The 119,700-nt window shown below is 47.8% G+C and overlaps 1 protein-coding gene and 1 long non-coding RNA gene across 7 annotated transcripts; both read left to right on the forward strand.

The window, feature by feature from the left end:
• Positions 1-1,034: 1,034 nt before the first annotated feature.
• RCAN1 (regulator of calcineurin 1) lies at positions 1,035-101,456 on the forward strand. 6 transcript variants are annotated; one of them, XM_042998708.1, is made up of 5 exons: positions 1,035-1,275; positions 1,702-1,848; positions 92,922-93,095; positions 96,729-96,888; positions 99,722-101,456. In XM_042998708.1, exons 1-5 carry the CDS (start codon positions 1,267-1,269, stop codon positions 99,892-99,894), a joined length of 663 nt encoding a protein of 220 aa, XP_042854642.1. In that variant the 5' UTR covers positions 1,035-1,266; the 3' UTR covers positions 99,895-101,456. The 6 variants fall into 6 exon arrangements, with proteins under 6 accessions (XP_042854642.1, XP_042854644.1, XP_042854640.1 ...); XM_042998710.1 differs by having other exon boundaries at positions 1,039-1,313; XM_042998709.1 differs by lacking the exons at positions 1,035-1,275; positions 1,702-1,848 and adding exons at positions 88,123-88,580; positions 89,493-89,701.
• Positions 101,457-109,645: 8,189 nt separating this feature from the next.
• LOC122230518 lies at positions 109,646-112,875 on the forward strand. Its single transcript, XR_006207507.1, has 3 exons — positions 109,646-110,232; positions 111,151-111,335; positions 112,106-112,875. It is a non-coding gene; the product is annotated as an uncharacterized LOC122230518 (long non-coding RNA).
• Positions 112,876-119,700: the final 6,825 nt, after the last annotated feature.

The raw sequence follows: 119,700 nt of genomic DNA on the forward strand, positions 1-119,700 counted from the left end.
TATTTTTATTATTTTTTTTAAATTTTTTTTCAACGTTTTTTATTTATTTTTGGGACAGAGAGAGACAGAGCATGAACGGGGGAGGGGCAGAGAGAGAGGGAGACACAGAATCCGAAACAGGCTCCAGGCTCTGAGCTGTCAGCACAGAGCCCGACGCGGGGCTCGAACTCACAGACCGCGAGATCGTGACCTGGCTGAAGTCGGACGCTTAACCGACTGCGCCACCCAGGCGCCCAAGGGGCTATTTTTAATAATGATGCTACGAACCTTTGGATGTTGGTTTTGTGTGGACATGTTTTCATTTCTGTGGGGTTTATACCTAGGAAAGGAATTGCGGAGTCCTGCAGTAACTGTGTTGAACTTTCTGAGGAACTTGCAAGCCGTCTTTCCAAAGTGGCTGCACCATTTTACATTCCCACCAGCAGTATAGGATGGTTCCTAGATTTCTCGAATCCCGTATCACATTGTATTTTATGAATTATCTCTGCATGCGGATTACTTACCCCACTTGGATTTAAGCTCCTCCTGACCACAAAACGTCCGTAAGATTGTCACAATGGCCACCCGGTCTAATTTCACACCTTCCAAAGAACTCTACACTTGAACAGAGTTACCAAGTATTGGGCCCTTACTGGATTCTTACCATACATGACTTCATTTTACAGATGAGGAAACTAAAATTCAGGTTACTCGTCCAAGCAATTAACAGCAAAGCTGATACTCAGACCCAAGTTTTGACTGTACCACGTGGTCTTTCACGGTGAAAAAAAATCTACCTATTTTGCAGTGGGAAAAAGAGAGTCTTAGTTGAGAATTCGTGCTTTCCCTCTATAAACTCCCCAAAGGTAGGGCGCAATGTTTTGCTTCTTTCATTATCTCCTCTTGTGCGTAGCACAAAGGGGTAACTCAAAAATTTACTTCTGATTACATAAACTTTGAACAATGATATTATGACGAATAAGCTGAAACATAACAGTAAGGTATTGTCGTCATGGTCTAGTTCAATCCTTACTGCGACTATATGTGATAATATACGGTAAGCATCTAACCACTTGCCAATGCCCTCGGAGCCACAGCCACAACTGAATCTCGCTTAAATCCCCCAAAGTTGGCCTTTGTGCCTCAAAGCGTCACCGCCTGGGAACCAGAGAAGCGCTGCCTCTCCAGCTACCATCCCGGCGCCCAAGACGCAGCCTTGCGCCTTTTAGCTGACACCAGCCGGCGGCAAAGCGGCACTGGTTGAAGAGGCCCGTGCCCCTAACCAGCATGGCCACCGTAAGGCTTCGGGGTGAGGGCGGCCGAATGAGGATCACGTGAGGAGAATCCCGTTTCTTTATTGGCTTTCTCTCCTGGGAGGGCGGGATACAATCACCCAGCGGGGGGCCGGTCTTAAAGGGCCCCGCGGCTGTGTCCTTCCCGAGCTCCGCCCCCGGGGCTGGGCGGGGCCGGCGCGCGGAGGCCGCGTCCGGGGGAGCCGTGGTGACCGCCGCCGGCTGAGACGAGAGCCCGAGGGGGTTAACCGCCGGGTCGGCGCGCGGGAGAGCGCGAGGGGCGCGCGCACGAGCCCGGCTCAGCCGACGGGAGCGCGCGGGCTCGGGCGCGGGGATGGAGGACGCCGTGGCCGGGCCCCGGCTCCGGGCGGCGGCCGAGGCGGCCGAGGCGCGAGCGCAGCCGGGGGTGACGCTGCGGCCCTTCGCGCAGTTCTCGGGGGCGGCCGAGGCCGACGAGGGCGGCGGCGACTGGAGCTTCATCGACTGCGAGATGGAAGAGGTGGACCTGCAGGACCTGCCCAGCGCCACCATCGCCTGCCACCTGGACCCGCGCGTGTTCGTGGACGGCCTGTGCCGGGTGAGGGCCGGGCCGGGCGGGCCGTCGGGTGGAGGGCGGACACTTGTTGCCCGGAGGAGGCGGCGCGGGTCGCGGCGCCCAGGTCCCGGCCGGCCCGGGGCAGCCTCTCCAGCCCGGGCCACCGGCGGGGCCGGGAGGCGACCCTCGGGGACGTGGCGATGCCCCCGGCCGCCCTGCCGCGGTCCACTCACGGCCCGGTGGGGCGGGGGCGCGCTCCCGGAGGGTCCCGGGTCCCTGAGCACCTGCCGGGCCGCGCGCGCAACCCGCAGGGGGGCTTTCAGCGCCTCGCCTTTGACGGTGGCCGGTCACCACCTCGCAGACAAGCTCCTGCCCCGGGTGTCCACTCGGGTGGGGAGAGTAGGGGTTGGGGGGAGTGAAGTAAGAGACAATCTCGGGATGAATTAGCACCCGGCGTGTCCGGGAGCTCGCAGGGCCACCCCTGGGGCATGTAAGGTAGCTCGGGCGGCACTTACTCCTTTGGGGAAGGGGCTCCCCTCATTCACCAGGAGGAGGAAACAGGCGTGGAGCGGCGACGTGACTCACTGTTCATAAATAGGACAGCGTCTCTGCATTCTCAATCTGCACTCTTGGAAGAAAAACCAATGTTTGGGTGAGGATCTGTGGTTGCTCATTATCCTGTGGCTGGCTAGTTTCGGTCGAATGGTGTTGAGGGGAAGGGACCCATTCTCTAGGCCTTTAGAACAGTCGGGAATCTTGCTCTCTGAAGGGGTGACTTGCCACCATTGGGACACGCTATACATGGGGAGTTGATTTTTTTTTTTAATCCACCCAGTTTAGAAATTTAGGAGGGTGAGGGGGCAGGTATGAGTAATCAATGGTGGTGGCAGGGAGGAGGAATCTATTTCCAATCTACAATTAGTGTGCAGAATAGGATTTGGACAACGCAGGCGTTGCAGAATAAAGCCTGTCTCTAAGAGATATGTCTCAGGAGGAGAGCAGCCGTCAAAAAAAGCGATGCTTTCCATGCTTGGCTCTGGGTCTGCGTATACGGGTCTGCGTATACTGTCTATGAACTTGTAGTAGGAGGCTGTTGCCAAGAGGTACGCCACTGTGGAGCCGAGAATGGTGTGCTGGAGTCCCATTGATTTGTAATTTATGTGCCCATCCACTTTCAGAAAGGATTCACAAGGGCCGTGTGCTTAGGCAACTTCCTGTGCATGCTTTCTAAAGCAACAGTTGTCGTAAGTGCGGGGTCCCGCTCGTCTTACTCTCAAACCTTGTCTCTTCCCGAGGCCAAGGTCTAACTAGCATTTCAGGTCTCTTTCCCCGGGGGTCCGAGGCTGTCCTTCTGATGGAGCCAGCTCAGGTCATGTGAGACTGCGTTTATTTGCTTGGGTGTCTAGCAATTCGTAGTTTTCCAGTTTTCCCAGTTAAGTATGGGGGACATTCCTGAGATCGCTTTGTATGAAATTTGGTCCGCTTTGCCAGCTATTCGTTTATAACAAATGTTGGCAACTCTGCTTGGGCCAGGCGCTATTCTGGGCTCTGAGGGCACAGCAGTGAATGGAACAGCAAGTCTGCCTTTCGGGGCTGACCTTTTTGTGGGCGGCAACAGACAGTGAACAAATATTGAGTCTGTCACGAGGCGACAGTGCTATAGGAAAAAGTAGGAAGGAGGAGATAGGGGAGGAAGGAGTGGAGGTCTGGGAGGGGAGGGAGATTGATGTTTTAGTAATGATGATCGGGGAAGGGCTTACTAAGGAGGGGATATTTTGAACAGGCAGTGGGCTACCGTTCATTCCTTCATTTATTCTTTTGCGGTTCATCGAGTGCTTACTACGTTCCAGGCACTGTTTTGGGCCCAGTGAGTAGAGGGGCGAACACAGTGAGCTTCCTGCTGATGTTCTAGTGGTTGAAGGGGGGGGGGGGGTTAGGTAACAGAGGAATATAAGGGAACAAGGTCATTTCAGATAGTATGAAGTGCAATGGAGAAAGTAACATAGGATTGTAGGCTAGAGAGCCACCCAGGGGAGGATGGGGGCTGAGTCAGAATCAGTCCTCACGGGAGCACTGTGGTGGTTGAAGGGGTTTTAGTAAAGAACTGATTAATCGCAGCAGGACTAAGAGAGTCCCCTGGGGGGGGGGTGGTATCGAGGGGAGGAAGTGGCATTGCTAGAGCCTGGGGAGAGCAGCGGCCCGGCAGGAGAGGCAGATGTGAAGGGATGGGATTGAGATGCTGTGGCAGGGACTGGCAGGGAGGAAGTACCCCCCGCTTGCCCTGGCTTTCTGATCTCCTTGGCTGAAGCCAGCTGGCAGCCAGGAGGCAGGGGGGCCCCGAACAATACAGTCCCATAGGTGGGCTCAGCCTTCCAGAGCCCGGAGAAGGGGAGAGAGGGCAGAGAAGGGCCCTGGGGACGGTGCAGGCAAAGAGGACGTGCAGAGAGGAGTCAGCATGGGGCCACTTTAGATGGAGTGGCCCTGGAAGGTGTCTCTGCACAGCTCGGACTGGGCTGGCAGGAGGAAGCTCCCGGTACAGATCTCGCGTGGCTGGCCTCCAGGCAGAGGGAACAGCCAGTACAGAAGTTCCGAGGCAGTGGTGAGCTGAGTGAATTCAGAAGGCGCAAAGGGGCCCTCGTGGCCGAGTGGGAGATGGTAGGGGGAGACTGAGGTTCGACACAGCGGGGGGAATGGTTCCAAGAGGGGCCTTGGTGGCCATGGGAGGGATTCAGATGTTATTCTAACAGCCAAGCCGAGTGGAGAAGGTCTCTTGGACAAGGAGAGTGGGGGGGTCAAGAGAGGAAGCAAGGAGACCCCCTAGGCGGCTCTTGCCTTTCCTTGTCCCAGGGAGCTTTGGAAGTGTTTGGACTCTGATGGGGTGTTGGAGATGGACCAAAGGACAGAGACTCTATTTGAGTCTGTCAGAATGGGGGTGGGGGAGCTTTATGAGCTTTGGTTGTGCATCCATAGGGTCCTGTAAGATGTCAAACAATTGGCAAAGACGCAAAATTCACTGGGCTAGTCAGAGGCTCGGAGGGCAAGTAGTTCTGGCAACCGAGGCGGTGAGAGCAGAAATCCCCGTGTGGCCTTTGGTGAGCCTTCCAGTAAAAAGAGATTTCTCCTTTAGCTAAAACCATCCCTCTAGGTGGGAAGGTGTGGCTTCTGACAGCCTTATTAGTTTAAAGGCTTTTCTCTCTCCCAACCGGGCCAGATCACCCAAAGGTGGTGTAATGAATATGTCCTTCTCCATCAGGTCAGTGTGGTCTGACCCCTAGTGGGCATGCCGCTAACTGCATTGCTGACAGAAGTCGCAGGGCCAGCAGGGGGTAGGGTGTCTGGTGGTCCCTCTCATTCAACAGCCTCTTAGAAGGCCACCTGGATGAGTGATGGTGGCTTAGCTTGTTAGGGGACACTAGAACAAAATGCCACAGACTGAGTGGCTTATAAGTAACAGACATGGGGGCCTGGGTGCCTCAGTCAGTTAAGCATCCGACTTCAGCTCAGGTCACGATCTCGCAGTTCAGGAGTTCGAGCCCCGCGTCGGCCTCTGTGCTGACAACTCAGCCTGGAGCCTCTTCAGATTCTGTGTCTCCTTCTTTCTCTGCCGCTCCCCCGTTCGCAGCCTGTCTCTCTCTCTCTCTCTCTCTCTCTCTCAAAAATAAAATAAACATAAAAAATTAAAAAATTAAATAAAATAAATAAACAACAGACATTTATTCCTCACCATTCCAGAGGCCAGCACGGGTGACAGCCCTCTTCTGGAATGCAGACTTCTCGCTGTGTCCTGAAGCCATGGCAGGGATGGGGAGCTGGGGCAGGGGGCTCTTTCATAAGGGCACTGGTCCCAGCCAGAGGGCTCCATCCTTGACCTAAATACCCCCCTAAAGTCCTCATCTGCTAATACCATCACCTTCAGGGGTTAAGATGTCGGCATGCAAAACTGGGGGGACCACAAACACCCAGACCATGGCAGATGGTGGGAAGGAAAAGGGCTGTGCCGGACTGTTCACCCAGGCTCGTATTATTCTCTTAGTCCCGAAAGAAAGAAATCGACCTGAGGCACCAATTCATTTGGGAATGTATATCAGAGGTCATTTTCTAGCCCTGACAGTTAGGTCTGATAGGTGGAATTTGTTTCTATTAGCTGGGTCATCATCGATGCTGTAAATAATTTATAATGAACATGTTCATTAAATGCTTATCTAACACCTAACTGAAGCTGCATGGTCATTAATTTCAAGTAATATTACTAGAGATTTGCACCATTACAAATGAATGAAGACTTTTATGAAAATAAAATTAGTTCCTGTTGTACAAATATTAATGTAGCATATCCCATTACCGTCCTCTTTCTGCAAGACTGTTTTTGCTTTACTGAGAAAGCAAAGCAGCACTTTGAAGCAGTAATTAGAGGTGCTTTGGCTTGTCGGCAGTGGTCCACTGGTTCCCTAGAATAAAAGCTAACTAGAAACTTAGAGGAGTTCTCAAAAAATGCTCTGTGAGTTTCCCAGCAGCAAATATAGTTCCATACGGTAATAGAAACGAATACCGCTTTATCTGTTGTCTGCAAGATGAATGCATATTTGATTCTTTTTAATGTTTATTGATTTTTGAGGGGGGGGAGGGGCCGAGGAGGGGGTGTGGGGAAACAGAGGATCCAAAGCGGGCTCTGTGCTGACAGCAGCATACAGCCCGAAGCGAGGCTTGTACTCGTGAATCAGGAGATCCTGACCTGAGCCAAAGTCGGATGCCCGACCACCTGAGCCACCCAGGCACCCCTGTGTATTAGGTTGCTAGCGCTTTGCCCAAAGGCTAAGTCAGAACATACTGATCATCAAAAAAATTACTCTTCTCTAGTGAATAAACTCACCTTCCTTAAAACAGATGCCCACTTAAGATCTGTGATACAGACATGACTTTCTTTTAATAACAGGAAATATTCCGAGAGCCCTAAAAGGAGTTTGAGTGGTGGCTTTGATTTCTCTCTATCAGAGACGACTGATCGCACCTTAGCTACATACACGAGAGTCCCTGGGGAGCTCTAAAATCGTCCAGACCCGGGCCGCCCTGACCAGCTGCAGTCTCAGGGACTGGGAACCGCCTGGAAAGAATTGCCCAGGGAAGCTCCCCCAGGTGATTCTAATGGGGAGTCCAGGTTGGGGACCGTTGTCCTACCTGGAAGGGGTTTTGCCTGACCGGAGGCGTTGTTGGGCCATGAAAAGATCCTTGAGTAATTGGCCGCTGGGTTCCATTTTGAGCCAGATCCGTGCCTCGATTGCCTCATGTCTAAACTAGAAGTCAGGCTCGTGGTCTGACGCCTCCCTTCTCTGAGTGGTGTCTGACCTCGTAGCTGGAAAGCAGGGTGATTGGCTGTCTGCCCTAGAGCCCTAGCCTTTGGGAGGTGACACGCGGGATCGGGGTGTGTGCTTTAACCTGGGGTTGCCTCCCTTCGCCTCCGTGCGCCTCCCTTTCCGCGGCTGCTCAGTCTCCAGATGTCACATGCTGGACTTGTCTTCCCAGAACCGATTTTTGTAGACAGGATACCATTCAATAGGAATTGGATGATGGAGATGGTTTTAGTGTCCGTGTCCGGGGTAGCACGGCTGATGCTACTTGGGGGCTGACTTCTGCTCCCAAGACTGTGGGCCCTTGGCCGTGTTTCTGCCTCTTCTGTTACAAGTCAGTCTGTGGCAGCGTGTCGTGAGATGCGACATTCCAGCTGGACAGCGGCAGTCGGCTTCCTCTGCAGTGTCAAATCCAGGCATTCTCAGGCCATTTTTAGCCTCACTCGAGTGTCAGAGGCATGTGGTTTCTCAAACTTGAACCCTGTGTAAACCGGCCCCGACACCCACCCCCAAAGAGTAGAGTGACGGTAAACCAATATGGTATGGTTTAATTTCTTTGGAAATGTTCAGCATGTTCTATGTTAAAAACAAAAAACAAAAAAAGCCCACAAAAACCCCAACCGTGTGTTTCATCCGTGCAAAGTTTATTTTAGAATTTATTCGCTATATCCCTAATTTTAGAATTTCTGACTCTTACATGAATCAAATGATTTTTTATATCCGTGAGGTTCCTTGGGCCCCTCCCCGTCACCCGTCGTGGGAGCAAGCGTGTGGGTCGCTTTCAGCTCTGTCCCCTACCACTGGGCACTCAGCAGCGGTAGCATCCGCTGTCACTGCCCTGCAGCTGGGACTTTCTGGGCCCCAAGACAGTCCCCAAAGGGAACAAAACACAAACCGGCCTCGTGAGAGGACAGAGTGGCTAAAGCACAAGCTGCTGGCGTCTGATTCCTGTGTCCATATTTCAGGTTGTGTTCGTCGCCTCTTGACTTTTGAAAAAGGTCCTCAGACAGTCCAGCCCACGCTTGTCATCCCCGCCGCCTGAGGGGACCCGTTTGCCGGGCTGCGTGACTGCATCACTCCTGGGGGGCAGCAGCCAGCTGTGCACACACAGCAGCGTCACACATCAGTGTGTGCATTGAGGGTGGCAGCGGAGATAGGCCCCCGCGGCCCACATTTTCGGTGCCGATCGTCAGGACCCCTTTCAAGGGCTGGGGGGGCGAGTGCCAGTCATTTGAAATACAATTCGGCTGTGACAGCAAACTTTTTTCTTTTTTCTTTTCTTTTCTTTTTTTTTTTTAATGTTTATTTTTTTTGAGAGAGAGCGTGAGCGGGGGAGGGGCAGAGAGAGAGGGAGACGCAGAATCCGAAGCAGGCTCCAGGCTCTGAGCCGTCAGCACAGAGCCCGACGCGGGGCTCGAACTCACGAACCGCGAGATCATGACCTGAGCTGAAGTCGGACGCTCAACCGACTGAGCCACCCAGGCGCCCCTACTTATGTTTTTTTAATGTCAAAAGATTTGATGGGGTTTAATATGCTCCCCTCCCCACTGAAGTGTGCGCGAGAAGAGACAGTGCCGCCCGCTAGCAGAGGGCACGGGTCTGAAGCAAACCTTCACCACGCGGGTCCACAGTGGGAGTCTGAGGATGCTGTTTCTCCCACCGTGCCTTAGTTTCCCCACCTGTAAAGTGGGGGTGGTGACAGTACGTGTTACGATGTACATAAAATGCTTATCACTGACTAGGACGGAGTAAACATAACCACCTGCGTTGGTGTATCAGTTATCTACAGCTGTGCGACAAACCGACTCAAAACATGGTCGTTTCTTTAGAGAGAGTTGGGGAGGGGCAGAGAGAGGGAGAGAGAGAGAATCCCAAGCAGGCTCCTCGGTGTCAGCACCGAGCCCGACGTGAGGCTCGAACCCACGAACCGTGACCTTGACCTGAGCCGAAAGCAAGAGTCCGACGCTTCACCCACCGAGCCGCCCAGGCGCCCCAACATAGCGCTTGAAAACAATACATTTCATTATCCCACGGTTTCTGAGGGTCAGGATTCCAGGGACGGCTTTGCTTGGCGCCTCTCCCTCCAGGTCGGCCTCCTCCGAAGGCCACGCAGAAGGAGTGTCTGCTTCCAGCCTCCCTCACGTGGTTGGCCGCAGGATTGCCTTTCTGGGGGGCTCCTGGGCTGAGGGCCTCACCTCCTTGGTGGCTGTTGGCCAGAGGCCTCCCCGGTCTCCTTGCCACGTGGGCGTCTCCACAGGGCACCTCCCGGCCTGGCAGCTGGCTTCCCTCGAGCGAGCGAGGAAGGGCACGTGACAGGCGGGGGATCCGCAGTCCTAACCTCAGAGCGGAAGGAACCCCGCCACTTTTGCTCTGCTCTGTGGGTGAGAAGTGAGGCCGTGCCAGGGGCAGGGGGCGCCCACCAGGGCGGGACTCCCGGGAGGTGGAGGTCCCTGGGCCATCTCAGGCTGCCTGCCACGGGAGCTCATCTGTTAGGACACTGTTTTCTTTGTAAACTCTTCTGACTTCTTGGAGCAGCTAACCCTCAAGTGCTTATGAAGGTTTTTTCTAATCTGTTTTTTTTTTTTTTTTTTAAGCTTCAACCCTATAAAAGTCCTTTTCTCACAGTTTTAGGTGGCACCACTGAACATAAAATACCCCATTGATAGGATTATAGCTCGCTTATTAGGTTTCTACAGTATCAAAAGCTGTTAGCCACTCCGTTTCTGAAAGGAGAGCTCGGGAAACTGGACCCATTGACGTTGGGAAGGGTCAGGACAGTATTTTTCCTTTCGGTGCTAATTTCAGCAGGTGTGGGGTGAAACTCCTGTGTTAGTCCTAATCAACGCCATAGGAACAAGTATTTGAGGCTGGCCTGAATTCAGATTTAAAAAATGAAAGTGTCGGTTAGTTCAGATAGCCGAGTTTGGATTTGTTTTCACTCAACGTAACAGTAGCGTGTTTTCCTTCCCCCCTTTATATTTTTTTGTTAAACTTCCTGCTTTATTTTATTTATTTACTAAGTTTATTTCTGAGAGAGAGAGAGGGAGGGAGAGAGAGAGAGAGAGAGAGAGAGAGAGAGAGAGGGAGAGTGTGTGTGTGTGTGTGTGTGTGTGTGTGTGTGTGTGTGAGCTGGGGAGGGGCAGGGGGAGAGAGAGAATCCCATCCCATGCAGGCTCCACGTGGTCAGTGCAGAACCCAACACAGGGCTCAAACTCACGAACTATAAGATCGTGACCTGAGCCGAAATCACACGCAAGGGGCAGGGGGCTTAACTGATCAGGAGTCAGATGCTTAACTGACTGAGCCACCCAGGCACCTCCCTGCTTTATTTTAAAGATGATAAATTAGTTCCCATCCATTACGGTGAAGTTTTTTATGTGTAATATATTTCCTTTCATCTTCTTACAAGAACTCTGCATAATAAGTACAATAACATCCCCATTGCACAGATGTGGAGACTGAGGCCAGCAGAGGCCAAGTAGCCTGTCCTAGGTCGCATAGCCAGGAAGTGCTGGTCCTCTGATTCAAGCCTCGTTTTGGCAACCTCCAGAGCTTGGGCCCTCGTCATCTTACAGAGTACAGCTCTGCACATGAATTTTTCATGTCTTTCACATCTTATTGAAACCCCAGGGCTGCTCGGTGAAGAAAGTATTTTTATCCACAGGAAACGGAGGTTCAGATGAGTTACAGCTCTGTTACTCCTTCAGCCATTTATTTATACTTAACGGTGTATCTGAGTGCTCTTGGTATATCAGTGACAGCCATAGTGATGTTCTTGTGTTCAAGCAGAAGGCAGGGCCTGGGCGCTGGAGCCAGAAAGACCTGGATTTGAACCTTGGCTCCATCACTTCATTCATTCATTCATTCATTCATTCGTTCGTCTGTTCGTTCATTCATTCGTTCATCCATTCATTCAACAAACGTTTACTGGATGCCTATTCTGAGCACTGTGCTGGTTTCAGAACCAGTCCTGGGACCCCAGGTGAGTCTCCCACCCGCCCCAAGGCCCCGCCTCCTTGGTTGCAGAATGAAGACAGTCATCCCCACCCCACGGTCATGGTGACATCAGCATGAGGGGGCGCAGCCCTAGACAGCCTTTGGTGAGTGACAGACACCAACCATCCCCACCTTCGTGGGACTCACAGGTTAGCAGCAAAGACGCAGAATTAACTTTTGATTCCTGTGTGTTATGGTCAGTTGGTCAACGTAACCAAAGCACTTAGTAGATCCATAAAAAACCACATGTCGTTGGGCAAGTTATTTAACCAAACCTCAGTCGCTTCCTCTATAAAGTGAGCAGGTTGAATTGGATAATGTCTGTGAGGCCATTTCTGGTTCTCGAAACGATATGGGTGGCTTTACACTCTTACATCAGTGGCACATGGTTAGAACAGGGCCCATTTGCCCTTTGCTCCCCAGCACGCCCACATGTTAAAATCAGACTTTTCCAAGCAGGAAGTTGCTCAAGAAGGGAATTTCTCTAGTGTGAATGTAGTTTTCCATCCGGCTCTCCCACCTGTAGGGGAGGCAGAACCTGACCTCTACTCATCCTGGGTTTTCGGCTGCGGCTCTTTAACAAAAAGACAGATTAATAAGAGAAAAAACAGACCGTTATTACTGGGTGCCGTGCATGTCACAAGGGAAAAGCCTCAGCGGAATGGAACTCGGCTTATCAATCCTCTTGAACAAAGAACGACATACTTGCAGAGGAACGACAGGGCGGAGAAAAGCCATTTCAGGCTTCCAAGGGCAGCCGACTGTGGAAAGGTAAAGATGTGGGAGGAGTAAGGCTCCTCTGGTGTCTTCTCTGGGCTGATAAAGAGTCTGGAGTTGTCTCCAGTAAAAGGAGACTTTACATGCTGCCTTTAGGCAGAAAAAGAGGGAAGAGATAGAACTTTATTGCCTTCAGCTCAAAATAACTTTCATGTCAAAGAGGGATACTTGGGGGGTGACATATTCTGCTTCCTTCACACCCATACTCGAGTCCTACACTGGTCAGTGAGAGGCCTGTCTGTGGGTTTGTAACTGCAGAGGACGTGAATTTCAGTCACTTAGAAATTTACATGGGGCTGATGTGAAAGAAACCTGTGTCAGAGGGCGTTTAACTGACCGCTGCATTGATTCTGTCCATTCAGCATTGGAGGGTCTGCCAAAGAGAGCCTCACAGGGCCGGACCACTTATGTGAAATGTTTGTTCTTACAGTCTCTTGCTTACTTGGGACTTTTCCAAATCTCCTGATGGCTATTACTTATTGACAGGTGACAATATGTCCCATTTGCACGTCTGATTTATGCCTGTCGTCCCGGGAAAGTTATCAGTCGTACCCCTTTGGCTCTTAAGTTTGGATGATAAAGTACAATTAATGATAGCACCCTGTTTATGAAGCACCATTTGTTCCAAATATTTTATGCACATCATTTATTTTTTTTAAGTTTATTTGTTTATTTTGAGAGAGAGATAGGGAGAGAGAGAGGATCCCAAGAAGGCTCCACACTATCAGTGCAGAGCCCGACGCGGCGCTCGAGCTCACAAACCGTGAGATCATGTCCTGAGCCCAAGTGAGGCGCTTAACCGACTGAGCCCCCCCGGGGTACCCAGCACATCATTTAATCCTTCTTACAACCTTCTAAGAAAAATACTATCTTTGCCTCTTTTGTAGAAGAAGGCTTCTTCCCCCTTTGCAAAACTACTCAGCACATAGATTCCCGCTGCAACTGGGCCTCTGACCGTGGGCACTCTCGCAGAACCAGGGCAGGAAGGGCCCCTCAGCCTACACCCTGCTTTTCTCTCAGGAGGAATCAAGGCTCAGAGAGGGGATGATGTCTCCTCAGGGGTGCTCCCGGGACATTGGCTGGAACTAGAACAGGTATCCTGGCCCCTACCTGCTGCCTTTTGTACTACTGCCCGTGTAATTCCCCGGAAGTAACGTCCTCCCCTCTCCCACCCCCGCTCCACCCAAAGAACCCAGAGCACATGAATAATGAGGACAGCTAGAGACAAGTCAGCCAGGACAGGCAAAACTGTCCCAGTGCCACTGTTAGGGGGCTGCCACAGAGCAGGGTATCCGGGGCCCCTCCTGGCCCGAGAGGCAGAGAGCTTCGCCCCTGAGCCAGTCCCATGCTGTTCAAAACACCGGCACTGGCCACCAGGGGGAAGTAACTTCGCGTATGTTCTGCGATGGAGCCTGTCTGTTGACTTAGACTTTAATTCAGGCATCAGGACAGAAAGTGCATTTTCAGCAGGAAGAAGTCACGCCTGTACCGCAAAAGAAGCTATTTAAAGATTAGTTTGTAGTTGAAACTTTCACGCGGAGGGACCGCCTTCCCTGCCCACAGAAGACCAAGGGAGCGAGAGCCACCTCCCGAGTGGCCCCTTCCCTGCCGCCGGGCCATGCCGGGCCTTCGGTGGGAACAGGAAGCACAGGGGCATGTGGTCCTCCTACTCCAGCCATGCCTGGTTCGAGTTTGGCACTTCCTCTGCCTCAGGCTCGGGTTTGAGGTTTGTCGGGACTATGACTCCAATTATCAGCGGAGGGGCACCTAGGTGGCTCAGTCGGTTAAGTGTCGGACTCTTGGTCTCAGCTCAGTTCATGATCTCACGGTTTGTGGGATCGAGCCCTGCATCGGGCTCTGTGCTGACAGTGTGGAGCCTGCTTGGGATTCTCTCTCTCCCTCACTCTCTCTACCCCTCCTGCACTCTCTGTCTCTCTCAAAATAAATAAATAAATAAACTTAAAAAAATAAAAAAATAATAGTTAAAACAATCATCAACAAAGGGGCACCCGGGTGGCTCAGTCGGTTGAGCATCTGACTCTTGATTTCAGCTCAGGTCATGATCTCAGGGTTTGTGGGATCGAGGCCCGCATCAGGCTCCTTGCTGACAGTGTAGAGCCTGCTTGGGATTCTCTCTCTCCCTCTCTCTCTCTGGACCTCCCCCACATGCACGTTCTTGCACACGTGCTCTCTCTCTCTGTCTCAAAATAAACATTCAAGTTATCAGCATAAAGAAATACAAAGGGAACTCATTCAGATGAATCAGACACCATTTCAGAGATAATGGGAATTTTCTGAGCTGGCTTCCGATTTTAGGTTACCACATAGACTACTTATAAAAGTAAAGCTTGTGCTGGCAGATCGGTCTCCAGACCTGTGCAGCAGGAAGTGTTCTCTCACATGGGAGCCCCTGTCCTGGGGTGAACGTAGCCTTCAAACTCAGCCCCCTGTTGATCCCGACACAGGATTTCCAGACTGTTTTTATTTTTAAAATCAATCCTGGAGTGGTGTATTTCTTTGAAATGGTCAATACATTTGTAGGGGACTAACACTTTGACCCTGATTTGCTCTGTTTTGTCAAATATTTATTCTTGACACGTACTGGGAAATAACTGCTCATCAGCAGAATACTTTGTAGCCTCCCCGTTTGGAGCATTTCAGTTGTGTAGAGCAAGTTGGGGAAAATGACCTGGTCCTCCACGTGGTGAGCCCGCCTGAGACGGTGGCGTGAGTGAGGTGGGGTGGGAGGTAGAGACATTGTATGGGGGGGGATGACTCCCCGCACTTGCTGGGGTGGGGGGGCCGTCGTGCAGAAGACAGAACGGGGCGGTACATGCCTCAGTAGCGGCTTGGTCACCTCGAGGGCTGTGGCCGAGATTCCAAGCCTCATCTTCAGTCTGTAAAAGGAGGGCGAGGGGGTGCGTTCACCTTTCCTGGATGCGGTGAGGTGTTAAATACAGCACAGCAGTGTCTGTACTAGTATCTGAAGGCACGAGATACTCCGAAAGTATTTGTTTTGTCTTTATCAACGACCCCACTTTAACGGCCATGATTATATTACTGGATGATGATTCGTGTTGGGTTGCCATTTAATTTGTTTGTTAACTCATTCCCTTTTCATTTATTTCCTTCTCCTCCTTCGTTTTTTCTACTAGATAGCACAGGGGCCACACTGGCAGGATCACCTGGTGGCAGGTTCCTTTGCTGCTTGGTATTAATCTTAACTCTTATGGCTCCGCTGAAAGTGGAAAGGTCCAGGCGTGTGTGCCTGGAAGATCCTTAAGTGCCATTTGTTACGGGCACACGCCTACCTTGCTTTAGAGTCCTGAATGCTTAAAGGTGTTATGATGTTGGGAATAGGAGGATGGGTCCCAAAGCCAAGTCAGCCTGAGTTCAAATCCCAGCTCTGCCAGCAACTGGCTGTGTGACCTTGGGCGAGTGACTTTTTTGTGCTTTGGTGTCTTTAAGTAGGCCTCACTCCCAGCCCAGAGCCCGGTGCGGGCCTTGAACTCATGACCCTGAGATCAAGACCTGAGCTGAGATCAAGAGTTGAACGCTTAACCAACTGAGCCACCCAGGCATCCCTGGTCTCTTTGTTTTTAAAGTACCTACCTCCCGGGGTTGTGAATATAGGGAATAAGGGCAGGCCACCCCAAAATGTGCCACTTTGGCATACTGACTCTTTTTTAAAAAGGTTACTTAAGAGACGGCCCATGCAAGAAGACACTCAGACTGCCCTCTGCCCCTGATATAATCCTCCCACGCAGAAGGTACCCTCCCTGTACTAGGAGGTAAAGAGAAGAGACATCCTTACCATCAGAGAGAAATTCGGGGCTGAGAAAGCTGTACAAATAACCCTGTTACTTTTTACTAACTTATGACCCTAGTCCAAATTCTGATTAGAATTCCTTACTAATTAGAGGCGACTGGGTGGCTCAGTCGGTTGAGCATCCGACTTCGGCTCAGGTCGTGATCTCATGGGTTTGTGGGTTCGAGCCCCGAGTTGGGCTCTGGGCTGATAGCTCAGGGCCTGGACCCTGCTTCCGATTCTGTCTCCCTCTCTCTCTGCCCCTCCCCTGCTCGCACTCTCTCCCTTTCTCTCTCAAAAATAAAAAAAAAAAAAGAATTCCTTACTAATTGAAGCTCCCAAAAGTTAAGTTTTTCTTTGTCCTGTCAATTCCTGACAGATGTATTGTTTCTTTGTCTAAAAAGTATGAAAACCGTATGCCTTGGTCATTTCTCTGGGTCTCAATTTCACTATTGGGTCTCCATGCACACATAATAAAACTTCTCCTGTTAATCTGTCTCAGGTCAAAGTAATTTTTGGTCCAGCTGGAAGACTTTAAAGGGTAGAGGAAGAATTCTTCCTTCCCTAAATAAGGATAAATATAAATTGTTAACCTTAAAAATAAAACTCCATATTATATGTCAAGCGTACTTCAATTAAAAAAAAATAAACAGTGGTGTCCAGGTAACTAAAAATAATAAAATTAAAAATAAAATAATGTAAATAAAATAAATTAAGTAAAGCTGTTAGTTATTTTACCAACAAAAATGCGTTAATTCCGGAATAACAGAATTGCAATTCCAGAGAAGCAAACTAAGGCTAAACCACAGACAAGCCTGGAGAACAAAGGAGAAGAATGTTCTTACATCAAGAAAGGGGAGGTTGGGAGGGCTGTGTAAACAAAAAAGCCATTGGCCTAAACAGGGAATTCAAGTATTGTGGCTTCTCATTGGCTGAGCTGTTGCTGGGGCAGGAGAAACCCTTTCTTCATCCTATTGGCTGTGATCAAGTAGTATCCTGGTGCAAGGTTCCTCCCTCCCTCCGTTTGATCGGAGGTAAGGTGTTAGCACTCCCCCTTCTGGCCTCCCATTTTGGCCAGGTTTCCCTTGATTAATTTTCACAAAATAAAGAGCTAAGAATAACACCAGGCTCAAAGTAAGTGTTTAGTACATGCTAGCAATTTTATTAAAACTAGTCTTAAAATCTAAATACTGCGGTGTCTGAGTCGCTCACTGCTATTTATCCTGTGCCTAGGACAGTGCCTGCCACACAGTAGGCACTTAATAAATATTAAGTACGGCGGTAGAAGTAAAACACTAACATAAAAATCAAAGTATTGCTCTTTTAAGTCCATTAAATACTAAGCCTTATTTTCCCAGGAGGTTCCCGCACATGGGAGCATGTGTATGAGATTAACTGGCTGAGGTGCTGCTCAACATTAGGAACACTGTAGCAGGATGTGTCACACCAGGAGGCTAGCATGGCCTGTCATCACTTGTAAAAGCTTAGATCAAGTATGCTTTACCGTGGAATGAACTCTGCTACAAAGTTGAAAACAACTTAAGAAACAAAACGCGGTGGGGCGCCTGGGTGGCTCAGTCGATGAAGCCTCTGACTCTTGATCTCGGCTCACGTCATGATCTCACGATTTGTGGGATCGAGCCCCATGTGCGGCTCTGCGCTGACAATGTGGAGCCTGCTTGGGATTCTCACTCTCCCTCTCTCTCTCCCTCTCCCCTTCTCTCTCTCTTGAAATAAATAAATAAACAACGGCAACAAAAAAACCCCGAAACACTGTAAAAACAAATCTCAAGACAATGGATGTAAAAATCCATGAGCCCTAAAGCATAAAATCATTAATGCTGATGATGAGAAATCCTAGGGGTGTCTGGGGAGTTCAGTCAGTTAAGTGTCTGACTTCGGCCCAGGTCATGATCTCGTGGTTTGTGGGTTCGAGCCCCGCGTCGGGCTCTGTGCTGACAGCTCAGAGCCTGGAGCCGGCTTGGGATTCTGTGTCTCCCTCTCTCTCTGCCCCTCCCCTGCTCAGTCTCTGTGTCTCTCTGCTCTTAAAACTAAATAAACGTTAAAAAAAAAAAATCCTAGACTTCCCAGCACAATTTTTATTCTTATTTTTATTATTTAAAAAAAATTATTTTTAGACATTTATTAATAAATGTTCGAATTCAGAGTGACAGATTCCAAAGCAGGCTCCAGGCTCTGAGCTGTCAGTACAGAGCCCAACAAGGAGCTCGAACTCACGAACCGTTGAGATCGTGACTAAGCCGAAGTCGGATGCTTAACCGACTAAGCCACCCAGACGCCCCTTTCCGGCACAATTTTTTAAAAAAATTCTGTAATTGAAAAGTAAATACCATGTTTGCTTGGGAGTCTTTCACTCTCTCTTGCCCTCCCTCTCTTCTTTCCTTATATCCTTTCGTTTTCTCTCCCTCTTTTCTCTTTCACTGTTCTTAGAATGCCTTTTAGGAGACACATCTTTTCAGAAATTCACTGTCATCTGCTAAATCTCCACTTACTGCACCAGCCAGACTCTAGCACCCTTGATAGAAGGTGGCTGGTCATTCTCTGCCAAATCTTGTCCCTAAGAGGGCAAAATCAACTTGTGATCTTATCTCTGAATGCTGCCCTGGTTTCCATTACTTCGTGCCAGGAAAGATGACCTTCCTTAATGAGATGCATGCTGTCTGCTTAGTACTCAGCGGCCTGCTGTGCTTTTAATTAAATGAACCAATCTTTAAAAGCTTTATGGTTAGCCCCACAGCAGCCTGTCACCCCGCAGTCTGTCCCCGGTTACAGTAATTCCAGATGATTACATCATAGGGTGGCACCAGTGGGGACTGAAGGTTGGACTTTAGCACTGTACGATCTGGGCTCATACTTCTTAGAGCCAGTTCTCTGTGCTTTGGGTCCGGGATAACTCACCCCTTAACCTTCTTGCCAGAGAGCACTGCCATTCTAAGCTGGCTTTAGCAAAGAGTTTACGCACCATTGCGTTAGGTCCACAGCGTGCTGGTGTAACAGTATCTAATGGCATTAGGGAGGACTTTCTGAAGAGCACAACTCATAACACATTTCTGAGTACCAACCATGGGTTTTTTCATTCGTCTAGATTGCTATTTGATCTGAAGAATAATTCATTATAGAAGTAATACTTGGCCATAAAAATAAATGAAAGCACTTACTAAAAATTCCCCATCCTCTTCTCGCAACCTGTTTCTTAAAGATAGCCTCTGTTAAGTTTTATGTATACTGTTTCATGCATGTTCTATGCATGCATCAATGTGTATGTGGTGTAGATAAAGAGATAAATGCACTTAGATATATACCACGTATATATATTCATGCAATGTCATACTATACGCTCTTTTCCTACTTGCCTTTTTAAAATACTGTGGCTATCTTTCCAATAGACTGCATTTCTTTTGATGGCTACCTGGCATTTCAATATAAGAATATAACATTAAAAAAAAAAAAAGAATATAACATTTAACCACAATTCCTACTGATAGACATTTACGTTGTTTGTGGGTCTTTCCCCCTATATAAACATTCTTGCAAGCAGCTCCTTATACATATATCTTTGTTTACTTGTGCAAATGTGTATGTTACACTTCTAGAAGTGGAATTTCTGAGTCAGAGGGTTTAGTGATTTTGCATCTCAATAGATGCTGCCAGCTCGCTCTCCAAAATGTTTACACTCCTGTATATTAACCCCTACACTGCATCAAACTTCCTCTTTCCCCCATGCTTGCCAACAAAAGGGATTCTAAAGCATTTTAGATCACTGCCAAGATCGTCGTTCAGAGGTGAAAAATAGTATCTCTTTGTTTGAACCGGTTTTTCCTAAAGTAGGAACAGGGTTGATCATCTTTTATGCTTCTCGAACTCTTGTTGGGTTGTTGTTGTTGTTCCTGTGAGTTGATTGTTTATATCTTTTTGCTACTTTTCTGGTAAGTTTGTGGACTTAAGAATGTGTAAGAATTTCCTGCACATTAAAGAAATTGGTATTTTTATCACGTATATTGCAGACATTGCCCCCAGTTTGCCATTTGAATGTATGTGGTTTTTATCCCACAGAAATGTTTACTCTTTTTATTTGTAGTTCAGATGTGGAACTTTTTTTTGCCTTCCAGTCTTCCGGGTTTGTCTCATACCTACAAAGTCCTTTCCTGGGCTTTGTATATATTTGTATATATTTTTTGTGTATATATATATATATATATATATTCTGATGTTTGCCATTAATTCATTGGGTATTTTGGTATAAGGAGTAAGGCAGATTTCTGGTTTTCTTTTTGCATGTTACCTGTGCATTCCAAATCCCACAGATTTGAAATGCACGTCGGTATTAATCAGGGTGTTAATCTTTTTTCCCATTTCTGAACCTATTTCATGCTAGTTTAGTGGCTGTGGCCTAACATGTTAGCCTTCTTTAACAATTAATGGGTCTAATTCTCCCCCATTCTTCTCTCTCAGCCTTTCATTTTCCAGCCAGTTTCATTTCTTACTGTTTTTTTTTTTTTCTTAATTTTTATTTTTGAGAGAGTGTGTGTGTGCAAGCAGGGGAGAGGGGAGAGAGACTCTCGAGGGGGCTCCATGCTCAGCGTGGAACCTGACGTGGGGCTCGATCCCACGACCCTGGGATCGTGACCTGAGCCGAAATCAAGAGTCCAGTGCTCAAGGGGCGCCTGGGTGGCTCAGTCTGTTAAACGTCCGACTCCGGCTCAGGTCATGATCTCACGGTTTGTGAATTCAAGTCCCACGTCGGGCTCTGTGCTGACAGCCCAGTGCTGACTGCCTCGGATTCTGGGTCTCCCTCTCTCTGCCCCTCCCCTACTCATGCTCTGTCTCTCTCTCTTTCTCTCTCAAAAATAAATAACCATTAAAAAGAATAAGAGTCCGATGCTCAGTTGACTGAGCCACCCAGACTCCTCAAACTCAGCATTTTTTATAAAACAATGGACTCTTATTATTTTATTTTGGTTTGGTTTTTAAATGTTTATTATTTTTGAGAGAGAGAGAGAGAGAACTCGCGCACACAAGTGGGTGAGAGGCGGCGGGGGTGGGGGGGGGTTGGCACAGAGGATCCCAAGCAGGCCCTGTGCTGACAGCAGAGAGCCCAGTGGGGGGCTCAAAGTCAGGAATGGCGAGATCGTGACCTGAGCCAAAGTCGGACACTTAACTGACTGAGCCACCCAGGCGCCCCTCAGCACCTTTTAAATGACAGTATCTCACTTGATTTACGTAGCTCCGTCAAAACTAGCCATTTTGCTCAACCAGCTGAGCCACCCAGGTGCCCCTCATTTGCTTATTCTTCGTAAACTTCAGAATCATTCATTCTGTCACGTTCAAACTCTCCTCCACCCCCTACAGAGAATGGAATAAGAAGTGCAACAAGCAAACCTGTTAGGATTTGGAGTGAGATTGCTTTGGGCTTATAGTTATTTAAGTGAATATTCGCATCCGGAATGTTCCGTTTCTATAATGTTCTACCTATTTGGGCCACCTTTTTGCCACCAATAGAGATTTGACATTTTCTTCATGTAGATCCTGTCTGTTGTTTGTAGTTTGTATTCATGTTTCAGATTGTTGGGTGTAAATATTTTTTATGCAAACGTAGGAAATGTATTAAAATGCGAGCTCTCTTTTACTATTATACTGACTTCTACTGTCATATAAAGAAAAGTGTTGTTTCTATGGATTAGCTTTGTAACTAACCACCACACTGAGCCTCTTACTGTTTCTAACAGGGGTTCAGTTGATTCTTTTGTATTTTCCAGCTGTAAAGTCATACCCTCTGAAACTAGTGATAATTTGACACGTGCTTTACAAAACTTGTGGCTTAATTTCTTAGCCACGTGGCACTTTAACAATGATTATAGTGGTGTCAGATGGCATCTTTATCTTGTACCGAACTTTTAAGGGGAGTGTGCTCGTATCTTACCATTGACCATAACCTTGGGATGGCGGTATGGTAGTTTAACTCACCTGCAAGTAACTTTGATGAATATGGTCCTTTCCTGGTCTAAACCTGCTTGTGCACAACAAACACATCCAGCTCTCTTCTTGCTGTTTTTTTTTTGTTTGTTTGTTTCAATGTTTATTTTTTCGTTTTTGAGAGAGAGAGAGAGAGAGCAGAGGAGAGGCAGAGAGAGAGAATCCCAAGCAGGCTCTGCACTGTTGGCCCAGAGCCCAACGCGGGGCTTGCACCCACAAACCATGAGATCATAACCTGAGCCGAAATCAAGAGTTGGATGCTTAAGTGACTGAGCCATCCAGGTGCCCCAAGTTCTCTTGTTGCTTTTAAGTAGACTTGATCCTCCTTTAAAGAAGTGACTGGAAGGATGTTCTATGAACCATATGTCTCTGCCCAGTCTCGACACTGCCCAACCCACCAACTCTGTGTTGATGGAAAGGTTCTTTATCTGTGCTGCCCAGGGCAAGAGCCACTGAGCCACTGAGCCTAAGAAACGTGGTGGATACGATTGAGGAGCTGAATTTTTTATTTTATTTCACTTAGATTACTTTAAATTGTCACATGCTATTGAGTGCTCAAAATGTGGCTGGTGCTGCTGAGAAACGGAATTTCTTATTTTCTGTGTAAGTAACTTTAACTGAAATAGCCACACACGGCTTGTGGCCACAGAACCGGGCAGCACGATTCCGCCTTCGTATCGTGAGAGGATAGGACGCGAGCTCTGGAAACCACCTGCTGGCCCCTCGGTGCGCTCAGAGAGGTTGAGATTGCAAGCAGTCTCGCGCGCAAGTTCATGGCTGATGGCAAAGAGACGCCCAGGCAGGCGCCTCGTTCTCGTCTCAAGCTTTTCCCGCTAGGCCTGACCCCCACCTTCCTCCTCACTTCCTGTTTCCCTTCTTGAAGTGACAACCACGTCGTGGGGTGTGCAGACCAACAAGCGGTCGGTGAACGTGCCAGACCCCGCTGACTTCTTCACCGGGTGGGTTGACCCTGAGGCTTGCGCGGTTCGTGAGTTTCAGCTGACTTTCCCTGCTCTGCTCTGCACGGTTCCCTTGGGGTTCGGGTGGTGCGGTGCTGGAGCCCATCCAAGAGCCCATCCGGGCCCTGCGCCTGGCCTCTCGGCAGGTGGGGTTGAAGGCAGCCCTTGGCACTGTGTTCTAGCATCCTCAGGAGATGCTTGTAACTGTGCCCTCTGGGTCCACATGTATTTTCTAGTCTTCTTCCTTCAAGACTGTGAACATGCGCACTTCCAGCAACACAGCAGCGTGTGGCTCCTACCCCTGTGACTGATCCAAACCGGAAAAGCAATTCGCGTCTGCTGAGTTGGGGTGTGGGGGAGAGAATAAAGAAAGGAGAGCCTTTAGGAAGGCCTTGGGGGGGGGGGGGGGGCGGGGCGCCCGGATGGCTCAGTCGGTTAAGCCTCTGACTTCAGCTCAGGTCACTATCTCGCGGTCTCGCGGTCGGTGAGTTCGAGCCCCGCGTGGGGCTCTGGGCTCAGAGCCTGGAGCCTGTTTCGGATTCTGTGTCTCCCTCTCTCTCTGCTCCTCCCCCGTTCATGCTCTGTCTCTCTCTCTCTGTCTCAAAAATAAATAAACGTTAAAAAAAACAAACAAACAAACAAAAACATTAAAAAAAAAAAAAAAAGGAAGACCCTCAGGCCAGGGCTCCAGCCCAGGGTGGGTCTCCCGGTGACAGAGAAACCATAGTGGTGCTCAGAAGTCACTTGGAATTTTCCTACTTGAGCCGACCCTCCGCCTCTCCCCGTGGAGATTTCCTAGGCAGTCACTTTGGGCCACAGCTGGCATTCTCCTGGACTTTCCCTTCCTGCCGGCCACTCATTGACATGCAGGAGTGACCTTACCCCATGAGGGACTCCTCACTCTTTCTGGCCGAGAGGAAGACCCGGCGCTCACACCCGGAGGTCGTTGGTGGGAGCTTAGTGGTGACGGTGCCGAGTGCTTGTCCTGCCACTCACTCGTCGTGTGACTCTGGGCAGCTTGCTCACCCTCTCTGTGCTCACCTTCTCTGTGCCTCGGCTCACTGGCCTGGAAGATGGTAATGGCCACCTCGTGGGTAGGGCCGCCGTGAACATTCCACGAGTCCGTAGCTGGAAGGTGCTCAGAGGGCCCGGCTCCCCAGTATGCCCTCCACAAATGTTAGCCCTCCACACAGGGGACACTCTCCCTGCCCCCAGGGCAGGTGACCTCTAGGCTCCGTCCGCCTCTGCCCCTCGGTGAGAGCCCTCCGTGCAGGCGTATTGAGAGCACTGCCTGGGTACGTGCGGATGGCTGCACCAGTGGCCCCCAGGGAGTCCCCTTTCCTGGCCGGGTCACATGCATGTCTCGGCGGGGCAGAGGGACAGCTGCTTTCTGACAGCAGGGTCCCAGGGCCCTGGGGGCGGCTTGTCCAGCACCAGCGACCCCACTGGAGCTGTCAGGACGCCGGCTCACGGGCCCGTCCGGGCGGCGCGTTGGTCTGGGGAGTGATGCTGTCCCAGGGGCCGGTGAAGGAGTTTGCATGTCTGAACCTGTTTGCCAGCTGGGAAGTCAGCTGCCAGCTAGGAAGAGGACCCGCCTCCCGGGAGCAAGCAAAGCCCGGGGGTTCTGTTTCTCCCGGTTTCCACAGTGGCTGAGATAGCAGGGCCTACCTGCAGAGCCTGGCCTTCGGACCGGACCGTTCCCAGACGCTGGAACTTGTGGCGAATAGACGGCTTGTGTTCACTCCGGGCCGAGTCAGTAATTTGCGAAAAGGTCAAACTCGGCTTGAGCAGAACACAAAATCACTAGGATTCTAGTCTTCTGCCCCAGGTGCTCTTTTTTTTTTTTTTTTTTTTTTTTTCCCCATGGTCAGGCAAGACCTTGAAAGGTCTTGGTGTACTTCCTTAGAGCTTAAAAACTAAGTCATTGTCCTCCGGCTTTGGTGACTCTCTTTTCCTGTCCCCGCCCCCAGCACATCCAGAGAAGGGCTGTGGTGACTTTTCCCCAGCCACCCGCTCAGCACCTACTGTGTGCCAGACCACACAGCAGCTGGCTCCTCTGTGTGTTGTGGCCAAGTAAATGCTTCTAGAGCCTTTGTTCTGTGCCAGGCACTGTTGAACGTGCTTCGAAATATGGACACATCCTGACACAAACACACAGAAAAGCTGCTCTCGTCTCCATTTTATGGATGGACTAACCGAGGCCCCCAGAGGTGAAGTTGCCGGCTCCGTGTTGCACAGCTAAGTTGGGGGCGGGGCAGGATTTGAGCCCAGGCTGTTCTATCCCAGAGCCCAGAGTCCTTGACCACTGCCCCCTGCTGCCTCTTCATTCTGGTCCCCCGTTTAGTTTGATTCCAGCATCCCTGTGAGGTACACACTGTCGTTACGTGTGGCCTGGAAAGTTCCTGTGAAGGCCGGTAGCCGGCCTGGGATTCAGAAGCGATGCCCGTGGGCCCAGATCCGAACACTGCTGCTCCCCGGGCACCCGGCTGCCCAACCATCATTGCCATCCAAGTCCCTGGACTTTGTCTCAGCCCCTGCCCTCACGTTACACCCATCAGGTCGAATGCACCTGACAGACTCTCAGGGGCTCAAGGCTCCCCTTAAAGGGCACCTCTCTGCTCATCTTCATGAAACAGTCTCTTCTTTTCCAGCTGCGTCTCTGACTGCAAAATCGTTCTGTCTCCCCACGTGCTTCTTTACTGGTTCTGTTTCCTCTGGACAGTTTGTATCCTTTGCCTGATTCAGTGATCGGACTGTTGAGTTTAGGTAGATCTAGTTTCCGACTCAAGGGTCAGGGTCCTCCAGTCTCATCACTCGATACGTAACATTTCAGTACCTTTTCCGTTTTGCCACGATTCTGAAAATAATCACTTGCCTGTCGTGCTAAATAAGAGCCTAAGAATGCAGATGTCACCCATCGCCCAGCCCTCCAGCCTCAGAACAAAAAATAAGTGTCAGCTAGCAGTTTTTTCCTACACGGGCGACAGAATTATAAGCATGCCTGGGGCCGTGGTTGCCCAGAGCATGAGCCCCTTCTGTAGTCTGTACACCTGCTGCTTGAGGGCAGGACTCTCCCTGGTGGTCACCCTGTACCCCGACCTGAGACCTGGTGTGCGGGAGCACTCCATCAGTATCCAGGGAATGACAGCAGGCAGCTCACACATATTTGGTGGGAAGGGGGACCCAGGAAGCCAGGAACTAGCTAGCCCAGAACTTTCACAAAGAGAACGCCCACAACAATTTTCTTCTGTCTTCTAGACGTTTTACTAAACCTACCTGCTGTTCCGGAAGCTGTGCGTGTCCTTTCTCTGTGCTTGGCTCAGCAGCCAGGGGGCTCCTCACCCCGACCCTGTGGCCCATTGGGACTCCATGCTTCCATCTCTTGGGGGCTCGATGTCTTCACCTATGAAGCTGGCACGGCTGTTTCTATTCGGGCTGCCTCGAGCCCCTTCCCTCGCCTAGGAGAGAGGCCGAGCAGGCTCATCATCCAGGAGCACTTCCCATGCTTAGTATGTGCAAAACAGAGCGGACACGCTCGCTCGGTTAGGATCCCTTTGACACAGCTCTAAGGGAAGCTCGTGATTCGGGGTGACAACTCACCCGAGTCATAAACCAAATCTTATTCCTAACCGTTTAATTTATTTTATAATCTGTGACGACGCACTTAGAGGATCGGCCGAGGGAGGGTGAGCTGGCATATGGTAAAATTACGCTGTGCCTTGTCTGGCAGTCGGTCGTAGGCGCTCTGCAGGCTCGTGGCCGGGGGGCCGAGAGCTAATTAGTATCAGGTCGAAACACGTGGCATTGCCAGTGTCTGAGCATTTTTCACCCAAAGACGTTGGCGCTTCACTATTCTGCCGCTGTCCACGACCAGGCTGGCATTGGAGACCATCTCCGTAACTGAGCAAGACTGAAAGCATCATACGAAGTCCTACCGTGTGCAGACTGGGTCAAGTCCTGGTGTAATCTACCTAGAGGGAAGGTCGATCTCATTTTAGAACGAAGGCCACCGAGGTTTATTTGTGATTCTGCTCAGTGTTGGTGCAGAGCCCACGGGCACGGGTCTTCTGTGTATTGAAGCCCTCGTGACTGCTCAAGGCCCAGCGCCCATCCTCCGGGTCTTTGTGTCCCCACACACTTAAGAGAAACAGCGTTACAGTCCATTCCCATGTCCTCCTGGAGCTCCAGTTAAGTCCAGCCGTTGAGGCTTTCCTGTTATTGGAGATTGGCATCTCTGTATTAATCACTAGAGCACGTAGAAGTTACATAGGAAAATCTGGTCGGGGACAGATGGCCCCAGCCAAGAAATGTGTGGTTGTTTTTTTGTTTGTTTTTTTTTTTTCCCACGGAATCAGAAAACACAAGGAACAGATGATTGGTTTCTGTTTGCTTTTCAAGGCTTCATAAATCAACGTGGGCCCTTGATAAATGGTTCTATTCTTAACAGACTTTGAGGCCTCGGTGTAGAACAATGACAGGCACCTGGATGGCCCCAGAAAGGTGGCTTGGGTGGAAAAGGAGGTCAGGGGTTTATGTGGGTGTGTGAGGGAACAGACTGCCCCTAGTGCTGGGAAGGCGGGACATCCCCCCTCTGCTTGAACGTAATCACCTCCTGGCGGCATTTGATTCCGAAAAACAGCAGCCTAAATGCTGATCCTTGGGCTTAATCACATCTTTTCTTAGCCAATCAGAGGAGAGTTTTAACAGGGTTTGGCCATGGGTTCAGGCACTACCATCCTGAAATAATGAAGCAGGGCTGACTGCTAGAGGGGGTCCTGACACCCAGGAGCACTTGCGAGGCTAGGAGCCCCCCCACCCCCAACCCTGTAAGCAGAACATCCCTCCAGAATGCAAGTTCAGACGTGTGGGTGAATTGGGGCAGTTTCTCAGGTTTTCTGGTTCCCCATCATTTTTCTCTCATCTCCGTAAACCCAAACAGAGGAAGACTCTGTAAAGACAGGGGGGTCTGGGGGGCACCTGGGTGGCTCAGTCAGTCGAGCATCTGACCAGCTCAGGTCATGATCTCGTGGTTTGTGAGTTCAAGCCTCACATCGGGCTCTGACAGCTTAGAGCCTGGAGCTGCTTCAGATTTTGTGTCTCCCTCTCTCTCTGCCCTTCCCCCGCTCACGCTCTCTGTCTCTCTCTCTCTCAAAAATAAACATTAAAAACTTTTTTCTTAAATAAAAATTTTTAAAAAGACGGTGGGGTCTGACAGGGTGTAAAGGGGGCGGGAGCACTTCTGCATTACCTGTGATGACACCTCACAGCTGGAATCCAGATCCTTCTCTAGTTCGGTACGTGACCACGTTTATTGTAAGGGGGGGGGCGGTATTGGGGGCATGGGTAGAATTCCATGATGGCTTATTCTTTTTTTTTTAAGTTTGTTTGTTTCTGTATGTATGTATGTATGTATGTATGTATGTACGTATTTTGAGAGAGAGAGAGAGAAAGAATTCCAAGCAGACTGTGCTATCAGCTCAGAGCTGATCTCACCAACCATGAGATTATGACCTTAGCCGAAATCAGGAGTCGTGGGCTCAACCAACCGAGCCAGTCGGGCGCCCCCATGATGGCCCGTTCTGCCCACACGTGTAAACTAATGGCCATTCTGGTATCAGCCTGACGGTCATAGGATCCCGCTTGTGGGAACCTTGAATCCTTTAAATAGATCAGTTAATCAAACTGGAATTCAGTGGTAGCTTGAAAGACTTAAGCGCCGTTTAGTCTTGAACTAGCTGTGTTTGAAGCTCACCTTTCATTTCTGTCCCTTTTACGTACGCCGTCCAAGGGCCCCTGGACTTCGGGGTGTCCCTGCGGTAGCTGGCCAGCCCCTGTGCCCGCGTCCCCCCGCACGTGTTCAGTGAACACCTTGTGCTCCGAGGTCCCGCCCCAGGCCTCTCTGCTTGCTCTTCCCTCCTCCTGGAACAGTTGGTGCCCAGAAGGCCATCGCTGGCTTCCTCACCTCCTTTGGGTCCTGGCTCAGATGTCACCTTCCCAGGGAGACGGTCCCTGGCCATCTTATTTCAGGTGTACCCCCTCCCCTGCACTCTCAGTCCCACGTGCTACTCTGTTGTCCTCCAGGCCGCTTCTCCCCCATGTGACACACCATGTGTTTTATTTATTATTTATTGTCCAACTCTGCTTTCCAGACTGTGAACCGCATGCGGGGGGCGGGGGGGGGGGGGGGGGGGGCGGGGGGGGCGGTATTTGTGTTCACTGTCGTGTATCTCCAGTTCCAGAGCTCTCCCTGGCACACAGGATGTGCCCAAACCAATATTTATCAAATGAAGGGATGAATCCTTCCTGACAAAGATTTATACTGGCGTCGGCTGGGTAGCATTCTGGAAGTGAGGACTGGACCCGAGTTCCCACTTGAGTCCACGCCCTTATGTGGGTCCTGGCGGGTTTCTTCTCTGAACACTGTGCAGGCATCACCTGTACACAGATTATAAAGGTACAGCTTGATGGGTTTTTACTAAAGAAAGAATCTTCATCATTGCCCCTCAGGTCAAGACAGAGAATATTATTGTGCCCAGAATTTTCTAGGCCATCCAGATCCAGTCATCCTGATGCTTTGATTGGCTAGATACACTTTATCTTACAATAGGGGCATAGTTTGACTTATCCTTGAGGCTCCTGGCTTCTCAAGTAGAGGAAGCAAGCATGTCTTCTCATCTTTTTGTAAATTTCCTTCTGTGGCCTTGCACACAGGGACTGTCACGCTTGTGATGGATCAGCCCTTAGTCCTGGCTCTGCCTTAGGAGGGGATATGGGCTGAAATACAGGGTCCTGGAAAGGTGGAGCCCTGTAGGCTACCAGGTGCTGGCCATGGCTGGGATGGAGGGGCTTTGTCAATGTGGGGAGATGTTTCAGGATAACGTTGAAGAGATCCAATTTAGAAAGGGGATTCAGAACATTTTTTCTGAGGTTTCTAGTTCTTATTCCCTTCCAGATCAGAATTCTGAACTTAATACTCTGAGAGGTGTGCTCATTAGACATTCCTTTATTCATTCACTTGCTTATCCAACAAATATTTATTGAACGCTCCTGGCAATGTCCGTAGACCCAGGAGAAAACATAGCAATGTCTTTGCCCTCTTGGAATGTGCATTTTTCATGGGAGAAACAGGTTTGTTTGTTTGTTTTTTTTAAGTTTATTGGTGATAGATTGGGATTACTGCCATGAATAAACCAAATGAGGGCCTGATAAGCAATAATGGGAGGCACCTAGTGGGTCCCCCTGAAGATCTTTTTGAGGAGATGACATTTAAACTGCGGTCTCAGGGCTGCAAAGAGCCAGTTAAAGTCCAGGAAGAGGTGGGGGCCTGCTCACAGGCCTCTGGCAGAAAGAGTGTTCACACAGGAAACCAGTGTGAGCAGAAAATAGGGAGGAAAGGAGAAATGGGTAAGTATTGAAAAGTGTTTGCTAGACTTCTATATTAGTTGGGGTTCTGCACAGAACTAAGTGAGAGAGAGAGACATATACAGAGAGATAGAGATACATAGAGATACAAAACTAATCCCCTTTCCTATATATTATATAATATATATTAAGTATGAACATATAACTATATAATGTATATTAATAATATACATATATAGACTATCTTAGATTAGTTTTGTTTGTTTTTAACTTAAATGGAAGCATGTTTTTAATTATTTGTATCTCGGTTTTTTTGTTCAGCATTCTGTTGCATGTGGTATTAGAGTGCTCCAGAGAGACAGAACCAATAGGATGTGTATATTTATATAGAGAGATTTACATTAAGGAATTGGCTCACATGATTGTGGAGGCTGGCAAGCCCAAAATCTGCAGGGTTGGCCAGCAGGCTGCAGACCCAAAGGTGAGGTGATGTTGCAATTCGAGTCCAAAGAAAGTCTGGCTGGAGACTAGAGAGAGACCCGGTGTTGCTGTTCAAGTCTGAAAGCCTTCTGTTGCAGAACTTATTCTTGCTTGGAGGAGGTCAGTCTTTTTTTTGTACTCAGGCCTTCAACTAATTGGATGAGGCCCGCCACATTAGGGAGAGCAATCTGCTTACTCAAAGTTCACCAATTTAAATATTCATCTCTTCCAAAAACACACTTGCAGAAGCATTCAGAATAATGTTTGACCACATATATGGACACCATGACCCAGCCAGTTGACACATAAAATTAACCATCACACCTGTAGTAATAGTTCGTTTTCATTGTTGTTTCTATCTATGAATATATCACAATTTATTTATTTATTATTCTGTTATTGATGCCATTTGGATGTTTTCCAGTTGGGGTATCATAATAATCCCTCTATAACATTCTCCTACATGTCTTTTGACATACATACCTTCATATTTCCTTGATTGTGGTACAGTGTTCCTTTTTTACAAGTCCAGCTTTGCTTTATTACTCTTTTGTTTTGGAATTTTATGTCTAGGTTCCTGAAAGACATGGGTCAGTAATTTTTTTCTTATGATATCCTTGTCAGGTTTTAGGATCAAAGTTATGCTAAAATCATAAAACAGGTGAGAAGAGTTCCCCTTTTTGTGTCTATTGAAGATTTTATGTAAAATTGATGTTATTTCTTACTTAAATGGTTAGAAGACTTCATGGATCTTCTGCGAGGGCCTGGAGTCTTATTCTGAGAAGGTTTTAAAATTAAAGAGTCAGCTTCTTTAACAGAGATAAAACTAATTGATTTTCTCTTGTCTGTTTTGTTAAGTTGCAGTTTTCTTGGAATTTGTCCATTTTATTTGAAATCTCAAATATATTTTCATAAAAATTGTATTGCATTTTAATAGGCTTTTAAGTATCTGTAGGACCTATAGTGATGTCTCCTGATTTCAACTCTGACAATGACAACTTGTGCTTCATGTGTCCTGTCAAAGGTTTATTGAATTTATTAATTTTTCAATGAGCCAACCCTTGACTGTTCATTTTTTTTCTATTGTATATTAATTTTCTATTTCAATTTTTTTTCACTCTTCCCCTCTCCCTTCTTTTCTTTGGGTTATATTTGTGTTCTGTTTTCTTGCTTTTTGAGATTAATAAGTAAATCATTGATTTTTAGTCTTTCTTCTTTTTCAATATAAGGCTGTAAGTTTCCCTCTACAATGTTAGTTCTGTTGCATCTTCCAAGTTTTGGTATGTCATATCTTTTACCTTTCACTTGAAGATATATTATGATGTCCATTGTAGTTTCTTCTTTGACCCATGGATTCTTTATAAGTGCATTGCTTCATTTACAAATATTTGGGAGTATTCTACTTATCTTTTGTGTCATTGATTCCCAGCATAATTCTATGTGATCAGAGAACACTCTGTCTCAGTCCCTTGACATTTTTTCAGATTTGCTTCATAGCTCCACTAAGGGCCAGTTTCATGTACGCTTGAAAAGCATGTGTATTTTTTTTTTTTTTAATGATTTTGTTTTTAAGTAACCTCTACACCCAGTCTGGGGCTGGAACTCACAACCCCAAGATCAAGAGTCACGTGCTCTTCTGACTGAGCCAGCCAGGCACCCTGAAAAGAATGTGTATTTTGTAGCTTGTTGGATGCACTGAACAACAACTTATAGTCAGTTGGGTTAAATTTGTCATTTGTGTTGTTCATATCATCTGTTGCCTTACTGAGTTTGTATTCATGATGCCAAGAGAAGTGTGTTAAAATTGAAACACAGTTAAAATAAAACTGTGGTTGGGATGTTTTTCTCCTTTCTCTCCACTTTTACATGTTCACTCTTTCCTTCCCACACCCCCCTCCCCCCGTATATATAACAATAAAATAACCTTAAAAAATGACGCAAAAGAAGACATCATTTTTAAAATTATTTTGTTTCATTATTTCATTCCCTCCCCTACTTTGTCCATTATGCATTCCTTTACTATTCTTTTAGTGTTCTCATAGTGGTTGTTGTAGAGATTACAACATGCATCCTTGACTTATTAAGGTCTGATATGAATTAGAGAGTAGAAATACTATCTTAGCATGTGCTGCTTCTGTAGCTAATGTATTATTCTGGAAAAACATGTAAATTTGCTTTTTGTGTATGTGTGTCAGTAAGGTTCTTAAAAGACCTCTTGCAACTGTTAATGTTTTAATAATCACCAGAATGAATTAAGAGTAAAGTTGAAATCTTATATAATCTTTAGAAATCATTCAACTCTTTTGAAATTCTGCTATTAATTTTTCTAGAAAAAGATAAAATTCATCTTAAACAAGAATGATTTATAAATTATTTTTATAATAATCCAAGTACACAGTTGAGGTAAAATCTTGGAGCATTGCCCTTTCAGCATACAGAATTAGTATCTGTTAAATATGTATCAAAGCATGACCCTCTGATAACATATAATTCTCGTTTTAGTTCCTAATGCCACACATTTACATGCAGCAGTGGGGACTCGTGGTCAGTGTGCATTTGATTTTGTCCTTTGGATTCATGATGCTCTCATGAATCCTCTGGTGAAAAGTCAGACATGGAAAACATACAGGTTTATTTTCAACAAGACCCTGGCACCAGGCAAGCAGGTACATGCTTCTGCAGAGTTTGAAGAAGCCTAGCCTATGAACTCCTTCTAATTTATAAGCACCTGACCCAAAGTTAAAAGCAACTTATGATCTTTTCATAAAGAGGACTGATGTCCTCTGCATCCTTTGTAATTTTCCCCCGACCTGTTCCTAATTATACCATCTCACCTGGCAATTTGATGCAAACCTCAGTAGGTGTTAATATCAACAAGATTATATTTCATAGGGGAATGTAATTTTCCACTGCCGTCAGCAATGGAAGACGAGTAGGCTGGTAAAAGAAACCCTTTTGCAAGAAGGTTGTATTTGAGGAGTCATTCACAAGAACAAACTATAATTACGAAGCTTTATTTTTACAAAGGAAAAATTTTTTTAACCTTGGTGATGTCTGTTTTCTTAGATTTGGTGGCAGCATTTGGAAAGAGATACTTTGGTGTTGGAAGTCTTGTTTTCCATTATTATTTTGCTTTGAAGCTGTTTGGTGAATTCACTCTGAGACATTTTGGTTATTTCTAGCTAACTGAATTTCTGATTTCCCTTCAGATTCTTTTTTTTTTTTTTTTTTTTTTTTTTTTTTGAGAGAGAGAGAGGGCACAAGTGAGCGAGGGGCAGAGGGAGAGAATCACAGGAGGGGCAGAGAGAGAGAGAGAGAGAGGGAGAGAGAGGGAGAGAGAAGCGGGGCTCACCTGAAGCAGGGCTCAAGCTCACCTGACGTGGGGCTTGAAATCACGAACCCTGAGATCATGACCTGAGCTGAAGTCAGATGCTTAATGACTGAGCACCCCAAGTGCCCTCCCTTTGGATTCTTAATACCTTCTGAAGGCTAGGGAGGGATATTAACAGAGATTACTTGAAATAAGGTGTGAGATTTTTCTGCCTCTAGAATACGGGCAAAAGGTAAAGTCAACAAATTGTCACATGATGTCAGCCAGCAGGCTGGGGCACTCCAGATGGCTCTAGCAAGCTGCCTTTGGCCAGCCCTGTCCTCAGGTGGGTGGTTGGGTGGGCAAGAGCGGGGAAGGAGGAGGCATGCTCTTCAGCAGAAGGTTCAAAGAAAAGTCATCCTAAGGTATTTGGGAGTAAACTGGTAACTCCTCGTTAGACTTCATAATCCGTATGAACTTTGTTTGTGTGTGTGTAGTTTGTTTTCTTAATAGTCAGCCTTCAGGTCTCTGTTACCTGGTCTGGTCATGGGATCTCTGTAAATCAGGGTTATGTTTATCGACCTGTTGAGATGCAAAGCAAAACAGAGGCTCTTTGTGTTAGTTTACGAGAGCTGCCGTATCAAAGTGCCACAGACTGGGTGTCTTTAACAACAAAATACGTTTATTTTCCAGCAGTTTTGGAGGTTGAAGTCTAAGGTCAAGATGGTGGCAGGTTTGGTTTCTCCTGAGTTCTTTCTTTCTCACTGGCTTGCGGATGGCCACCTTCTTGTGTGTCCGGGTGTAGTCTTTCCCCTGTATGCATATGTCTGATGTCCCTTTATGAATCCTAATCTTTTTTTTATTTTTCTTAACGTTTATTTTTTGAGAAAGAGAGAGACAAAGCACGAGCGGGGGAGGGGCAGAGAGCGAGAAGGAGACACAGAACCCGAAGCAGGTTCCAGGATCTGAACTGTCAGTACAGAGCCCAACGCGGGGCTCGAACTCGTGAACCGTGAGATCATGACCTGAGCTGAAGTCAGACACTCAACCTACTGAGCCACCCAGGCGCCACCCCCCACTTTTTTTTCTAAGTAGGCTTCACACCCAGTGTGGAGCCCATTGCGGGGCTTGAACACAAGACACTGAAGTCAAGACCTGAGCAGAGATCAAGAGTCGGACCCTTGGGGCGCCTGGGTGGCTCGGTCCGTTAAGCGTCCGACTTCTGCTCAGGTCATGATCTCACGGTCCGTGGGTTCGAGCCCCGCGTCGGGCTCTGTGCTGACAGCTCAGAGCCTGGAGCCTGTTTCAGATTCTGTGTCTCCCTCTCTCTGTGACCCTCCCCCGTTCATGCTCTGTCTCTCTCTGTCTCAAAAATAAATAAACGTTAAAAAAAAAAATTAAAAAAAAAAAAAAAAGAGTCGGACCCTTAACCAACGGAGCCACCAAGGCGTCCCCATTTTTTTTTAAAGAAGCTCTCTGCCCAACATGGGGCCTGAACTTATGACCTCACATCAAAAGTCACATGCTCTACAAATTGAGCCAGCCATGCACCCTTTCTAATCTCTTCATAAGAGGACACCAGTCAGACTGGATTAGGACTCACTCTAAGAGCCTCATTTTAACTTAATTACCTTTTAAAGGCCCTCTCTCCAAATAGAGTCACATTCTGAGGTCCTGAGGGTTAGAACCTCAACATGTGAATTTAGGGAGGCAGGTGCAATTTAACCTATAACACTACTAGAGTAATCTATTGGTTATCAGGGGCTAGGGGGTGTGGGCAAAATGGGGACATGTTGGTCAAGGGTACGTTTTTGGTCATAAGAGGAATAAGGTCTAGGGATCTAATATACAGCATGGTGACTCTAGTTAATAACACTGTATTATATACTTGAAATTTGCTAAGAGAGTAGATCTTAAGTGTTCTCACCACACACACACACAAAAGGGGGTAAGTAATGTTTTTTGTTTTTTTCAGAGAGAGAGAGAGAAAGCCAGAAGGGGAGGGGGCAGAGGGAGAAAGAGAGAATCCCAAGCCGGCTCCACACTCAGCACAGACTCCCATGCAGGGCTCTATCCCAGGGTCCTGGGAACTGACCTGAGTGGAAATCAAGAGTCCCTTGACCAACTGAACCACTCAAGCGCCCCAGAGGTTAACCACTGTTATGTAAATAAGCTTGATTGTAGGACTCCTTTGACAAGATAGATAGATAGATAGATAGATAGATAGATAGATAGATAGATTTATTCATCTTAAATATATAAGATTTTTATTAATCAGTATGGTTTTATCAGTCAACCAATAAACCCCGGGGGGGGGGGGTGGAGACTATCTGTAGGAATTTCTTAGCACTATTGTTCTAGAACAAGTATCAGGCTGTTCTCTGAAACTAGTGACCCTGGACCCAATTCCAACGTGTCTGGGTGGGGAAGAATTTCCCCACCACACCAGTTCTCAGACACCAGCTGGGTGTCCGACGATCCGACTCCATTCCGACACCATCTACTTGGAGGTGGCGTCGGATCTCCCAGGTTCAGGGCTCAGCCCTACCAGACTGCCCCCCAGCCCCACACCCGTACACTTCAGGTGCCAGCCCCAAGTCCAGGCTGCCACCTGTGTTCCCGACCACCCAGCTATAAATCGGAGGCTCCCACGGCCCTCGCCTTGGGTCTGATTCATTCACTAGAGCGGCTCACAGAACTCAGAGGAGCATTTGACGTACTAGACTACTGGTGTATTATTAGAGGCTCCAAGTCAGGAGCGGCCAGACGGAAGGGAGGCACAGGACAAGGTGTGGGGAAAGGGCACGGAGCTTCCGTATCTCTGGGCACGCCCTTTTGTTAATCTCTATGTGTCCCCCGACCCAGAAGCTATCTGAACACGGTCCTTTTGGGTTCTTACGGAGGCTTCATTACAGGAGCATGATGGATGAAATCCTTGGCCTCCAGACCCCCTGCCCTCCCTAGGTCAAGGGGTGGGACTGAAACTTCCAGCCCTCCAATCACCCAGTGGGTTCACCCAGCAACTTCAACCAGTCCCGCCGCCTCCCCCCCCCCCCATTCTGAGAAGTGGTCTAAAACTCGCCTCATTGACATAACAAAGACACCTTTCTGCCCTCCAACGCTTAGCAAATTGCAAGGGTTTTAGGAGTTCCCTGACCGACACGGACACTGAGATGAAGACGAAATATCTATTTCTTATAAATCACAGTCTCACAGACATTCTTTAAAATGGCACCAAACCCCATCTGGTAGCCACATCCAGCCCAGGTGCTAGAGTAAATGCCTCATCTGGCTTGGAAGAGAGCAGCCCTGTTGGCCTTTTGATAACAAAATCAGAGCCCCCAGGTCACTCCCTGATTCTGTGACCTAAATAGGAAGGCACCTGCTTTGCAAGAATGTGGCAGGTCCCCTGGGAGGCGCCCTTGCTGGGTGCACTCTCGGTGGGCACCAGGCCACTTGCCCATCTTCCCGACTTTTTATTTTTAGATTTTTTTTTTTCCCATGAATACTCCACCGCTGAAACTGTCACGCTGGGTATCCTGATTGTGTCTCATACTTTTTAGGGCTGCAAACAATGGAGGCTTTTCATTCTTAGTGATTTCTTTGTCCTTAGTAATGGCACTGACGTCTGGGGATGACTGCTTGTTTTTCTTTGGGCTTCTTCATCTCCAAGGTCAGACTTTAGTACATGGAGAGCCAAGAGTGGGAACTTCCCCTTCCTCTTCCTCCTCTTCTCCCGTTTGAGGAAACTTTTCAAATAAGAGGAAAGAGAGGGTGTGAGTAATACTTTCTCAGATTCGAAAGATCATTAAGGGGCACTATCAACTCATTTTTTGACTCTCGGAGATGTTCATTTTCGTTCTGTTTGTTTGTTTGTTTTAAGTTTGTTCGTTTGTGGGGCGCCTGGGTGGCTCAGTCGGTTCAGCATCCAACTTCGGCTCGGGTCATGATCTCACGGTTCCGTGAGTTCGAGCCCTGCATCAGGCTCTGCGCTGGCAGCGTGGAGTCTGCTTGGGATTATTTCTCTTACTTTCTCTCTGCCCCTTCCCGGCATTCTGTCTCTCTCTTTCTCTCTCCTTCCCTCCCTCCCTCCCTCCCTCCCTTCCTCCCTCTCTCTCTCTCTCTCTCTCAAAAATAAATAAATAAACTTAAAAAACATTTTTTTTTAATTTATTTATGTCTACACCCAACATGGGGCTCAAACTCACAACCCTGAGATCAAGAGCTGCATGTTCTTCCAGCTGAGCCAGTCAGGCACCCCTGTTCTGTTCAGTTTTTTCAATTTTTTTTTTAAGTTTATTTATTTATTTTGAGAGAGAGACAGAGAGAGACAGGCAATAAGGGGCAGAGAGAGAGAGAGAGAGAGAGAGAGAGAGAGAATCCCAAGCAGGCTCCCACTGTCAGCACAGAGCCTGACGCGGTGCTGGAACCCACAGACCTCAAGATCATGACCTGAGCGAAACCAAGAGTGGGACGCTTAACCGACTGGGCAACTCGGGCACCCTTGTTCTGTTTTTTAACAAGAGTCTCCCTCTAGCCTTCCTTCCTGTGCCCGGTCCTGGAGCTTCCTGAGCAGGGCAGTCAAGATCCTAGAAACAGCATCTTCATTTGGCTGTTGGGACGTTGGAACTGGTATCTTTGAACTGTGAGGTAGTCTTTGAAAACAAAATCACAAGGAAGGCCGTTGGCTATTTAAACTCTCCAGCTTGAAGTGATTTCCAATATTGATCTTTCCCACAGAGCCTAAGACTCCCCTGAGGCCCCTGGGCCCATCCCTAGAAGGGTCTAGAACTCCGACTCACTGCTCAGTGTTTTTGGTTTTCAGGATTTTTCTAGTGCTTGTCAAAAGACATTTTTGAAGTCTTTTGGCCTAAAAGTCTCCTTCCTCGCCCTCCTCCTCGCCGGTCTTGTTTACAAACATCCCCTGGGGTGACTTTCTATGCTTTTTCTTGACTTGCAACCAGCCAGCTTTTATACATATGTCATCAATGGACAGGAGCCGAGGAAGGAGGAAGCCTCCAAGGTCTCGGGGGTCTCAGACTCACAGCGTCTGGGCTTTGGATCCCTGCTCTGTGCAACCTCGGGCAAGTTGGTTAACCTCTCTGGGGTTGGATTCCCTCATCCATAAAGTGGGGTGAATACTGCATGCCTCTTCGGACCCCAGGGTCAGAGGTGAGGGGCCGAAGAAAAGCATCCAGAGCCCCCAGGGCAACCTCCACACCCATGTCCCCGCCCCACGCTGGTTCCCGGGAGTCTGTCCAGTGTCCCGCGCCTGTTTTTGCAAGCGCTGCCTTTCGGCTGCGTCGGGTTACAGCATACAATCCCTGCAGCCCAGAGGACGTGACTGGATAATAGCCTGTCAAGTGAGCCACGGTGATAGTTGAACATGAGCCCCGATCTGATTATTCTTCAGTCATTCAACCCCCGGCAAGAACGGATTCATACTTTCCACTGCTGCCTGCGCCAGCCGGTTTCCATATCAGCCGGAGTCTCAGGAAGATGGAGGGACACACTGTCATTCTTTCCATTCGTGCTGACCCCACTCGCTATCAGGCCTGAGCGCCAGCACGTTCAGCTCAAGGAAGCTGCAAGTGCCGACCGGGCTGCGCAGACCGGCTTCCGTTTCCAGCACGCTTGAGGGGAGATAAGGCGGCTCTTCGTGTTCTAAAGCCGGACTCACCTTACCTGCAAAAGCAAGATGAACGGGGCCTCCTCCCCTCTCCTTGGGAACCTGTGGCCAAGTTCGCTTTTTATTTTGAGCCATTGAAGTGAGGGCAGTGTGGACACTTTGGGTCTGAAAGGAATGCGATGTGACCTTCTCCTCTCTGTTCCCTGACGCCTGCTGTCACTTGAAAAGAGTCAGACTGGTAGCAAATCCCATATGAATTCTTCCACGGGGGGGAAAGATCGGTGGTGGTCATTTCTGTTTGATAGAGCGGACAGGCAATTCCAAAGAAAAAAAAAAACCAACCAAACCAAACAAAAATTCTTCAGCTCACGGTCATTACTGAAAACGAGCGGCCCCGATGGTGTCGGAGCTTGCGGCCCTGAACCTGGCCAACCCCCCACCGCCCTCCCCTGAGCCCAGGGACGTAGCTGACACTCTGTTTCCGTTTTAGAGAATTCATTCCGGGGAACTGAGAGATGGGTCTATTTTAGGACCCTTGACTAATTCATTTTATTCTGTTTTCTGTAAAGCAAAGAGTGTTATCCATCAGCAAGCGTAAGTAACGTCTGAGGAATGCAGCTACACTGTGTTAGGTTTGGGGTCATGATTATTGAATGGGTCCTGAGCTCATGAGAAATTCAGAGGCCCCCATCCTTGCTCCAGGCCCGGGGCCAGTGATCTGGACTTGGCCTTCAGCACTGCAAGTTGAATCACCTTCCCAAGCAATCCCTAAACAGCCGGCCTAAACATCTCTCAGGGACCCACCTTCCAGAATCGCTAAATACAGATCCTTTTTCATTTCCTGGGTTTTTTGTTTTTTTTCTTTTTTTGTCTGCTTGGTTTTGTTGTTCCTCACGCGAGGCGCCTAAGTACTGGGTGACCTTGCCCCAGGGGTCACAGGGACTCACAAGTGTTGAGTTGGGACTGGTAACCCAGCCCTGCTCTTCCCAGGCCAGGAGAGGCTGGTGGCCAAGACGCTGTGTGCACAGCCACACAGACCACCTGGAACATTCTGTAGTGTGACCGATGCCCCTGCAGTGTCGCTCCGGCCAAGATGGACCTCCCAGAGGACCCACTAAGTTCCAGAGATTCTTCTCTAACCCTTAGGAAAGGTTACTTGTAGGGAAGACTGTCTACAAAGTCTCCTCTCCCTCTCTGGGCGGACCCATCGCCCCAGGGCCCAGAGAGGGGCTGCCAGGACGGGAGCAGATGTCACGGTTGGCCCCAGAATAGAGCTGGTCTGTCCAATCCACCTGCTGCCCCGTGACGGCAAGCTGCATGGGAATCGAGCCTTAGACAACCAGTTCAGTTGTCTGTGACAAAGCATTTCCACTGTCAATGGCTTCAGCCAAATGGCCCATTTATAAAAATGATTGACCAGTAGGCTTTGGATGCACACTGGTTATCTTCTTACTTTCTCGGCTCAGTGGAGAGATGATAAGAATATGTAGTGTGGTTGGGGCTCAGTCGGTTGAGCGTCCGACTTCGGCTCAGGTCATGATCTCACGGCCCGTGGGTTCGAGCCCCGCGTCGGGCTCTGTGCTGACCCAGCTCAGAGCCTGGAGCCTGCTTCGGATTCTGTGTCTCCCTCTCTCTCTGCCCCTCCCCCGCTCATGCTGGGTCTCTATCAAAAAATGAATAAACGTTTAAAAAAAAAGAAGAATAGGTAGTGTGGCCTGTCGCAGATTTCTAGGGGGTCTGGCTGATTGCTACTCACAGCAGGAGACCTCCTGATCTTTGATAAAATACATTTCTAAATTTCCTCCTGCAAGGTAATTCGGATGTCTTTCCTCCACACCACCCCTTCCTGGAGTTTTTCAGTGCAATATTCTTTCCAGATTGGGCCCATCATTGGTATGCATTTAACATGGAGTCCAGCATGATGTCCTCATTCGCTTACCCAAATGATATATTCTGGGGGTAAAAATCCGGAGGTAAGTAGAGAAATACAAGGGTCAAGGACAATACAAAGATCTTACGTTTTCCACATCTTGCCCTTTCCCATTTTTGAATTATCACATGTCGGCTGGTGGGGCCCTGGACTCCGACCTTAGCTGGCTCGGCCTCTTCCTCCTCTTCAGCCCCTGTCAGTAGTCTACAGACTGACATCCAGACCTCTCTACGGACTCCCGACACGTCCCAGCGGGACTTCCGTTCGGACGCTCACAAACCTCGCAAGCTGTGTGTGTCCAAACCTGGGCCGCCGGCTCTGCTCCTAAACTTGTCCACCTCTCCTTTGTTTTCTCCCAACCACTGAGCTGTTCGGGTCAGAAACAAGGGAGAGCGTTGTTGATACCTTCTCTCTCACCATCACTGATTCAGCCAAAAGTTCTGTAGACTTCACATCTAACCATGCGTCCCTCCCGTTTCTACTTCCCTGTCCTCACTAGAACTGCCTCAGTTCGGTCTCTGAGACCGTCCCTTGCCTAGGTGACTGCAACAGCCTCATACCTGACTTTGCCGTCCGCTCCCGTGACCCCCGATCTACCTCTAGCCTGCTCCCTGAGAGATCTTTCTGAAGATCTGTTTAAGCATCTCACTGTCCTCCTATGAAGAACTCGTTCACACTTTTCCACAGTCTAGAAGTTGAAGTTCAAGATCCTTACTTGGCAAACAGGCCTTTTGTTTGGCTCCTGCTTACGTCTCTGTTCCTCCCCTGCCTTTCCCTAGCATGGCTCGTTTAATGCAGGGGTGTGGACCCAGTGGGGTCCCCAGGATGCAGGCAGCTGTATGATGAAGCTGGTGGTGGGTCTGCCTGGGATGCCTCTCCCTGCTTCTGCATCCAGTTGGCCCCCTTCGGTCCTTCTGGTAGCCTCTTAAGATTGTTTTTTTTCTTTAAAGAGACTTCATGTTTTAGAGGGGCACCTGGGTGGCTCAGTCGGTTCAGTGTTCGACTCCTGATTTCAGCGCGGGGGTCATGATCTCGTGGATTGTGAGATCGAGGTCTGCGTCGGGCTCTGTGGTGAGTGTGGAGCCTGCTTGGGAGTCTCTCTCTGCACCCACCTGCTCGTACACATGCTCACTCTCTTTCTCAAAGTAAACTTTGAAATAAAATAAAATAGGGGCACCCAGGTGGCTCAGTCGGTTAAGCGTCCGACTCTTGGTTTCGGCTCAGGTCACGGTATCGCGGTTTCGTGAGTTCCAGCCCTGCGTAGGGTTCTGTGCTGGCAGCGCAGAGCCTGCTTGGGATTCTCTCTCTCTCCCTCTCTCTCTGCCCCTCCCCCACTCGTGCTGTCTCTCTAAGAAATAAACTTTAAAAAATAATAATAAAAATCAAGAGACTTCATGTTTTAGACTAGTTTTATGTTCACAGCAAAATTGTACGGACGGTGCAGATTTTCCATATGGCCCTGCTCCACTCCCCCCTCCCGCCCCCGCCATGCACAACCTCCCCATTATCCACAACCTCCGCATTATCCACAGCCTGCACCAGAGGGTGCCTTTGCTACGGTTGATGGCCCTGCACGGACACATCATCATCACCCAGAGTCCACAGTTTACGGTAGGGCTCCCTCTTGGTGTCGTGTTGTACGTTCTGGGGGTCTGGACAAATGTACGGCGAAATGCATCCGCCGTTACAGCGTCACACAGAGTATTTCCGCTGCCCTCCAAATCCTCTTTGTGCGGCCTGTTGATTGTAAGACAGAGAGGCGGACTCTTCCCAGCTAACCTCTGATCTTCTCCAGTGAAAAGCCTGTCTTGGTACTGCCCTGCTCGTTCCTAACACACGTTCTCTGCTCGCCTTGTGATATATTGTTAGTAAGTGTTTGATGAATGAACGCATGAACGCATGCATGCATGAGTTGGCCATACGCTTAAAAGCCAAGTCATGACTGAGCCCAAGGGGATAGCATAAGTCGCTGGGTGTCTTTGCGTCTTCTCCCACCCATGCCTTTGTATTATAATATTCATTCGACTGCAATAGATTCCCTGCCAAGCAAGCCATTAGACCCCCTGGAAATCTGCCCAGTTTATACTTTAAAACATTGTTGTGTGTTCACCCAAATGTGCTGACTTCTCTGGTGCCAGTGGCTCACTCTCAACCTACTACAATTTCTCTCTTCTGAAGACTCTAGTCCCTGGCTGGTTTGGGTTTTATTTGTAGTAAAATTCAGCATCCTTCCTTAAAAAGAAAGGCCGAGTGGAGAGGGACAGGAGGCATTCGTAGGTGGCTTTATTTTTTTATTTTTATTTTTTAACGTTTTATTTTTGAGACAGAGAGAGACAGAGCATGAACGGGGGAGGGGCAGAGAGAGAGGGAGACACAGAATCTGAAGCAGGCTCCAGGCTCTGAGCCATCAGCCCAGAGCCCGACGCGGGTCTTGAACCCACGGACCGCGAGATCATGACCTGAGCTGAAGTCGGACGCTTAACCGACTGAACCACCCAGGCGCCCCGGTAGGTGGCTTTATTAAAGGAACAGGAGGACCCCGCCACGCTTGGAACTCCTCAGAGGCGCCCCCCGCCCCGGTTCGCTAGGGTCCGAGTTGGATGGTGTCCCGGAGGCTCTCTTCTCCTTGTCACAGGCCCCCCTGGAAGCCGTCCAGAGCCCGGTTTTCGCAGAGGCCTCGGATCTCCTTGCGGGAAGGAACGGGTCGGGGAGAGGGCACGACCCCCCGGGGGCGCGAGTGGGGCAGGCGTGATCCTGGAGGGCTCCCCGACTCCGTTACTGCACTGATCTGGCGAAGCATGAAACCCCCGCGCCCGTGTTGGGAAACGGAAGGAAGAACTAGGAGGCCAGTTCTGAAATCAGCGAATTGTGTCACCGGGCAGCGGCCTGGGACCGTCTCGGGTCAGCTCCGTTGTTGAGCTCCTGGACCCCAGGCCACATCTCCCTCAAGCTCTCCCTCCTGCTGACCTCCCCCCTCCTCCAGCCCCCACATCTGGGCTGCGGCATCTGGGAGGCTTCACCGGACCCTGGCCCGCTCGCGCGCCCAGAGCGACCGAGAGCTGACCGTCCCGGACCGTGTGACGAAAGGAACCCGAGCTCTGGCCACGCAGGCCTGGGTCGGACCACCTCGCTTTGTTCTGAGTTCGTTTCCTGGTCAGGGAACCGACACCCACCTCGAAGGGCTGTCCGGAGGAGGAAACGAAAACGAGGTGTTTGAGGCCCGCCCGGCGAGCTGCCTCCTCGTCCACCCTCCCGTGTCTCGGTTGGGGGATTTTTTTGCGCGGGTCCTTCCAATTGGCAGAATCCTGCTGAGGAAGGCCTCGTCGCTGCCCTTCCCGTGTGAAATGCCTTTTATTTTCACTTATTTTTTTTTAATGTGTATTTATTTATTTTGAGAGAGAGCCACGCACACGTGGGGGAGGCGCCGAGAGAGAGAACCAGAAGCCCCAGCCGGCTCCGCGATTTCGGCCCAGAGCCCGACGTGGGGCTCGATCTCAAGAACTGGGAGGTCATGACCCGAGCCGCAATCAAGAGGCGGATGCTTAACCGACTGAGCCACCCAGGCGCCCCGCTCTGCCTTTTAGAAAACACTTTTTTACTTCACACTTTGTGCTTTGTCACCCTCCAGGCAGAGATTTCTCAGGCTCTGTCTGGACGTCCTTAAAATGGGCTCCCCTCAGGAGCAAGATCACCTCCGCCATGACGTCGGGCGTCTACAAGAAGCTGCGTGATCAGGAGAGGGAGAGAGAGGGGTTAGGAAGAGGAGGAGGGAAGAAGGAAATGCTGTCGTTAGCAAGTTGAGTGTGGTAGTTCCCGGCGGGGCAGGGACGAGGTGGAGAGCTGGTGTTTTCCTGAGGAGTACGGCGCCCCTGCTGAGGGTGGGCCATGGTTGTGGGGGAGGGGCCAGGTAGCTGCTGCAGGGAGAGGCGCCTCCTGACCACCTCTCTGCAAAGCCCCAGGACCAGTTTGGGTAAAAAGTGACGCATGATGTTGCTTAAAAAACTCACCTGATGGAAGGGGACTAGTTTTAGGAGAGGCCCTCAAATTTTACAGCTGACAGCGTCCACTTCCCTTTCCCTCTCAACTCTTCGCGATTTCCTCCCATCTGTCCAGTTCCACCTTCTAGGGCCCCTGCTTTTATATTCAGGTGACTAATGTTTACATTCTGTGCCTGTGACCGTTGTCCATGTTTTGTTCATAAGTTGATTCTAAAACCGGAACGTCAGTAAGCAGGGTTTATGCTATTATAACTCTGAAAATGTTCTTCAGCACTGGGCCAACCAGTTGGTTCGGATTCATTTCCTTCTAAGTAAGTCCAACTTCATGACTCAGGAGGCACTGGAAGAGAAAGTATCTAACATCAGAGGCAAATGGATTCTCCTTTTGTAACACTCAAAAATCTGCCGGTTTAAAATCCTGTGATTTTTGGACCTGACTTACTTGGGTAGTATTTTTATTTTTCTTAATTTCTGTGTGTGTGTGTGTGTGTGTGTGTGTGTGTGAGAGAGAGAGAGAGACAGAGACAGAGAGACAGAGAGACAGAGAGAGAGAGAGAGAGGCTTTATCATAGTCTGAAGTCTTTGTGTCTTCTCAATTATGGGAAACTTTCTGTTATTCACATTTTTGCATTCTGGCCTGGCTCTTCTCAAGATCTGAGGCTTTCCTGCCACCTGGGCACTTTTCTTCACTCCTCCCTGAGCGTTCCCGAGATCCCCTGTCTTTGTCTTCTGTGGTTCATGCCTTCATCTGGCTGGACTACATTCATCTTAACTCTCCTCAACACCCAAGAGAGAATGAAAAGTAAATGATGTGACTTCTTGAAATATCTCAAAAAAAATAGGCACCTTCCCACTTGATTGCTAGTTTTTCTCTGCATGTAGAATTGTCTAGTGAATACTGTTCTCTCCCAGAACTTTTCGGGAAGCTCGTTGTCCTCTAGGGACAAGTTTGGCTGATGTAAAGGCTGAGGTCAGTCTGACTCACACACCTTTGTAGGGAACTTATTTGTTTTTCTCTTAAAGCATTTTTCTTCATCATTTCTGTTCTGAAATGCTTTGCAGATAGGTTTACATGTGAATCTTTATTCATGGTGGTCTTCATTTGCCAATTTATTTCCATCTCAACAATCATTTCCTTTAGGCCCGAGGAATGTTTGGTTTTTTTTTTTTTTAAGCATTCTTAATCTCTTCCCCTTCATTTATTTCTCCTCTTTCTGGAACCCTGGCAATTGCATGTCAGGCCTCCTAAATTGGTACCCTCTCTTATATTTTCTATATGTGTTTTTGTGACACAGATAATTTTGACAGTGTTCTACCAACTAGAGAGGCAATGTATATTGTTAACAGCAATAATGAAAATTACCAGGAGAAGTTATTATGGGATACAGTAAGGCCTTACAGGAGGCAGGAGCGATGGTCCTTATTGGCAAGATAGAGAAGGAGCCAAGAATGAGTGAAAATACAGAAAAATGATGTCGTACAAAGGGAGAAGTTAATTCAAGTTTCTCGGCTTTGATAGTCTTAAAAAGTGGATGTTCAGGTCATTCACGGGGGCTAAAGTCTCAGGGGTAGAAAAAGGTACGGAAACACCTGCTGAGGCAACAGTGGTGAATGGAAGTTTGCCCCGGAAGCCTTGAAGATGCACCTGAAGTTGTATAGGATGTCTTTGTAGTGGGATTGGTTGGCCTGGCTTTATGTCCAATAATCAGAACCTGTGAGCAGGAGTGAGTTGGAAATTGAGCAAGGCCAGCATGTGACCGGACATTGATGAGGGAACTCAACCAAGGCAAAATACTGTCATCAGCGATGTGAATACGAGAGATTAGCTACCTAATCTTGACTTTATCCAAGTCCGTGATTCAGTGTTCTCTCTGTGTCCTTCCCTGCTCCCTCAGTCACCATCACGATGCCAACCTTTGTCCCGGAAGCAAAAAGGAGGCAAAAAGGAAGAAGTTGGAAGCTTTTGGTCCCCCAAATTCGAGGCAGTCTGCTAAAATCTTTCCATATACCTCAAGTCTGTTTTCAGACATCATCCTTGGATCAGCATCGTAAATCCAAAGTAATTTCATCTTGTACCATAAATTCTAGGTGACGTTGGCTTGGATCTAGGAACAGAGACCAGATAAGTCAAATTCACTCACTTTCATTGACTTCAGAATTGTTGAAGCTGGAAGAAACCTTAGAGATCCAGCCAAGCGGTTTTGAAATGGTCTCATTTTGGGGTTTTGTTGTTGTTTTTAATGAAATCAAGATTCGTCTTTCAAACGAACTCTCTCACTGAACCCAACACGTAAGCAGAGCAGAGAGGAGTTGCCCCGTTGTGCAGTAGCGGTCTGCCTTGGAACCCCCCACGGAGTTCCCCCCATCACATCCACAGACTCCTAGTAGTTCCCCATAATTTATTTAAAAAAATTTTTTTTAACATTTATTTATTATTGAGAGACAGAGAGAGAGCATGAGCAGGGGAGAGGCAGAGAGAGAGAGAGGGAGACACAGAATCTGAAGCAGGTTCCAGGCTCCGAGCTGTCAGCACAGAGCCCGACGCGGGGCTCGAACTCACAAACCGCGAGATCATGACCTGAGCCGAAGTCAGAAGCTCAACCGACTGAGCCACCCAGGCGCCCCAAGTTCCCCTTATTTTATAATCGAGGACGCGGAATCCAGACGAGGGCAGGTGGGGTCAGAACTGCACTTCCTGCTTTCTCTTCTCTGTGTTCTCCTGCCAGCGAGAGACAGCAAACCCCGGACAGAAAAGAGCTGTGGATGAATCCAGATTTTGCCATTCTAGCTCCTCACGGGAATGAAAGGAGCTGTCTCGGGAGAGTTTTAATCCAAGGCTTTTTTTTTTTTTTTTTTTTTTTTGCCTTAGGCTCTTACCAAATCCCCCAGCATCTCATAAGGGACTTAACTGCTTGTGTTCTAGTCCCAGAGACACATGCGAGCCCTTCAGACAGTGCAGGTGAATTCTGCAAGTTTCCCAGCCTACATCCTGGGAACCACTGGGCACTGTTTCCCTAGCTTTATAAACCGGCTCTTCTGGCACTGGGATGACCATTCTCTGCCCTTTCTTGGTCACCTATTATGTTACTGATAATTAAATTAGGTCTTTGATTGGCAAGCAAGTAAAATCAGTTTGTTGTAATTTACCAAATTAGTCTTAGTGACTAATTGTGAAGTCATTTACATTTTTTATCTGTATTAGCTGTATTGTTTTAATTTTAAATGAATTGATTGACATTATTAGGGAGATTTAGTTTCATTAATTGAAAGTACATTCACGTTTTGACACAATACCTCTTTTTGAGAGGTAAACGTAAGTTTAAGTTCTATGGAATACACTTAATCAGGGTTTTTTTGTTTTTTCTTTAATTTTGTTTAACGCTTTATTTTTTAAGAGACAGAGAGGGACAGAGTGTGAGCTGGGGAGGGGCAGAGAGAGAGGGAGACACAGAATCTGAAGCAGGCTCCAGGCTCTGAGCTGTCAGCACAGAGCCCGTCACGGGGCTTGAACCCACGGACCATGAAATCATGACCTGAGCCAAAGTCGGACGCTTAACCAACTGAGCCACCCAGGTGCCCCAATAATTCAACCATTTTATACATTTCCCAAAGAGGAGAAATTTAAAAGGATAAGACACATGAACACCTACACACAGTTGCTGGCACACAGGACATGCTTAAATTGTTCATTGCTTTCCTTTCCCTCCCCTCTCCTCCCCCTCCCTTCCCTTTTATCCAATCATCCCCACCCCTCACACGCCCCATCCTCACTGTGAGTTCGAACCCCACATCGGGCTCTGTGCTAACATCTCAGAGCCTGCTTCAGATCCTCTGTCCTGCTGTCTCTCTGCCCCTCCCCTGCTGGTTCTCTCTCTCTCTCTCTCTCTCTCCCTCTCTCTCTCTCTCTTTTACACACACACACACACACACACACAATAAATAAACTTTTTTAAAAAATGGCCTCTAATCTAAGATAGGCTAACTTGTAAAGAATCACACAGACTAAAGGCAGCATCCGTTAGTTAGTGTTCGGATTAAATTATTTTAAATTCCTGGAAGGAAACGGACTCTTATATGAGGATCAGTCTTTCAGGATTTATGGTGATTCCTACACAGCAGTTTCTCCAACTTCAAAACTAAGTTTTATTCCAAAGATTCTCCCTGTGAGCCTACCACTTAGTCCTCGAAAGGCACTTGGCCACCTGCCCCGTGAAAAGGCAGGTCCAAATGCGTCCCGTTCAGCTGGTTCTGCCCCACTTGTCCCTGAGCACAGAAGCTTAGAGCAACAAAGCTCCCTTCCACTGACAGCCCCTCACCCTTAACATACGATCCACTTGGGATTCCCGCGTTGGTGTCAGGAGACCCTTCTGAGGAGCCCGTCTACTGGAAATGTCCGGGGACTAAGGTGGCCCCAACGCACTTCTGCTCCCTGGCACCCTGCCATCTCTCGCCAGCAGACACACTTTTTAGACTCAATTACGGCCTCGTTGTCATTGCAAACTTGGAACACTGAATTCTCACAGTTAACCGAAAGGTTAAAACACATTCGAGGTCAAGCTCTTAACAGCCAGTCTAATTCAATTAGCGAGGTCTGTTGATGGCTTTGGTGGGGGAGGAAGAGCTGCATCCAATAAAGAGTGTCTTCGGTTTGCCCTTTCTGCTGCCTAAAGCGAGTGCAGAAAAAAAGGCTGCGGACTTCCAGATGGAATTCTGACTTGAAGGGGCCCGGGAAGCATTGGCCAAAGCACGAGTAGCCAGCTGGAGTGCTGAAGCCAGAAGTCAGCTTTCAGCGTGCGTGTTGAACTTCCTCTTGATGGGACTGTGGTGGGCTTTCAAAGCCGGAGCCCAGGTCTTGAGTGGAAGGCTCACGTCCCCCTGGAAGCTGCGTTAAGTGCAGTGCCACACGGGTCCGCCAACACCTCCCCTGCTCTCAGAGCTTAGTCCTCCTATGCAGTCATCCATCGGGTGGAATTTGGTCCTGACTGTGAGAACCGACCAAATGCATGAGACACAGGACAACAATATCTCTTTCACTCTGATTATCTGCTGTCCACGTAGCAGACAGAACTCGGGAATAGAAATGGAAAAAGAGAAGCACATGATTCCTCCCCGCGTTTCCTCTTAGGTTACTATTTCATTACAGCAGCGGCAGCAAGTAGGAAATTCTAATGAAGCCCAGACTTGCTAGAGACTTCTTCAGTTGGTTGTAGGTTAAACCTTACAAAGATTTTCCCAAGCATTTTTCCTGCCAGTAACTAGGCTGAAGTTTTAATTTTTTTTTAAGTTAATTTATTCGAGAGAGAGAGAGAGAGAGAGAGAGCAGGAGGGGCAGAGAGCGGGAGAGAGAGAGAATCCCAACCAGACTCCACGCTGTCATTGTAGAGCCCCATGCTGGGACTCTGGGCTTGATCTCAGGAATGGCGAGGTCATGACCTGAGTGGAAACCAAGAGTCAGACGCTGAACTGACTGAGCCACCCAGGTGCCCTTGAAGTTTTGTTTCAAAGTTGATTTGAGGTTATTCTGAGTACCTGGGTTACCTTTTTGTAACAGAGTGATGCCTCTTAGAGCTTGTATTCCCAATCTTTTAAGTATTCCAAGTTTCTTTTTAGTGGAAACGATCTCTGCCTCTCTTGCTCGAAAGCATGTGGGTTGCGCCCACACGGAGCCTCAAATGCAGAGACACTCGGAACCGTCATGGCGTTTGGGGGCTTGGGGGTGGGTGGAAGTCAAAGCAACACCGTGCGTCAGATTTTTAGTTTAAAGCCGTCCGGTCAAACAACTCTGAAGTGAGGGCGCTAACCACGATCCTGGCCCCCCCTCCAGGTGAGGGTGTGAGCCAAACAGGGCCTGTGTGTCTTGGGAGTGTGCCGTGCTCCCTCCGACCGGGGGGAGCAAGTGATTGGTTTGCCACCTACGTTTCGCACCTACCTACCGGCGTGCGCTTATGTGCGTGGGCGCCCTGGCTGTGCGCGTGCGCAGAAGTCGGCCTGTGCGTGTGCGCACGCTGAGAAGGGAGAAAGAAAAAGGGGCGGGGAAGAAAAAGCAAGGACAGTTTAGTTGTGCCTCGGAGAAGCTGGAGGACAGAGGAGCCATGTTTTGGGGGTTTGGGGCGGGGAACGTGGCGGCGTGTGGCTTGTAGTCAGCCTCCCACGGTGGACCCCGGCAGTGGGCTTCCCCGGTGGAACCCTCCCCTGGCCACGTCCCCAGTTCCCAAAGGGACACACCATCGAGGCCCTACACCTCTCCATTTCCGCCGCACTGTGGATACCCAGGACCCCGCACCTCCCTCGCTAGATGACCCAGATCCACTGCCAAGGTCTCTGTGGGTCTCCTACCCAGGTCCGAGCTCTAGGACCTCTGGTAAAAACACCAACCCATTCATGACGGCCCCACCACGGTCCTCTAGGTACCTGCCAAAGGCCCCTCGCCCAGATACTGTCACATTGACATTAGCGCTTCAACAGATGGCAGAAGGGGGCACGTTCAATACACTGCAGTAACCTGTTTTGTTTTTTTTTTTCAAGTTAGGAAGACAGAACATATTTTATTTGAAACTTTTGACTGATGAAGGCTTTTAACCGTTTAGGTGCCTGGTATGCGGGCCTCCGCTTGTTCAAGAAAGGCAGCTCGCCCTCAACCCAAGTGCTGTGATATGGAGCAGGTGTGGGGTTCTCCGTGCAGGATTGGGAGACCCGGGTTGGGAAGAGGCTTTCCGGGTCCCGAAGCCACGTGTGCGGGCCTGCCTTGCCAGGCCCGTGCCCGTCCATGTTCACGGTCGCCGGGCCTCTGCTGGGGCAAGGGCAGCTTCCTGTGTTCGCCGGCAGCCCGCTGCATCCTTACATGGCTCTGAGATACTTCCCTCTTCTCTTCGGCCCAAGGCATCCCCGTTTCCACCGTGGCACTGTCTAGTATGATCCAGAAAGGCGGCAGTTCAGGCAGGGAGTCGAAGGTGTTCCCGAGAGAGGGTAGCAGCCAGCCTTGGGTGCAAGAGATGGGGTGCAGGTCCCTGAGACGATACGCAGGAAATGGCCTTAAACAGTGATGTGCCATTGAAACGTGAGGGGGTAGCCCTCGCTCTGTGTCCCTGGCCGAGTGCTGGGAACACAAGTGTCCGCCCCGGAAATGGAGAAGCACCCGGGTTTGGGGGGCCGGGGATGGGCTGGGAGGCGGGGCTGGCGGGTGGCTCTGGGCGACCCGCTCCGCCGCCGGGATGGCGGGCCGCGCTTCCCAAACTGCCTGTGACTTTGACCAGATTTGTTGCAGTTTTCAACCCCTTGCCAACTAAAGGCAACATGATAAAAATACATTGCTAGAAGAATGGCGTGGAACAGAAAGACCTACAATACACAAGCCTCAACGTCTTATTCTCAGATGCAACAGACATACAATTTTTCTGATAAATGGCTTTTAAAAGTTTCTAAACGCCTTCCCTTGGTTCTCTTCTGACCTCATTGCAGACCGGCCCCCGGTCACAGACACACTTGGGCAGCCTTATGCTGAATGACAAGTAGAGGTCAAAAGCCGGGATTTAAAATACGTAGATTTATGATTATGAGGTTTTCATTAAATTTTCAGGAAAAAAAATCAATGCACATCATATTCAATTTGCTTTATTTTTAATCTGCTTTCAAATCTTTTCTGGTTAGCAAGCACACATTTTACGGCGTTATAGCCCTCAACTGTGTTTATATTCTGCTTTTACTCACTGGCCCTTTTCTCACATGTACACCCCCAGAACCCCTTCCTGGGTCTGAGCCTTCTCACCGGCCACCCAGTCACCTGGTGGCTGTCCCAGCTTGCGCACTGTTCTCCCCTCTCCCCTCTGTTCCCCGTTCAAGCTCTCTGAGGTGCCTGAGTATCTGCTCGAGTCACAAATTGGTCTCCTTCCTTCGCCTCTGGCCCCCTCTTGCCTCTCTGGCTTCATTTCTTATTTATTTCCTCCGCTGTGACCGCTCCCACCCCATGTGCTTCAGCTGCTGAGCCCTATGCAGTTCTGGAAGGTTCCTGCCTTTCCATGCCTCCCTGCCTGGGGCTCCCCGTAAACCAGCCTCTTCGCTGGCCCTCGGCAAACGGTAGCTGTTTGCTCTTATGGAGAACTCTGCATTTTGTTGCATTTCCCCCCAGATATTTTTCTATCACAAACAGCACTGAATTAAAACACTTTTCTACAACCTCTTTTTTTTTTTTTTTTAAACATAGGAATTAATTCCTCCAAATGGAATTAGAGAGTCCCAGCTTATGGAGCCTTTATAAACGTTGTTGCATATTGCAGACTTGTCTTCCAGAAAGGTTGAACCACATTTCAGTGTCAACATCAGTAAATCCTGAATTTTAACTCAGAAATATTGTGCCACCATCAGCCTCAAAATAAGTTTTAAGCTACAGTGTATGGTGGGTTCTTATGTTTGTAATAGCTAATGTCAAACGGATTGGCTTCCCACTTTAGATGCTCGTTCTACAAAGGTCGGGGCCTGTCTCCCAACATTCCTTTGCCCTGAAAACAACGGACACGTAATCAATACGTGTTGATGATGACGTCAAGTGAGGTGAGCAGAAATGAAGATAAAAGCTTTGTTTTCGGAAGATGTCCCTCGTTGTGTGTCCGGCAAAGCAGGGAGAGGAGTGATAACAGACAGCCAGTTCACCGCGTAAGATACGCCTAGGCGCGCTGCTGGCAGGGTTGACCTGGGTACGCCATCACCGGGGTCTTTGATTATGTGTCATATTTACAGATGAGAAAACTAGAGCGCATAGAGCTTCCATACCTTGCCCAAGGTGGTGAGTTCGTAGCGCACACAGTGAGGCTGGGATGCGACCCTGGGCAGCCCAGAGCCCCCCACCACCCTGAGACAATGCTGGGTTTAGCCTCTGCCCAGCTTGATGGCATAGTTCTTCTGTGGGGCTTTTTTTGGGGCACTTACCATTGTGAGGGTTGTTATTACTCTAGAAAAGTTTTTTTTTTAACTTTTTTTTTTTTAACATTTATTTTTGAGACAGAGCATGAACGGGGGAGGGTCAGAGAAAGAGCGAGACACAGAATCCCAAACAGGCTCCAGGCTCCGAGCTGCCAGCACAGAGCCCCGACGCGGGGCTCGGACTCCTGGACCGTGAGATCATGACCTGAGCCGAAGTCGGACGTTCAACCGACTGAGCCACCCCGGCGCCCCTCTAGAAAAGTTACAAGTTCAGCACAGATAACTTTTTTTTTTCTGAGCTGCCGGAAAGTGGTTACCCACCTGGTACCCGAATACCGTGGGATATCTCCTCACGACCCGGCTGTGCTTCTACATAATCACAATGAAACTCTCAGGATCAGGACGTTAGGGCTGATGCGTCACTGCCATGCCACCGTGACATTCCCCTGACAGCGCCCCATTTGTCTCAGGGATGTCCGCCGTAATGAAAGGATCCAGCTGAGGCTTGAACATTGCAGTGGGCGTCTTGTCTCGAGTCTCCTTCAGCCCAGAGCTGTGCCCCAGTCTTTCTCGTGCATTCTCATGACCTGGACACTTTTGAAAGCTGCAGCCCATCGTTTTGTAGAACGTCCTTCAGCCTGGATCTGTCTGATGTTTCCCCGGGACTAGACGGAGACTGCGTGTCCTTTTTTTTTTTTTTTTTAATTGCGACAATACATATGACAAAATTTACCGTTCTTAACCATTTTTTTTTTAATTTTTATTTTAAGGTTTAGTTATTTAGTTTTGAGAAAGAGAGAGAGCGAGCAGTGGAGGGGCAGAGGGAGGGGGAGAGGTAGAGAATCCCAAGCGGGCTCCGAGCCGTCAGCACAGAGCCCCCTCTCTGTCTCACGAACTGTGAGATCATGACCTGAGCCGAGATCAAGAGTCAGGGGCTTAACCGACTGAGCCACCCAGGCGCCCCAACCATTTTCAAATGGACAGCCCAGGGGGCGCGTGGTGGCTCAGTCGGTTAAGCCTCTGACTTCCGCTCAGGTCATGATCTCCCGGTTCGTGAGTTCGAGCCCCACGTCGGGCTCTGTGCTGACAGCCCAGAGCCTGGAGCCTGCTTCAGATTCTGTGCCTCCTCTCTCTCCCCATCCCCCACTTGCGCTCTCTCTCTCTCTCTCAAAAATAAACAAACATTTTAAAAAAATGTTTTTTAATGGACAATCCGGTTGTGTTAAGTTGTTGTGTAAAAGCGTGCTTTTCTGAGCGTGCTAGACGTTTCAGGTAGGCGAGACCAGCCCTCCCTCCCCCAGTCTTCCCCCTGTATGGTCCTGTGGCCCTTTGCAGGTGCCTCCCCAGGGCATTTGTCCCGTGACTCCGTGTGCCACTGTGGGTCTGCCCCCCGCGAGAAAGACACTTTCTTAGGAACGCCTGGCACGTAGTAGGTATGCAATCAGTGATGACATAATAAAGCAAACCCTTGGGGGAAATTATAAAATAGAGAGTAATTTGATTTTCCAGGAGCATAAGAAGGTACCCAAACTGATGTCACTGCCCAGTACATCAGTGCTCCATGAAGCCTTTATTGATTCTTAGCCAAAATGGAACCTTAAGAAATTACCCCTGAGGGACACCGGGGGAAGATGATTGTTTTTATGTGCTTTCATTATGGAATTCACCGAGCGTTCCGTCAGATTTCCTTGAAGTGCTTCTTCTGCGTGACCTCCCAGAAAATATGAGGCTGATCTGGGAGTGCTCCACTTCAGCTAACGCGCTCACGTTAGAGAAGATGTACTTGAGTGCAGCGCAGCCTGGAATTTTCTGGGCAGATTCCTGAATTGGAAACGATAGCATCTTGGGCCTTTTCAGGAGCCCAGAACCCGAATCCTCAGTGCCTGTGGAAAATGGGTCAACTCTTCAGAACAGTAGGACTATTGTGCACGCCCCCCCCCCCCCCCACGGGGCCATTATTGACGATATTTTGGCATTAGAATTCAGATTTTCTTGGCATTGACACTGTGTATTAGCTTCTCTTCCTTTCGTAAACAGATTACTCAGGTAACTAATTTCCATGTGAAATAATCCAGAAAGAGGTAACCATTCTCCAGAAAGTGCTTGCCCTTTGCCATTGTGCTTTCAAGCGTTCAACCAGCCGAGTGAAACCAACGACAATATTTTTTCACTCTTGGAGGAAGATAAAACTATTCAAATGTATTTTTGTTCACCTACGGAGCATTCGAACGCTATTTAAAATAAACAGGGTATGAGGGCAGATCACTATTTCTGACATTGCAAACAGTCCAACCAGGCTTACAGATATACTTGGGGGATTATTTTTCTTTGTACTAAAAATAAAAGTTTTAAAATAACCCACTTGTCAAGAAGAGTTTCTTGGTGCTGGAGAAAAGGGCAGAGATTGGGAACTTTTATCCTGTATTTACACTGATCGCGATCTCAACACAGCATTAGTTTGTAAGGACAGGTTCCCCCACTCTCTGAACGTGGCGTGTCCCTGTGAAAACTTTCGTAAGCTGAAGTGGCGTAAAGCAAAGAAGCAATTAGCATTTGTATGGAAAAGTTTCAGGCGTTTCCAGACACCCCCAAAACTCCACTGTCTTTGCATTTTCTTTTCTTAGGACGTATCTTGCTAAATAAAGGATGCGCAAAATCAATCAAGATAGAGCACCGAGAGGCAAGCTCAGTGCTCCAGGGACTAATCGCGAAGATGCTGGGTGTAGTTCCTGGGGAAGGCGCTTGGGGGCGTCACTCTGGTCGCTCAGGGCGCGCGCCGCCTCTAGGTGACTTGCTGCAAAACCAATGCTGAACACTCTCGTAGCTTTTTGCCTTCTTTCATAGAAGTGAAAGTCCTGTTCAATTTCTTGTGGTTAAGAGAAAGCAGGTACTACATAGGTCTTTGGTAAAAGCAGAGGGCCGGAACGCGAACTTTCGAAAAGTGGGGTATATACCGCTTTGCCGGACATTACTCTTATTTATTCTTTTATTTCGCCACTAATTCTCCGTTGACGTCCCCCCCGCCAGGCACTCACAGCTTTTCCCCAACAGACGTAACGTTCTTCTGATGTCTTTGTGAAATCGTGTCAATAGTTCCGATTTTTAACACACTATTTTTTTGTTGTTGTTGCCACTTCAACCAAATGTTCTTCTGGTACATCTTAAGCTATTATATTAAGTATTAAAATTATTAGAGAATTGCAAAATAGTTTCCATTATAAAACCCTGCTTTCATCGTTTACAACTTTACAGCAATCCCCTTACAACGAGGTTTTCCAGTAAATGGAGGTCCCACAAAAGTCAACAACCTTGAGCTGAAGATCAGTCTGCATATTCATCGTTCGCTTCTGTTCTTCTTCCTCATTTTCCCCTCATATTCTCTATTCCCTGTTTGTTCTAAGTGTAGAATACGGGAAAATGATAAAGGAAGATCCTGCTTTTAAATTCTTACAGATGTTGAGGTTGGTATCTTTATGTGGAACAGTTCGCAGAAGGAGTTTGAACATTTGCCTTCAGGGCACCTGGGTGGCTCAGTCCGTTAGGCGGCCCGAGTCTTTTGATTTCCGCTCAGGCCACGATCTCCCAGTTTCTGAGTTCGAGCCCCACATTAGGGCTCTGCACTGACAGCGTGGAGCCTGCTTGGGATTCGGTCTCTCTCCCTCTCTTTCTGCCCCTCCTGTGTGCTCTCTCTCAAAATAAATACATAAACTTTAAAAAATAAAATAAAATTCGCCATCTCACAGGTACTTGCATCCTTTCCTATGTGTGTTCTTCCTCACTAGCACCGTCGTGGAGGCCGGTGTCTGTGCCAATAGATGCCTTTGGTCAGCCACACGCTCAGACTAAAGCCTCATGCTTGCTTGTTAGTCATAAATCGTGCAACCTCTATTCCTCACTTAAGCAGATTCTAGGTTTGTATCAGAGTGCTCAAAAATACCTAGCATCTGACTTCTTGCATTAAAAGATACATTCGGGGGGGGGGGATTTTTTTTTTAACGATCCTACCCCTATGTCGGGTCAGAGCCCGAGACCTAAATGAGCTCACCAAAGTTCCTGTTAAGTAGTGTTTGCTGACTCACCACTGTAATCTGAGGGCGGGTCCACGTACCCAAACCGTCGTCCCTTTTTCGGTACTATCTCGGGGATTTACAGGAAGGCGTATTTGGGTACAGCCGTCTTGGGTCACAGTGAGAGGGCACGCAAGTGCATGTAGACTCCGCCAGTTGTGAGCTGCACGACCTTGGGCGAGTAATCTGAGCTCCCCGAGCCTCTCATTTCTGCGAAGGTAAAGATAAGAACGCCTTCCCTTCGTCCTCTCCACCGGTTTCGGGAAACTCAAATGAGTTCATGCGTTTGAAAAGACCTTGTAGACTGCAAAGCATAGTTTGAGTGTAACTTAGGATCATTATGTCAGAGCCGGCGTAATAAACTGGAAATACCTGAGCCACGTTCTCAGGAACATCAGGACCTTCTGTGGGACCCAGTTCCGTGTATTTGGAAGGACTTAATCCGCTGGAACAAGGGGACGTTTGAGAGCGTGGCATTTAAAGCATTAGGCTGATTAGCCCATTACCAGCAGGACATTTGTGCACCTCACAAACAAGCCCTTTATCTTCTTGCTTTGCCTGTGAAATTTACAGAAACACCTACATAATAGGATTCCTCACGGAGCTTGTGCTTGTCTGAACTCATTTGTGAGCATATCGGTCTTTATCCAGAACAAACAGGCTTTAATGAAAGTTCTTACAGAAAGAATCCTGTGCTGTGTGAATCAAACAGCCTGTATGAAACTTCCTGACGCTACTTAATTTGTCAGACAAGTTTCTTTTATTTTTTTCCCAATCCTGGCCTTGTTCTGAATTTTCCAACGATTCCTGGAATAAGTAGGCTACATTTATTCATCTATGCCTTCTCACAATTTCCAGTGACTCCGATGGGAGTTTCATGCAGCTGGGTTGACAGCAATTTATGGGTTTTTTTATTATTATGATTACTTGGAAGCCTGTTTTTAGTGTCCAGGTAAAATGTTTTTATAGCGCTCCATTAGCATAGAATTTAATACACTTGAGTGTTACTATCTCTGCCTGCTTTCCCGCACTTGGTTCCATTATATAAGCTGAATCATATTATTCAGGATTGTAATCTTTGCCATCTCTGCCATTGTCCTTTTAGATGCTCTGGATTCAGAGCGCTGGGGCTGAAGGATCCTTTACCCATTGACTTTGCAACACATGAGACCGTGATCCGGGGAGATGGAATGTTCTGCCCAGTGCAGCTCAGCTTGTTTTTGCCAAAGCTGGGGCTAGAAACCAAACCCACCTCCTGGACCAGCATCCCTTCTAAGACGCCATGCCTCTTTGGAAAGCCAGAGTAAAACCTCTGCTATTCAAAACTCTTTAGACAGCCAAGTTTTCTGTAGAGAAGGGAATATATAACAATGGTCGAAAGCTTAATATTTAATCATTTTGAGATCAGTGTGTAAAATGGACAGTCTGGGGGCGCCTGGGTGGCTCAGTCAGTTAAGCATCCGACTCTCGATTTCAGCTCAGGTCGTGGTCTTAGGGTTGTGGGATCGAGCCCCACATCCAGCGGAGCCTGCTTCAGATTCTTTCTCTCTCTAAAATAAAAAAAGAAAAGAAAAGAACTGTGCTTTTTTTCCCACCAGTAGTACATGAGACCACAGGCACCTCCTTGACAGCTTGAACTGTCAACATGGTTTTCCACTGGCTATGATAGATCGTTCTTCACTATTTTAGGAATTTGCGTTAGCCTGGGTACAATTTCATTGTCGCCTTTCTTCAGATTCTGATTCTGAGTCAAACATCCGAGAGAATTCAGCACGAGGCACAGCCTTAGTTCCTCATCCATGAGAGAGGAACGGTGCCTCTCTCACGGAGTAGGTCGGTGCCTGCAGAGTACCTGCCTTGGAACCCGGGAGACAGGGAGCTGTCAAGTTCACGACGGCTACTGTTGCCATCGCCTTCACCATCGTCACCGTCGTTATTTGCTAAGTCTTTCAACGTCACTGCCGGTGACAGATGGACACCACCTTCCTCATCTTTTAGGTACCGTTAAATGCTAACGTTGAGTTAGTGTTCGTTATTTTTTAGAATTATCTGGAAATTTGAAGACCCACCACCTGTACTGGCTAACATGCATGTTAACATGTCCTTCAGCCTCGCGGCTTCCCCCTGCACCCCCCGGCCTGGGAAGAGTGCGTTGTGATGGTTGAAGTGGGACGCCGGGATTTCGCAGTGTTCGGGTCGGGTTTGATTTCTGGCCTTCCTCTTGAGTCACTCCCTTGACTTGAACCTTCACATGATCTGCGTCAGCCTTTCCATGGGTGAAAAAAAGACATCCACGGGTGAAACAAGCCACACCTGGTCGGATTGTTGCACGAGTCAGGGGCTGCTGCATCCCAAACGGGCTCCAGGAATGAGCCGTGTGCGCACCAAGGGTCTGGGCGAATGGGCATTGCCTTTCGATGACTCTGGTGTGGGCTTCACAGCTTCAAATTAGAGTACCATAAAGTGGGGGCGCCTGGGGGGCTCAGTTGGAAAAGTGTCCGACTCTTGATTTCGGCTCAGATCACGGTCTCACGGTTGGTGAAATCGAGCCCAGCATCAGGCTCTGCACAAAGAGTGCAGAACTTACTTGGAATTCTCTCTCTCTCTCTCCTTCTCTCCCTCTCTCTCAAAATAAATAAATAAACGTTTTTAAAAAGGAAACACTCACAAAGTATCCAAATGTCTCATCAGCAGTGCAGTAAAAGCATCCTTCTGAACGTGGCCCTGAGACCACTCAGGTCAAGTGACTGACCTGACACAGGTCTGTTACACAGCAGGAAACAAAAAGGTCCATATTACTTGGTCCTCCTCCAAAAGGTGAGCTGAGGTGTTTCTCCGCTCCTGTTTTCCAGCATTTGGAAACGTGTTCTCAATATTTTCCCTGCTGACTGTATTGCCAGTCATTGCAAAAGGAAACCAAATCCAAGAGAATTCTGTTGTGTACTTTTAGCGTCAAAGGATGCAATTTTTCATCAGAGACCTCACTCTCTTGAAAAACTGTTAAGGGGCGCCTGGGTGGCGCAGTCGGTTAAGCGTCCAACTTCAGCCAGGTCACGATCTCGCGGTCCGTGAGTTCGAGCCCCGCGTCGGGCTCTGGGCTGATGGCTCGGAGCCTGGAGCCTGTTTCCGATTCTGTGTCTCTCTCTCTGTCCCTCCCCCGTTCATGCTCTGTCTCTCTCTGTCCCAAAAATAAATAAAAAACGTTGAAAAAAAAATTAAAAAAAAAAAAAAAGAAAAACTGTTAAAAATTAAATTACGTATTTTCACCTCGTGTGAATTTATACATTTTATTATGAAGACCATCTTACACATGTCTGTGTAGAATTTGTACGGAGTGCTGACTTTGTTTTAAGTCACTTACCAGCTCTTTACCTTTTTTTTTATTTGTCTTCGAACTCTTTAAAAAGAATTTGTCGTCTATGTAGTTTTTCAAATGTGTGCGAAAGTAGAGATGAGCCAATGTATCCCATGCGCTCAACTCATCACCCAGTTTCAACAATCGTCAACACACGGAACCCCCCTTCCCATCCTCACTCCATGGGGTAATTTTAAACACACTTCCAGGTATCATATCACTTCAGCTGTATGCATCTCAAAGAGATAAGGACTCTTTTCTTTAAAAAAAAAAAAAAGACTAAAGTGCTTTCTTTTTTTTTGTTTCAGTGTTTATTTATTATTGAGAGAGAGAGTGAGAGACAGAGTGTGAGCAGGGGAGGGGCAGAGAGAGAGGGAGACACAGAATCTGAAGCAGGCTCCCGGCTCTGAGCTGTCGGCACAGAGCCTGACGCGGGGCTTTAACTCACAGACTGTGAGATCATGACCTGAGCCAAAGTAGGACTCTCCACCAACTGAGCCATCCGGGCGTCCCCAAGATTTTTTTTTAATGTTTATTTGTTGGAGAGAGAGAGAGAGAGAGAGAGAGAGCATGAGTGGGGGAGGAGGGCAGAGAGAGGGAGAGAGAGAGAAAGGAAAAGAGAAAATCTCAAGCAGACTCCACACTGTCAGCACAGAGCCTGACTCAGGGCTCCATCTCACCAACCGTGAGTGAGATCATCACCCGAGCCGAAATCAAGAGTCAGACATTTAACCAACTGAGCCACCCAGGCCCCCCCCCCCCGAGAATTTTTTTAAAGAGAACACAGTGATTTTAAGTCATTTATCCCCCTTAAAGCACAAGCAAGTCAAGGCAATTTAAAATACTCCATATTCCTTTTGGTAATACTGTAAAAAAAAAAGTCGGTGGTTAAATATTGAAATACCCCTTTAAGTAAAGCCTAATGGTGCACCTTCTCATAGAGAGGTACATCTCCACTGCTTCTACTCCTCTTTGTATCCTAATCATCCTTCCTAAATGCAGACCTCCCTTTGGTCCTGAAAAGATTTTTGCTTTATAGCTTCTTTGTTCCGTCACAAGTAGATCTGATTCTGGAGCGGAATTCAGTGAGTTTTGCTCACGAGCCCGGCATCGTGCTCCAGGCTCTTCTACTGGAGTACATGACGCCCTTTAGGACCCAGAAACACGGGCCCATCTTACGAATTTATGGCCAAAAGCTTATTCAGGACCTACAGTCAAGACTTCAAAATTCTGCATAGGTTTCTGGGTTTTATAGATCATTCCACTTTTTATGTGGAATAACCTTCATCCGAATCACTTCAGGAAATGAGAAAAGTAGGATATGGTTATGAGTCAGACATGGAAAACTACAGCATGGAATGAATTAGTCAGAAGAAGGGCTTCAGTGGCCAGCATGAGCCGTGCGCTATCAGGAAGCGGTGCGACTTTCCATGATTTTTTGTGCTGTAAATCATGTGGCCAAGGCTCCGAGGCACCTGGAGTCTTTTTTTTTTTTTAATCATATTTTTCGAGATAAAACTGGAAAGTGCTATATTCCTTCCAGTAGCTGGCTGTCCCTACAGTCAGCTGGAGGGACTGGTGGGGATTTCCACCCATCCCCACTCCGGTGGAGACAAGGACATTCGCCCCCACAGCCCTGTCAAGTTGAGAAAGCGGTTGGCCTTGACAGAGTCACATTACAAAGGGAGGAATCCGTCTCTTTCTTTCGTTTTCTAATACTTTCTCTGGAACCTCAGGTCTTGCAGGCTCATACAACCATGCCCTTTGTGGTCTCCAGCAGAGGTCTTCCTCCCTGCGTCGTGCGTGTGTAGAAAGGCACTCGGAAATTCAGAATAAGGCAGCGTGTTCCAGTCTCCTGTCGTCCTGTTAAGGAGAGAAGAAAAACTTATGGAAATGCAGTGGATTGAAAGTTTGAGTCATGTAAGGTCTGGAAAACTATATCATTAGAGGAAAATGCTGAACATATATAGTCACCTATTAAAACTGTACGGGGAGGGAAATAAGGTTGTTGTTTTTTCTGGAATACGAGTCACGTAATCACATCACCTCTTTCCTGCCTCCTATGCTTGACTGCTTGATAAGTACACATGGCATTCAATCATTATAGCTTGGGAAATATATATATTATATATATATATAAGACATATATGTAATATATATTATATATTATATATATATAAGACATATATGTAATATATATTATATATTATATATATATAAGACATATATGTAATATATATTATATATTATATATATATAAGATATATATGTAATATATTATATATTATATATTATATAAGATATATATGTAATATATATTATATATTAGATATTAGATATATATAATGTATTATATATTATATATCTAATATATCTAATATATATATTATCTATCTATCTACATATATATATTATATATATATAATATATATATATATGTAGAGAGAGAGTGCAAGGCAGGGAGAGGGGCAGAGGGAGAGAGAGAGAATCTTAAGCAGCCTTCATGCTCAGCATGGAGCCCAGTGCAGGGCTCGATCCTGGACCCTGGGATCATGACCTGAGCTGAAATCAAGAGTCGGACGCTGTACTTACTGAGCCACCCAGACGCCTATAAATATATATATATTTTATTTATTTATTTATTTATTTATTTATTTATTTATTTACCAGTGTATCTAATGGGAGAATTCAATAAGAGTGGAACCTATCTGTGAGCGTTCACACTCCCCATTCAACATCGACGAAATTCTAGTTGACTCTGATGTCCTTGGCAACCCGGTAAACATTTCTCTGGAAGAATCCTGTAAACCAGGTTTGCCTTGTTTGGCATTTGTGGCAATCTGGCAAGATTCCCCTGGAGAATTATTGGTCCACAAGTTATCCGAGGACAGTTGAACGTGCTTGTCACATGGTAGCACTTAGCGATCAGATGGTAATTGGCAAATCTTCCTCCCCCTCCCCCCCCCCCACAACCCTGGACCAGTGCCTCTCACACCTTACTGTGTGCCATGGATGGAATGTTTGGGTCCCCCCACACTGGAAACTCAAGTGTTGAAATCCTAGCCTCCCAAGGTGATGGTACCGGAGGCAGGGCCTTTGGGGGTGATTAAGTTATGAGGGCAGAGCCCCCACGGATGAAATTAGTGCCCTTACCAGAGAGACCCCAGAGAACTCCCTCTCCCCTTCTACCGCGTGATGACACAGCAAGGAGATAGCCTTCTGCGAACCAGGAAGGGCACCCCACCAGACACCAGATCAGCTAGTGTCTTGACCTTGGGCTTTCCAACCTCCAGAACCGTGCAAACTCGACATCTCTTGTTTATAAGCTGCCAGATAGCGTGCATAGGTGACCTGGGCGCCTTGTTAAAATGCAGACTGTGCTTCGGTAGATCTCAGGCGGGGCCCGGCCGTTCTGCCTTTCTCACAAGCTCACAGGTGATGCCAGTGCTGCTGGCTCAGGGCCACCCTGTGAGAATCCAGGCCGTCCTGGCCACTTGCTGTATAAATGAGCTGTGTCTGCCAAGTTAGCAGGGTGCCAAACCTTGCTACCCTGTGCCAGTGTGTGCAGAACCCTTGTGTGTCCATGACCTCACGTCTCTCTACATCCCAATAACACTACCCCCGGCAGGACCAGGAAACACCCCGGGACGGAGGAGCCCTCAGAGGCCCGTGGCATGAGTCCCCTGCTGACCTTCCCACCTAGCATCTCAAACTCCATTTCATCCTCTGAGTACGTGACTGTGTGCCCCAAATTCTGCCAAGGCCTTGGAAGGTTCTGGCAATTCCCTCCCTTTCTCCACTGACTAAACGCTTCCTTAGTATGAGGACGATTTCTACAACTATTGGTCATCCAGGTCTCCTCATGGGACCCACAGGACCTACACTTAAGCCTCCATTCTAAAAATGTGTTACATACCCCTCGTCTTTATCCTCTGACATGCAGGGAAAGGGCTCACAAAGTTCAGAAAGACAGTAGGGGACTTCAACTTCACGGACCAAGGGGGCGGTGCTAGATGTTCTGGGAAAGAAGGTCTAAGAGATTTATGAATTCCTTAAGGCTGATTTAAAGAAAGAATCAAGAAAGACTCTTCACAAGGGGAGTATCCCAGCCCAGAAATTTCAGCTGTTGCTGTGATTAAGAACCACCCATCATCAGAATATGCATTTGGACCAGCCTGAAGAATCCTTAAGCCAAAGTGACAGGGCTGATTTCCGCTGCCTTTTCCCCCTAATTGCCCCAGTGGAAGTAGGTTAAATCTTTAACTGGTTATTTTAGTACCATGGAATTTACAAATAAACCGGCAAACCGACCTCATTATTTTAAGATCCTAGGAAATATGATTCAGGATTTGTCATTATTTTTTCCAAGGAAGAAACTGGTATAGATTTTCTGGACGGGTACATTTCTGTGACTTTTCCGGTTAGAAGGCAGCCGGGCTGACCTTTCATAAACTCTGTTTGAAAAGAAACAGTGTTCAGAATGTAAGAGTAAAAATAGTCACCACTGGCATGTGTGTATATCCTTGATGGTTTCCCTGAGTGTAATGGGTGCCTCTGAAAGCCTTTCCACTGTTTTCTTTGGGTCTTTGTTTAGGGGGAAAAAAACAAAGTCCCCATTCCAAATGGTTGCCAAGAAGGCGGCATTTGAAAAGGTGAGTTTAATCACTATCAGAATTGCTGGTCTTACTTTATCAACATCAGAGTTGTGTGGTTTTGCATCCCTGAAGGACAGACTTACAGCGTGGTGCTGGATGATGGCAGGAGGCGAATCCCATCAGATGCACCATAAAGCTCTGCCCACACCACCAAACTTCTCCAGAGACAGCCGGGTGTGCCTTCCAGTGGTGGACTGGGGCTGTCGTTACATTCCTATCTGATCATTTTCTTCCAGAAAGTTCTCCCTGAAGATGTTAAGACAGACCATAGGCAGGAAACCTGTGCTCTGCAGAGTCCTTATGTGAGGATATTGACGTAGGAGTGGTAGTTCAGGATGGGTGCATTGTATATTGTCACATACTCTTAAAGTAGAGGTTGTATTAGGTTCCTGTGGGGTGGGGAGGGGGACTTAAACAGCAGACATTTATGCTCTCACGGTTCAGGAGGCTGGCAGCCCAAGTCCAAGGTGTCAGCAGGGATGGGTTTTTTCTGAGGCCTCTCTCTCCCTGGCTTGGAGAAGGCGGCTTTCCCCCAGCGGTCTTTCCACTGTGGGTGCAGGTCTGGAATCCTAGCACAGAAGTTAAGAATCGCAACAACAGGGGCGCCCTGGGTGGCTCAGTCGGCGAAGCGTCCGACCTCGGCTCAGGTCACTATCTCACGGTCCGTGAGTTCGACCCCCGCGTCCGGCTCTGGGCTAACGGCTCAGAGCCTGGAGCCTGCTTCCGATGCTGTGTCTCCCTCTCTCTCTGCCCCTCCCCCGTTCATGCTCTGTCTCTCTCTGTCTCAAAAATAAATAAACGTTAAAAAAAAATTTCTTAAAAAGAAGTACAACAACAGCAACATAATCCTCGAAGCGATAGTGTAACCCACTGGAGATGAGAAGATTTCTGTAGAAATAGGCCCAGGTGTTTTGCAGAGAACAGGGTGGACCTTGGCCACTTACGAGGAGTCTTGGTTGTGCTTCCTCTATTCTGACTTGCTCGTCCCCACGCTGCCCACCACCAGGCAGGAGCACCTGGGAGAGGGGCATCAGGGTCACACACGGATTCTGCATTCAGTAGCTCCTGGGCTCAGTCTGCGGGCCGATCGGCACCTCAAGGAACCCTGGTGGAGTCTGTTCTGGGCCCCAGCACCTGGCAGAGCCCATGCCGGGCCTGTAGTAGATGGCCAATGAGTGGATGAATGAGCGAATGAACGAATGAATGACAACGGCAACCCGCACATGGCAGCATTTCGGAAGGTCAGCCACAGAGGCTGTGGCCCTCCTGCCAGTCCCCCTCCCTTGGGCTCCCAGTGCAGTCCTTTAGGGAGGCTCTGCTGGGGTAGATGCCACCAGCGGAGTTAAACCCTGTTTGCTTTGCGGATGGTGGAAACGAGGCAGGTATCGTGCAGCCCCGTGTTAACCTGGACTCGAGGGGTGCCAGCACCACCCTGGCTGTGAGTGTTAATCTTCCAAGCTTACCTCCATAAATTGTCACTTTGGTGTCTTTTGGTTAGGCGGCCACCACTAATGCCGATTTTGAACAACCACGGCGAATCATCTAGCAGACCCATTTCGCAACTCGAAAGCAAATTAGAGCGTCACCTGAACCGCCACCGGGCTAGCAAGTGAACACCGCTCGAAAGAACTAACAACAACATTCCAGAAAGTCACAGGCTCTCCTAGAAAGTGCCTTCATGGCAGATTTCATCTTCTTGCATGCAGGCTGCCACAACCACGGCCCCTGGCTGGCTGCCTTCTTCTGCCCAGTGCTTTCCAGGGTCACTGCCAGCATGGGTCAGAGTGCCCTGAGCCCCCCCACAGCGTGCCCAGCAGAGCACCTCAGTCACTGGCCAGGGACAGGCAGCCTCCTCTCTTCACGGAGGATGGAGACCACAGAGAGCAGGAGGAACAGAAGGCAGACGAAAGAGAACTTCAGACATGACTGCTTGGTCACATCTCAGCATGCAGCAAACGAAATCTCCCAACTCCTTCTGGGTGATGGACAGCAACAAGCCAGCTGGCAGTGCAATTTAGCAAAATCATCCAAACTACACAAAATAAGAAAGAAACACACAAAGTAAGTGCAGACGGGAAAAGCATGCATTTCTCTGTAATTGCTTAATACCCTGTTACTTGGATTTGCAATGTGACTTAGGAGAAATAACGTGTTATCTAGGCGGCATTCAAACAGAATTCAACGTTCTTCTGGCCGGCGCATTTTGAACCAGACAGACCAGATTCATGGATAGATACAGAGGTTAATAATCGCTTTTGAGGGGTGCCTGGGTGGCTCATTCGGTTAAGGGTCCAGCTCTTGGTTTCGGCTCAGGTCATGATCTCACGGTGTCGTGGGTTTGAGCCCCGCAGGGGGCTCTGTGCTGCCAGTGCAGAGGCTGCTGGGGATTCTCTGTCTCTTCCTCTCTCCCTGCCCCTCCCCCACTCGCACTGTCTCTGTCTCTCTCAAAATAAATAAAACAGACTGTAAAAAAAAAAATCGCTTTTGAAATTATCGTGAACAGTATTTTTCAGTTATACAGTATTTCTTACAATGTTAAGCAAAATACCGGTGTATAACGATATGGTTAAAGGCAGAGATTTTCAAGGTAGTATAATGATTTTTAAATTACATCTCAAATAAGGCTGTTTTTAAAAGTAGCATACTCATATTTGGAAAATTTCGATATTGCAGAGAATTTAAAATCCCGAGCACGAACTGACTTGACATTTTTTTTAATCGTGTGTACCCTTTTGAAAACTCTACCTTCCCAATTTAAATTTTTTTAAGCTTTATTTATTTTTGAGAGAGACAGAGAGACAGAGCGTGAACGAGGGAGGGCAGAGAGAGAGGGAGACACAGAATCCGAAGCGGGCTCCAGGCTCCGAGCTGTCAGCACAGAGCCCGACGCGGGGCTCAAACTCACGAACTGCCAAGATCATGACCTGAGCTGAAGTTCAGTGCTCAACCGACTGAGCCACCCAGGCATCCCGAAGATGACTGCCTTCTTGCTGTGTCCTCACGTGGCAGAGAGAGTGAGGCCTGGCCTCCCTTTCTCTCCTTGTGAGGACACCAATCCCATCTTGGGGGCCCCATCCTCATGACCTCATCTAGACGTCTAATTAGGTCCCAAAGGCCCCACCTCCTAAGACCACCACAATGGGAATTTGAGCTTCAACATACGAATTTGGGGAGGACACAGTTCAATCCATTGCAGTGGGCAAGGCACTTAATTTATCTCATTTTCTTGGCCTTTTTGCTTTTCCTGTCGGGACTATTTTTTCCAGATTCTCTGTCTCCTAGGGGCTCTTTGCCCGCGTGGCAGGAGTGGGTAAAGGGTGAGCAGAGAGGGGGATGTGTGGTGTGCACAGAGCAGTAGGCCTGAGTGCCCGCCTGGTTGCCCCTGAAAGCTCTCCTCTTGGCTGCACCGAAATGCCCCTTTCTCTTGGGTGTGCTGGGGGCTCCCCCTCGCCTGGGTTCAAGCTCCTGACACTCCTGGGCCCTTGGGGACTCCATCGCCCCCTTGATTCTGGAGGCGGCGTGGCTGCGGCCTGGTGGGAATCTTTCTGTGACCCTTTGGGTTCCAAAGAAAACACCACCCCGGGAACCCACTATGTTTGTTGACCGCGTAGAGCCTTCAAGAGCGTGGACCCCAAAACAGAGCTTCCGGGAAGCGTTCACGCAGGTCCCTTTTAATAAGTCACGCACTCGCGCCTAATCATTTTCCCCATCGGTTTCATTTTCCAGACACGACATAGTAATGGGTCAAGCAACTTCTGCCTTTTCCTGTTTCCCCTTTTCATGGGAAAAAAACACTCTGTCTTTCCATATCTCAAATGGAATTGAACCCTTCTTGTAAAGTCTACATCTCAGGGAAAACCCCGCTGCTGTGCTTAGCTACTTCCTCCTATTCTCTGGTTCCTGGCACAGTGGAAGTCGCCATGCGCTCTGACTTCTATTTTCTGCTCTGAGAGCTGTCATAACTTATTTGCCTATTAGTATTTGAGAATGCTGTGTTTATTTGCAAACCACGAAGACGGCTGGGCTTTGAAGCCACGGTGATTGTTCTTTCCTGTGAACATTGATGGTACGTTTTTCACATCAGCTTCTGAAATAGGTGGTAGTTACATGCCTTGCTGACCATCCTGGGATTTTTCGAGTAACTCAATGCTCCCTTATACCGGCTAGTGACTTGAAGTTAAAAGCTATTTAGTTTGAAGCAAAGAAAGTGTTTTAATGTCCACATTTAAAAAAAAAAAAAAAAGGGGGGGGAAAAATTAATGATAAAGAAGAAACCGCGAGCAAGTACATAGAGTCAGTATTTTTAGGTCATTTCTTCTTAAAGCCAACATCTAATAAATCCGGAAAGTTCTTAGGGCCAAAGGTTAGTGAGTGTGCGGGTAAATGTTTGGATGCAGAGATTGCTATTAGGCGGAATTTTGGGTCTGTGTGGGGGGGGTTTTTTATAGAAAAAAATGAACTTTTGCCTCATGTGACGGCTAACCATTTTCTGAGTCACAGAGACCCTTTGCTATTAGCCATTTTATTTCTGTAAATCTCTTTCTTTTGCCATCCTTCAGATATCAAAGAGCATGTTATATCTCCGAAGGATTTCATTTTATTCAGGGTCGACTGAAATCTTTTCAACATTTCTGCCTGCGTTTCTCAATGCAGATGACATCTTCTTTGGACCCATTTGAAATGACATGTTTTAAAGGAGCCCTGTATGAAGAGAGGCCACCCTTGCCTTTTGAAAAGAAATGAACAGAACGTAGGAATGCGTTGGCATGCTGGGGCTAGTCTTAGCGTGTTAGAACAAACCAACTTCATCTCGGATCCCAGAGTTGTCTTCCCAGGGGCACTTGAAAAGCCATGGAAGACATTCATCGGGATCGCAGCAATGGCGGGTGAGCTGCTGGTACTTGGCGGGGGTGGGGGGTAGAGCCCCTCATAGTGATAAACATTCTAGACTGCAAAGCACAGGGCCACGCAAGGAAACATGATTTCATCCCAAACATGGTTAGTGTAAGTACTGGGAAGCATTGGGAGAAATCCTAGACTCAGAAAAATTGGGATATAAAGCATCTTCCCCATCAGGCTCATCTCCCTCTTCTACACAAGAGCAAACAGCACACACATCTGGTTGTTGTTGTTGTTGTTGTTGTTGTCGTCGTTGTTTTTCAAGGTTTCCCTTTTTTTTATTACTATTTTTTTCATTTTATTTTTTTAATTTACATCCAAATTAGTTAGCATCTAGTGCCACAATGATTTCAGGAGTAGATTCCTTAATGCCCCTTCCCCATTTAGCCCAACCCCCCTCCCACAACCCCTCCAGCAACCCTCTGTTTGTTCCCCATATATAAGAATCTCTTCTGTTTTGTCCCCCTCCCTGTTTTTATATTGTTTTTGCTTCCCTTCACTTATGTTCATCTGTTTTGTCTCTTGAAGTCCTCATATGAGTGAAGTCGTATATTTGCCTTTCTCTGACTGACTAGTTTCGCTCAGCATAATACCCTCCAGTTCTATCCATGTAGTTGCAAATGGCAAGCTTTCATTCTTTTTGATTGCCGAGTAATACTCCATTGTATATATATATACCACATCTTCTTTATCCATTCATCCATCGATGGATATTTGGGCTCTTTCCGTACTTTGGCTACTGTTGATAGTGCTGCTATAAACATGGGGGTGCATGTGCCCCTTTGAAACAGCGCACCCGTATCCCTTGGATAAATACCTCATAGTGCAATTGCTGGGTCGTAGTAGGGTAGTTCTATTTTTAATTTTTTGAGGAACCTCCTTCTAGGGTGGCTGCACCAACTTGCATTCCCATCAGAAGTGCAAAAGAGATCCTCTCTCTCCACCTCCTTGCCAACATCTGTTGTTGCCCGAGTTGTTCATGTTAGCCATTCTGACAGGTGTGAGGTGGTATCTGATCGTGGTTTTGATTTGTATTTCCCTGATGGTGAGTGGTGTTGAGCATTTTTTCATGTGTCAGTTGGCCATCTGGATGCCTTCCTTGGAGAAGTGTCTATTCATGTATTTCGCCCATTTCTTCACTGGATTATTTGTTTTTTCGGGTGTTGAGTTTGATAAGTTCTTTATAGATTTGGGATACTAACCCTTTATCTGCTATGTCATTTGCAAATATCTTCTCCCGTTCTGCCGGTTGCCTTTTAGTTTTGCTGATTGTTTCCTTCGCTGTGCAGGAGCTTTTTATTTTGATGAGGTCCCAGTAGTTCATTTTTGCTTTTGTTTCCCTTACCTCTGGAGACGTGTTGAGTAAGAAGTTGCTGCGGCCAAGATCAAAGAGGTTTTTTGCCTGCTTTCTCCTTGAGGATTTTGATGGCTTCCTGTCTTACATTGAGGTCTTTCATCCATTTTGAGTTTATTTTTGTGTCTGGTGTAAGAAAGTGGTCCAGGTTCATTTTTCTGCCTGTCGCTGTCCAGTTTTCCCAGCACCACCTGCTGAAGAGACTGTCTTTATTCCATTGGATATTCTTTCCCGCTTTGTCAAAGATTAGTTGGCCTTATGTTTGTGGGTCCGTTTTCTGTTCTGTTCCACTGATCTGAGTGTCTGTTTTTGTGCCATCAGGGTTTCCTTTCACCCCTGCCCCACATTGCTGCAGTTTTCACGAGAAACCACAAGGAGCCTGGGATCTACTTCCTCATTTCTAGAACGACTTTCTTGGTTATGGCTCACGTCATTTTTCTGTGGGGGACCAACACGCAAGTACTCCACCAGTACAAGCTTTTGTTAGCAAATGCCAGGCGGTGTTCAGACCGTCCTCTTGCTGGTTCTGGAAGCGTGGGGAACACACACTGACCGGCTGGTGCAATGCTGTTATGTCCCACATGAGCAAGAGGCAAGCTTGAGATGACCTTGAAACAAGGCTGGGGTGGGGGTGGGGGTGCTGCTTTTGTAACTTTGCTGTGCTTTTGCTTTCTGATCTGGTTTCTCTGAGGGATCACATCCCACTGAGAAGTATATGGGGCTGCTGAACCAAGGCCAGTCCAGCCTGTCCCTGACTTCAGGCACAAGGCTCAGGAGAGGAGGTCCCAGCAGCTGTGACCCCAGTGACAGCGGGCCAGAGAATTCTATTCAGCTTTGTCAACATAAAGTCACATATAAATGCCTCCGTCAGGGCGCCTGGGTGGTTCAGTAGGTTGAGCGTCCAGCTCTTGACCTCAGGTCTGGATCCCAGGGTTGTGAGCGTGGCCCAAAGCCCTGCGTTGGGCTCCTCACTAGACACGAAGCCTACTTAAAATACATACGTGCATAAATAAATGTTTAAAAAAGAAAATACGTTTAAAAAAATATATTACTAAAGTTGATGTCCAAGAGCTTACTGCCTGTGTTTCCTTCTAGGAGTTCTATGGTTTCAGGTCTTACATGGAAGTCTTTAATCCATTTTGAATTATTTTTGTATATAAGAAAGCGGTCCAGTTTCATTCTTTTGCATGTAGCTCTCCAGTTTTCCCAGCACCATTTATTGAAGAGACTGTCTTTTCCCCATTATATATTCTGGCCTCCTCTGTCATCCATTAATTGACCATATGCCATGGGTTTACCTCTGAGCTCCTCCATTCTGTTCCATTGAGCTATGCACCTGTTTGGGTGCCAGTACCATACTGTTTTGATTACCACTGTTTTGTAGTATAGTTTGAAATCAGAAAACATGGTGCCTCCAGCTTTGTTCTTCTTTCTCAACGTTGCTTTGACTCTTCAGGGTCAGCCCTGTGTTTTAACTCTTTAGCAACCATTCTGCCTTTCACTTATATTCCCATCATGCTATGCAAATGTACATTAAACATCTAAACATATATACGCACATTGGAGCACCTGGGTGGCTCAGTCAATTGGACGTCCAACTTCGGCTCAGGTCATGATCCCACGGTTCGTGGGTTTGAGCCCCACATCGGGCTCTGTGCTGACAGCTCAGAGCCTGGAGCCTGCTTCGGATCCTGTGTCTCCCTCTCTCTCTGCTCCTCCCCTGCTTGTGCTCTCTCTCTCTCTCTCTCTCTCAAAAATAAATAAACATTAAAAAAAATTAAACATATATCCACACATGTTCCTAATTTTAATTTTTTAGGACCTCTTCTGAATTCATCTTCAATGTGGCAAGATAGCCTAGCTATATAATTTAAACAGAGTTCAATAGGTATTCTACTCCTGTAGCAAATTCGAACCCTTGACTTTGACACACTGTACTTAGATCCCACCCTCCGTGTAAGTTGTTATGGCAAAAGGAACAACCGTGGTGCAGACCACCAGCATAAATCTACTGCAGAATTCAGCACAGTGTGCTGGAGTCCTGTACCCCCAACGGCACGTGTAAATTGCTAACTCTGTGCTCTATGTCACGTTTTCAAGTCATTGAAAACATGGTTGGACGGCCATTTTCCAACTCTTGGGGAGTGCACAGCAGGGAAGACAGATGTTGAAAAGATAAGCCCACAACCAATTGTAGTCATCATAGGTGCCAGGAAAGAATAGGAATGCTTAACAGAAGAGTTTGCCACATCTGGGGGCCCGGGAGCAACTTGTGTGCCCCCAGAGATGATATTTAAATTATTATTCAAGTGGGACTTGGCTAGGAGGAGATGCAGGAGGTGATCCAGGCAGAGGAAGAAGCTTGGATGAAAGCCCTGAGCCTTAGAAGCCTGGGGAGCAGTGATGAACCAGGTCAGTGTGGCTGGACCTGGGCTGTGGCAAGGGCAAGGCAGGACCTGCGCCGAGAGGTCCCAGGAGCCACTCGTGGTCTGGATGCTGGATTTTCTCCTGGGAGTGAACGGAGGCCCAAGCAGTGCTGGCAGGAAGAGAGAGACAGGCTGTTTTGTAATATCCAAGTTAGGAACGTCTCAAAGAGGCTGTGGTGGTGCATTTTCCAAGACTCACCTTCTAGAATGTTCCCAAGGCACGTCTTCCTCCTTGTATGCCAGGTCCTATTGCTCTACTGCTGTCCAGTAGCATGCAGAGAACTGGGCGAGGATTTCCGGACATCCGCTCCTATAAACAGAGCTGCCCTAAGCTTACGTAAAGGTGCCCATGGCCATCCACAAGACGGTACCCACAAGACGGTACCCTCAAGGCGGTACCCACAAGATGGTGTCCTCCATGTCACTCCCGAGGCAGCCCCAGGTGAAGGCGCCCTCCTGGCAGTGAAAGGGGGGTGGAAGAACAAACTAGAGAGATGGAAAGAAGGATGGGGAAAAGAAACAGGCAGGGATTTTAGCAAGAGCCAGAAATTGTAACCAAAATGGTAGCTATGAATCCAACTAAATGAGCAATCGCTTTGAACACCAGGGGTCTTAACGACAGGGGCCCCACAACCACCCTGTGAAGTAGGTCCTACCTTCATAGTTTCAGAGACTCAGGTCAACCTCCCTCTCAGCCTCTCAGAATATGGGACACGGTCCACCTTCCTGGTCCCGCTTCCGTTAGAACTTTTCTTCTGCAGCTACTTTATCAGTATTAGCTCTAACTGCCCGTGACCCTTAGGCTGAATGGGGGGAAAGGGAATTTTGCATGGCCCCCTCGTCTGGCATTTACAGAACGTCCAGCAGTCAGTCTGATCTTACACCTGAAGGGCAAGTCGAGGGATTTTTTTTTTCTTTTGTGCTCTTTTTAAAAAAAATTTTTTTAAATGTGTATTTATTTTTGAGCGTGAGAGAGCGCGAGCGGGGAAGAGGAAGAGAGAGAGGGAGACACAGAATCTGAAGCGGGCTCCAGGCTCTGAGCTGTCAGCACAGAGCTGAACACAGGACTGGACCTCAGGAACCTCGAGATCATGACCTGAGCTGAAGTCAGATGCTTAACCGCCTGAGCCACCCAGGCGCCCCTCTTTTGTACTCTTAAAAACTTTTTCAGAGCTGCCTGCCGAGCTCTGCTGTGTGGGCCCTTTATGTACACCAGAGGTGTTCCAACTTGAGTGTGTATCCTATCACTTAGAGGACTTATAAAAACCCAGATCCTGATTCATTAAATATGTTCTGTAACTGCATAATCAGTTACCGCAGATTCAGTGGCTTAACGCAACACGCATCTATTAGCTGACAGGTCTGTGGTCAGAAGTCCAAACGTGGGCACCTGGGTTCTCTGCTCAAGGTCATACAAGGCTGGAGATTAATAAATGATAGTTGAATGAATACACAAATGAATCATTTTTCTTGATGCTCGAACGTCTGCGCTATATCCCAAACAGCTCACATAAGAACCTACTCAATATAGGTGCTCAAAATATCTCCACGTAGGTAGAACCCTGCCTCAGAAAAGCCCACCTGTCTAGGGGACTTTCCCCCCTGTAACCGATTTGCTGTCTGGAATTTTCCTCTTAGCAATGCAGTCATTCCTTTGGGGACGAGACTTTGATCTCCATAATATGCTGATTAAATACAAATTCTCTGAGAGCTCTTATACTTGAACAGCTGTCATCATTAACGCTGTAATGGGGGGGAAAAAGCTCATTAGGTAACATTCCAGTCTCGTTAGAAGGGAGACGCAGAGGGCAGGGCCGTCCCAAGGAGAAAGGAAGAGCTCCGATTGTGACTCTGGGTCAGCAAGAAGAGTGGGGAAAACACAGATGAGGAAGGGGTAGATGTGGGGACATGGGAGTGACAAGAAAGAATCTGACGGCTCTGCTCGGAGAAGGCATCATGCTGGAGGTCATTTGCAAAGCCCGGATAGGAGATTTTCCAAAAACCAGCAGATAACTCTCTGCCAGCCACCGCCCTAGAGCCTGCTGAGTGGAGTGTGCTGCTTAAGATCTGGTCATGCTAACGCGCAGCTCAACACCAGGGAGCAGGACAGTCACGTGACCGTCTCCTGGCACGCGGTGGCCCGGACTCCGGTGAGAATGTCCCAGCCAACACAACTAAGTGGTTGGTCACTTCACGGGATAAAAATGGCTGGCCAAGGAGGTTATCGAAGAAAACACAAAAGCAGTATTTTCTGGTGAAATCCCTGTTTTTGAAAAGTATTTAGGTAAGTAAGAAAGGGGATTCTCTCAACAGTTGGCACCCCCAAAATATTAACGAGTTAAGAACACCAGGTTTGGAAATCGTGGGTAACAAACATTCACAGGGCAAAGAAATGAAAGCCACAAGCCACACACCGCTGTGCAAGAAATAGGGGGGTAAATTTCCTCTCCCCCTAACCGTCTAACTTTGCAAGAGTGTTATCTGTTAACCACGGTTTCTGTGACCATCGATACATAAGAGAAAGTGAAGGGAGGGCAGACAGAGAAGCCTTCGTGTTATTACAAAAGTAATAAATGTTCACTGTAAGTCCAAACAGTAATACTAGTCAGTCCAAATAGGCACAAAAGGAAAACCCTGCAATCGTAACTAACATGCATATTTTTTCTTTTCGCCACAATGGATCCCAGCAATAAACGTCGCTTTGTAACCTGCTTTTCTTTTCTCTTAACAGTAAGTTGTGAACATCTTTTTTTTATGTCGTTAGTTTTCACCTCCTTAGTGTGAAGGGCTCTGTAGCCTGTGGAATGGATTCAGCATATTAGCCGGCCACTGGTTGGTTTTGGTATGTTATTTGCACAAGCAGGATTGCAGGGTATATGTTTGCATCTAAACCTTTGCCCACAGCTCTGTACTTTCTGTAGAATAAATTCGTAGGAGTAAAATTGTCGGGGCTTCAACTGACATGGTAAATACTGAGATTCTGAAACTGTTGAGTTTACTACCTTTTTTTTTAACTGTATTTTTTTCAAGTTCCTTAACGTGGATCAATGACCTAATGATCTGGAGTAAAATCAGTAGTATTTTCATGGAGTCCAGTTTAAAGTCTGTCCTACTTGTGGGATAGTTCAGATGATTAACTTAGTGTACAAATCTTTGACCTTGGAACTTGTTGGTTCCTTGATCTTGGGAACGATTGGTGGTTGGTTGTGATGAAATTATAAAATGGGGTTCGTGAGCGAATGGCTAAGAAAGAATTCTCGAGAGGCGTCTGGGTGGCTCAGTCGGTTAAGCGTCTGACTCTCGATTTTGGCTCAGGTCATGATCTCATGGTTTGTGAGTTTGAGCCCCGTGCTGGCAGCGTGGAACCTGCTTGGGATTCTTCCTCTCTCTTTGTCCCTCCCTTGTTCTCTCTCTCATTCTCTCTCTCTCTCAAAATAAATAAACTTCAAAAAGAAGGAGAAGAAGGGGAGGAGGAGAAGGAGGAGGAAGAAGAGAAGAATTCTTGAGACGTTTTTGGTGCAAAAAGGCGATTTCATTACAGTATGGGGACAGGACCCCTGGGCAGAAAGAGCTGTGCCAGGATTGTGAGGAGGGACTGATTAAATACTTTCGAGTTTGCGGAGGGAGAAGGGATAGAGAGACAGTAAGTTTCTAGGGAATTTGGAAGCAAGGCTTTTCAGGACCTTGAGGGGCTGGCGCTGTTAAGATAAGTTTACTTTTAGTCTTTAATAAAACACACACGTTAAGGCACTAAGGCAGCCATGAGGTCCTTGAGGAAGGTCATGCTTTCCATGTTTCAGACGTCTACCAGTGGGCTGCAAGCTGTAAGGACATTTAACTTAAACTATGTTTTTCTTGCCTTTGTTTCCCTCTTCGGTTGGTTGGTTGGCGAACACAGTGACATGCTCCAGGACCCTTCAGGAATAGAGGATTTGCCACCCAGCTGCCCTTGGCAGTTGTCCCTTTGGGGGATTATATCAGCTGAGCAGAGCCACCCATCTCTCTAAGTTCCCCACCCCTTCTCAAGGTCGCTGCCTTCCCAGAGCTGACCAGTGTGGGGGCATCAGCACGAGCCCTTCTTCTGCTCCAGTGAGGGTCGCATCATCCTCAGAACCCCCACCCCCACCCCACCCCCCAGCGGTTGATGACCCTGTATTCCATCTATAGACTCTTGGGGGAGGTTTCTTTAAAGGATGAAGTCAGGGGGCACCTGGATGGTTCAGCACGTTGAGCGTCCAACTCCTGACCTCAGCTCAGGTCGTGATCTCATGGTTTGTGGGATTGCCCCCCCCCCCATTGGGCTCCGTGCTGACAGTGTGGAGCCCGCTTAGGATTCTCTTTCTCCCTCTCTCTCTGCCCCTCCCCTGCTCATGCTTTCTCTCCCTCTCTCAAAATAAACAAATAAACGTTAAAAATAAAATAACATAAAGGATGAAGTCAGGCACCATCTTCCTAAGACTTATTTCAACATAAGAAGTTCGATTAAACTGGATCCTAGATTTTTACAAAGGCAGTTTAAATGGTCTGTTAAAGAACTGTCTTAAAAGCCTCACTCTGAAAATACCTGGAACTCTGTCTACTTTCGGATCATCTCTAACCCTGTCTTCTAAGGCCATTCATGACAGAACCTTTCTGCCTCCATCAATCACAAACGAGTTCTGCAGAAATCTGTAAGTGGGTTAAGGTTCTGATTCTTAGCCATGCTGGCTGCGTCTCTGGTATGACCCAATGTCTTCCTAACAATTGCTAAAGAAACCAACTGTGGTTTGTAGTTGTTTGAGCCGAATCTACGTAATCCCTATAATAATGTCTCCACCAGTCGCTTTCATTACTGTATAATTTCAGAGGCGGGAGAGAATGTTCAGCAAATGCCCAGGAAGTCACTTATGAAAATGTGTTGTGCCAGTGAATGGGCCAGAAGGAAAAAGACGAAGAATTGCCTTGTGAGGCGTAACGGACATGCTCTCTAAATGTATTATTTGAGGGGCCCCTGGGTGGCTCAGTTGGTTAAGCGTCCAACTTCGGCTCAGGTCATGATCTCACGGTTCGTGGGTTCTAGCCCCGCGTCGGGCTCTGTGCTGACAGCTCAGAGCCCGGAACCTGCTTCAGATTCTGTGTCTCCCTCTCTCTCTGCCCCTCCCCCGCTGGAGCTTGCTCTCTCTCTCTCTCTCAAAAATAAATATTTAAAACATTTTCTTAACAAATAAATGCATTATTTGAAGTAGATTATGTGACATAAAACACTTTGAGCCAGGGGGGTGGATGGGTGAGCGCCTTCGTGTGTATCCTTATCTCTCAGTGTCTGGCTCACAGCAAGGGACTAAGCTATTTTTGATGACTTCCTAAATTAAGCCAGAGGCCAAAAGCTCAAATGCCTTTGGGGTCTGGAGTGATGGGGACAATGATATCTGGAGAGCACAGGGTTTAGCCACCAGTTCAGCCATCACCATATGGGTCTCTGGGCCCTGAGTTGACACATCTTCCCTTCCCCCCCTCCCCCGCAAAGAAGCCAGAAATTCTATTTCTAGGGCCACCTAGGTGTCTCAGTCGGTTCAGGGTCTGACTTCGGCTCAGGTCATGATCTCGTGATTCATGAGTTTGAGCCCCATGTCAGGCTCTGTGCTGACAGCTCAGAGCCTGGAGCCTGCTTCGGATTCTGTGTCTCCCTCTCTCTCTGCCCCTCCCCTACTCCCCCCCCCCAAAAAAAATTTTTTTTTAATTTTTAAATTCTATTTCTATGTGAAACTTCCCAGTTTTTTCGATATTGACAACTAACTTTTTTAAGTGTTGGGGAGCTGGCAATTCTAGACCTAAGGGGACAGCTCTTCTATCCCAGATGCTACGGAGTAAGATGTGTGCCCAAGTTCTAGTCACTTGATAGGAATGCCCAAATTTCCTTAACAACAAACCTGGTGCAACCATTCTCTTTTTTGATGGTGCGTGTTAATATCCAAGTTGCGGTGGAGTCTCCTTTGTTCTGTGTTGATAATTTTTTTCTTTTTAAGTATACTTTAGTATATTTCTTTTTTTTTTTTAATTTTTTTAATCTTTATTTTTGAGAGAGAGAGAGTGGGGGAGGAACAGAGAGAGGGAGACACAGAATCCGAAGCAGGCTTCAGGCTCCGAGCTGTCAGCACAGAGCCCGACGCGGGGCTTGAACTCACAGACTGGGAGATCATGACCTGAGCCGAAGTCGGACGCTTAACTGACTGAGCCCCCCAGGAGCCCCAGTATATTTCCTTTTAAATATACGTTAGCGTATTTTAAATCATTGTGCCATTCTTACGAAGACAGGATATACTTCCTCGTGCAACTTATTTTCAGACTTTAATCAGGGAAGAAGGCAACGAAAGCATAAAAAGGCAACCTAAGCTGTGGCCTTGTTAGAAACTTCTCGGCTACAGACAGGAAAACAGGGCCTGGGGGCGGTAATGGAAATAGTAGGAAAGCACTCATGACACAGTTTTCTCTTCTCCCGCATTTGGCAAGGAACAATTTCTGAGCTGACTCCTGAGTTTTTAAATTGGGTGTGGATACAAACTCTGCAGAGCAAAGGTTTTGAAAACTGTGTTTTCTATCTGGTTTTACGGATTTTGATTTTGCTCCCCTCTTTCCTCTCTCTTGCACAACCTTCTCACTTTTTCATCTTCTGCTTGTTTAACCAGACATTCACCGGGTATCGATAGGCTGTTGCGTGACCCCAGCACTGTGCCAGGTTCCTCGGGAGAAGCTACTAGAATGACACGTGGCTTCTGCCTCCCGGCGGCCCACGTCCTGCCCACGTCTGGTTGGGTCAGTTCTTCCGGATGAGCATGGAATATGCAACGAAAGGATCCGGGTTCTTCCGTCAGCGTTCACACTAAAAAGTAGAGCTCATACTTTGAATGGAAGGGGGTTTATGGGGCGCCTGGGTGGCTCAGGTCGTGATCTCACGGTTTGTGAGTTTGAGCCCCGAGTTGGGCTCTGTGCTGACAGCGTGGAGCGTGCTTGGGATTCTCTCTGTCTCTCTGTCTCTCTGTCTCTGCTCCTCCCCTGCTCTCTCTCTCTCTAAATAAATAAATGAACTTAAAAGGGGGGTTGGTTTAGTTGATGGGAATGAATCAATGCAGGGCTGGAATGAGAGATAACCAGCCCCATGAGCGGTAAGCACAGGGGCAGATTGTCGCTAGCCTGCTCCCATACACTTCCTGCCCAGGGGTTTTTGCTGCCACAAGATTGTGCCCCAATTGAGGAAGGCATCAAGGCAGAAATTAAAATCAGTAATTAAAGCGAGGTGGGTCGGGAAAGGACTCGACAAAAGAGAGCAAATAAGGGATGATTAATTAGGGTGGCTTTGGCCACAGTCACCTCTGAATAAACGTTACCTCCCTTAATCCACGTCCGCTGGTCTCCAGGCCACTCATTAAGCATAGTTCCGATTTGCCTATGGCTGTTTTCTCCGTCTTCGGCCTCCTAAGCCATGCGTTTCCAAAAAGTCACAGAGGGTTGTTTAACCTTTCTGTACTAAGGAAAGATTGAGGTAATAAGGAAACAAAAGTTAATGGGATTTTGAGCTCACGTGGAGTTTAACAACCGAGATGAAATCTTGCCTGAGCCCTGACCTCCTTTTTAAGGTATAAATTCGAACATGCTTCTCATCCCTAGTTTTTCCTAATCAACTGATTATTTCATTTTATTTCTTCTTTTTCTTCTTCTTCTTCTTCTTCTTCTTCTTTTTTGATGATTGCATTTTTTTTTTAACACTCTACCATAACCTTTAACAGAGTATGCCTGCCCTTCTGCTAAAATACATCGATCCTCGGGTGCCTGGGTGGCTCAGTCAGTTAAGCGTCCGACTTTGGCTCACGTCATGATCTCACGGTCCGTGAGTTCGAGCCCCATGTCAGGCTCTGTGCTGACAGCTCAGAGCCTGGAGCCTGTTTCGGATTCTGTGTCTCCCTCTCTCTCTGATCCTCCCCCATTCATGCTCTGTCTCTCTCAGTCTCAAAAATAAATAAACATTAAAAAAAAATACATCGATCCTTTTTGACACTGGCTTCAATACGCCACCCATATTCTATATTTAAGTCCTTGAAAGCTCTGTGTTCTCCCAGAAATACTAATTATGTGTATACTCTCTTGTACTAATCCGTGCAAAGTAGCAGATACGTCAGACTCTTCTATTTTTCAAATTATCAGAAATGCGCCAGGCTGAAGCTTAGTATTAGTATCATTTCTTCTGCGTTACCCTGCAGATCCAGAGGATTAGTGCTTATTAAACGTAGAAGTGATCTTCACTTAAGACGGTTTTCTTATTGCAGATTTGGAATTCTTACGGCGGGCGTCACCCTCTGTCGTGGAAGAACCCCAACCTGCCTGTTTTTTTAAGGGGTTCTGGTTAGAACCTTGGAGCCCATCAGCAGAAAGGTCACCTGCTTTGTTTTACGTTTGCTTTGAAATGGAGGCCCCTCCCTGTGACACAGCCGATTTTACCAGTAATAAAGTAGTGCTAAAAGCAATAAATTCCTGAGCCCAAATCTGGCCTCCTCCCTGAGCTCATTCCCTGATTCCTCCTGACAGAGAACAAGAATGGAGATTCCTTCCGAGATCAAAAAGAAGAATATTTTTCCTGCTCTCCTTCTTCTCCTGGATCGTTAGGGCAAAGCTCAAAGAAAAATGGGGATTTAATCACACTGCCGCATAGACAAATGGTCTCCGTGGGTTTTGATCATGAATCTCATTGGTAAAAGAGTTTTTAGTACATCTGCCAGTGAAAGCATTTTTGTTCATAAATTCTACACGATTTCAGCTCTACACTGGGCACCTTATAAAACATACCCTAAAAATAGGCATTTTAAAAAGACATCAGTGGCATTAAAAGAAGTGAAAATATAGTAAGCTGAATATGTTCTTCCCACATGCAGAAGATTTTCAAGACGGCTACCATAGACCCTGAAGAATCATAGGCCTCCAGTAGCGTCCCAGGGGTGGGGCCCCCAAGTCTGGACTTGATGGCTCAGTGTCCCCCCCCCCACCCCACCTGGGTGACCTGCGGGCTCCCACACAGCAGGGACGGAGAACATATGTCCCGGAATGGGACTGGCACCCTCTGAGCACACATGTGCCTTTACCGATGCTACACCACGTCCTGTGACAAAAAGGAGTGGCATGGCCTTTGCTTAAACCAAAGACACAGGGACACCGTTCAGTCAGGAACACCAAGGGCCATGGCCCTTTGATGCCTGGTGAATTCTGGCTCTTTGTGGGACTCGGATGGGCCCTCCCTGGGGCAGTCTCTGAATGTCACAAACATTTACCAGCATCTCCAGGAAGCACAGAATGAGTGCTGTTGCCCCCATGTGGCTTTCGCTGCAGTCAGGGAGATTTGCCAGATAAGAACGTAACTAGGAGGAGAGCCCAGAGGGTCACTGGGTTAACGGAAGGGCGTCTCCTAGAGAAGCAGTGTTTGTGATGGGCTTTAAAGGATATATAGGGGTCTGATGGGCAGAAGAGAGAGACAAGAGAGTAGCTGGCTGAGGGCAGTGAGGAAAACAGGCACAGCTGAGGGCTCCATGGCCGGGAAAGGCCTCAAGCCTCACTGGGCATCTTGCTTCCACCCTGCCATTTGCTCTATTCTGAACTAAGATACTGGAGTGGTTCTGTTGTATGGAAGTCAAGTCCTGCTCAAAACCCCCTGATGGCTGCCACCTCAATCAGAATTTAAGCCAGAGTTCTTTCAGGGCTCAAAGGCTCCCATGGCCTTGTTCCCAACCGCTTTCTCCACGCTTCTCCCCTGCAGGGCCTTGAATGTGCCAAGATTCTCTTGGCTGGGTGCCTTGGTGTATTCTGTTCCCAGGCCCAGAATGCTGTTCCCCAGCATCCCACAGTTCAGTCTCCCACTTCCTTCAGATCTGATGCATCGACATGTCACCTTCTCAGGGATGCCTTCTCTGACCAGTCTCTCTTTCAACGTCTTTCCCCAGCTTTTCCTGTCCCCTCTCTGTGCCTTTCCCCCAGCACTTACCACCGTCTAAACACACTGTGTACTTTACCCAATTATCTTGTTTCTTTTCTTTTCCTTCTCTTCCCATTTAGAATGTCAGCTCCGTGAAAGCAGAGGGTTTTGTCTGTTTTGTTCACCCTTGAATCCCCAATACCTACAAAACTGCTTGGGTGAAAGAATGGATGGGTGGATGGATGGGATGGGTGGGTTGATGGGTGGATGGATGGATGGATGGACGGACAGATGGATGGATAGTTGGATGGGTGGATGCATGCATGCATGCATGAATACTTAGTAAAAGTCGTCATCTTCAACCTAAGGAACAATGGGAAGTCCCTGAAGTTCGTCCCATGGGAGAGAAACATGATCAAGCTCGGCTTCGGGAAGTTACCTGTTGTGGGAATTATGTACTATCCTGGAGCCATAAGAAATTGGCCACCGTGAGGCCTGTTAGAAAGGTACCGCAGTCGCAGAAGCCGCCTGAAGTGCTGTGCGGGGAGTGCGAAGTGGAGGGTGGTACAGAGAATCCACAGACCTCTCCCCGGACCTGCGGGCAGGGCACCTAGAAGAGGAAGACATCCAAGATGCCCTAGACAGCCCAGCCAGAGCAACTGAGAGAACAGAGGTGGAGAAATGAGCTCCGACACCAGAAGGCGCAGCTGCCAGGGGAGCACGGTGCCGTGGTTCCCTGGAACCAGCCTGGAATCTGCCGTTGATAGACCAGGGTGAGTCCTGGCTCCCTTAAATAAACTGTGCCCTTCTCAACCTCAGTATCACGACAGGTGAAGTAGGAAACAGAGACGCGGTAGTGTTTCAGGCGCCCTGCTCAGCGCTCTGCCAGCATCACATTGTTCGATCCCGCTCCACCGCTGAATTGGATGTTAACCAGGGTTACAAGCTGAGGACAGGAACACCCCCCTCGGTTAACAGCATCGATCAGACTGGGAAAACGGTAAAGATGAGTAAGCGTGAGGTCCTAGGTCTCTCCATTGTACAGTAACCGAGGTTGGAGGAACAAAGCTCCACGTCAGAGGCAGAAAGGGCTCCAAATATGAAGCAACAATAAAACAATTCCATTATCTCAGAAGCTAAAAACTCACCTAAGCCCTGAGTTTCTTAGAGTTCAAGATGAATGCTCTTTAAACGCGTACCTTTTATCTCAGTCAGGTATGTCCCCCGCCCCGCCCTCCGCCCCCCCCCCCCAATCTTTTGCGAATTGCCCCATTCTTTGCTCTGCTTTGGTTTGCACATCAAGGTCCACACTCAGTTTCCCTTTCTGGTCGTTTCGTAGAACCGTTTCCCTGGTGGTGGCACATTCTTGGCAGAGGTGCAACCTCCTTGGGGTTTATAAGGACGCGCTGAGGTCATCCTAACTCTGCTTCGGGAATGCTGTAATGGAAATGGTGGAATTCACCCTAAACCTCAGTTTTTCCTCCCTGAAAATAAAAAACTTCTTAGTGAAAATATGCTCTTACTGCAAGTTAAAGAGATGAATTTAGGATTTTTGTGGCACGAATGGAAGAAATGCAAAACATCTAAAGCTTTCAGTTGACTAAAGCATTTCATTTCTTCTTCAACTTCTGGTGTCAGTTTTACTATTTTAAGTGCAATTTTTGGTATGCTTCTCAAGAGCTCTAATGAGACATTAGGCCCTGCTTTCTTCAAATCACTTCTATCCGACTAGCAAACAAGAATCAGGAATGCACTTGTCTCCCAAATGACAAGGGATACACATGTAGGAACGTCTACTTTTTTTTAATACTTGTTTTGGAACAATTTTTATCCTCCATGAGGACAGGCACTGTTTACAATGTAATGCTTTTGCATAGGACATTTAGAAATCCAAGTTCCCGTATAATAGACAAGCAGCTGAAGAGCGGACATTCCTAAAAAAAAATTTTTTTTAATGTTTATTCTTGAGAGAGAGAGAGCATGGGGAGGGGCAGAGAGAGAGGGAAAAACAGAATCTGAACTAGGATCCGGCTCTGAGCTGTCAGCACAGAGCCGGACGCAGGGCTTGAACTCACGAACCGTAAGATCATGACCTGAGCTGAAGTTGGACGCTTAACCGACTGAGCCACCCAGTTGCCCTGAAGAGTGGGCATTCCTGATGAGAACTGTCAGATTAGCAGATGAAGGGAAACTGAGATGCGTTTAAAGCAGTGTTGCCTCTGGGTACAGGGACGAGACAGGTGTCCTATCCCTTTATAACGTCCCTGCAGCCAGGGCTGGAGCGCCATGAAGGAGCCTTGCCACTCAGTGACGTACTTCGAAAACCCTTATCTGCTCCATGCCTCTCACACAGTGGCTGAGGAAGCCGGTGCTGGGGGACCGTAGGTGCCCCTCTCTGGTCCAAGGCCCTGGTCACTTTGTGACCCAAGGAGTTTTGCCGAAAAGCATTCTTTTCAGCCCCCTTACAGTTGGTCACTGGTTTGAGCGCCTCTTCTGGGTGTAAACATGGGAGCACTCAGGATCACAGTTTGATCCAAATGGACCTTAAAATCAAGTCAAAGGCAGGTACAGAATCACACATTAGGCTTTTGGGGCAGCCTAGTGAGAGAGCAATCATTTATCATTTATTTTTCAGAGCAGAAATTTGCCTCTTCTTTCTCCTCTGACCGCCGTTTAACTCTATTTGCTAAGGTGGATTCCAGGAGAAAGAGAAAAAGCAGGGGGTGAGGGGGTGGGGGGTGGAGGGGGACCATGGGGTGGACGTGGACGTGGAGGGGGCAGGGGGGAGGGGCGGTGCACCTCAGAGCCCTCCCCAGCCTCTCTGGAGGAGGCTCCTGTGTCCTACCTCCCCCTCCCTTTCTTTCCCCTTGGCGCGTCCCCCCCGCCCCCACCAACGCCTCCCATACCCGCACTACCACCGCCACAACGTGCGTGTGTCAGGGACAGGCTGCCGACAGCACTGAAAATACGGCACGCCCAAACACACGCTACCCATCGCCAAGCACCATCTCATGCGACCGTATCCCCGTGCGGTTTGAGGCATACCCGTACTATTCGCAGTGTTCCCAACTGTTTTAGAATATATGCATTTAGATCTTTTCGGGTTGGGAGTTATGGGTAATTTGGCAAAGCGAACACCATAACTGGTTTCTTACATAACTCTACAGTTGGCAGTAAGGCAGCGCGCATTGAAATTAAGCAATGCTCATTCATCCAAGAAGACTTGACTTTTCCTCCTTTGGAGGGATAAATGCTCCGGTTTCGTTTTGCTCCATTATTGGAGACAGTAATATTATTGGCTAACTTTAATGGTTCTCTGAAGTTAATTCTTACATGTGAATGGCAGAGTTCTAGTTAACTTCTGGAAGCTTAGGAGGTGTCTCTGTGTGCCGCTGGACTAGACAACGCTTTTAGAAGTAACTTGAGTGCTTTTAGGTGATAATGCAACTGGGGAGATAGGGAAGGACGGAGGACCCAGGCTGCCACAGGGATCTAAACTGGAAAAGTGCTCAGCACCTCAGAGTTGCAGCCTTTGGGAAGAAGGGGCAGATGTTTCACCTGAAAAGGGGCCCGTTTTCAGGTACGCTCTCCAACCTTAGCATGCATTCCTTCCATTTCTTCTTCCTTATCTAGGAGAAGAAAAATGCAACTTTCAGTCTATGTGTCTCAAAAACAGGACAGCTGATCTCAGTGTTTTCTTTTCTCAACTCCAGAAGCTAGATTCTCTAAAATGTGTTTGTATCTTTTTCTGAATCTAGTAGCTCCTAGAAAATGATCAAAGTGTTGCATCTTCCTGGTTTCCAGATTACAATAGTAAAATTTTCCAGTGAAGAATCCCAGGATTGCTTGAGGAGCTCTTCTCACATTCCCACTGTGGAATACAAGTGAGAATGGGGACATTCATCCAGTAAAGTTCAATTAGGGTGGAAAAAAAAGCGCCATATTTCAAAATGAATTCCACTTTCTTCTTTCTTTAAAAACAGAGTTCGTTGACCAAGAAAGATTTCAAAACGTTTTCTCTAATACCCCAACATGAAACTTGGATTGAGGTTTTCAGGGAATTACAGGGATCAAACAACTAGCCAAGGCTTGAGTTTCCAGGTTTCCCAAAGGCTCAAAACTCCCCCAGAGGCTAATTACTGTTTACTGCTGAGACCTTCCTCATTTTTCTTCCGTAACATTTTCCATCTTAAGAAGGGTGGTCCCATTCAGCTGAGGAGCATGGTGTCTGAGTGGCTGAATGGAATTACTACCAGTGGAAACTATGTTGCAAGAAGAGTTGATAAAGCAGCTGCAAGGCAAACCTTGGCTGTTTTTTCCATCCTCCCCAAGCAAAGTTAATTAGCATAGGGAAAATGACTAAGGTGTTGACGTCACCTCTTTCCAGTAGAAACTTACACTCTGTCTCTGTCTGCCTAAAAGCATGCAGGACTTGACTCAGGAATTTGCTGTCCAAACAGGATGCTCTAGAAGCGGTGCTTTTTTTTCCCAGGGGGCTGGACTTCGGTGCTTTATAAGGGCCTGCTGGAGCGACAACCTCCAGCCTCTTGCAAGGGACCGTCACTTGGGGCTTGACTGCCTGAGTCGCTAGTGCTTTCGCCCTAAGAAAGCAAGATGCACTTTAGAAACTTCAACTACAGCTTTAGCTCCCTGATTGCCTGTGTGGCAAACAGTGATATCTTCAGCGAAAGTGAAACCAGGGTAAGGCTTCTAATATAATGTGATTTTTGAGAGGTTTCAAAGCACTGTGTTAATTGGAACTAGCAGCTGAAATATTTGCGGGGGTGTGATGTGGCTGTCTTGCGGGTTTGGGGGTTTTGAAATAAGTCCAAAATATTTGGTGCTTTATCAAACAAAGCTGTTGCCCGAGGGATTAACTGTGATGGAATGTTTAAAACTCTCAATATTTGACAACATCCAGGTCCCTTGACCAATCAGTAATGCAACGTTTTAACATGGTTTGTATTTTTCATTCTGTGTAGGTTGTAAGCAAACTTTTAGACGGAAGCTTTTTCTGGCCGTGAACAGAGCGTTTCACTTTGACATCTAGAGATCAGAACAATGTAATTTTATCTTAGGAAATAAATATCGCAAAGCTATTTGTATGTCTGTGGTAATTACAAGGGCCTGTCCTCAAGTTTTCAGCTTCCTTTAGCTAGGGAAAATGCAGCCATAGCAAACAATAAAACTGGATAAATATCTTAAGTTTAAGTGTGGGGAAGCAGCTCTCATTGGTGGTAATCAGTATAATTAGTCATTGTAATCACCGTGCTTTTCTTCTTCATTCGATTAAGATGTAAGATTTCCATCAGTAGCTACCCAGCTGTCTAATTGATCTTTAACAATATTGTATATGAGTGAGTTCTGTGTGTTGTGTTTGGGGAGTGGTGTTCGCGCTATAGGCTTTAGAGCCCCATGCCATATTGGGACATGTGAAAGATTTTTTTTTTTTTTAATCAAATTGAACTGCACGAGTGTGTATGATGCTTGAGAGCTAGGACTGTGGTTTCTGAACGAGATATCAGCACATTCTATGTGTGAAAATCCCACAAAAGCTACGTATTTCATATTAGCCTTATGTGAGTAAAATCATTCTTTATTCAATCAAAGAGGGACAGCGTCCAGCAACTATAAGAGCTAGATCCCAGCTGTCAGAACAAATAAGATTATTTTTTTAGGAGAATGGCGTCATAGTGATGTGGATTTAACAGACTCTGTGCTTTCTCTTGTGGTCTGGTCCTGAGCCCTGACTTGTATTCTAAAAATATTCCGCAAAGTCATCCCCCCTAAATTCTGAATCATAACTCCAAAACTAAACAGTGGGTCACAATGCCTATTGATGAGGTCATGCAAAATTCCAAATATATATGCACAGACCCTGCGCCAGAAACTTGCCTGAGCTCCCGCTGGAGAGAGGTGGGGAAAACGTCCGCCAGCAGCCAGATGAAATCCTCTGGGAAGCATCTGCTGTGTAACATTTTTCTCATTCTTTGCCTCTGCAAAACCCCTCAGAGGTTTTCATAAACGAAAGCAAAGCCACGGGATTCAGAGAGAGAAAGTTGGTGAGTTGTTACCACCCCCACCCTTGGAACAACCTGCCTGGTGCGCACGGGCTGACCGCCCCCGCCCGCGCTGGAACACAAGTCCTGTCCTGCCCGTGAAGCCTCTTGCGCCTGGAAGTCCCATGCCCTTGCCTCTCTCTAGCACTGAACATTCTTGAAAATGTTCTCTCTTGTAAGGCGTCCCCTCTCCCCTCTGCAGAAACTGCTTTCCGCAGGTTTCCAAGGTACTCGGTGCGCCCCGCCCGCCTCCTCCTCGACCTCGGTCCCCTTTGTAGAAGGCGCGCCCCTCCCCCAATGGGACCCTCAGCCGGCCCTTTCTGCCTTGCGCAGACTTCCCACCACCTGTCCTTCCTGTTCAGTCTGGAAGAAAAGGCTCGGAGGGTAGGACGCCTCACCGTCCATACAATCTTTCTGGAAGTTTTGACTGTCTATCAACTCGGTCTCTGGTTGGAGCCTTGAGACCTCGCTGTGGTCTCCCATCTCGCCCCACACCCTCCCGCAAAAGCCACCACCCTAGGACCCAGCCCAGCAGGGGACTCTCCACACAGCTTCTCCCAGAAAGCTGATGAGCTCCTTCCTGAATCTAAGCCTAACACCCTTGGACTTGGGCATTTCCATCCTAAGAACTCATGCTGTTTTGTAATTTTCACTAGGTGTTGTGTTGTAACACTAGAGCTAGAAATATACATACATTGTAGCCCGCATGCAGAAATGGATCCATTTGTGGGAGGCAAACCGTAAGAGACTCTTAACTGCAGAGAACAAACTGAGGGTTTGCTGGAGGGGAGCAGGGCGGGGGATGGGCTAAATGGGTGCTGGGCATAAAGGAGGTCACTTGTTGGGACAAGCACTGGGTGGGGACGAGCACTGGGTGGGGGTTCTACTCCTGAAACCAATACTACTCTGTATGTTAACTAGCTTGAATTTAAATAAGTAAAATTTTTTGAAAGGAAAGAAAGAAGTGGGTCCATTGGCAGTACATTAATTTTTAAACCAGTATTATTTTAGAGAGTTAAAAAGTAACAGACTCAGTGGGAAAATAATAGGGAGATTTCTTTTTAAACCTCTTCCTTTACACTGAGAAATGCAGGGTTTCTTATTAACTTCATTGTTTCCCAATGCAGTAAAATTAAAAAGAAAAAAATTTTTAATGTTTATTATTTGAGAGAGAGAGACAGAGAGAGACAGAGAGCAAGCAGGGGAGGGGCAGAGAGAGAGGGAGACACAGAATCAGAAGCAGGCTCCAGACTCTGAGCTGCCAGCACAGAGCCTGACTGGGGGCTCAAACCCACAGACCACGAGATCATGACCTGAGCTGAAGTCGGCTGCTTAACCGACTGAGCCACCCAGGTGCCCCTCCCCCAGTGTTTTTTTTTTTTTTTTTCCAAATGAGTTCCAGTGTTTTTAAGCCCTAAAGAAACATCTGATATACACAGCCACTCCCTGTGTTGAGCAGTGGGGGTGGGAGTTCACTAGGCCTGGGAAGGTTGTTGGACATAAGGAATTGTTTTGGGGGGGGGGGGGGTGTGGCAAATTACCAAGCTGGACATCCTTGGAATGTCCTCCTTTCCTACTTTCAAAAGAATGTTTCTGCCACTGGTAATTGTTTTGCTGACTGAATGAATTTAAGAAATCCTACATTCTAACTTTCTGAGAAAATCACCTGTATTAGAATTTAAAGGGGCCAAAAGCAAATCTTCCTTGAAGGGGTAAGGCTGGCTTTTCTTGTCTAAGAAAGAAGTTGGGTGTTCTCGAAATGACACGAATAATTCCCTTCCTCAAGTGGAAATGCGATGTAGTCGGCAGGACTCCTATGCGGGTATATTTTAACTCCTTTTATTTTTGTTATTACTTTTCAGGCCAAATTTGAATCCCTCTTTAGGACATATGACAAGGATATCACCTTTCAGTATTTTAAGAGCTTCAAACGGGTCAGAATAAACTTCAGCAACCCCTTATCTGCGGCGGATGCCAGACTCCAGCTGCATAAGACTGAATTTCTTGGAAAGGAAATGAAATTATATTTTGCCCAGGTGAGTTGAATGCAGTGACACACCTGCTTCTCCCTCTCACCCTTTTTAAAAGTAGCTTAGACATTGATTATGTTATACATTGATTTTTTTTTTAATGCATACGCATTTCAATTGCAATGTTGGAATTAAAAGTATATCCTGGGGGCGCCTGGGTGGCTCAGACAGTTAAGCGTCCGACTTCAACTCAGGTCATGATCTCACGGTTCATGGGTTTGGGCCCCGCGTCCGGCTCTGTGCTGACAGCTCAGAGCCTGGAACCTGCTTCAGATTCCCTGTCTCCCTCTCTCTGCCCCTCCTCTGCTCACACTCTCTCTCCTTGAAAATAAACATTAAAAAAAAAAAATTTGTTAAGTAGATCTTATTCTGTACCCTTCCTTTTTCACTGTGTATCATCCGTGATCATTCTACCACAACATTAAAATGTGTTTAATAAGATCATTTCCAGGTACGTAATATTCTACCATATAGATATTTCAGATATATTTAAGCAGTCTTTACTGTCAGACATTTATCTTGTTTTCCAATGTTTCACTATCACAGATAAACCTGCAGTGAACATTGTTACATCTCCACCCTTTTTTTAAGCATGTTTATTTTGTCATTTAAGTGACAAAAGCAACACGGATTAACTGAAACAATCCAAGTACGGTACAAAAGTCCCTAAAGTAAATAGGTAGATACATTTCTCCACTCCCCCTTCAAAGCCATGGCCTCACATAACCACCTTTGAAAATCTAGTGTGAATCCTCACACACTTTCCCCTTCACATATACAAACATACAAGTGCATGAGTATGAGTTAATTTGCTTGCACAAAAAAAAAAAAGGAATTACTACAGCCTTCTCTTTTACTTAGCAGTGTATCATGGACAGCCTTTCTGGTCAACGTGCCCGGCTGGGTTGATTAAAAACTCTTAAGAATTCATTTTGAGGAAGGCAAAATTCATACTCTAAATTTTGAATGTCCCGCCTATTTAAGAAAACATCAACATGGGGTGCCTGGGTGGCTCAGTCGGTTGAGTGCCGGACTCTTGATTTCAGCTCAGGTCATGATCTCACAGTTTTGAGATCGAGCCCCGTGTTGGATTCTGCACTGAACGTGGAGCCTGCTTGGGATTCTCTCTCTCTGTTCCTCTCCCGCTTGCACGCTCTCTCTCTCTCACTCTCTCAAAATAAAAAAGAAAGGGAGGGAGGGAGAGGAAGAGAGAGGAAGGAAGGAAGGAAGGAAAGAGAGAGAGAGAAAGAAAAAGAAAGAAAGAAAGAGAAAAAGAAAAAAAAGAAAGAAAGAAAGAAAAAGAGAAAAGAGACAGAGAAAGAGAAAGAAAAGAAAGAAAGAAAGAAAGAGAAAGAAATAAAAGAAAGAAAAGAAAGAAATCAAACATCAGCATGTGTTTAAAAGCAAGCGACCTCCAAAATGGCCCTTGACCTTGGGATGAGTAGCGCTGGGATAACTTTTCCTGCTCATTCAGGAGGGTGGTAGTTAAGAGTACAAGGCTGTGGGTGTGGCTAGTCTAACACTCTAAGATTTGTGCAGCATGTTTCCAGGAACTGGCTCAAGGGTTAGGGCTACTGACTTGTTTCAGACCAAGAGCAGACCTGAGCGGGGCCTCACTCTGTGCAGGTTCTCAGCAGCCCCGAGCCTCCCTCGGTGGAGAACCAGCCTTCTGCCAAGTGCGGGCAGCCGCGTCGGCACAAGGCTGCCAGGCCTGGCTGGAAAAGAAAAAAAAAAAAAAAAAAGAGTTAACCAGACAGGTAGCAAAGGCGAAGAAAGCCTCCTGGTGGCAGGAGTCCCAGCCCCGGGTCGCTCTCGAAGGGCTGTGAATGGGTTTGCCGTTTCTCCTGCTCACCACCCTTCTGGTTCTCCCCCACCCTCCAGACCTTCAATGATAAGGTGACCCATTTTCAAGGCAGCTCACAAAGTTCTATATGCTGTTGCATCTGGGGTCCAACAGGTTGGTTGTGGAAGGGGAAGGAGCTTCTCAGGTGCAGCTTTCTCGTTACGGCTCGTCCCCACGGGGGCTCTGAGCTCCCCAGGCCAGTAGAGGAGCAGAACCTGTGGAGACACTTCCTGACCCTGGGAGGAGGCCACCTTGCAGGCCCTTCAAGTATAAATTAGAGCTAGGATGCGCTGCCCCCTGGTGGCGGAGCAAAGCACGGGTTTTTGACCTTGGCTCTTTAGAATGACTTTGTCCTTCCACTTTTTCTGATTATTAAAGTAAATGCACGCTCAGTGTGAAAATTTGGCGGGGGGGGGGGGAGGGAGTGGGAGATTAAAATACAAATAAAACCCAAACTGGTAAGACTTTGATACAACATCTTTCTGGGCAGCCCTCTAACTGCACGGAGAGGACTTCTAAGCCCAGACTAGAACCATGGGTTATCGTTTCATGCTATTTTTTAGTTTTTTTTAATTTAATTTAACTTTTTTAGGTTTACATCCCAGTTCATTAGCATATAGTGCAATAATGATTTCAGGAGTAGAATCCAGTGTTTCATCCCCTACGCACCACACCCAGTGCTCATCCCAACAAGTTCCTCCTCGATGCCCCCTGTCCATTTAGCCCATCCCCCCAGCCACAACCCCTCCAGCAGCCCTCAGTTGGAGTCTCTTATGTTTTGTCCCCCTCCCTATTTTTATATTATTTTTGCTTCCCTTCCTCTATGTTCATCTCTTTTGTATCTTAAATTCCACATATTCAGTCTTATGATACTCGTCTGTCTTTAATTTCATTTAGCATAATACCCTCTAGTTCCATCCACGTTGCAAATGGCAAGATTTCATTCTTTTTGATTGCCGATACGTACATACATACATACCGCATCTTCATCCATTCATCAGTTGATGAATGACATTTGGGCTCTCTCCATACTTTGGCTATTGTCGATAGGGCTGCTATAAACATGGGGGTGCATGTGTCCCTTCGAAACAGCACACCTGTATCCCTTGGATAAATGCCTCGTAGTGCAATTGCTGGATTGTAGGGTAGTTCTATTTTGAATTTTTTGAGGAACCTCCATGCTATTTTCCAGAGGGGCTGCACCAGTTCGCATTCTCAAGATAGTATTTTTTTTTTTTTTTAATCTCCTGGCAGGTGGATCTTTTTTTCCTTCTCTGCTTTTGGCATCTGATTTGGAACCGCAGAGGAAGGGAATTGCGGGTACCACCGGGTGGGCGGGGGCCCTGGGACCCCAGCCCCACTTTGCCCTCCCAGAGGCTGTATCATCTTAGAGCTGTCGCTTAGCCTCTTAGAGCCTCTGTTCTGCCTTTGTGACCTGAGGAGCTAGAAGAAATGGCTGAGATCCCTGTGGCGTCAGCAACAGTGCTTTACTTGGTCCATTTCTACTACGACGCTACTCCTTTTCCACCAGTCTCGGTCCGTGGTGATTCCTGGCAGTCCCTGTGCCTGTGGGTCCCAGTCCTGGGAGGGCGCTCTGACCATGCTTGTGCCGTCACCCCTTTGCCTTCTCCATACGGACTGGGTCACGAGCCCCCTCCGGAACCGCATGCGTTCTGCCGCCCAGACGTAGGCTTGTCCTTTTGCGCCTGTCCTCCACAAGCTGTCACTGAGCGCTGCCGCCTCGCTTGGGTTCTGTCCTCCAGAAACCATGCGCCTGTATTTTTTTCTCTCCGCAGACGTTACACATAGGAAGTTCCCACCTGGCCCCCCCGAATCCGGACAAGCAGTTTCTGATCTCTCCTCCTGCCTCGCCGCCCGTTGGTTGGAAACAAGTGGAAGACGCTACTCCTGTCATAAATTATGATCTCTTATACGCTATCTCCAAGCTAGGGCCAGGTAAGCGGTGCTCTTGGGTGGGAGCAGGGAGACAGATGGGCAGAGGTGGCGTTCACGGGCCCAGACGGAGATGCTCACCTGCCTCAGGGAGCGCCTCCCCCCACTGTGGCCCCCCCGCGTGTTTTGTGAATGGTTTCTAGTTGTTTTCATCTGTGACTGTAACTCAGGTTGCTGGGGACACGCACACCTGCCTGCCTCTGGCCTCATTCCTTAGCGGGTCATGGGTACCAAGCACCGTGACCCCTCGTTGCCAGCGTCACGGGAATCCTTCCCGTCACCCACTGAGCACCAGCCCCAGGCCCTGTCACTCCAGGATGAGCAATTAGACTTGGAAAGGGAAAACAAACCACCCTACACGTTAGAAATTTCATCTTTAGTCAAGGTGGTTGGTCTGATTCTCACCTGCTCCTTTGAATGTTCAAGGGAACCGTAGGGCGTAGTGAAGAAAGGGCCCCAGTCATGCACGCCCCCTCTTGGCCCCATTGGGGTGCTCCCCAGCTGAGAGAGAAGAGTCTTCAGTCCTCCGATGGGACGAACGTGTGCGTGTTCGGGGAGATAACAGGTGCTCTGGCCTCAGTCTTCTTCTCCATACAGTGGGTATTACCCAGCGGAGCTGTGAGCCATACGTTGAGACCGTTGTGTAGAAAGCACTTCAAAACGTGCCTGGCCCATAGGCTGCGCCCAACACATGATTTTTGGAAACAATCCGATGTTGGTGGTTCCTGTCCTACCTGCTGGGTTTGGGGTGAGCGAGCGGGCAGGTTCGTGAGGATGTCTTGGGGTGAAGCAGTTTGAGCTCCTGCCCTGTCCACAGAGCAAACAAATACTGAGACCATTTCTTCTGGACCAGAAATCTGATGATACTCCTTTGGATTGAGGGTTTTATTTCACGGACCATCAGCAGTTTCGTGTTGAAAAGATTACATTTCTGAACACACTGCCCCCAGCGGAAATCGCCTCCGTGGGAGAAAGCTAGAATCCCACTACTCACTGCTGATGGTGGTGTCAAGGTCAAGGTGGACCTGGCCAGTCCGAGGAAGCGCGAGCTCCTGGCTGAGGTGCCTTAGCCGAGCTGAGGGCTGGAGTCTGCCGGGACGCTAGACAAGAGAAGAAACGGGTCCTCCAGCTGGGGGAGGTGACAGACTCCTCCAAGGGCAAGGAGTGCTGCTGAAGGCAGTCCTCCCCACTCCAGAACCTACCCCTCCTTTCTGATTTGAGAAGCCCTTTCAGAAAACAGACATAATCCAATCCATTCGCCCTTAGTTTACGTGACAGTGAGCTGGAACCAGATCTCATACTGGGCCGTGCTTTGCCGCCAGCAGGATTGCAAAGAGTTTGCAAATGTGGCCCTACACTGAGGCTTTCTGGACCCTGGCTGATGGGCAGGTAGATAAGGACCCTGACCGGACAGCCGTGATCTCGTGACCTTCCACCTCAATTCCCTCCCTGACAGAACTGAGGCTCGCTCACCTTTTCAGATGCAATTGCCATGAATGTTCCAGATAGAGAACAGCCAATTTCCTTTCTTATGAGGAAAAGTGCCTTCTGTGTTCAGAGGCGTCCCCAAAGCAGCGGGGGGCGGGAAGTTCTGGAATCCGGCTGGGGAAGAACACACAGAACTTGAAGGAAAACCCACCTCTGCACCCCGAGGGGGCGGAGCCAGCCGAAGCAAACCGCCCCCCTCCCCACCTGCTTAAATCCTAGCATTTCTACTACTCCCCGCTTCCCACCAGTCAGGATCCGGGCCCTATTTGTCAACATTAGTAAAACCAGGTGACACTTAACGGGCCTGTGGACCATGCAGCAGGTCCCAGGCACTTAGCTTGTACTTACCTGAGCAGCTCTGTGAGGTCAGTGCCATAATGATCCCATTTCTCGGAGGAGGCCGTGGAGGGTCACAGGAATGCGAGGGGACGTGCCTTCGCACAGGCTCCAGGTCCTGAGTGGAGGGAATCAGAGGCCACCTGTGGGCCCCCCTTGTGGCCTGTCTCCAGTGCGAACCGCCTCGGTGGGAGCCTCAAGAGGGAGGCTCATGGGGTGCCTGGGTGGCTCAGTTGGTTAACCATCCAACTCTTGATTTCTTTTTTTTTTTTTTTCTTCATAATGTTTACTTATTTTTGAGAGGGAGGGAGAGACAGAGTGCAAGCAGGGGAGGGGCAGAGAGAGAGGGAGACACGGAATCGGAAGCAGTTCTCCAGGCTCCGAGCTGTCAGCACAGAGCCCAACGAGGGGCTCGAACTCACGGATCGTGAGATCATGACCTGAGCCGAAGTCTGACGCTCAACCCCCTGTGCCACCCAGGTGCCCCCCGACTCTTGATTTCTGCTTGGGTTATGATCTCACAGTTCATGAGTTCTCTCTCTCTCTCTCTCTGTCTCAAAATAAATAAATAAACTTAAAAAAGACGGAAGCTCTCGATTAGGAAGTCCTTTCCTAACGCGTTTTATTCGTGCACTGTCTCCCCAAACACATCGCACCACAATGGGGAAGCCATCTGGGTATTTCAGGAGGCCTGGTGGACACGTTAAGTGTCATTAAAAAATATCCTCCTTCCGTTGCTTTCATATGCCTGGATTCAGTGTTTGAAAGCAGAATAATATATAACGGTGACTCTGTGTGTGTGTGTGTATGTGTGTGTAATTTTTTTTTTTTTTCCCCACTAGAGCCACCAAAGAAATACCAATCCAGAGCATATCTGGCTGTGTCCCTCGGTCCCCATTGAACGTCCGCAGAAGCCAGGCCGAGCAGACCCATACATGCTCTTTTGTTTGCTTTTGTTTCTTGGCTCTCCGGTCCTTGCCCGAGTTACCCTGCATTTCTCTTCTTTCCCCAGGGGAAAAGTATGAATTGCACGCAGCGACCGACACCACCCCCAGCGTGGTGGTCCACGTCTGTGAGAGCGATCAGGAGAACGAGGAGGAGGAGGAGACGGAAAGAATGAAGAGACCCAAACCAAAAATTATCCAGACCAGAAGGCCAGAGTATACGCCTCTCCACTTAAGCTGAACTGGCGCCCGGAGGAAGAAGTATTCCGAATCACACTCACGGAGAGGAATCTTTTTCTGTGCAAGTGGCCGCTCACGACTGGGGAGGTGGCAGCCGTGATCGCTGCGGCAGAAATTCCAGTTCACGTTGCTCAGAAGAGAATCAAGGCTTTGTCCTCTGGTTCTAATGCTGGGCATCCGTCAATGTTCATGGCTTCCGGGAATGTCCTGGGCCAATCACTGAAGTTTAAGGTGATCGCACGAGGACATTTGGGCACGTCTCGAGAAAACCGATAACCGATCGTGTTTTGTACTTGTTCTTTTCTGGTAGGTTCTGTCTTTTGTCAAGGGCGGCTTGATCCCTGGGTGTGGGGAGAACCTTCTGTTTCCAACCAGCCCAATGGGCAGACTCTCTCTACTGGTAGGAAAAGGCACCGCGAAGCCACAAAGCGTCCGGTGCAGAAAGGCTGTGGAAGCAACAATGCAGTGTGGGAATTGTAGTGTTTCATTTTTCTCCCCACCACGTTCTAATGTTTGTGCATGTATATTACGGATTTTCAGAACTAACCTCTGTTTGTGTATAGTTATGCCATTGTTGTGTTACATCTTTTGGGAAGATAGGAAAGCTTGAACAACCGATCACCTTTCCAGATTCATGATTTCTCTGCGACAGCACTCACACGTGGAATGCACCTGGAATACGTTCATTCAGCATCCTATCCATTGCAACGTAGCCCTTGTGCTTTGACAAAAGAAGTCGATCTGAAATTCCCACGTAGAGTTTCACTTCGTAAAGTGCAGAGAACAGCAGTTTCACTGCCAGCATTTAGTGGGTGAGAAATTTTAGGTTAGGTGTTTGGGGTCAGACATCGGTTCCATTTCTTTCTTTTCCGTGGTGGTTTGTACACATGAATCGTAGCCAAAATACCTTTCTGGGGAACCGTTGGTGGAGATAGTTGATTTTTGTTTTTTTAACCCCACTAAAACATCGAGATAAACCTGTAAATAAAGCCGATAGCATATTTTCAGTCCCATTTGTACACTCGGGTGAAAAATACGGCAGTGGAATTGTAGTGTCAGAATATTACCCTACCTGTGACTTGTATGTTGTAGAAAACGCTGTTAAATGTCGGACAAGACTTGAATTCAAAGCATGTCAAGTGGATAGTAGATATGTGGTGGAATGCTAGGGACTCAGTGCCTTTTTCCCCATTGATTCCTGATGGAATTGTTACACTAGGTTAACGTCTGTAATTTTTTTCTGGTCGTAATGTGTGTGTCTGGTAAACAGGTATTCTATTTTGGCCTTACAACACCATAACGAAATTTGTCATTTTGAAATCCCTAACGCCCAGTAACAGTGCATGCTTTGGAAATTTGGAAGGTGGTTTTCTTTAAGAAGCAAAGGCATTAGGTTGTTCGTGTCAAGAAATCGACAGGATGTTCTCAAAACCCTGTTTACAGTACTTGGTGAGGTGTTGGGGGGCCGTGAGGGAGAGACCATTGCCTAGCTGTTCAAGTGTTCCTGGCTAAGTGCTTTTAAACTGGAGAGGCTAACCTCAAAATATTTTTTTTAACTGCAGTCTATAATAAATCAACACAATATCCTCTTTACGGAAAGCTTGATCTCTGTGCCCTTTTATTTCTGATGATCGGTCTGTGAACCCTGTGAACCTTGCCGTCTCCAAAGGACTCCTTCCTTCGTCAGCTGCCATTGAGAAACGTGTGATGCTTTCCTGTGGTTCGTGGAGGGTTAACCGCACTAGCACCTAGTAAAGCGGAAAATGGAGAAAACTGAAATCGGGAGTCTGGGTATTTGCTTTGTGGAGGGAGACGAGGAAAACCCTGTTCCCCAGTAAAACCACCAGCTCCAATAAGCAACAACGTTTCTGATCGGTCATAGGAGGAGCTGTCTTTCCTGCTAGAAGCCCAGGCAAGACACTGAATGACAAAGGCCAGTTAATGTTCCGGAAGTCTGTCTCTGAGCCTTCCGTCTGAATCCCAAGCAGCCTTTCCCCCCCGGAGCCCTTATGACACGTGGCGGCGTGCTTTCTGTGCGTGCCCACAGAGGCCCAGACAATCCAGGGGTTATTGGCTGAACTCTAGCAGACGACATTAATCTTGATCAAGGTTAACATTGGGCACTTTTCCGTGAACGCTCACATGCTCTTGTGTTTTTTCCTCTAAGAATAGCTCCTCCGGTCGTGTCCAGGAGAATTTACATATTTTCAACCCGCCGATGTTTGACGTTTAAACATGTTGGAAAATCCATCTTTCAGTCGGGTGGCCAAATCTGATTATCGAGCAGATTCACTAAGTGACCGCCTCGTGAGGGAGGGGGCTGCCATTCATCGTCCTGTTGAGTAGCTGGGAGCCCAGTAAGCCCAGTGTGCCAGCCCAGGATCCTATTTCATAAATAACCCTGGAATAAAATCAAACCGTGTTGTCAGCTGTCACCCTTCGCCACTGATTGAATGTGTCCCTTAACTAGATTTTGATAGGACGTATTTCTGATCTGGGGGTAACCGGCTTAAGGGTCATCCGAGGAAAGAAACCCGGCCCCCCACGAAAGGCATGCTAAATCCAAGGGACGGGTCGTGATGGATGGAGAAGTGTTAACATTAGTCAGTAAACTCAGATTTCCGGTCGGTCCCCTTTGCCCACCTGGGAAAATATAAGCAGATGGTCCCGCTGCCCACAGAGCCGACAAAGCCTAGAGTAGAAATCACAAGTCAACGAACATCTTCACTCAGGACAGTGATGTCAGGTGAACAGTTCTGTGGCAGCCTCAGCTGAGCTTCTGAAACTCACAGTGCATGTGATTGCTGGTTACCAGGCTGATAGCCATGAAGGGCCCCCGGTCACAAGCGTGCTCAAGACTCAGACATCTCTTTGGCCCTGCTCCTCAGAAGGCTCCGTGAAATGCAAAGCAACAGACACAAAACAGGCGGAACCGTGCAGAACACGCCCTTTGCCACTGATTGAACGTGTTCCTTAGATAGATTTTGATGGACTGTATTTCCTTTTTTTTTTTTTTTTTAAGTTTATTTTTATAGGGCACCTGGTTGGCCCAGTCGGCTGAGCGGCCGGCTTTGGCTCAGGTCATGATCTCACAGTTCGTGGGTTCAAGCCCTGCCTCGGGCTCTGTGCTGACAGCTCAGAGCCTGGATGGAGCCTGCTTTGGATTCTGTGCCTTCCTCCCTGTCTGCCCCAACCCCACTCATGCTCTGTCTATCTCTCAATAAGTAAACATTAAAAAAAAAAAAAGTTTATTTTTATTTATTTAGAGAGAGAGAGAGAGAGAGAGCAAGCAGGGAAGGGGCAGAGAGAAAGAGGGAGGGAGAGAGAGAGAGAGAGAGAGAGAATCCCAAGTAGGCTCCGCTGTGCCAGCACAGAGCCTGACATGGGGCTCCAACCCATGAACCGCGTGAGACCATGACCTGAGCAGAAATCAAGAGTCTTGTCACTCAACTGGCTGAGAGCCCCCCAGGTGCCCCGATAGGATATATTTCTGATCTGGCAGTAACCAGCCTAGGGTCATCCAAGAAAAGAAACCCAGCCTCCGTGAAATGTATGCAAATCCAAGTGAAGGGTGGTAATCGATGGAGAAGTATTAACATTTCATGCGGCTATTAATATTTGGATTATGAACATTGATTTGCAGTCAGCAAGCATTTAAGATTTTATATTTCCAGAATGGAGTGTGAAATCAGTGCCCACAGGTGATGGGGGTTTTCGGAGAACTTTAATTTTCAGTGACATGTACAGAATTCACTACAAAGGAAATAGATCTTATCAAATATGAAATTGCAAAGGATTAACTACAGTATATGGACACGTTATGGCCAAAAAATGAATCAGCAGCTGGGGCATGTCGTGCTCTAAATGTATTGTCATAGGTTTGCAGAACTCTGTGCAATATTTGCCTCAATATATTAAGTGCCTATCAAGTAACAGTCATCGAAAGGTCAATTCAGACCTGAAATTATAAATAACCTGAAAATTATTTGGGAAGAAGTCGGAATATATGTAAGAAATACATTCTTTCTCCCCTAATTCTCTGGTCTTCTGACTCCTTAAAGACACGTAGGGGATGTTTTTTTCTTTTCAAGTAACGCCACCCCTCTTGGCAATCTCTAATTCACGTCTGAAATTCTCACTCTTGTGACTCACCAAAGCTACATGGCAATCAGGTAGATGGATTTTATTCTCACATACCTCATTTTCTTCAGCGCCGCCTCTCTGCTGTGCGTGAAAGGTCATTTTAATCGTGGCTGTGTTTATGAACGGCAGAAGGAAATTATGTGAAAGCGATTGAGATGTGGTGTCTACATTCCACATTTCTTTTTCCAGATTCTGGCTAGGGATACAATGACCGTTTGACACAGCGAATGAGAGCTGACCGGCTGCCGTAGCCGCTGCTCACCGTTCTGTCCTTCCGTGCCATCAGGAACCCCCTCCCGGCTGACATTTAAGCTCTGGTCACATGGAATTTTCCGTGTGTCTAACTCACCATATTCTCTCTTTCCTATGCACCATCCCCCATGTTCCCTGTGCCTAGACCCTTATCCCGTTGCCCCAGCCCAGCCCAGGCTAACTCCGTAATGATGTGCCCCCCACGAGAGCAGGCCCATGTCTGTCCTAGCCACCTCTCTCTGAATCACTAGCAGCTACCACTGTGCCTGGCCAGTGGCGACCAATAAATATTGCTGAGATGATTAACTGACTCACTGATAGTTGTCCTACAGTTGCATCACTGATGTCTCCCTCCCCCTGAGAATCATTTCCAGCTGCTACTGCTGAGTCTCCCATTATGTGCCATACTTCCCCTTTGTAATATGGATTGACTTCTTAGCATAAGAATTAAATTGTTTGTCTTCCTTGTTAGAACCTAAGTCAAGTGGAGGCAGGATTTCTGGTAGTCTGTGCCTCAGAATAGACATTCAACACAAGTTGGATGGATGGGTGCATGGATGGATGGAAGGATGGATTGGATAGATGGAAGGATGGATGGATGGATGGATGCATGGATGGATAGATGGATGGATGCATGCATGCATGCATGGATTGATGGATGCATGGATAGATGAGTGAATGGATGAGTGGATGGATGGATGGATGGATGGATGGATGGATTGATGGATGCATGGATGGAAGCATGGATTGATGGATGCATGGATAGATGGATGCATGGATAGATGGATGCATGGATAGATGAGTAAATGGATGAGTGGATGGACAGAAGAATGGAGAGATGGATGGATGGATGGATGGAAGGATGGATGGATGCATGGATAGATGGATGCATGGATAGATGAGTGAATGGGTGAGTGGATGGATGGGTGGACGGAAAGATGGATGGATGGATGGATGGATAGACGGACAGAAGGATGGATGGATGGATGCATGGATTGATGGATGCATGGATAGATGAGTGAATGGATAAGTGGATGGACAGAAGGATGGAGGGATGGGTGGATGGATGGAAGGATAGATGGATTGATGGACAGATGGATGGACGGAAGGATTGATGGATGGATGGATAGATGGAAGGATGGATGCATGGATAGATGGATGCATGGATAGATGAGTGAATGGATGAGTGGATGGATGGATGGACGGATGGAAGGAAGGATGGACGGACAGATGGATGCATGGATTGATGGATGCATGGATAGATGAGTGGATGGATGGATGGATGGATGGGGATTTCAGATGCAGAGGAGCAAGAGGTCATTGAGAAAGAATAGGAAAATAATGGGGCATGTTCTCCTCTCCCTAGCCAATAGAGCATTAAGCAGCTCGGTGTTTTAATACAAATTGCCAGGCTGCTAGAACAACAAGAATGAAAGAGGGAGAAAAAGAGATGTAATTGTGTTGGGATAGGGCAATAGATGAGAAAAGAAAAGCTTTGTTTTTAAATTTTTATTCTCAGAGTGGTTAGCTAAAGAGTGAGTGACTGAGAAGGGCAGGAAAGAACGTGCCAGAGGATGGAAATGCTCCATGCCTTGACTGAGCAACACGTGGAATAAAAGCAGCAACAAGTGTGCATTTGCCCAAAACTCACTAAACTGCATACTTACAGTGGGTGCATTTTATTATATATAAAGTACACCTCAATAAAGTTGACTTGAATTTTAAAAATCAGGATAAAGGGGGAAAAAATTCCAAAACCTGTTCCGTGAGCAACAATTGAGGGAAAGTCTTCATTCTCCACATCCTAGTAGAAATATTTCCCAAGTGTATAGTGCTTTTTTTTAATGTTTGTTTAGTTATTTTGAGGGGGGAGGGGCAGAGAGAAAGAGAGAGAATCCCAAGCAGGCTTTGCACAGTCAGTGAAGAGCCTGATGTGGGACTCAATTCCACGAACTGTGAGATCATGACCCAAGCCAAAGTCAAAAGCCAGATGCCCAACCTGACTGAGCCACCCAGGCACCCCTAAAATGCTTTAATATTTTTAAAACAATATTATACAGCAAGGCCAAGCAGCATCCCAAATTAGAGTGTAAACATTTGAATGAGCTTTTCTAGAAGAACTTGGTATGTCCAAGTTGATTTTTAAGTCATATTTATTTTCTTAAAGTTTCATGTACAGGACTAATTCTTTTTACATGTTCAGAAGGAACACATTGCTAATTCAATAATTACATACATATAATCAGTGGTAAATGAAATGGACTTTATAGAGTGTCTTTAATGCCAACCCAGACTCTCATGAGGCCTCGGGCCACAGTGACATATGGGACCAGGAAATACATTTGCAGTGATGAACCATTGGAAATAAACCACTGGAAAAAGACACAAACAAAAACCCCACTTTTCTGCTAGGTCAGTTTTCTTTTTGAAGCTTCTAAAACATTTTTCTTGCAAATTACACAAAATGTGCATCATCAATCTTTTGCTTACAGAGATAAAAAAAAAATGTTTAAGCACCACAAATGATGGAGAAATAATTTTTAAAAGCTACATAGGATCACCCATAACCATTACAAATAATGGCTTGTACCACACACGCATGTTTATGCTTTACAAATTCTGGCATTCTTCATGTGGTTTTATTATGGGCTCAGTTGCCAAATATCCTCTTTTAATTGAGTTAAATTCACAATTTTTACACAGTACATAGTTCCAGTTGGTCTTTATAGCAAGTGTTTTGTGAACTGTTTTTTGTGAAAAACAGTTGCTTTATAGCAACTGTTTGCAGAGGTGCTAGCAAGTGAGTATGGAGAATTTTGTTAAAATACACTTATATTGAGGGGTGCCTGGGTGGCTCAGTCGGTTAGGCGTCCGACTTTGGCTCAGGTCATGATCTCACGGTTCGTGAGTTCGAGCCCCGCATCGGGCTGTGTGCTGACAGCACGGAGCCTGGAACCTGCCTTTGGATTCTGTGTCTCCCTCTCTCTCTGCCCCTTTCCTGCTTGCACCCTGTCTCTCTCTCTCAAAAATAAATAAACATTCAAAAATTAAAAAAAAACAAAAAACCACACTCATGTTGAATAACCAAGAATGGAGAACATCACATAGATTAAATTGCAGCTGGCACAATATAGCTCGTTTCTATGAACGCATTACACGCGACAAACCCAATCACGGGGAATGCTATCGAGGAAACAAATGTGATGAGGGCAAATGCATTCACCGCCTTCACCCCCAACACCCCCCAATCTGGGTTTGCCACCAGCTCCTTTGCTGATACTGGGCACTAAGGAAGCCGAGTACCCAGGAAGCTCAAGGCACCGTTTACCTTTGGGAAAATAGGCGATCACATGGAAAGAGAAAGTAAACAGGTGGACTGAGCTGCTTGCCAATCTCAGAAGGTGAGTTCCTGAACCAGACTTCATTGCATCTTGGGCTTATTGGTTTGGTTTTTTTGTTTTTTTTTTTTTTTTCATTCATTCAGGCAAAATGTGCCCAGATCCAAACTCTTTTTTTTTTTTTTTCTTTTAATGTCTTTATTTCTACGCAGGACCATTAGGCCTGTCCCTCCTCCACTGTTCCTTGTCCCCGGGACTGGTGATACCCTTCACCCAGCTCAGCCTGGAAATCCTGGGGTCACTCTGACTGTCCTCTTTCGCGCTCCCCCCCTTGCGATGAGATTATCCTGGATTAACAGGGTAGGGCCTAAATGCAACCACGAGGGTCCTTATAAGAAGGAAGCAAAGAGAGTTGACTACAGAAAAGACTGAGATGCTACGCTCCTGGCTTTGAGGATGGAGGGGCCCTGAGCCCAGACATGTAAGGAACACGACCCCCGAAGCTGGAACAGGCGAGGAAAAGGAGTCTCCCTTCGAACATCCAGAGGGAGGTCAGCTTTGCCAACGCCTTGACTTCCGCCCTGTGAAACTCATTTTACTCTGGCCTCCAGAAAGAACCGAAAGAGAATGAATGTGGATTAAGCCATCAGGTGTGTGGTAATCTGCTACAGCAACAGTAGGAAGCTAATACCCCCTCTGACTTAGAATGCAATTTAGGGGCGCCTGCGTGGCTCAGTCAGTTAAGCACCTGACTCTTCGACTCAGGTCATCGTCTCGTGGTGCGTGAGTTCAAGCCCGGCATCGGGCTCTGAACTGACAGAATGGAGCCCGCTTGGGATTCTCTCTCCCTTTCTCTCTGCCCCTCCCCTGCCTTGCACTCTCTCTCTCTTAAAGTAAATAAATAAACTTTAAAAATACATATATATATATATTATATTATAATATAATTATATTATATTATAATATAATTATATTATAATTATATTATATTATAATATAATATAATTATATTATAATTATAATTATATATATACGTATATATACATATATATATACGTATATATATATAATGCAATTTAAAATCCTTACCTGGCTCTGAGACCTCCTCACGTACTCTCTCTCCCTGGCGCGACCCGATCCAGCTACACCAACATCCGAACACTCCCTCGTGTTCAAGTTTGCCAAAGATAATGCTTCCGTGCAGTTCCCAGCAAAAATGCTGACAGAGGCATGGATGGCAAATTTCAGGCCTTCACCGTGGGCCCCGAATACTAGAAATACTGAGTTTCTTCCGGGGGAGGAAAGTTCCCCACAGACGGATGGTGTCAGACCCCCAGGGCGTGAGATGACCCCTATTGCCCCAGCCTGGTGATGCCAGGTGGGCGAGGCAGCAGGTGGACCACCGAGCCAGCTTTGGAAATCCTGAATCACCAAAAAAATTCAGAGTGCTTTCTGGAAATAAAGTTTCCTCCCCAGGGAGCAGGTCATTTGAATCTTGCCTGGGAGTCACGCCTGGGATGCTCCGAACGAGGATAGCGGTTTTCAGTGAGGCAGAAGCAAGTGACCGGCAGATGGCCCTACGGGCTCAAGTTTGGGGGACATTCCCACTCCTAATGCTCAGTCTTGGGTGCTTGCAGCAGAGAACCCAAGTCACTTGAAGCAAGGGTCTGGGTGGGTTGGGTGGGGAGCTCTACAAGGCCACACGGACAGATCCCTGGCAGAGACACGGGCTGGGAGAGAGGAGGCCTCAGGCATACGCGCTGCCTGCCCCCTCCCAGTGCCAGGGTCCCGATGATGGAGGACAAATGACTGGGAAAAGGCTGAGGATCTAGGAAGCTGAGCCTGGGCCTGGGGGACGCCCCTGAGCTGCAGCCTCCGGTGCCTGCCCGCCGGCCAAGCCAGCAGCGCCCCCTGCTGCCCGAACTGAGCCGCACACATTCAGAGAGCAGGAAGAGGAACCGGAAGTTCTCAGGGGGGCTCCGGAAGGGGAGGCAGAGAGAGGGACGTGGGCCGGTCGTGGGGGGAGGGAAGAGAGGTCCACAGCGGGGTGTCCCTGGTCTGAAGAGCTAGTCCCTTTATCCCCAGCCACCAGAGAGTTCCCTGGGCTTAACTGGGCTGAGGCGTGTGTCCCAGGGTTGGACAGTGAAGCTGTGTGGGGGTCGAGGGGGTGTGGTTAGGGCAACATGGTCAAAATGGCCCCCAAGATTCCCAACCCTGCTTCCGGTGAACAGGACCTGAGGGGATATCACCCCCCATGATTATATTACTTTATGTGGCAAAAGGGATTTTGCCTTTAGAACTCAGTGCCCTACTCACTGACTGGGTTAATCAAAAGGAAAATTGTCCTGGGTGGGCCTGGCCTAATCAGGGGAGCCCTTAAAGTTGAAAAGAAGCCGCAGCAAGGCTCTCCTGCTAGCAGGAAGAGGTGAGCTGCCCGGTTGTGAGAGGAGGACCAGGTGACAAGGACCCCCACAGGGCAGCTTCTAGAAGCTGGGAGCTGTCCCTGGCCAGCAGCCAGTAAGAAAAAGAAGACCTTGGTCCTAAAACTGCAAGGAAATGAATTCTGCTAACAACTGCATGAGTGTGGAAAAGGGCCCTGAGCACAGGTAAGACCCTGGCTCTGCCTAACACCTTGATTTCATGGTGGTCTCACCTAGGGAGAGAACCTAAGCAGAGGACCCAGCCAACCCACACCGGGACGCCCGACCCACAAAAACTGCGAGGTGATCAATGTGTCTTGTTTTAGAATTCTGTGTTGTTGGTAATTAGTTGTGCAGCAGTAGGGTGTAAGGTGTCACCTCAGAGGGGGCGTGTGACCTCTTCATTGAGGCCAGGCTCACATAGCCAGAAGGCCAGCACCCTTCTTGGGAGGCCATTGGGCTCTTGGGAGCCATCAACCCCAAACAGACCTGAGCCGTCCTCAAACTATCCCTGTACTGCATGCCACAATTTAACTTTTTTTTAACATTTATTTATTTTTGAGAAAGAGGGAGAGAGAGAGTGCACGGAGGAGGGGCAGACAGAGAGAGACATAGAATCCGAAGCGGGCTCCAGACTCTGAGCTGTCAGCGCAGAGCCCCAGGTGGGGCTCGAACTCATGAACCGTGAGATCATAACCTGAGCTGAAGTTGGACACTTAACTGACTGAGCCACCCAGGCGCCCCAGGCCATGACTATTTAAACATTGATTTCTTGCCTCTCTCCCTTTTTTTGAGAGGAAGGGAGAGAGCGTGAAGGAGAGGGACAGAGGGAGAGAGACAGAATTTCAAGCGGGTTCCATGCTCAGCATGGAGCCCGGTGTAGGGCTCGATCCCATGACCCTGGGATCGTGACCTGAGCCAAAAATCAAGAGTTGGATGCTCAACTGACTGAGCCAAACGCGTGCTTCTCTTGCCTCTTTTGTAACGAATACGTTTACAAAAATATTTTAGTAAGCTCTTTCCTAAGCAGTTCTGCGAAAAGATACAGCTATGCGTGAGTGGTAGGTTTCATTTCTGGTTTTGTTTATTTGTTTATTTTTTGAGGGAGAGCAAGCCATGGAGGAGCAGAGAGAGACAGAGACAGAAAAATCCCAACACTGTGGGGCAGGCTGTGTCCGTGTGGCTGGTGGGACCTCAGGCAAAGCAGATGACGAAAATATCTTACGGGAGGTGTTTTCTCAACGGAGACCATGCATCCAACACGGAAAGTCCAGCCTGGTTTTCCACAGGTGCTCCGGGGGCCGGGGGCGCCGGTTCTCATCTCCACAGCCTCTGGCTGTGCCCATGTTGCGTCCGTATCTGCCCCGTCTATCTGGCCAGTGGAACTGAGCTGAAGTAGGACATCACTGAGTGATGAGAAAACATTTCAAAGACATGATTAGTCGAGGCACCCTGCAGGTGTCTGAAAAGTTGTCCCGGTGGGATCTGCAGGGCCCAGCTTAAAAGAGCTGGCACAGAGGGGACATTGCTGAGCTACTGACCTTGACCTGCAATTTGCAACAGCTGCAGCCGCTTGCTTCTGAATGCACAGTAACAATTCATTCCTGAGCACTTTCCTATAGGGGCTGAGAACCAAATAATCCCCCGATGTAAGCCATTTGACATCCAAGTGCTTGCACAACTCAACGGACAAAGATTATATGTTGAAATCATTGCCAAGCAATGTCTTTTTTTTTTTTTTTCTTTTTTTTCTTAGAGGGAGCGCACAAGCAGGGGAGAGGGGCAGAGAGAGAATCCCAAGCGTGTTGTGTGGCACAGCACCTGATTTGGGACTTGATCCCGCGGCCCTGGGATCATGATCTGAGCCAAAATCAAGAGTCAGATGCTCAACCCACTGAGCCACCCAGGCACCCTAGCGACATCTTTCTTTCTTTTTTTTTTAAATACTCTAAGGAACTCCCCTCCCCGCCCGGGTCCTTCTTGGGGATCTTGTCCAAGCCCTCCCGAGAGGGATTAGCCAGTGAGAGTTTTGGCACCCACTCGATTGTACGTTTTTCAGGCGAAGTGAGGGATGGAGAAGTCTGCACGCTGATGCTCCGCGACCTTCAGGACGCACGGTCAGAGCACGAACAGGAAGACACTGCACATCGCTCCGGAGGATTGTGGTGCCGCTTGGAGAACGTCTGGGTGCGACCCCGATGTCAAAGCATCCTGCCAGGGAAAGAGCAAGGCGCACTCGCCAGCCTGGGGGAGCCCAAGGCCTCGCGTGGCGCCTGTTTGCACTTTTCCCACCAGCCTCTGCCTCCCTTTCTGCCACACCTCCCCGGTGGCAAAGTGTGCCTCCCTCGTTAATTTCCACAAGAAATCAACAAGACGGGAAGAAGACTTTTGGTTTCATTTCGCTTTGTTTCTTCGTAAGTGGTTTCGTTGACACGTAATTGCACACGATTCACCCGTTTAACGTGTACAGTTCAGGGCGTTGGGTGTATTCACACACGTGTGCAACCAGCACACCACCGTCTGTTTTAGAGCATTTTTGTCACCTCAAAAAAACCTCCGAACCCTTCAGCTATTATCCCCCAACCTTCCTCCAACCCCCCGCCCCAAACCCCACCCCCAACCTAGTCGTAAGCAACCATGAATCTACTTCCTGTTCCTGTGGCTTTCCCCGTCCTGGACTTTCGTGCGAATGGAATCCTAGAACATGTGATCTTTTCGTGACTCGTTCCTGTCAGGCATCATGAACAGTTACGTGGTTCATCCACGTTGTGTCACGTATCAGCACTTCGTTCCTTTGTATGATGGAATAATATTCTGTTGTATACTTTGGCACATTTTCTTTATCCATTAATTAGTAGAGGGGCATTGGCTGTTGCCACTTTTCGGCTATTATGAATCATGCTGCTATGAATACTTGCATAAAAGTGTGTGGACACACTTTTGTTACTCTTGGGTCTATGCGTAGGAGCAGAATTGCTGGGTCATATGGTAACTCTATGTTTAATCATTTGAGGACTGGCCTGTCTCCCAAAGCAGCTGAACCATTTTGCACGCCCACCAGGAGTGTATGAGGGCTTGGATTTTCTCCACCTCCTCACCGATGCTTAGCGTGACCTGACTTTTTCGGTCTGGTCACCCAGTGGGTATGAAGTGACATCTCACTGTGGTGTGCGTTTCCTTTTCCCTGGGGCAAGTGATGTGAAGCATCTTTTCCTGTGCATGAGGGGCTACTCATTTTGGCTCTAGAGGAGGGGTTTCATCTTGCAGAACACTCTACCATCTCATTCTCCCTCCCCCTGCCGCCTCCTCTTCTGCCCTCCTGAATCCCACCCAACCCAAACACGCACTCAGATCCAGACTTTTCACTCCCCCCACCCCCCCGAAGGCCCAGTGCCAGTCAGCACGGCTCAGGGTCTGCCACAGTGGGCTTGCCTGACAAAGCCAAGGCTTCTCACAGCAGCTGCTTGGATGAAGTGTTCTCTATCTTCTTCCCCTCTGCGTAACTGGTATACAGCAGGGGCCTACTAGTAGATGGCCCTTTGCATGTACAGGTGTTTATATGGGTTCACTGCTTTGGAGTGCTACAAATTCACAAGGCGAGGAGCTCCTCCAAAAATTCAGCGGGAAGGAAAGGGTTTGGTGCCGTATGTTGAAATTCTGGACCCCCAAACAGCCCACTTTTCCTAAAGATTTATTTCCCTTAAGGTAAAAACAGATGGTTTTCGAAGGAAGGGGGAGGCTCAGGAAGATGAGAAATTCACCCACACCTGGTGGTAAGCCATGATGAGATTCGTATGGGAGCTCAGAAATTCTAGAAGAAGGGAAACTGCTGTGGCTTAATAAGGAATGTCATGATCTCTGGTCGTGTGCCATTAGCAGCCTGGGTTGAATTCCAGTCTTAGGCGGTGCCCTGAGCATCAGTTTGCACTTACGTGTCAGTAGAGAACCGTCGACAGTGCACTCTTGCCAACGGATGGAGGGGCCAGTGGGCCGAGTTGTCAGGCGGAGTCAGGTGAGGGGGTGTGGAAGGTTGGGGTTGGGTGAGGATGGGCTTCCCCAATCAGAGCACAAGGTGAGCTCCATCCAGGTAAGCACCAGAGTATTAGGGTATTAGGAGTGGCTAAAAGCAAGGACTCCAAGGTTAAGAGTACACCATATAAAGGACAGGACACGTCCTGGCATGAAAAGACTAATCTGGGTTTTGGTCACTATTCCTGGTTGGTGGAAAGAGATGAGAAACTAACAAGCTCAGTGACTTTCTCAAATAAGCAAACCACCCTTAGGCCAGCTTCTTCTTCACCTGTTGAATTCATTCATTCACCTCTGAACAGTTATTGGGTACCAACTAGGTGCCCAAAACAGGGCTAACCGCTGGAGAGAGAGAGATAAGGCAAAAATCCTTACAATCCAGCCAGGATTGAATGCGAGGGGAAGGGTTTGGCCTTTCCACCCAAGAGAGGCTCCTTCGGCTAAGGCGATGCTAATGTTGATTCTCATGAGAAGGACTCTGGCACAAAGATCAAGAAAGGAAAGGCCCCTGAGATGGTTGGCCCAAACAGTAAACACATGTAGAAGTAGAGTGTCTCCTATGCCCCCAATCCCCAGGCATCAGCATTCCTACTCTTGAGGCTTGAGACTTCCAGGCCCACACCCATGGTTGGTGATGACACCAAGTTCAAAGCCCGCCTTGAGATCTAGTGATCCTCCAGGGCTTACAGAAGTGTGGGGTTGGTATGGAGCCCACTGTTTCTGGAGCCCCGAATGTAGCAGAGGTGTGTTAACCTCTTGACTAAAGGTTAACAGAGGCTGCCTTTCGTCTGCAGAAGCTCTGGACACTCAAGCTGCAGAGTGGGGACCTGCCAAGGATAAGATCATAGTTCACGGCGGGTTCTCATGTCTGGGTTTGTCCCTGGGACACTGGCACTGGCCCGACTACTTAAAGCTTTTACCAAGCCTTACACTCCCCCACGCTTCTGTAATATTCCCATAAGCTTACCAACAACCATGCCTGTCGGACCCAGAGGTCACCCGCCCCACCCTGCCCTCAGGGGCCTGAGATGCTGTCCGCAGGCCCCGAAACCAGTAAGATGATCTCATTTTCCTTCTCAGACCATTGAGTGTCTCCTTCTGGGACAAGTTCTACCTGGAGAACTGCTGTCATCCTCTGCCTGGAGCAGACTGCTTCTGAGTTGAAGAATGTGGGAGCCCTTTTTCCATTTTCTCTCTGAGCAGTAACTTATCACACGGACAGCCGTGACTTGCCCCATCCTACTCTCTGCTGTGACTCGTACGTAATTCCCCTTCCGTGAGACTGGGGACGGCCTTCCTCTGATCAGCTCCTTTGGGTTTCTTGGACCGCCCAACTTCCACAGCAGTGCAGCTCCTTACCTGGCGTTTACCCGTGCTGGACCCCCCCTTTGCTGAAGCTGGGGACAGCAGTGATGGGCCAGAACAGGTCCTGCGGCTTTGGGTCCAGGGTGGCTGACTCTGGAGGGATGTCCCCCAAAGGCTCACCTCCCTCATCCACCCCAGAGCAGAAGTTGGCAGGCTGTTGAAGCACCTAATATTCTCTCTCTCTCTTTTTGAGAGAGAGAGACTCTTAAGCAGGCTGCACCCCCAGCTCAGAGCCCAGTGCTGAGCCCAACTTGGAGCTCAGTCTCACTGATGAGGTTTTGGAGTCATGGGAATTCGGAGCCAATGGCCAAGAAAGTATTTTTGAGATGTCTTTGGTACAGGAAAGGTGATTTTTTTTAGAGCACAGGGACAGGACCCGTGGGCAGAAAGAGCTACACTGGGGTTATGAAGCGTGACTGGTTATATACTATGGAGTTGGGGGAGATACAGTCAAGAGGAAGTTTCTTAAAGGGATTTCCATATACCAAGGAGGCTCACAGGTGACTGGAGCCCTAGCTATTGTCCAGCTAAGGTTATTTTTCCCTCTAGCAAAGCATTAACATTAAGACAGTAGGGAGTTCCTGGAGATGAAGTTATTGATGAGTTTGCCTTTTTCTTGTAATTTACCAAGATGTTTGTAAATTGACGGAGACTCTATCAGTTTAACCATTTGTTTTCTGTCCTTTCCTTTGTTCTTGGGCAGCCAAGAGTGCCTGAGGAATGGTACACAGATCCCACCTGGGGGTGGAAGGGTGTCACCACGTGTCAGCCTGCCTTATGCTCCTACCCCGGCATCACAACAGTGAGATCATGACCTGAGCTGAAATCAAGAGTCACCTGCTTAAACGACTGAACCACCCAGGCGCCCCAAAGCAGCTAATTTTAGGGAACACTAATGTTAACCTACCTTTTGGATAAGTAGGAAGTTACGACTTGAAGCCGGGCACCTGGGCTAAGCTCCCAGAGAAACCGGCACACCGGCCACCGGCCACCTCAGTGTTCGTGTTTCAAAGAGGTGGCTCCAAGGCCCCCAAGAGAGACATTCCTGAGAAGCAAAACTGGTAAGGGGCTTACTTCATTTTTTGAAAGACTTTCATGCGTCTCAAAGAGACAGCAAAGATTCTAAAGGAAACACCCTAAGAAAAGGGAGGGAGGGAGTTTTCTTTCCCTTTGGGCCCAGGGAAAATCTTCTTTCTTTCGACCTGTGTTTCCCTGATGCTGCCTGGGACGGTAGTCCCAGGTCGCTGCTCGAAGAGCCCATGTGGTCCAGGGGAATGGCCCTCCTTTCCCCACTGGCTGGCTGCTCTGCTGTTGGACCACTGGCCAGGACTGGATCCTCAGACCTCTCTTCTCCAAGGGGGGGTCTCAGCAAGTCCCTTGGCATCGAGGACCATCACGACACGCACGTGTGTGTCCCTAGCCCGACTCCCCTCTGAGCTTCATATTCAACCTACAACTGCCCACATCTAGAGGTGGACTTTGGAGGGCATCCCAAACTTCGCGTGTTCAAAAGACACACTTCTTAAAATTTCCCCCCAACTTCCCCATCGCAGTTAATGGCGCCAGCCTCCACATGCTCACTCAAGTCAACTCTTGCTGTCCTTGATGGCTCTCCCAACCTCTTGGGCTCAACCACATTATTCAGAGCCATTCAGGGACTGCTAACAGCTCTGCCCCGAAATGTTTCTCAGAGCTGTTTACTTCTGTCTCTCCTCTGAAACCAGCATCGTTCAAGCCCCATAATATCTCACATAGACCGTGTGGGTGCTCAGTTCATGCTCTGGAGAGAATGAATGAGCAATGGGGTTGGTTTCTCATTGACCTCTAATATGTGCCTGTTCCCAGTGGTTCTAAAAAGCCTTATCAGCAGATGAAATTTATCTTCCAGGAAACTTTGAAATTACATGTCATGAAAGATATGATATTAACAAGGGGCTGGTGAAATGCAGAGGTCATTAGTCTTTGAGTTGCAAGTCCTCCTGATAAAAAAAAAAAAAAGAGAGACTAACAGCTTCTGTATTGCAAAGGATCTATGGATCCATTCATCCTCAGCAACATGGAGGCCAAGTGTTGATCATAAAATGCTTCTTAATTCTCCTAGGCTGTTACATGTTATCGAGATATATACATACACAAATCTGTACATATCTCAAAACTAGAAAAAGAATAGAGAATAATATCATTATTACCCATGTAGCTGAACCCAACTGTATTGTAACTTAATATTTTGCAATTTGTGCTTCAGATTTTATATACATATAAAATAGTACAGGGGCACCTGACTGGCTCAGTCACTTAAGCATCCAACTCTTGATTTCAGCTCAAGTAGTGATCTTGGGTTTGTGAGATAGAGCCCCATATCGGGCTCTATGCTCAGTGCGGAGCCTGCTTGGGATTCTCTCCCACTCTCTCTGCCTCTCCCCCCCCCCCACTCTCTCTCCCTCTCTCAAAATAAATAAATAAATTTAAAATATGATCGGTAGAAATGAGACCCTCTATCGCCCCTTCCTAGATTCTATTTCCCTTCCTCCCTCTGCAGAGGTAACTGCAATCAGGAACTTGGTGTTTATAATCTCATGTGGGTTTCTGTTGCAAGGTGTTTTTTTTTTTTTTTTTTTTTTTTTTTTACCACAATTCTTGGGATTCATGGTCTCAATGCTTAGAAGAATAAAGAGGCGGACACAAAGTGAGCAGCAGGCAAAAGTCTGTTAGAGCATAAGATCAGAAAGGAAGAATAGTAGGAAAACTCTCTTTACAGAGAGGGGACATCGGAAAGCGGATGCCCGAGGACTATAGGCAAGGGTCCTTGTTTTCTAAGGTTCTGGTCAGCCCTCTTCCTCCGCTTCCCCCTTGTTCCTTCTCACGTTCTACCCTTATTGGCTTGTAGCTCTAGGTTCTGGGGTGTCCATTCCTGATTGGCTCGTTTCCATTGCATGAGGGGTGGTCTATGGCCATACTTAGGTCTTTATAGTCAAATTCCTGAGGAAAATCCAAGGGGGAGTAGGTGGGGTCTGTTCCATTCTTCAGAGGAACCTTACTCTGGAGGGGGCTTGCTGTGGTCAGATACTCCCAGGATTGTTCCAAAAGAGGTGTTTTTTCCCCACCCAGGGACCTCAGGTCCTAATCTTTCCCTCTCTGCCTACTGAATCCTATCTTCTCCTATCATTTGTATGCATTTAGACTAAATTTTCTAAGTCAGTAAGCAAGATGGTGTGAACCAGACTAAGGCCATCTTGGACAAACCTGCTGGGCTGACCCTGGTCTGTGATTCTTTGAAAAGGTCTTAAGCATAGCACCTCCCCCACATTCTCTCCTTTTGTTTAAGGGCACCTTTAAATGCACCCTCAGGGCATAACATCCTTGATCTGCCCTGGAGATAGGACAATGACACGCAACTATTTTCAGACATTCTCCTCTTAGGTGGTCCCTCAGCTATACTCCCAGCCTCTAGGGTTATAAAAGCTGGTCTTAAACTAGGTGGGGTTGGGGAGATCTAGTTGACTGGCGGCCATCCAGGACATACCTCTGTCTGTAAATCCTGTGAATAAACCATTTCTCATCCAGACCCACTTGTTGGCCTTTTTCTTTTGTCTTACAGCTCTTCTGGCCTTCCGAGGTCTTTTTACAGACGCCTCCCTGTCATGGAACAAAGGTATAGTTTGTTTTACCAATGGTAAATTTTAAAAACGGGGGGTGCCAGGGTGGCTCAGTCGGTTGAGTGTCCAACTTTGGCTCAGGTCATGATCTCACGGTGCGTGAGTTCGAGCCCCGTGTCAGGCTCCGTGCTGACAGCTCAGAACCTAGAGCCTGCCTCGGATTCTGTGTCTCCCTCTCTCTCTCTCTCTCTCTCTCACCCCCTCCTCCACTCATGCTCTGTCTCTCTCTGTCTCAAAAATAAATAAACGTTAAAAAAATCAATTTAGAAATAGATATTTTTCGGTATTATTGGGCAAATTACTTTTTAAAATTCAACATTTTTTAACATTTATCCATGTGGATACACATTCTGATTCATTCTTTGTGCATTCTTCCTTCTTTCCTACCATTCAGGTTTATTAACACACAAGTAATGAGCGTCAGCTCAATTAATTTTCGTAAAGTGAACATATCCATGGAACCACCAGCGAGAGCAAGAAAGAAGATGTTAATTACACTCCCGAAGCCCCTCGCGTGACATCATCTGGTCACCATCTGCCGAACTTCCCAAAGAAAAACTTCCTAACTTCTCATGCCGTAGTCTCCAGCCTAAGAATCCTATAT

Source organism: Panthera tigris, chromosome C2, assembly GCF_018350195.1.
Source record: "Panthera tigris isolate Pti1 chromosome C2, P.tigris_Pti1_mat1.1, whole genome shotgun sequence".
NCBI lineage: Eukaryota > Metazoa > Chordata > Mammalia > Carnivora > Felidae > Panthera > Panthera tigris.

What these genes read in the sequence shown, in the direction of transcription:
- RCAN1 (XM_042998706.1), top strand. Translation starts at nt 1,606, where the DNA reads ATGGAGGACGCCGTGGCCGGGCCCCGGCTCCGGGCGGCGGCCGAGGCG. An exon ending in TCGTGGACGGCCTGTGCCGG is followed by an intron (nt 1,849 to 92,921) that starts GTGAGGGCCGGG and finishes ATTACTTTTCAG; the next exon opens with GCCAAATTTGAATCCCTCTT. An exon ending in TATCTCCAAGCTAGGGCCAG is followed by an intron (nt 96,889 to 99,721) that starts GTAAGCGGTGCT and finishes TTCTTTCCCCAG; the next exon opens with GGGAAAAGTATGAATTGCAC.